The 137,119-nt window shown below is 50.8% G+C and overlaps 2 protein-coding genes, 1 pseudogene and 19 gene segments (V, D, J or C); all 22 read right to left on the bottom strand.

Moving 5' to 3' along the window:
* Positions 1-7,504: 7,504 nt before the first annotated feature.
* On the bottom strand, positions 7,505-17,818 carry LOC128824662 (vacuolar protein sorting-associated protein 29). Its single transcript, XM_054006428.1, has 4 exons — positions 17,734-17,818; positions 10,490-10,681; positions 8,757-8,992; positions 7,505-8,015 (listed from the first exon to the last, which is right to left on the bottom strand). The coding sequence occupies exons 1-4, from the start codon at positions 17,734-17,736 to the stop codon at positions 7,898-7,900; spliced, it is 549 nt and encodes a 182-aa protein (XP_053862403.1). The 5' UTR covers positions 17,737-17,818; the 3' UTR covers positions 7,505-7,897.
* A 721-nt stretch (positions 17,819-18,539) lies between these two features.
* Positions 18,540-19,049, bottom strand: LOC128824663 (immunoglobulin lambda variable 6-57-like). The segment is given in 2 exon segments: positions 18,540-18,856; positions 18,978-19,049. Coding segments are annotated over 2 exon segments (363 nt in total).
* Positions 19,050-21,619: 2,570 nt separating this feature from the next.
* LOC128824839 (immunoglobulin lambda variable 6-57-like) lies at positions 21,620-22,302 on the bottom strand. The segment is given in 2 exon segments: positions 21,620-22,107; positions 22,221-22,302. Coding segments are annotated over 2 exon segments (534 nt in total).
* A 1,308-nt stretch (positions 22,303-23,610) lies between these two features.
* LOC128824838 (immunoglobulin lambda variable 8-61-like) lies at positions 23,611-24,131 on the bottom strand. The segment is given in 2 exon segments: positions 23,611-23,957; positions 24,064-24,131. Coding segments are annotated over 2 exon segments (393 nt in total).
* A 4,224-nt stretch (positions 24,132-28,355) lies between these two features.
* Positions 28,356-28,922, bottom strand: LOC128824837 (immunoglobulin lambda variable 8-61-like). The segment is given in 2 exon segments: positions 28,356-28,735; positions 28,859-28,922. Coding segments are annotated over 2 exon segments (426 nt in total).
* Positions 28,923-32,605: 3,683 nt separating this feature from the next.
* Positions 32,606-33,143, bottom strand: LOC128824835 (immunoglobulin lambda variable 2-18-like). The segment is given in 2 exon segments: positions 32,606-32,931; positions 33,098-33,143. Coding segments are annotated over 2 exon segments (372 nt in total).
* Positions 33,144-37,487: 4,344 nt separating this feature from the next.
* On the bottom strand, positions 37,488-44,570 carry LOC128824834 (uncharacterized). The gene is made up of 5 exons (XM_054006723.1): positions 44,513-44,570; positions 43,595-44,068; positions 38,332-38,457; positions 37,880-38,188; positions 37,488-37,639 (listed from the first exon to the last, which is right to left on the bottom strand). Exons 1-5 carry the CDS (start codon positions 44,556-44,558, stop codon positions 37,488-37,490), a joined length of 1,107 nt encoding a protein of 368 aa, XP_053862698.1. The 5' UTR covers positions 44,559-44,570.
* Positions 44,571-46,799: 2,229 nt separating this feature from the next.
* LOC128824833 (immunoglobulin lambda variable 8-61-like) lies at positions 46,800-47,472 on the bottom strand. The segment is given in 3 exon segments: positions 46,800-46,835; positions 46,973-47,265; positions 47,410-47,472. Coding segments are annotated over 3 exon segments (375 nt in total).
* A 3,247-nt stretch (positions 47,473-50,719) lies between these two features.
* LOC128824832 (immunoglobulin lambda variable 5-39-like) lies at positions 50,720-51,318 on the bottom strand. The segment is given in 2 exon segments: positions 50,720-51,123; positions 51,243-51,318. Coding segments are annotated over 2 exon segments (450 nt in total).
* A 23,755-nt stretch (positions 51,319-75,073) lies between these two features.
* Positions 75,074-75,611, bottom strand: LOC128824831 (immunoglobulin lambda variable 2-18-like). The segment is given in 2 exon segments: positions 75,074-75,399; positions 75,566-75,611. Coding segments are annotated over 2 exon segments (372 nt in total).
* Positions 75,612-79,054: 3,443 nt separating this feature from the next.
* On the bottom strand, positions 79,055-79,942 carry LOC128824830 (immunoglobulin lambda variable 8-61-like). The segment is given in 3 exon segments: positions 79,055-79,200; positions 79,474-79,755; positions 79,897-79,942. Coding segments are annotated over 3 exon segments (474 nt in total).
* A 5,770-nt stretch (positions 79,943-85,712) lies between these two features.
* LOC128824829 (immunoglobulin lambda variable 6-57-like) lies at positions 85,713-86,618 on the bottom strand. The segment is given in 2 exon segments: positions 85,713-86,101; positions 86,546-86,618. Coding segments are annotated over 2 exon segments (435 nt in total).
* A 2,214-nt stretch (positions 86,619-88,832) lies between these two features.
* On the bottom strand, positions 88,833-89,505 carry LOC128824828 (immunoglobulin lambda variable 8-61-like). The segment is given in 3 exon segments: positions 88,833-88,868; positions 89,006-89,298; positions 89,443-89,505. Coding segments are annotated over 3 exon segments (375 nt in total).
* Positions 89,506-92,752: 3,247 nt separating this feature from the next.
* LOC128824827 (immunoglobulin lambda variable 5-39-like) lies at positions 92,753-93,351 on the bottom strand. The segment is given in 2 exon segments: positions 92,753-93,156; positions 93,276-93,351. Coding segments are annotated over 2 exon segments (450 nt in total).
* A 9,030-nt stretch (positions 93,352-102,381) lies between these two features.
* On the bottom strand, positions 102,382-103,047 carry LOC128824826 (immunoglobulin lambda variable 6-57-like). The segment is given in 2 exon segments: positions 102,382-102,869; positions 102,983-103,047. Coding segments are annotated over 2 exon segments (534 nt in total).
* A 1,350-nt stretch (positions 103,048-104,397) lies between these two features.
* LOC128824825 (immunoglobulin lambda variable 8-61-like) lies at positions 104,398-104,920 on the bottom strand. The segment is given in 2 exon segments: positions 104,398-104,744; positions 104,851-104,920. Coding segments are annotated over 2 exon segments (393 nt in total).
* A 4,153-nt stretch (positions 104,921-109,073) lies between these two features.
* Positions 109,074-109,639, bottom strand: LOC128824824 (immunoglobulin lambda variable 8-61-like). The segment is given in 2 exon segments: positions 109,074-109,453; positions 109,577-109,639. Coding segments are annotated over 2 exon segments (426 nt in total).
* A 3,911-nt stretch (positions 109,640-113,550) lies between these two features.
* LOC128824823 (immunoglobulin lambda variable 3-19-like) lies at positions 113,551-115,355 on the bottom strand. The segment is given in 3 exon segments: positions 113,551-113,787; positions 114,860-115,143; positions 115,310-115,355. Coding segments are annotated over 3 exon segments (567 nt in total).
* A 121-nt stretch (positions 115,356-115,476) lies between these two features.
* LOC128824822 (immunoglobulin lambda variable 8-61-like) lies at positions 115,477-119,671 on the bottom strand. The segment is given in 3 exon segments: positions 115,477-115,497; positions 119,156-119,472; positions 119,617-119,671. Coding segments are annotated over 3 exon segments (384 nt in total).
* Positions 119,672-125,386: 5,715 nt separating this feature from the next.
* Positions 125,387-126,293, bottom strand: LOC128824821 (immunoglobulin lambda variable 6-57-like). The segment is given in 2 exon segments: positions 125,387-125,805; positions 126,227-126,293. Coding segments are annotated over 2 exon segments (465 nt in total).
* A 2,949-nt stretch (positions 126,294-129,242) lies between these two features.
* LOC128824820 (immunoglobulin lambda variable 8-61-like) lies at positions 129,243-129,911 on the bottom strand. The segment is given in 3 exon segments: positions 129,243-129,278; positions 129,392-129,708; positions 129,853-129,911. Coding segments are annotated over 3 exon segments (399 nt in total).
* Positions 129,912-134,765: 4,854 nt separating this feature from the next.
* The window catches only part of LOC128824819 (immunoglobulin lambda variable 7-43-like), a 6,820-nt pseudogene continuing 4,466 nt past the window's right edge, over positions 134,766-137,119 (bottom strand).

Raw genomic sequence — 137,119 nt, 5'->3', positions numbered from 1 at the left:
AAAGACATTTCTCCCACGTTGAACCTTTTCTTGGATTCACTTCTGGGAGTTGCAAGGGGTGGTCTCTTATATCAAACTCCCTATCCAGTGGACTCACAGCAGGACATACGATGAAGAAGGACAGTAGAGGTTTTTGTCTCAGTTCCCCATATGACTTCATCACTGTGGGACACTCCACCACTGCCATGCCATATGGCACAATAATAATCAGCCTCATCCTCTGCTTGGATATTGGTGATAGTTAAATAACCATCATTGCCAGAGCTGGAACCAGTGAATCGGTCTGGGATCCCATCACCTCTGCTGCTGGTCCCGGACAGCACAAAGCGAGGGGCTTGGCCAGATCTCTGTTGGTACCAATACAGATTGTAACTGCTAAGGCTGTACCCGCTGCTCATGGCACAGGACAGTTTGGCTGTTTGTCCTGGTGACACAGACTCCGAGGAGGGCTGAGTCAGCACCGGCTGTGAACTGGCACCTAAACAAGAATAAAAACGGGGATATGTAAATGATGAGTATCCCCACATCCCATTATCTGTTACGAAGTCTCATGCTAGGGATGTTCAAAGGATGGCAAGACATTTGGCTGCACAAGCCCAGATTAATCCCCAGGAATGTTTGGAAAACCTCAGACCACTGATTTGCTGCTTTTACATTTCAACAGCAGAGATGTTCCATAAAAACATTTGATTGGCCTGAATTTACAACACAATAATCACAGTCCTTGGTCAAAGTTTTGGGACAAGTCAACCCTTCTAGCTAACCTGAGCAGTAAGTGAGCAGCGTGAGGAGCAGAGGGGCCCAGGCCATGGTGGATCCAGACGAGCTCGGCTTCCTGAGGCAAACGGGTCTGTGGCTGGGACCCTCCGATTCTCTCTTAAACCCCAGCACAGGAGAACGGCCCCTTCATGCAAATCTGCTCCCTGCTCATTGGCTGCAGTAGCATTTCACAGTCCCCCTGAGAAACGCAGCAACTCTTAAATAGGAGCTCTGCTCTCAGAGGCACTCAAACCCAGAGATGCCAAAAAGGGGAATCATTTGTTTTTCCTGACGGAAACCTGCAGAGGTACCCCAGCTACCACATAGAAAAGGGCAGCATGAACTCTGCTGTACTGGGGAGAATAAAGAACTTCCTAGCATCACAAGAACGTCCTGTGCAGGGAACATTTCAGGTCTTCCTCTCCTGCAGTCACTAGACTAAACAGACTCCTTACAATAGAAGGCTCTAATGTACAGCTGCAGCTAGCAGCAGTGGCTAAATTCAGCACTTGATTACCCACATGGAACGTCACTGAAGCATGGCTGTAAGCAAGAGCAGAATTTGGACCATTATTACCAGTTTGAAGTCGACAATGTGCACTAATGCAGGCAAAAAACAAGCCCTTTAAAGGGCCCCTGCTTTTTAGAATGAGAGGCTAAATGGTTGGGGGTTGGAAGCCTGCGGACAGTGGGAAGTGTGGACAAAGAGATGCACCTTCTGTTGTACTCCACGTGGGCCTGATTCTGCAAGGCTCTGCGTGCCCTCCCCTTCCAGGGCCGGCTATGGGAGCTGAGGGCTCTGGCACCTCTCAGGAGCTGCTCAACCCCCTGCAGGATCAGGCGCTAACCAGCCAGGTTCAGATGTATTCCTGGCCGAACCAAACTCCAGAGTCAACATTCCATCCCCACCAATGCCCCGATCCCGGGGAGCTGACGTGCTCCAGTCAAGGGCAGGGGTGGTGGTGAGGGGGACATCACGGAGAAAGCACAACTTTAGACAATACGTAAAGAATGAGAACCTGAAAAATAGGCTGCACATTCAAATTGGACACAAGGAGAAGTTTAATTCTCTCAGGGTCCCTGGGGTGAATTAGGTTTATTTTGGGTTTCACACCCTGCATCCTAAATACCCTTTGTAAGCTGGGAAAGTGCTTTACACCCCTCGCCATCAGCTAACTGCATTGGAGAATTGCTAGAGATCTCACTAACAGTGTCCTATGCACATCACCGTTGGGCAAGGCAAGATCTCGGGGTGTGTATATTCTCTGTGCATAATGCAGAGTGGCCTGGAGCTAATGAACCTGGTCAAAGCTACCACATGTACAGGAGACAAATGCCCTGCTCTGCACGATTCCCTCCTTCAGTGCATCCCAGAAATTCAGAGCCATAACAAGGAGCCCTGGCGTGGTGGCAATATACCGGATGACTTGATGTTCTGTCTCCTGTGCCAGATTCTTGGTCAGGATGGCAAGGTCAATACCTAGCCACATGGCAGAGGTCGGTATTTACTGATCCCAGTGGGTGTTCTTACATGTTCCTTTTAAAATAAAAATCACATGGAAATGTAACATATCACCTGGCAACAGTAATAACCACAGACCAATGCTCTCTGCTGTCTGAGCTTTGCGTCACAGGCCTCTTGTTCTCATAGCAATTGCTTCTGCAGTGGCCTGTTCAGTCACTGATGTGGATTATACTTAGCACTGCCCACCTCATGCTGTGTGAGATCACAACATGCTGTCATACAGATACACCATATACAGCAATGTCATCTCAACAGGCCCAACAGAACTTTGTGTTTTTCTGTTGGCCGTTGAGTAACCCTAGCTCCAATGTTAACATGCCTAGGAATTTCTAGAAGGCTTCCCGGTTTGGGGCTCTTTCCATGTGTACAGTTGCCTCGGGTCCATCATAACTGATCTCATTCAGTGCACTCTGGCATTTGTTTGTGTTTGATCGAAGGTTTATTTCTTTGGCTTGCCCAGCCTCCCATGATGGTGTTGATTACTTTCTGTCATGCTGGCAAACGTGCTCGGAATGCCTGCTACATGCCGTACAGGACACCACCACCTGCCCCGGGAGGTTAACACCAGACCAGGACACACACTATAGGTTACAGTTCATGGTATAGGCTGGCATTTCCAAAGGAGCCTAACTAGGGTAGCTCAAAAACATTCTATTGATGGAAAATTGGGTTTTCACATAAACAAAACTTTTCACAGATGGTGTGTTCTTTCCTCAAAGCAATGATGATTTTTGGTTGGAAAAAAGAAAATTTACTACTGAAAACTGGAAATTTGGAGGGATTTTGACAAAAAGTTGAAATGGTCAGTGGAAAAAATGCCATGTTCTGACCAGCTGTAAGTCTAAAGAAGTTAGAATCCCAAGACATGGTGAATTTCAGTGGGGCTGGGTACCTAACCCCCTTAGACAGCTTTGAATATCCTGGCCTAAACATTTACATTGGGGGGGGGGGCCAAAAATGGGAGAGGAGAAAGGCTGTGAGCTGATATTCATTAATTTGCAAAGTAACCATTTGCAATCATGGAACCTGAAGAGAGATCTGGGAAGTGAGGTCATGGGAACTGACAGATTACTCCTTCTCTTCGTCATTGATGGACCTCTGGCACGCAGGTGGTTTGCGAGATCCAGAGACTTCACATAGAAAGGAACAAACATCCAGGGGCAATATAAAAAAAACAGGACCTCATGTGTAATTCATAACTCGCCTTTCCCGGTTACTGAACACTAAGTGGGGAGAGCTGTCCTCAAAACCCTTCAGAGCAAGTGCAGGGAGGAAACAGGCAAGAGATGTTTGTGCTTCTGCAGAGAGTGGAGGGGGAGCAGGAAGAGAGGAGGAGGTGGAATTCTCAGTGAACTGTTTGAAGCAGAAAGCCAGGTGTAACTGGGATATTGGGACAAATTATGTGTAACCCCTGCGTCCTCCACTTCAGCTCAGTTCTTTGCTGGCGTGCAGGGCAGAGCTTTGTCTTTGCATGACTTTCAGGAAGCCTTATGCAGAGTCAGTCCTCAGGTCAGAGATTTAAACGTTGATTTATTAACTCTCATCTAACTGAGTTTCTATAGCTGAATAACGGAGATAGAATCCCAATTTCAAGTAACTAGCTCAGAGCTAAGCATGGCTTCCACACAATCTGTAGCCTCTAGGATAACAAAAGCTCCCTTCCTAGCACTCCCTCTGGGTTCATGGTGGACCATACCTGATTTCTACGAAGGGCTTCCCTAACACTTAGAGACTGGAATAATGTGTATAGCCAAAACGTTACAGATTCCGAGACCCATCCCTTGAGGCACCTATATGCCATCTCTCATCATCCAGCCAAATATGACAGGAACTCCTACCAGCTCATCCATAAACACACACACAGATACGTGCGATTTAGCTTCTCCACCTTCAATTGGCTCTACCGTGTTGAGACATTTAGAATTGCCACTCAGTGATGGGCCACCCTGGCTTTAAACAGCTATTGACTGTGCTCAGTAACTACAACACCCTCTTTTCCGTATTTTTTTTTTTTTCTGGGCACTTACACTGTGTCACCTGCTCTGCTCTTGTGCACAAACACAGCTGATGCCAGCAAATCCCTTCCCCCGCCCATCACTGTTTTCCTTTGCATTGGGCTTACAGGCTGTAGCATAAAGGCTTAAGTAACCCAAGCTGTGTATGGCGCGCGGTTCCCAGCAGAGCACAGGCTGAGTGAAGGGAGGTTTTGGTCTCAGTTCCCATCTGACTGTATCACTGTGGGTTACCCAAAGCTGCTACCAGTGCCGTGATGTACACCACAGTAATAAGTGGCCTCATCCTCTGGCTGGACTTTGGTGATGGTTAAATAGCGAACGGCTTCGGAGCTGGAAACAGTGAATCGATCTGGGACCCTATCTCCTTTGGTGCTAGCATTGTACCAAAGAAACGGAGGGACCTGCCCATCCCTTTGTTGGTACCAGGAGATGACATAGCCACTGTGCTGACTGCTTGGGGTGCAGGAGAGTTTCACAGTGTTTCCCGGGGACACTGACTCTGAAGGCAGCTGGGTCAGCGTGGGCTGCGAGCTGGCCCCTGGAACAAGGAGGACAGGAATTAATCGATCACAATTAACCCTCTACTTTGGCTGCATACTAAAATAGAATCAAGGACCAAGAAACTGAAAATGAATGAGAAAAACAGAATAAAGTGAGTAATCAAAACAGATTGTGTGTAAACCCTCCCCATCAGCGCACCTGAGCAGTAAGTGAGCAGCGTGAGGAGCAGAGGGGCCCAGGCCATGGTGGGAATCCAGACGAGCTCGGCTTCCTGAGGCAAACGGGTCTTTGGCTGGAACCCTCCGATCCTCTCTTAAACGCCCAGCGCTGGAGAACGGCCCCTCCATGCAAATCTGCTCCCTGTTCAGTGGCTGCAATAGCATTTCACAGCCTCCACACCCCCACACATCCCCAATGCAGCTACAGTTAAATGGAAGCGCTCTTCATTGAGGGATTCAAACCCAGTGGGGACAGAAAGGGGCGGTCATTCACTTTTCCTGATGGAAACCTGTGGAGATACCCTGGCCGTTTCATAGAAAAGGGCAGCATGATTTCTACTCTCTAGTACTGGGGTGACTAAATTTTCTAGCTGCACACAAGAGTCCCGTGCAGGGAAGTTCTTGGTAAACTTTCATTTCTTCCCCTCCTATAGCCACTATAATGTACAGCTAAACTCAGTGGCAGAATCCTGCCCTTAACACCCAGGCAACCCCACTGATGTCAAGTGGGAACAGAATTTGACTCTGTTCATAATTTTTCCTTTGGAGGATATTGACTTATTGAACGACAGATGAACTCAGCTGAAATAGTGTCTCTCTCCCCTTGTATCTATAAATGCTCATAGTGTCCAGGGACAGCCTACTTCTGGAAAGAACCCACAAGAGATGAGCAGGATCCCAGGTTTCCATTATCCTGAAAACACTGCACTGTGTATCTGAGTGACCCTTACACTGCCTGGAATTGTACCAAACACCAGCTTCCCCCAATATTGAACTTCCACTTCATTATCCTCCTCAGCAACTGAGCCAACTCCCTGAGGCCCAGTCGAACTGGGGACTGACTTTCAGGAATAGGAGCCCTGAAGTCGACTTTCATTTTTGCCTGTGCATTTTGTGCACCTTTCTTTACCTGTGTCTATGCGCAGGGCTCCTAGGTGCTATGGGAATACAAACAAACAAATAAATAAATGCAATGGATTTGGGAGAGATGGGAGATAAGGGTGTCCTATACCAGAGAATGAATCAGAACAGGCAGCCTTCTGCAGAGTAAAGAGTGGGGATTTGTGGAGAGAATGTGGCACCTAGTGGTTTCAGATTAATATAATAGCAGATCTATTTTCAGACGCAGGAGAAGAGGGTCAACCATGCAAACTCTGTTCAAATTAATCTTCAAGAAAAAGAAACATGAACAATACCAACCCAGGGGGGAGATAGTTCAGTGGTTTGAGCATTGGCCTGCTAAACCCAGGGTCTGTGAGTTCAATCCTTGAGGGATCTGGTGCAAAATCAGTACTTGGTCCTGCTAGTGAAGGCAGGGGGCTGGACTCGATGACCTTCCAGTTCTAGGAGATTTTTTTTTTTTTTTTTTTTAAATGGAGATATCCTAAGATACTTCAGCAAAGTCTGTGGTTTGCTGCATCTCACTTCACTTATTGGGCATCACAAATGCTATCAGCTGCAAGGCACAGGGGAAAACATTACGCAAAGGACAAGGAGGCAGTGATTAAAGTAACTTCTTCGCTATGGCTCTGGTATTAAAATGACAGCATCACACATTGGGGCTCACGCAGCAGCACATACTCCTGCTGCTTCTGCACTCTTCTACCCAACGGGCAATGCTGATGAGCCATGGGTGAGAATGAAAACAACTTTGTCAAACTAGTCATCAGGATAAAGAGGGATTTCGCTCTGCTTAGACAACGTGAGGATTCACTGGTCAGATCATTTGGAGGCAGATAAAGCAGAGAACCACTGGACTGATCAGGAGTGTGTGAAACAGGGAGATGGCCAAGTACCTCCAAACTTCAGTGGTCATTCAGTGCAAGATTTCACACGCTTCCCCTAGGTGTTCAGAGAAGATGGCTTAGAGCTCGCTGAGGTCAAGTTTAACATGGTTATGGATAATTTCAGGAGATGCCTTTGCAGCTTTTTCTCTGCACAGCGGGGTGGAGGCAGTCTCCATGCTAAAAGCTCTATGGTAGCAGAGACTAGACGTGCTGTGCAGGGAAGGGATGGACTTCAGTGCCTTGCACAGACTGAACTAGTGCTAGCCGGGACATTTAACCCTTACAAGAGGAATTACAGAGGGAGAAAGATGGAAAAAAGTCTTTGGCTTATGGGAGCAGGGGAGAAGCACGAGGAAGCTTCCTCTTTACAGAACTGACTCGCCCGATATTGCTAACGCAAGGACATAAATCAGACTAGTAGTTGCAGTTTAGCTCAGCTAGGAAGCTGTTCAGCAACCATCTTCTAATATAGGAAAAGTCATCACCTTTTACTTTAACTGCATCTTATTCAGCTGTTCTGGCCAAGTCACATGTTACACAGTCACCTCTATCAGAAATGCAGGTTGAATAAATGCGATTTAAAAAAAATTCAGACTTAATGGCTCCGATGGTCTTTAAGCACTTTGAGAAGATATGCTCTAAATTCCAGCCCAACGCATAATACATAAAAATATATTCATGGCAGGCAAACTACACAAATAGATGAGAAGTCTTTATTTAAATATTAAGGGTTAGAATAATTTATGTAACAAGTTTGCTCTCAATCTACTACAATCTAGTCATGCACATGAGATCAGTCTTAACAGATGCGATAACACTTGATATTTACAAGCTTAGCCATTTTATACATAGAAGATAGTTCAGTGCGTGATGTGTGTTTAGAAATTATGTACTGTAAACTAATTACACTCTTAAGGTTTACAATAAGCTTACAAGCAGCAGTTAGTGAAAACTGATTGTGTTAGTGTGTAAACTGTCCAATAAAGTATTGCAATAAAGTCTGTGGCTCATGGCTGTTTAGTTAGTTAATTTGACAGGAAAAAGGAACGAGAAACGGTAAAAAAAAGCACCAGTGGACATGACCGATTTGCGTTAGGGCTTTTTGTATTCAATTCTTTCTACTTTCACATCATCCCCAATGAGTTGATACACATAAGTCACAACTGTGGATGCCTGGATATCCATCAGTACAAACGAAGGAATGATGTTTCTGCAAAGAAAAATCATTTTGGGTCATATATTTGACAATTAGAGAAGCAGCCGCATTACAGTTAGATTTTAACAGACCCTAACTTTGACAAAGTATGAACTGCCCCAATGAATCTGATTTAGATATTGCATTGCGAGCGTGGTCTACTGCAGAGGAGTGGGAAATATAACACTTGGAGAAACGGCAGCTACAATTCATCCCAGGCAGAGAGATTTTGAAGTTACACTAGAATAATTCTTGAAATCAACAGCAAAACTTTTTTGGTAATTTCAGTGCAGTGACGTTACGTTAGCATGAAACCCTCCCCAAAATATCTTTCCCACTGAAGCTGCCCCATCTCTGGCATATATCACTGAAGGGGAATGTCAAAAATCAGAGCGCAGTTGTCTCTATTTCATTTGATATAGATGAATACAGGGCTTTAGTTTTTCAGAACTTTCCAGTCCTAGGATTCAAAGGGAATAAACAATAACAAACATGCGTAAATGCTGAACAGCCATTTTCAGCATTTCCTTCACTAGACCTAGGAGAAATTATTCAAGAATATATGTATTGTATTAAGCTTTCTAAAGAGAAGAGAAAGTATTGTTCCAGTATCTAAAGCTTCTCGTAACCACAATCAGTTAAGACAGACGTCTAAGTATCATCATGGGTGCACCAGAACTATACATATATAAAATAAGTGCTCAAATTTTATGGCGATGAGTGCAGTATAAAGATCCCCAAACTTATTTAACTCACATCTCCAAGGCATTATAAGCTCCCGTGGCCGATCCTGGATTGATGTAGAACTTGTTTTCATGTTCGAATGCCTCAAATTTATGTGTGTGCCCTGAAATCAGAATGTCCACATCCAGCTGCCTCTGCAGCAGTGCCAGGCTGGCCGTGTCACCCCACGGAATAACCTGATGGCCATGGATCAGCCCAATTTTAAACTGCCCAACAGTTACAACTTTCTGTTCTGGGTAATTCAGGTTCTAAAAATAAACACACACAGCGCAGGTTACACATACTCCTTCACCCGTAGAAAGTCTATTTGCATTTATTCATTCCGGGCAAATGACTGAGTAATGCCCTTATGGGCAACTACGTTCTTCTCAGCTTCATCATGCAGAATCCACTCAATATTGGCTCCATACCCAGGTAGAGGTCAACTGCATTCTTTTGCAAGGAACAGACTGGAAGTTGGTGGGAATGGGCTACGTTTACGGAAACATTTAACATGGTATTGCCCTACTGTTCCAAAATAGCGTTAAATACAGATAGGCTTGGCAGAATTCAATATTTTTTTTAAAATCATTTTGGTGGATATCAACGTTTATTTTTACAGTCGCAGGAAGTTGTATTTTTATATAATAAAAATTATATATCTCTATATAAAATAGATACATTAAATATATAATTTTATATAACAATAATTATTTAATGACAGCGTATATTGAAATTCAAGAAGTTAAAGCGTTATACCCGTTAAAACACAAGCTGTCAACATCACATGTCAACATATACAAAATAAATATCTTGAAAATCAAACTCTAAAAAGTTCTCAAGCAGCATTTTTCTTATTTTGCCTAGCTGTAAATTTCAATCTTCACTGATGGAAATATTTTTTGTCTATATGGTGAAATTGATGTTTAACATTTACCGATAAAAATTTAATCTTTCCAAGCTTAATTATACTTAAGGCTACGTTTATGTCACGGAGGTCATGGAATCCGTGACATTTTCTGTCCTGGGGCTGGAGCTCCCAGCCAGTCCTGCCCTTGTAACTCCCAGCCACGGCTGGCAGGACCCGGCCAGTTGCCCAGCACAGCTCAGCCACGACCAGTGTCTGTGGGACCCTGCAGCTACCAGCTGCTCAGGCAGGAGGACCCCAGAGCTCCCGCCCACCGCAGCGGTGGGGGACCCGGGAGTCCCACCAGCAGTGGGTGCTGAACCCGCCTATCCCTTTTGTCAGGGATATTTTTAGTGAAAGTCAGGGACAGGTCAAGGGCTGCTGTGAATTTGTTTATTTCCCCATGATCTGTCCCCCACTTTTACTAAAAATATCCGTGACAAAAACTTAACCTTAATTATAGTGTTACAAAAATCACACAATCGCTGCAAAAGCAGCAAGTGAGATCAAAGCTCTTCAACCTGGCAATAGTGAGGGAAAACAGAGCCAGAAGACTAGCTATTTTTATACAGCTATGACTCAAATACAATTATATGAACTGCATTATACAAACATGCACAAATCCAAGAGGTGGCTTTAGTCTTGTTGTGTATGGGGGAAGAACTAAACTTTTAAAAGTCACTGATCTCATAATCACATAGTACTCTGCTTGTTTCTTGTCCCCAGCGTGTTACCCAATGCCAGAATAACTAACACCATCTTAATGACACTGAAGATAAGCAGTTTAGATAAAGTCATGCAAATGTTACCCCAGCCTGCTAGACACACACAAAGAGACACTGTTTAGAGAGGCCATTACCTCATCGAAGTCCCCTCTGACAACGTGAACATCTCCAGCCAGAGTCTTGAGGTAGTCATAGCTCTCCTTGGTGCAGAGATTTCCTGTGCAGAGAATGTGCTGGATCTTGCCGGGAACCAGCAGTTTTTTGAATTTAGCCGGCAGGCTGTTGCATCGATGTGGGATGTGAAGGTCTCCTAATACTAACACCAACTTATTAGATGTCAGAGATAATGAAAAGATATTAAAAATTACATCAACAAAAAAGTAATAATAGACATTCAACAGCTGTTTGACCTGTTTTTACTGACTATCCATTAGTAAGAAGATTCCAGGAGGGATTAAAAACAAAATTCATTTCTACTCAGGATGATCTGATCATTTGACAAAAAGATTCCACAAACACGTAAGCCACTGACAGCAGTTTGAACAGTACTGAAGCACAAGAGGCTGTTCCAGCATATAAAATATGGCCAGACCCCTAGAAACCCTGCAGCTTCTCAATCTCAAATTCTGCAGCAGGGCTACTAAGATTCGGTTATACTTGTGTTTGTGTAGCTGCCAGTGAGGAATGCAGGCGATCACAGCATGATATTTATTTACACGTTTACAGCGAATGAGAAGTTGGTGACAAGAGCCAGGAGAAGAAAACACTTTAAAAGCAGAGACTGCGTTTTTGAAGACTTCCAAAATATTCTTTTTAATCCTTCCCTTGCTATAATAAATATTGCACACTTCTGCTATAGCGGACTTGTTCCTTGACCCTGCACGCAGACCACCACCACCAACTCAATTCTGCAGCTGTGCAAAGTACAGGATTCCAACTGAAGTCAATCCAAGTGGCTTCAGCTAGATACCACTTATTCAGCACAGAGATTCAAGCTGCAGTTGATTCTTCATTGAAAACCGACGTCTACTTAGAAACAATTTTGCTTCTATATAACGGCTTCCAATTCTTCAATATTGAGACACATGAATAGCACTAAGGTGATAGGAACCATAGATAAAATTCCAGTTGGTTCCAGTTTTTCCATCAGCTCTTGCTGCTTATTCCCTGTCCGATGTTACAACCCTGGTTATGAGTTAGTCAGTTCCACAACTTTGTGGATGTCCCAAATAAAGTTATGGCTTCTAAAGCTTAATTATAGGCTGTTAATAGTATAGTAACGTTAGCGTGCCATGACAATACATTTGACCAGTTCACTCCCTTGCATCCTGGGGAAAGGGCAGAGTCACTCCCATTTGCAAAAAAAATAGTTGGATTTTTGTGTGTGTAATCACACACAAAAAAAATATAAAATAGCACATCTGCAGAAGCAATGAAATTTTGCTATCCCTTTTAAAAATCGAGACTCTGATCCATATAGAGTTCTTAATTGTGTAGGCTTGCCCTAGAAAAAGAATAAAAACACATAAGCCTCTATTTTAGTGCAGTCAGAGGTTTATGGCCATTTGTGAAAAGTGTTCAAAGTGGCCAGCTAGTAGTGCAGGGAACAATGATGGCCTGGAAGACTAACAGGTCTCTTCAGTTACTAACTTCTACGAATACGGCAAGCAGAAATCAACTCTAGCAAATCTACTGGACAGTGAATGTCTCTCACTTCAACAAAACAGATTTTGATAGTAAGATGGAGATCAACCAGATGATTAAGCTACTAGGTTTCCCTTGGCAGTTCCATATGTATTTAATGTATCAAGTATAAGTTAAATTTGTCTTTCAACTATATACATAAAATCAAATGTATCTTAGGCTGCAACACACCATTCCCATCTACACACAGCAGACTGCCAGTTATCTGATCAAGTCCCCCTTATCAGACCTTTAAACTTAACCCTTGATTACAAACTATGTGATGTAACAGACTTTGTAAATTAAGCTTATTTAAGAAACCAAATGAATGCAAGCATAGCATCAGTAAATCAAGCTTAATTTGATTATACAGCAACAAATGTGGGGAAAGGGTTATGAAGCAAAAGAACTGTTATGCCATTAGAACAAAGGAAAATGAGTCACAAAACTATCACCCCTATTAATTTGATAAATAAAATTGATTATTAAGCTGAGGGTTCTTGCTCTCCTTCTGATAGGAGTAGTGCCTAAAATATGTTAGGTGCTGTACCTACATACAGGAGGTGCTGCAGATATAGGCAATATCAATTACCAAGATAGCACTAACATACCATATAGCTACACTGCAAATTAACCTTGGTCCCATTTACACTATCATATTGTGTCTGCACAGGTGCTAGCAATGGTGTAAACACAAGTGCAGACTGCCTGAGGTGTTTCTACCACTGTGCTATGAAAACCTGATTGAGCAAGTGTCCAAACTACCCAGGTAGAGGAGAGGGGTGGGTGGGTAGGATGGCTCTGGAGACTGGTAAAGGGACACAGATTCTTTAACTTTTAAGTCACCTGTTTAAACCCTGCACAGGTTGGAAATTATCAAAAGCAAGCATTTCTGATGACTTTTTAGTGGCCTCAGTCTGAAGGAGGTTTGCTCCCTAGTCACCACTAGACAGATGTTCCTGTTGCTAAGATGACGCTCTGCATTAGCAATCTTATTGACAGTCTCAGCAGGAAGGGAAAGCATCTTCGTGCCAATATAAGGGAAAAGGTGACACTGGCAACAGTACTAATTATAGAGATATAAAGCTGATGAGTCATACAACAAAACTGTTGGAGAGAGTCATTGATAAGATGGTCTACACGGGGGGGGAGGAGAGATCGATCTAAGTTACGCAACTTCAGCTACGTGAATAACGTAGCTAAGTCGACATACTTAGACTACTCACCGCGGTGTATTCACCGCGTTGAGTCGACTGCTGCAACTCCCCCATCGACTCTGCCTGCGCCTCTCATGGCGGTGGAGTATAGGAGTCGATGGGAGAGCACTCAAGGGTCGATTTATCGCGTCTAGAGTAGACGCGATAAATCGACCCCCGCTGGATCGATCGCTGCCCGCTGATCCAGCGGGTAGTGTAGACATACCCTAAGACATTAAGTAGATACAAGCGCAAATCCATATGGTTTCAAGCTAGAAAGATCGACAACAGGTGCAGTTTTTGCAGTAAGGCAGCTAGTGGGAAAATATTGTCATGGCATTTACTGATCTGAAGAAGACCTTTGACAAAGTTCCAAGGAATGTCCTCTGGTGGTGTATAGGAAAGAACATGGTACAAGAACTTTATGTGCCTTTTGTTCATGCCATGTATGTAGATGCAAATGTCAATAGCCAGAACTCAGTGGTGAAACAAACTATTGGTAAAAGATAGAGTGCATCCGGAATCAGCATTGAGCCCTTTCTCCTATATCTTCATCTTGGACACACTCACAAGGAACATCCAGAAGGAGGCACCGTGGTGCACATTGTGCAGATCCTATCATTCTGGGCACTGAGAAGAAAGACCGTCTGGAAGACGATCTTGATAAATGGAGAGATTTGTTGAAGAGACCTAGGCTCAAAATAAGCAGAAGAGAGTATATAGTATGTAATTTCAATAACATGAACACTGAAAAATGATCCTTGAAACTTGATGGGCAGACAATACTGACAATGTAAAGTTTCAAGTATTTGCATTCCAGAATCCAGGAAAATGGAGGATGAAATTAGAGCTAGGATAACAAAAGTCTGGCTGAAATGGAGAGAGATAAGGGGCATAGTTTGTGACAGGAAGATACCAGTAAGATGAAAAGGGAAAGTCTGTAAAACTGTGACCCATCCTGTTTTAATGTATGGCACTGAGTATGGGGCAATAAAGAAGAAACATGAGCAAAGGATCCGTTCCACAGAAATGCAACTGTTGAGCTGGACGAGTGCGGTAAGCAAGAGAGACCATGTGAGGAATGTGTACATTACAGTAACACCCACAACTGGGAAAAGTGTGGGCATGCAGGCCCAGGTGGTTTGATCACGTAAAGCGCAGTCCTGACAATTATGGGGGTAAGAGACATCAACAGAGCAAGACTGAAGGAAAAACACAGAGGCCAACCCAAGAAGAAGTGGTGGAATGTCATAATGGAAGACACATTAGCATGTGGTGTGCTAAAGGATATAGCATTGAACAGAGAGCACTTTGGAGGGAGAGGACTCAGAGAGCAGAACCCATTTGACAGGATTAACTCAAGGAACAAGAAGATGGATAGTCTCAGCCCAGACATAAAGTACTGAATGGCCATGAAGACTGAACTACCCTAGAATGCCAACAGCTGGCCCGTCTGGATCAGAGTCGAAGTATATAGGTAAGGTAGCAGGGGAAGGTGCTCATTCTGTATCTGTTCTTTGGGTACCGTTTATTCCCCAGGATTGCCAGACATACTGACAACTTTCACTGGTTGTAAATTCACTTTAAAATGTTGATGAGAGGAAAGCTTAAAAAAAATATATTTTGGCCTCACCTACACTAAAATCAATTGTGTTGGGAGACTTTAAACCCAAAATTATTTCAGCTAATGCACTGGTAGCCCCAGTGTAAGATGGACAAAAAACTGACAGCATAACCGTGTTAGCTGACACCATTTTTAAACCAATGTCCTAAACAGCTCATTTTATACTGCAAATTATTTTTATACCAGGATGGCAACCTTTAGGGTCTTTACTCAACACTTGAGAGATCTACGCACATTATAACTCTAACTAGTATTTACACATAACCCCTGGCCAAATTATGCTTAATTAGAGATATGAAACTTCACTGGAGACAATGGAGCTGTATGAGTGTCAGAGCAGAATTTGATCCACTACGTACCGATGGATGGACAGACACCCAGGATTATCTGCTCCTAAACCAAATTCAAGTTCCCACCTGCCAAAATAACTGCAACAACAACAAAAAGCCTGGATATTTATTTATCAGAGGGGTAGCCGTGTTAGTCTGAATCTGTAAAAAGCAACAGAGGGTCCTGTGGCACCTTTGAGACTAACAGAAGTATTGGGAGCATAAGCTTTCGTGGGTAAGAACCTCACTTGCATCTGAAGAAGTGAGGTTCTTACCCACGAAAGCTTATGCTCCCAATACTTCTGTTAGTCTCAAAGGTGCCACAGGACCCTCTGTTGCTGGATATTTATGGAAGAGTAAATGATCCCTGGGGAGGGATAGCTCAGTGGTTTGAGCATTGGCCTGCTAAACCCAGGGTTGTCAATTCAATCCTTGAAGGAGCCATTTAGGGAATCTGGGGCAAAAATCTGTCTGGGGATTGGTCCTGCTTTGAGCAGGGGATTGGACTAGATGACCTCCTGAGGTCCCTTCCAACCCTGACATTCTATAATTCTGACTTTGGCTCCTACTGCAGTCTGACACTTTTTGTTACACATTTTAATATTAAATAAACCTGGCATTCTAACTTTAATAGAGAATGAGATATTAGGTTCCTGGGACTTCCTCTTTTAGGGGAAAAAAGCAGGGGGAGAGAGCGCATCAGGACTAAAGTGTATGAAGAGTCCTAGCTGTATTAAAGACTATATTTACATAAAATTACAGTAGGACTAAATTTTGTTTTCCTACAACGGTTATTGACCCAAATGGCATTAGGATCTTTCCAGACATACCATATATTATCCAAAGCATATCCTCTCTGTGACAATACACATTTATTACTACAAAGCAAATAAGCAACAACTCACAAGATAATAATTTAAATATTTAGGATATGTCTGAAGATGACAAGTCAGGTCAAACGAAAAAAATCCAAGAAGGGAATGTTTTTTACAATGTTTAAGTTTTCCATTGTTCTGAATATCTCACACACCTCTCTCTAAAAAGCTATTGTAATGACAAATCGCAGTGTATCAGTACCTATTTAACATCAGCACCGTTGACAATCGCCCATCACCAGTGTTAGCAAGAGCCAAGCGGAGTAAACTTACTCTGTGCCCAGCCTTAGTGGAATGAAGAAGTTGATTGCAGACAAGGGGAAAATGAAAAAACAGGGTGAAACATGAACAATGTTAAACAAAAGAAAGCAACAGAAAGGGAAAATAATCTTTAGCCAAATGAATTTGCAATTAATCATTAATGAATTTTGAATGTTATAGAAGAAAAATGTTTTTTTAAAATAAAATCAGCTTTATTCAACTGTGCTCAAAACAATATTAGAAGACCTTTCCAGACTATTACTCAACAAAAGAGTCAGGCTACGTGTTGTAACTTTCCAGTCAGCTAGCTAATTTTTAGTGCCCTGACCCCTATCCCTTGAATTTCACATAAGGATAAATCACTTTTTGACAAATCATCTGAAAATGCACCCAAACAGTAGCAGTTTAAACTCAAGCTAATAGTTCATGGATTTACATTGTTCCAGGAAACTGGACAACTGTAGTTCCAAAATGAGGTTCTTTAAAATATCATTAAAGCAACCAACACAATTTAAAGAAAAATTAAATGTACAAGGTTAATATGAAAGAGCATTCAAGTGTTTCTTTTAGAACTGTTAATTTGGATAAATGGTTAGGAGCCTTCCCCCCCACCATGCCAAAAACTCCTAAACTTTGAATTAACACCAGTGAACAAACGTTTTAAAAACTAATGCCCCACTCCTGCGAAGCCTTAAAGCCTGTTTGCAACTTTAACCAAGGGAGCAGGTCAACAGACTGCAAGCAGGCTACTGAGGACACAGGCGTATGTCTTTGCAGAATTAGGGCCTCCAGATACATCCTCACACAGATCCTTTATTTTGAAAGCCGGTTTATATTGCTGATGACACACCAAAGAAAATAAGCTTCTAGCTAAACCTGGTAAAACACCTCCCTGCACCTCGGTCCCAAGAGAAACCTTTCAGGGGGGACTGGGGATCTTTTATTTTACAGTGAATTAGAAAATATGAGGATTAGCCGGTTCTCCCGCATGGCTCCTTCTCGGTACATTTAGAGCAGGAAACAGGCAAACTGAAGCCAAGTGCTGAGAGTGGGAGAGGGAGGGTGCAGATCTACCTCCCCTCGATAGCGATCCCCACCCACACCCCCCGGGCAGGGGCTACACACAGGGGCTGCCGCGCCCCCAGCTTGAAGTGGGCTCCACTCTACAGGGTTGACGGTTTGGTTCAATGTCTCTCAGCCCCCCCACTACACCCGTTATCCCAGCGCCCCCCCCCGCTCACACAGCCCAGCCCCTGCAGGGGGCACCGCCCCGGGCCGTGTCTGGCCGCGAGCCCCCGGCACCGCCTCGCCAGCTGCACCCCCCGCCCCGCGCCGCGCCTTGGGCCACCTCCGAGACCCGGGGAGCCCCGGCGGCTCCCGCCACAGCGGCCGGAGCCCCTCCCCGCTCACCATCCTGCCCCCAGCTCCGCTCGACTCGCCACTTCCGGGAAAGCAGGCGCGCAGGGACAGAGCGTGAGTGACTGTCCAGCCAATCACAGCGCAGAGCGTGAAGCACGTTACCACGGCCCAGGAACAGGCGCAAATAAGCCTATCAGCGTGGGGGAGGCTGCACATGCGCGTTGGGGAAAGTGAAGCCCTGGGGTGGTGCTGCCCTTTGCCCTCAGGAGAGCAGGCTGGGCTCGAGGCTGTTTTCCCGGGAGAGGTTGCCATGGCGATGAGGGGTGTGGTGCTGGCGTCACCCTTCTCCAGGTGTTGGTCAGACACAAACCCCTGCACGTTGGCCCTGGCAACGGGCTTCGAGACAGCGCGGGTGTGTGAATGTAACCAGGCCATGGGAACAGCCATTCCCCACCGGGAAATGTCTCCCTGCCCTGCCCGTGGCAAAGTGTCTACCAGCAAGGCCTTCCCCTTGCCACAAGCCAGGGCGGGCTGCGGGTGGGGGAGTCGGAGTCCTCTTCTTTCTGTTTGACTGGGGCTGGGACAAAACCAAACCAGGCCTCCACTGCCATCCGGATCGCAGGCTCCGGCTCAGACTCAGGCACTGAGCATCCAGCGGGATATTTCACACCATCCAACATATCATGGGGTCGATGCCTATGGACCAAACCAACGTTCGTTCTCCTAAAAGAAACAAAACCAGAATTTCCTGTTCTAGTTCCCCTTTCTCACAGCGCACTGATCTCAGGAGCTCAGAGCCACCAGCCTGCACTGAGCACAGCATGGGTCAGAGGAAGGGTGATTTTTGTCTCAGTTCCTCATGTGTCTGAATCACTGTGACTCCCTGCAGAACAGTAATAATCAGCCTCATCGTCGGCTTGGACCCCCGAGATGGTCAGAGTGGCAGCATTGGCAGAGCTGTCAATGGCACCAGAGAATCGACTTGGAATCCCTGAGGGCCGCTTGCTATCCTCATATATAATCAGTACTGGAGCTCGGCCAGGGCTCTGCTGGTACCAGGAATTCCAGCTATCACTGATGCTGCCGCTGCTCCTGGTACAGGAGATCGTAACCGTTTGCCCAGGCAACGCTGATACTGAGGGCGGCTGAGTCAGCACAAACTGGGCCAAGGATCCTGAAACAAAATCAGTGGCAAAGAGTACATTGTTAGAGGAGCCGTTTCCCCCATTTATTGGAATCAGAGAAAGAGATGAGCTAAAGGGGATGACATTGTTATTAGAAAACCCTCCACCTACCAGTGCAGTACGTGAGCAGCGTGAGGAGCAGAGGGGCCCAGGCCATGGTGGGAATCCAGACGAGCTCGACTTCCTGAGGCAAACGGGTCTGTGGCTGGGACCCTCCGATTCTCTCTTAAACCCCCAGAGCTGGAGAACGGCCCCTTCATGCAAATCTGCTCCCTGCTCACTGGCTGCTAATGTCTGCACCTCCCTGCCCCTGAGTCAGATAAAGGAGGGATCATCCTTGTAAGTGATTTGAACTCAGTGAAGGGGAAACAATCGTTTATTGACTTCCCTGCTCTCCGTGCTTAATTCGTAATGAACAAGATGCAAAGGCTCAAGCAATTTTTTTACATTCATAATTGATGCAGCCAGCCCAGAGGGGCCGAGGCCGGGGGCTATGAACTGCCAAGCCTAGAAGTCCTGGGGCTGAGCCCTGGCACAAATTAAGCACTGCCTGCTCTTCCTTTTCAGAGAGCTTTCCAGTTTCCTGTCCCACCACTGTCCACTACAAAATGAAGCCTGATATACACAAGTAGGGTATACAATCTTTACACCATTTAAAGACTTCCTGGAAGTTCACACCCAAAGTTTAGATCAGATCCATCTCTCCATCATGTCCTGAATTCCTCTGTGTCAGTTACATTTTAAATCTTGGTTTTCCACTACTTTCTAGAGAATTAGATGGATGCAAACTGAAGTTTATTCTCTGTTTATTCCCAGAAAACCTCTTCTAGAAGTCATGAAGTAGAGTCTCCATAATATCCTCCCATTCCTTTCTGTAGGTGGAGAAATCCTGAAGTCCTAGACATAACTGAACTCCTACTAGCTTCAGTGGCCATTGTGCATACTGAGAGATGAAGGGACCCTTTTAATCTATTAAGCCTTTGTCGTCAAATGAACCCAGACTGGCCCTTGTTCACGTGTCCTGCTGCTGGACAGAGCAGGATTTAAGCAGTTTCCATCCCACAGTCAAGCTTCCCTGAGGACTTTCCCAACTCCAGGACCAGAAGCATCAATTGTGAGGCTTTAGCCTCAGTGAGCAGATGTACATTTATTAGACCAGCAGAGCCCTGGGAATGGAAGCAGCCGAGAGCGGCAGGGGTCTGCTCTTTCCATGGATGCACCTTCTACGGGATCTCAGTCCCCAGGGAGATCAGCAGCAAGTTGGGCAGCAGCAATCCCAGACCGCCTGCATCTAATGACCCCACAGATACAGCTCTCAGCTTGTGCCCAGCAACGCTGTGTTACCTGCTCTGTCTTTGCGGTTGAAATACATTCCATGAGACCTAGATGGGTGGCGTGGACAGGGAGGGTAGACATCATGTCTACGTTGGATGGCACTGGACACGTGCCATGGTTTGTGTGTAGCCCAGTGGTCAAGCCATGTCAGCCTGGTGCTCACAAGGAGACACAGGGTCCTCCAACATTTCATATACCTTCTTTTTGCATTTGACACTGATATGGCTATAAAAGTATGGTAAAATTGGGCCATTCCATGAAGTACCTGGCTTGGGGTGAATAATCAGTTACAGGGAAATCTCCCTGCAGAGTTCGCAGGTTGTGCTAGACATTGTCTATCCCAAGGAGCCTTAGTGCAGCTGGCAAAACTGTGGGACAGTGAGGACACCTAGCGGTCACTGGTATATTCTCCAATGGCTTCAGCCTGTGGGTCACTTTCTTATCAAAGAGATTTTTCTGTGGCTACCTCCCCTTCTAATGCCCAGGCCCAATCGCATCCCTTCCCGGGGTCACTGCTAGGAGAGTGTTCGCGATACAAACCAGAAAGAAACTCACTTCAGTGCGATGGGTGGAACGGCCTGGTTCTGGCCCTTCCCCAGCTTCTCTCTGTGCTGTTCATTTCCTTCCCTGGGAGAAGGCTTTATGCCTATTAGTACCAAGTCGCCTCTGGTTTCCTGCAGCCTCCAATGATTTAATCTCCCCACATGTCTCTGCAGTGACATTCTGCTCTCCCACATGTTGGCCACCCCTCCAGAGTTAGGGTTATGTCAGTTCCATACACTCTAGCAATTCATTCCAGTTATTCTCCCTACCAGAAAATGTGTCGTTGGTTTCCTAGCACCCGTCTGATCAAGTATTGTTCATACTCAGGCATCCTGTGATGTGGAATTTCTATATTCATGTTCATGGCTTAAACACTATTATTGGCTATAATGCCTCTCTGACAGATACCCCCATCCCATCCCAGGTGGAGCCGACCCAACCCTTCCTCCCCAGGGTGTGTCCGGCTTGGGAATTCACGCAGCAGGGGTTTCAAGAAGCCCACCCATGGAAACACATCCCAACTCTCCCAGGTCCCTTCTCATCTCAATGCACCTGCGCAGGAGCCAGACCCAGTCCAGACACGGTGCTCGTCTGGAGTGCTGGCTTGGGGGTCAGCTACCACCTGTGTCATCCACCATTCTAAGGGCAGCACGGCCAGTCCAGGTGGAGAGTGGACAGGGACACAACCCCGTGGATTGCTAGCAGTGGGCAGCAACGATGGGGAGAGCACAGGCTGCTCCTTTCCCCAGTCCCTCCCTCCCCAGAGTCCTGTGAGGCCTTCTCCTGTGTCTGCCCCATGCCGTACAATGCCTCAGCGCATCCCCACAGGGCAGCTGCCTCCCTGGCTGTTCACCCCCTAACAAGACACACAGAAGCTACCTCACAATTTGCCTTTGATTTGGGATTGTAACACCCGTGACAGGGGAGAGACAGTTAATTTCGCTGCAGGGCCTCAGGCAGCACAAAGACACAGTGAGACCAGTGCAGAGGAGTTTCACGTGAGCTGCTGTGGGAGGTTTTGGTCTCAGTTCCCCATGTGCTTGCAGCACTGTGGAATTGCCACTGCCAGCATATGAAGCACAGTAATAATCAGCCTCATCGTCGGCTTGAACCCCAGAGATGGTTAGAGTGATGGTTTTGGCAGAGCTGTCAATGGCACCAGAGAATCGACTTGGAATCCCTGAGGGCCGCTTGCTATCCTCATATATAATCAGTACTGGAGCTCGGCCAGGGCTCTGCTGGTACCAGGAATTCCAGCTAGCAGTGATGCTGCCGCTGCTCCTGGCACAGGAGATCGTCACCGTTTGCCCAGGAGACGCTGATACTGAGGGCGGCTGAGTCAGCACAAACTGGGCATCAGAACCTGGAACAGAATCAATCACAAAGAGAATAGAGTGAGAGGAGCTTCAGCAACCAGAGTAAAAGGAAATTAAATATGCAGAAAATTATGAGTAATTTTGAAAGACTCCTCCATACCAGAGCAGTAAGTGAGCAGGGCAAGGAGCAGAGGGGCCCAGGCCATGGTGAGAAATCCAGATGCACTCGGCTTCCTGAGGCAAACGGGTCTCAGGCTGAAACACTCCGATTCTCTCTTAAACCCCCAGAGAACCCCCTGGAGAATGGCCCCTTCATGCAAAACAGTTCCCTGCTCATTGGCTACTGCTGCCCTGTCCCCCCCCCCTCCCACTCTGAGATGGGAGAAGGGCCATAAAGGACAAGTGTCTCAGTAACTGACACTCAGCACTGGTGAGTATAGCCCACGGGCTGCTCATTCATCAATCACAGTACAAAGGAGAACCCCGCACAGGTGGGAGAAGTGATTTTCTGCATTGCACAGAGTCCACTTATAGCCCTGGATTACTTGTAGGGTCTAGAGATTCAAGCTGCAGCTGCAGCCATTTCCCACCTCGCTGTGCGGGGAAGGAACGGGACGGTGCTGGGAAGCTCAGTGACTAATGGCAAATGAAGCCCTGACAGGGCCCCAGGCTGTTTGCTGATGTGAGTGCGGAAGGGAAATGTGTTCCTGCAGCTGGAACATTGTCAGAAGGGATCAGGGTGGGGCTGGGAGCAGTTAGTCAAAGTTACATGGAATTTGCATCCGTACAGACACCGGCCAGTGCATTGCCCTTCCCCAAAGCCAATGCGCCAAATTCCGATCTCATGTACACCACCAGTGTAGACGCAGAGTAAACTTCATTGCCCTTAATGGAATTATTTTGCATTTACACCAGTTCAACTGAATTCAGACTCTGGCCTGTTGTCTCACAAGGTTAAAAACATGGAGCTAGCTAGATTAGTGAATTGCCGGATGCGGAAAGGTCAGGTCTGAGGAAGTAACAAAAGTATCTTCCCTCAGAAAATAACAGATGCAGCAAGATTGCTTTGGATTAAAGTAATATGGCTCCAGAGCCCGCATGTTACCTGTTACAATGACACAGTCACCTGCCCTATATTCCAATCATCTGTGTGTGTTGAAGGGAGTCTAGCTCATACCCCCCCATGCATCACTTCTGGATTTGGCCCCCAATGTATCATGGTTCAGTGTCAGGGATTGTGTGTGAAGACCATCACATAGTGTAGTTGAGGAGACACATGCCCAGTGTTTTAAAACACAGGCCCCGTTCGGCTGGACACAGGAGATTTACCTGAGCTGATCTGCAGACTACAGAGAGCGATTAGAGAACAGGGCAGAGCTGTTCCCTGTGCAAAGAGGCAGGAAAGGGCCACACCACCCGGGAGAGAAGGGCTGGAATTATAATTGGAATTATAATCAGCAGTCGGACTTTTTCTCGGCAGAAGCCAGACTGCAGCCTGCACCGTTCCCAGCAGAGCCAGTGCAGAGAGAGGGGGAGAAAAGGGGAAGTTTTTATCTCAGTTCCCCACCTCGCTGTATCACTGTGTGCAGTGCACCACTGCTACCCGTATACACAGCACAGTAATAGTCAGCATCGTCCTCTACCTGGACACCGGTGATGGTCAGGGCAGCGTCGTTACTGGAAATGGACCCAGAGAACCGGGCAGGGATCCCGGAAGGTCTCTTACTAGTTTCATATATAAGCATCCGAGGAGCAGAGCCAGGTTTCTGCTGGTACCAGGAGGGATAGTTGCTGGTGGTGATGGCTCCAGTGCTCAGGCTGCAAGACAGAGTGACAGCCCCTCCTGGGGTAATGAACACTGAGGGCTCCTGATTCACCACAGCCTGTGAACTGACCCCTGAAATCAACATTACAAACACAGTATTATTAATTCAGTTCCTTTATTCTTTGAAAAGTCACCTCCTCCATAACAATCACACTGAACATAAACCTGCCCAGCTGACCTGAGCAGTACGTGAGCAGCGCGAGGAGCAGAGGTGACCAGGCCATGGTGGGAATCCAGACGAGCTCGGCTTCCTGAGGCAAACGGGTCTCTGGCTGGGACCCTCCGATTCTCTCTTAAACCCCCAGAGCTGGAGAACGGCCCCTTCATGCAAATCAGCCCCCTGCTCACTGGGTACAGAGCATGTTCTAGAGAAGAGAATTTTTTTAAAAGGAAGAGGAGGCTCGAGGAAGAAGGCGGCATGAAGTGAGCAAATCTCAGACAGAGCAAGAACCGCAGCTGAATTAGTAACATTTTTCCAGCCAGAACAGACGATGGCACAGCTCCTAGATTCATTCTTGCAAGTCCAGAGGCAACGAGGATTTGAACCCAGACCCCAGGAACACACACAAAAGCAGAGTAAGGCACTGGGCAGTACTATGATGATTGCTGGCTACCACTCTGTGGAGCGCAATTCAGGGGTACTAACCACGGTTGCTTTCCCAAAAATACAAGAAGCCTCTATCCTTGTTTAAATTCTTGTACATGGATATTTAGTGATTCATTAAACAGCCGAGCTTGACTGATGTTTGTTACCCATTTCAGGCAGTGGGGCTTGCTTCAGTAAAGTACTTTCTGCTTTAAAATTATCCACAGATAAGATCAAACCGATTATCACAATTCAATGATGGCTGGAAGGGATCGAATGTTCCCAGTAAAGCAGTGAATTCACGTTTGTTTAATCATACGCATGCCCCAGTTCTGCTGTTGCTGATGATTCCTTCCTGTGAATGGCTTTCAGGGGGTCTGCGTGTGCCCCTCTCCCCGCCTCAGAGGGCAGAACACACACAGCCCTGGGGACCCGTACTTGGCACCGGAATGGGCAGGGGACGGGTTGCAGCACAGGTGTTTGGCTCTCCATGGTCACAGATCCACTGGCTTCACCTGAAACTCCTCTGCACGCTGGACTGGAGGAGCCCTGCAGGGTACATGGGGCTGTGGGGAATTAATCTGGGCACGCTCCCCTACATCCTCCCACCGCCATGCAGCACGACCTTTCCGGCTCTGCTGCCTCGCATGTTTGTGCACCATGGCGGGTGTGGGGAGAAGGATGAATTAGCCCCTCAAAGAGTAAAAGCCAAGTTCCAAGTGGCACTGGGCCAGCCACGGTCACAAAGCCAGCCCCAAGCAGAGAGAGCTCCGAAGGGACCCTGGGGATCAGTCACTGGGGGGCAGACAGGAATGGGGCTGTCTGAACAGTGTAACAGTCCTTGCCTGGCAAACAGGTAGCGCAGCATTGGCCAGGCTCACAGCCCACACCCAGAAACACACACACGTGCTCTGGTCCCACAGGATAAAAGCTTAGACAGACAGACCAGTGACACAGCAATAGCTTTAAAATATATTTACAGAAGGGATCTGAGCCCTAAAGGATTGTTCAGGGCAGCAACAGACCTGCCTGTTCTGTGAGATCCGCACAGAGCCAGAGGAGCTGCTCCGGAGAACAAGACAGCGAAGTGTCTCTCCTTGGCCGGGCTTTGCAGATCTGGACACTCTCCCCATCACGTCCTTTTGTACCTTCCCGGCTCCGTGTCATGTAACTGGTCCTGCTCTTGCTCTGGTCTGCTCTGAGCTCCCAGGTCACAGCTGCAGGGCTCTCCTCACCTGCAGGACACCACCTACACCAGGTACCATGAGTTTCATCCCTTACCCTGCCTGGCCTTGGGACTAAAGGAAGAAATCCAGGGTACGCCCACATCTAGAACAGGGCCTGTAGATCTGGTCGTCCCAGCTCAGAAAAGATATATTGGAATTGGAAAAAATACAGAAAAAGGCAACAAAAATGATGAGGGGTATGGAACAGCTTCCATATGAGGAGAGATTAATAAGACTGGACTATTCAGCTTGGAAAAGAGACGACTAAGGGGGGAGATAATAGAGGTCTATAAACTCAGGAATGGTGTGGAGAAAATAAATAAGGAAGTGTTATTTACCCCTTCTCACAACACAAGAACTAGGGGTCACCCAATGATATTAATAGGCAGCAGGTGTAAAACAAACTAAAGGACCTATTTCTTCACACAACACACAGTCAACCCGGGGAACTCGTTGCCAGAGGATGTTGTGAAGGGCAAAAGTATTACTGAGTTCAAAAAAGAACTAGATATGTTCATGGAGGATAGACCCACCAATGGCTATTAGCAATGATGGGCAGGGATGCAAAACCATGCTCTGAAGTGTCCCTAACCGCTGTTTGCCAGAAGCTGGGAATGGGCGACAGGGGATGGATCACTTGATGATTCCCTGTTCTGGTCCTTCCCTCTAGAGCACCTGGCATTGGCCACTGTCGGAACACAGGATACTGGACGAGATGGGCCATTGGTCTGACCCTGTATGGCCGCTCTTATGCTCTAAAGGACTCCAGGGGGGACCAGGACTCTGCCAGCCAGTGCCCGCCCCTGAGAGCTGTTGTCTAGGGGGACAGGCAAGCGGAGGAGGAGAGAAAGGGGTAGAGAGTGAAGAAGCTGAAGCTCCCCCCAGAAATGGAGTTCCTGATCCTTATTTCTTCTCTTTCCTTTTCCCTTTTCTCTCTGTCCGTCTGCTTGTTCTAATTGTGCCAATCAGCTGGCATGAGGCTGGGTTACTCTAACTCTACTGTAACATTATCACACACTTGTGCTTTCACCCTCCCTCCCCCAGCCAGGGAACTCAGGCTTAGCAGGACCGTCGTCCAGCCATGTCCAGAGTCAACCCAAAGCCACTGCAGGCTCCACCCTGCCCTCCGGAGAGAGGGCAACCGACTGTGGTGAACTAACCACCAGAGCGATCAGACACCAGGGGACTTCTGCAGCTCTAGTGACCTCTTCTGGCCAAGTGACAGATCTGTGACCTGGGCAAATACTTTGCCTTTGCCTGAGATACCTCCCAGGGGGGGCGTTACAGGCTGAGCCCGAAGCACAGGGGCTGCGTTCCCCAGGCTCAGTCAGTGGCTGTGGAGAAGAGCTACTTAGGAAACTGGTGTAAGAGGGAGGACCTTCCCCCCATTAACATTATTGCTTATTACCTGCATGTGCTGCAAAGATTTTGTTTGGGGACACAGGAAGTAGCAGCCACATGGCAAAAGAATAGAAAAGGCAGCTGCATCATCTCCATTTTCTCTTCATTCTTGCTTCTTACCTCTGGAGTAACTTTTCTACAAACTGTAGCTCTGAACAAAGGACTGATTGATCCATCCAAGCTGTGGATGAGTTCCAGAGGGAATTTCAAGCCAGCAAACTCACCTATACTGCTAAGAACCTGATATATGGACTTCGAAGTCTCTGTATGTATGTGATTGCTTTACCATTTAGCAACTCTCTTCTTGTTCTTTTTCCTTTATAATAAACTTTTAGCTTAGACACTAAAGGATTGGCTGGCAGCGTAGTATTTTGGGTAAGATCCAAACCAGGACCAGCTCTAGGCACAAGCAAACCAAGCACGTGCTTAGGGCGGCACAGTTCCAGGGCCAGCAAAAAAACTAGAGCCGTCCCTGATCCAAACTCATGTTGACCTGGTAACGTGGCTGACCCTTTAGGTTCAGAAGAACTTTTTGTGTATGTGAGCAGAACTTTTAAATAACTTCTCACTCTATTGGACCTAGGTACTGATTGGAAGCCAGAGAACTGGAATGTAATAAAGGGGGGCTGTGTGATTTCTTTTTCAGCTTCTTGATAACCAATGCCGGGGGGGGGAGGGGGGGAGATCAGGAACACAGTTTGTGACTGATTGGTGAGTCTAACTTCAATGTTAACCACCAGTTTTGGGAGTATCTGCTCTACCTTTTACAGCCTGCCCTGACCTTGGCATTTCAGTGAGGGCTGCCCCAGACACACCGGGTCACAAGAGGGGCTGGAAGGGGAGCATAAGGCCTTCGTGCTTGTACCTGTTCATGGCTGTATGGGATCTCGGGCAGATCATTGGGATTTTCATTATTTGGTGTTTCATTTTAGGGCTGAGGGTTTTGCAGTCACCTGGACAGGGGGGCGAGAACCAACTGATAACAGCGACAGGCATTGTGAATGTAATTCCCAGCTGTGTAAATCGACCTAGCCCCCCTGCAGTCAGTGGAGCTACACGGATTGACACCACCAGACAATTCAGCCCATGTTTGGAGCCTTTCAAACTAATCTCCCACTCTGTCTATAAGCCCCCAAAAGGCGGCCCCAGTTCTCCCAGGCTGTATTCCTGTGTCATGGGGAAGTTTGTAAAGAGAGAAACTGCCGCCCAGTCTGTGCCCATAACATTGGCTTTGCCCCTGCCACCCCGGTGCAAAGATTAAGTTCTCCCAGGAGGGCACAGGCTGGGGAGGGAGGTTTTTGTATCACTTCCCCATCTGATTGTATCGCTGTGATGAGCACTCCCTGTCCACACAGAACAGTAATAATCAGCATCATCCTCTGCTAGGGCCCCAGCGATGGTCAAGGACATGGTGTTACCCGATCTGGAGCCAGTGAAACGCGCTGGGATCCCGGAGGGCCTGGTACTCGTGCTGTACATGATCAGCCGAGGAACATTCCCCTGTCTCTGTTGAACCCAGCTCGGGTAGTTGTTATCAGTGATGGCCCCACTGCTCAGGCTACAGGAGAGGGTCATGGTCCCGCCAGGAGACACAAACTCAGATGTCTTCAGCGGCTGGAGCTGTTGGAAACTTAAACCTGAAACATCAGAAACAAGCTCATCAGAACTCCCCTTAGCACGGAGCACATCACAGATTCTTAGCATTACAGCTAATAAATTCTTAGTTTGTTTCATTCAGCAGATAAACCCCTACCGCTTACCAACGCAGTAAGTGATCAGTGTGAGGAGCAGAGGGGCCCAGGCCATGGTGGGAATCCAGATGCGTTCGGCTTCCTGAGGCAAACGGGTCTGTGGCTGGGATCCTCCAATTCTCTCTTAAACCCGCAGGGCTGGAGAACGGCCCCTTCATGCAAATCAGCCCCCTGCTCACTCCAAGGCTCCTGCCTCTCCAGCTCTAGCTCTGTCTTAAAGGGGCAGAGCCAACCCAAGGGACGTTGTTTCAATGGAGGTGAAAGACAATATGTCAGATGATGATGATGTGTAACAACAGCACCCAAAGGCCCTAGTCACCCACCCTTAGGCTTTTGGCGCCCTAGTCGTCACCTTTCTTGGGTGGAGACCCACCTATCTCCCTCTCCTGACCAGGGTATTTCCAGGCTGAACGTTCCCTGCCGTCACGGTGCTATTCCCAGCAATAGACAGTCTGCCTCTCCAGGCCTGCTTGTTTTCTCCTCAGAGAAATTGCAATTGCCCATAGTCCTAAGTTACTACATGGGTCTTCCTAAGCAAACCTATTATTTCTTAAAGGAAAAGCATTACAGAGAAAACATGAAAAACAATAAAAGAATCTACACGTCTGCTAATCAGCTCACCGGAGCTCCCTGCCAGCCCAAGCTCCACGAGAGCTCTGGGCCATGCCAGTCCTTCTGACCCTTCCCAAAGGATTGGTGCCCTCCCCAGACTGGAGATCCTGTCCACTTCCTAGATCAGAACAAAAGCACTGAGTCCATTTAAAGTCAGGCTATTCATTTACGAGTCTTTTCTTTGTCAGTTGGTCCCTGAAAAACCCACTTTGGGTCTTTGAAATGTCCTAAGAGAACAGGTGAGCAGCAGACAAAAGGTTCCAGCTTCAGAGGCTAAGTCCGTAAACGGGGGGTTGAAATACCCTCCTCCCCACGACTTCCTAGGAATTCCACTTCACACCTATCGTCCCAAAAGATTTGTCCTGCCTGCTACATTGTCCAGCATGGCCATGTGAAGGTCACAGTACTTCCCAGATAATGCGTTAAGCCGTCTTCCTCCGAACGAAGTTCCCAACCATCCCACAATGCTCCATAGACATTTGCATTTTTAATACAATGGGCTCTTAAAATACTTCAACTTGATTTAATAAGATTCATCCAGAATATTGCTGGAAATTGCCACTGTCACAGCCGTACTGACCCATCAGCGCAGGGCTGGGGGAAGTCACAGGGATTCGCAACACTGAGTGAATGAACAGACGCCAAGTTCCTTGGCTCATTGTATGGCACTGGCTAAGTCACTTACCCCTCTGCCTTATTCCTTCCAGTTGTGGAATGAGGCCAATAAACCCCACCCGTGTCCTAGGGGTGTGGTGAGAATTAATCACTTACTGTTTGCAAAGTGCTCTGAAGCTATACAGAGCTCTAGGAACACGAGCTACTAGGTAATACTGATTCCTGTCTAGCCCATTGTTACGTCACGTTTCCCCGGCTGTACGATCGTGGGATTGTGTGGTTCTAAGTCAGAGTCCTACACTGTGCTCTGTGGAGCACTTGCTCCTGTTCTGCAGAGAGCTGGCTGGTCACATGGTGCTGGCTCCTCCCCTACTGTCCAGCGGCTAAACTGTATTAAAAGAGACTCACAATACATGCCATCCTTTCCCAGTGCTGGCGCCCAGGTCAACACCAGGTAGTGGTGTTGCCAGAGGGATCTCATGTGATTGCCAATGAAAGTCACCCCGGTCTGTGTGATTATGAATGGGCAGCAGGTATCCCTGAGACAGGCTCTAGTTAACACATGGTTCACCCCTGAAAATAACCTTCTTCTGGGGTGTCCCTCAGAGGCTTGTTCCCAAGAGAGAAACTGTGGAATGGATGGAGCTATTCTGAGCTTATTAGCTGGGCAGCCCTAGAGCGCATGGAAGCCTCTGTGAGGATCAGAGAGAGGCTGCTGCTGGAACAACCCATCCTACAGTTGTAAGGAAAAGGAGTTATTAAACTGCCAGTCATTGGCTGGAGGAAAAGCTGAATCCGGCCATTCCTGTAGCCATGACTTCCAACTATTCTCCCAGAGCTTCAGGACTTGGCCTCCTCAGTTCTGAGACTGGAAACACTTCATTCAGCGCATGTAACAAATGAAAATATCTGCAGACGGCCCATGTGGATTCCTCTTCTCTAGCCCTGCGTGCAGCCAATCATGAGACCTTTATCCCATGGGATTCTCCATCCCAGTTGACACCTCTTTCTCTTCACAGGTCTGCTGTGCCCACTCTCTCTGGGACATAACTGGCTCGGCAGGAATACAGCTGACAAGGACCTGGTGGTTATAGTGAATCACAAATTGAATATGTGCCAATATGACCCAATTGCAAAAAAGGCAAATATCGTTCTGGGATGAATTAACAGGAGCGTTCTATTGAAGACACGGGAGAGAATTGTTCAGCTCCACTGGGCACCTCATTTTAAGAAGCATGTAAACAAACTGGAGAGAATCCAGAGAAGAGCAACGCAAATGATAAAAGCTGTAGAAACATACCTATGAGGCAAGGTAAAAAAAAATGGGCATGAGAAAAGATGATTGAGGTGGGAAACCTGATAACAGTCTTCAAATATGTTAAGAGGTGTTATAAAGCAGATGGTGATGAATTGTTCTCAATGTCCATTCACGGTAGGACATATCCTGATTTGAGCATGGACGGTGAGGGAAGGAGGGAGGCCTTGGGACCCAAGAACCTTATAACTCTGATGGCTGGTGTCTTTTCCTGCTGAGACCATCCCCAGTGCACTCTCATGGCCATGGCCTGCGTCACACACACTTGAGCGTACCCCTGTTCCCTGGTGATGATCCAGGGTGTTCTCGATGCTGGGCTCTATTCAGGATCTGCTCTGGGACGGCATCCTGCTGCAGTCACACCTTATTTCATTCCACAGGCCAAGAGCTCCATACGCTTAGCTCTGAGGGCTGGTACGAATCTGCAGTGCTGATGGCATTTGCAGTTCAATGCCTGGGTTAAATCCTTGAAGGGGTGGGTGGGGTGGGGTAGGGTTGCCCAGTACAGTTTTGAATGTTCATAGGACAATGCAGGGTCTCTCTCTCCAATGACTATTTGCAGGTCTCTCAGGCATGAGGCAGAACTAAGAAGCCCTCTCCTGTTAGCTGGGGTAGTGCTAGGGCGGATGGGCCAGGCTCCGATCTCACTGCAGTGTAAATCAGGAATAGCTCCACGGAAGCCCTTTGTGAATTTGCTCACCAACGGGAAAGACAGGGCTGCCAAGTGTCCCACACCTCACTTGTCTGCCAGCCTTTGGCAGTCCTGCCACACCCGCCCGTCGATCGGAATCTCACACATCTGGCTGGGCTGTGGCCAGGAGTTCTCTTGTGACCACCAGAGACCATTATTGTGCCTGGCACTTGAGAGAGGCAGCGGAAGCAGCTAAGGGCAGGTGACTCACAAGGGGGGTCTCTACGGGTGTCTGAGAAGGAGTTGAAGGGGGACTCGAGAAGGGGGCAGGAACTGAAAAGGGACGGAATAGGGGACTGGGACTGAAAAGGAATGGGGGGAAATCAGGGAAGCCAGTGCAGGGATGGGATAAGGGGGAGGCTGTCTCATATCCCTCATACCCCCGGCTGTCTCTGCCTCGTTAGCTCTACAGGAAGTCATCCCCCCAGATCAGAGTGAGACATGCACCGTAAACCCGGGCCTGCAGCTGCTATGCAGTGAAAAGGAAGGCTTCGTTCAACAGGCGAGTTTTCGTCTCAGTTCCTCATCTGACTGTGTCACTGTGATGAGCACTCCCAGTCCACACAGCACAGTAATAATCAGCATTATCCTCGGCCTGGGCTCCAGTGATGGTTAACGACGCCCTGTTACCATTTGTCTCGCCAGAGAAGCGCTCGGGGATCCCGGAGGCTCTGCTCCTTGATTTATAGATCAGTAACCGAGGGGCCGTCCCCGATCTCTGCTGATACCAGGATGGGTTGTTGTTACTAATGTACTCCACCCCTTGCAGTGTGCAGTGCAGCTCGGCCGTCTCCCCCGGTTTCACTGCCACGGAGCTGGTCTGAGTCAGCGCACTCTGGGAACTCCAACCTGGAGAGAGCGATAGAAACCAACCAATCACAACCTGCCTCCCTTGTCTGAGAAATGTTCTTCTCAAATCAGAGAGCGAGTCCCAGGGATTTCAACCCAAAGCCAAGTTAGTGATCAGCCCCTGGTCTTGGGATCCATTCAGGTAAACCCAACCCTCCACCCTTACCAACACAGTAAGTGAGCAGCGTGAGGAGCAGAGGGGCCCAGGCCATGGTGGGAATCCAGACGAGCTCGGCTTCCTGAGGCAAACGGGTCTCTGACTGGGACCCTCCGATTCTCTCTTAAACCCCCAGAGTTGGAGAACGGCCCCTTCATGCAAATCTGCTCCCTGCTCACTGGCTGGAGAGCATGTTCTAGAGAAGGAAGAGAAGGAAAAAGACCCCTGAATTACTAATATTTTTCCAGTCATGTACTAGAAGTAACTGACGATGGTAGTGCTCCTTGTTGTACTATTGAAAGTCCTAATGCAACCAGGATTTGAATCCAGGCCTCCAGAACACCCAGTAGCACAGTAAGGCATTGTGCGCTACAGCCCAGTGATTTCACAAGAAGTCTGACAGCTACAGCTCTATGCAGTGCTACCCAGGGCTACCAGCCCCATTTGTCTTCTCAGCAATACAAAAAGTTTGCATTGCTTTTTAAAACCTGTTAGTAGACTGATATTTAGTGATTCATTAAGGAAGCGCAGGTGTTTGGTGTCCATTTCAGGCAGTGTAGGTTCCTTCGGTGTAAAGTACTTTCTGCTTTAAATTTGTACAGCATCTAACCTGTGGCCACAAAGACACTGCAAAGATGGCTGGACGGGATCGAAGTTCCCCAGTGAATCAGTGCGTTCATGTTTGTTTAATCAGACGCGGGTGCGAGTTCTGCTGTTGCTGAGGATTCCTTCCTGTAAATTGGCCTTCACAGGGTCTGTGTGAGCCTCTCGCACTCCCCTTCTCAGCAGGGCAGAGGAGAAAGAGCTCTGGGGCTCCCTGGACACATGTACGTGACAGCGCAATGGGCAGGGGATGGGTTGGAGGGCAATGGAAAATAGAGAGGTGGGAGAATCGGTTGGGGGTGTAGAACGCACATCGCTCAGCACCCAGGACAAGCGGCTCCTGCCTGACCCCGTCCGGAAGTGCATAACAAGGAGTGTCTCTGGCATGAACAGGCCCCTGCAGCCCAATCGCTCCCTCGCTCCTGTTATGGGAAACCCCTAGTTCCTGGGCACAACCCAAGCAAACAGCCCATGTGCAGGGAGGGCATGGACCCTCACCCACCCCCACCTGCCATGGGAGGGCAGAACTGCTCCGTAATCCCCTGTCTAGCTATTGCACCTCCCCTGCCTGGGGCAATTGTATGTGGATCTCCATAACCACGGAACCAACGGCTTCAGCCCGTACCTCAAACTGCCCCTCCATGTTGGCATGGAGGATCCCAGGCAGGGCCCAAGGGGCAATGGGGGGAGCATGTGGGCAGAGCCCCTGTCTCCTTCCACCTCCACGTGACAGGACCTCTCTGGCTCTGCTGCCTGACCAGTTTCTGCACCTGTCTGAGGACCGGGGAAGAATTTGCCCCTAAATGAGTAAAAGCCAAGTTCAAACTGGGACCAGGCCACCGAGGGTCACAAAGCCAGCCCCAAGCAGAGAGCTCAGAGGGAAGTCGCGGGACCAGTCACTGTCTGGCCTTCTTCGTGATGGAAGAATGGACCCCAGAGTGACCAGGACTCTGCCAACCGGTGCCCACCCCTTCTGGCTGCTGTCCAGGGCGATGGCCAAGCGGAGGCGAAGGAAGAACGGTTCGGAGCGCCCAGAAGCTGAAGCTGCCCCAGATGGAGTTTCTAGCTCCTGTTCCTTATTTCTTCTCTTTCCTTTTCTGTTTCTCTTTTCCCTCTGTCCGTCTGTCTGTCTGCTTGTGGCAAGCAGCTGGAATGGTGCTGGGTACCTGTAACTCCACTGTCATATCATCACAAGCCTCTGGTTTCAGTCTCCCGCCCCCAGGATGGGAACTGCGGGCTTGGCATAACCATCAGCTGTGTTCAGAGTCACCTGAAAGACACTGAACTCTGTGCTGGTCTGTGCACTGAGAGGCTGAGGTGCTGGAGCTAGGGGACTGGGGGGGCTGCCGCAACCCCTGGCTTGAAGTGGTTCCATTCTGTGCAGGGTTTACAGTTTGGTTCAATGGCTCACAGCACCACTACTATAAAAATTGTTCCAACGCCGCCGCTGAGAGGGAGCCGGGCACGGCAAACTAACCACTGGAACCACCAGCCACCAGGGGATTTCTGCAGCTCTAGTGACCTCTTCTGGCCAAATGACAGATCTGTGACCTGGGCAAAAACGTTTCCTTTGCCTGAGATTTCCCCCCAGAAACGTATGTCCTGTACTGCCCAGCCCTCTCCTGCACAGTACAAGCTGTACTACGTCCGTTATTTCTTTAAAAGGAATAATATGGACACAACTTGCCGCCCCAAATGGAGTTTCCCAGACACTTCACTAGATATAACAATAAAACAAGTTTATTAACGACAAAGAGAGAGATTTGAAGTGAGTACAAGTAATGAGGCCTAAAAGTCAGAAATGGTTACAAGGAAAATAAAGATAAAATGCTACTGGTGCCTCACTCAGCAAACTGTTACATTCAAAGCAAAGTTCTCTCATCGCCGGCTTTTCGCTGCCTTACTGGCCAAACTTCTTAGCTCAGGAGCCCTCCCCCAGTCCAACGGCTGCTTCCTTTGTCCCTGCAGGTGCAGTAAATCGATGGGCACAGAGAGGGGGACGGGTGCCTAGGGCTGTTTGCTCCTTTTTCTAGTTTCGCCTCTTTGAGAAGCATTTCCAGCTGGGTACCAGGAGACAAACAGTCTAGGGCAGTGATTCCTAAACTTTAACAACCCGCGAACCCCTTTCACTAAAATGTCAAGTCTCATGAACCCCCTCCTAAAAATGAATATTTCCATAGATTTTCTCCCTTACCTCAACATAAATTATAAAAGCAGTGATCTTGGAAATATAAAATTTGTTTTTATGACATGCTTATTACACGCTATTTATTAATTATTAGGTATCATTACAGTATTTTTATTACATTATGAAAACGGCAACTCTTCCAAAATCTCCCTTTTGTAGCTTATATCACTTTTGATTAAGCCTGTTATATGACAAGGCTCCTATCAGAGGCGCCAGTAGAAAAAAAGAGTGCGGGGGCAAAGCCTCCGTGCAACCTAGGGCCTGGGGGGGCACCACCAGAAAAGTGGGGAGGCCTGCGGTGGCTGTGGAAAAAAAGGGGAGGGACCCACAGAGGGGTGTGCCGACATGGGGGAGGCACATGACCCTCGTCGCCCCCCCGTACTGGTGCCTCTGACTCCTATGTTTCATCAAGAAGTATCAGATGGGAAACAGCATGAAGGTATTTAAGAACCCTACACAAGCATTCAGGTCTTGAGCAGTCCAGGCAAACAACGCACGTTACAACAAAGCTTAAACTTGTTCTTCATAATAATAATTTAAAAACAACACTAGCTGCCTATTTAATTTTAAAAACAGCAAAAAATATCCACCTCCCTTTCCATTTCTTATAAGGAGCCTTGAAGTTTAAATCTCCTCAGTGTGATAGATATGCTTGCTTTGATCTGCTTAGCTCTTGGAAGTCCAGGGGCTCCAGGCTGCCGGTCCCGTGCTGCCCGGGATACCTAGGGACAGCTCTGTCCGCCATTAGGGAATTTTTTCCCGAGAACCCCCTTAACATTTCACGAACCCCCAGGGGTTCAGGAACCCCAGTGTGGGAACCACTGGTCTAAGGGGAAGGATGTTCCCTGCTGCTTTTTTCTCTCCTGTTTGAGTTTCCTTTGTTTCCTGTCCTTCTCTGTTTACCGTTTAAATGTAAATTAAGCAGGGCACACATTCCGTGGTTTGAGGACAGAACTGTTTGCCAATTTCTGTTTGGGACACCTGTTAATACCACCATACAGTGGAATCTTATAACTTCACATATAATGTTGCCACACATATTTTACCAAGACAATAATGAGCAGCAAATTATGACATTTTTAGTGACACCTCCCAAGACATACTTTGTACAAAGATTCTCACGGTAGTGCACAGGGTGTGAATACGGGGGTACATTCTGCTGGTTTCCCCTGTATGCTGGGATGGAGGTACACAGGGGGTGTGTGTACCTCCATTCTTGGGTCACCCAGGGTCACAAAGCCAGCCCCAACCAGAGAGAGCTGAGAGGGGAGTCAGGGCATCACTCACTGCCTGGCTTCTTCATGAAGAAAGAACAGACGTCAAGAGGGAGCGGGATGCTGCCAGCTAGCCAGTGCCCAGACAGCTGCTGTGTAGGGGGACGGCCAAGTGTAGGGGGACAGGGAGGAGAACACTGGGGCCGTGCTCCCCACGCTTGGTCAGTGGCTATGTGGAAGAGTGTCATCCACACTGTATTTCTGTGTCATGGGGATGTTTGTAAGGAGAGAAACTGCCGCCCACTCAGTGCCCAGAAGACTTGTGTTTGCCACTGCGCCCCCCAGTGCAAAGCTGCAGGGCCCAATCCAGTGTCCGTGCAGTCAATGGAAGGGCTCACAGGGACTGCTCTGGGGGTTGGCTGGAGCTGGCCTTACAGGGGTGAGTCAATATCTTTCTCCTGTTCATGTAGCCAAGTGTCTGATGCTCTCCCAGGTTCTGAGCCAGAAGCAGCGACACCGACGTGCCCAGCAAGCTTTGCCCTGTTCCTGCAGGCGCAGACCCCGCAGTCACTGTAAGAGGCTCAGTCGTCCCTCTGCGCAGTGTGTCCGGAGGGCGGGGAGAGCGCTGTCCCTGCGCACACGGGGAGGAGCTGGATTTCACAGGGAGCGAAGCTCAGCTCTCTGATTTGCTCTGTTCATACCCTGGGCTCTGCAGCCACCACAGCTCCCAGCAGGGCACGGGGGGGAGGGAGGTTTTTGCATCACTTCCCCATCTGACTGTATCACTGTGATGAGCACTGCCAGTCCACACACCGCAGTAATAATCAGCATCATCCTCCGCCAGGGCCCCCTTGATGGTCAAGGACATGGTGTTACCCGATCTGGAGCCAGTGAAACGCTCTGGGATCCCCGAGGGCCTGGTACTCGTAGTGTGCATGATCAGCCGAGGAACATTCCCCAGTCTCTGTTGAACCCAGCTCGGGTAGTTGTTATCAGCGATGGCCCCACTGCTCAGGCTGCAGGAGAGGGTCACGGTCCCTCCAGGAGACACGAACTCGGACGCTTTCAGCGACTGGAGTTGCTGGGAACTGAAACCTGAAACATGAGAAACGAGCTCATCAGAACTCCCCCTAGCACGGAGCAGAACCGACGTTCTCAGCGCTGCCTGCAGAGAGAGCAGCGCTACAGCTTCTTATAAATTCTTATTTTACTTCATTCACCGGATCAACCCCCCTTACCAATGCAGTAAGTGAGCAGCGTGAGGAGCAGAGGGGCCCAAGCCATGGTGGGAATCCAGAGGATCACGTCTCTCTTCCAGGAACCCTCCAATTCGCTCTTAAATCCCCAGAGCTGAAGAACGGCCCCTTCATGCAAATCTCTTGCTCACTCAGTGGCTCCCCCTGCTTATAGCTCTGTCCTAAAGGGGCCGAGACCAACCCAAGAGAGGTTGTTTCACTGGGCTGAGAGCACAGAGCAGGCCAAGTTCCCCTCTGTGCGCTCTTGGGGTCACTGGGGGCCCTGCTTTAGAGAGTGACAAGCTTCCCACCTGTCTGAGGAGCTGGTGGATTCCCCTGGTTCCAACTGTGACTCACAGCAGCTGCTAGGACACATTCCCCGTCCAGCAGTAGCAAATGTTTTACCACAGAGACACCCTCACTGTCATCCGTTCAGCTCCCGTGGCACAGGGCCGCTGGGAATGAGCTCTGCGCTCTGTTCCCTCACCGGCTGCAGCAAGACAGGGCATAGGGCTGTTCTGTACAAAATCTCCCATTCCAATCCTGACCTCTGAAGCATCAGTTATCCCAGCCGCAGGCCTCTGCCCTGTTTTACCGTCCCCAATCTGGAACAGTTCTGCTTCAACAGTCCTCAGCCTTTCTTAGGCAACATTCCCCCTCATTTCTAACCCTGTAGTCACTTTGTATTGGTCGTAACTGGGGACACTGGTGGAACCACCAAACAGATTTTCAATTGTGACCTAAGTCAGGATTTGAACTCGTGTCTCCGGGGGTGAAAGATAAATTATCAGATTATCAGTGTGTGTATTACAGTGACACCCAGAGGTGCTGATCAGGATGGTGGTTGCATTGTGCCCGGTGCTGTACAAAAACATGTCTCCAGCTCTCTTTGCAACTAAGTTTTCCCAGCAGTAGCACGAAGAGACCCACAAGTTTATTAATGGAAGCAGCCTGGCCTGGAGGATTTAGAACAGGTGTTGGAGCCAGGAACTTCTGGGGCTGGATTATCCCGTCAGTGGTGAGTTGGCAGGTCCCGGAGGAAGGAAAGAGAATTGCAAAACTGACTGGATGGGCAGGTCCTGAGTGGAAACGTCTTCGTCCAGTGATGCAACGAATACAAATATCTGCAAATATTGCCCTATGTGGACCCCTCCCCTTTCGCCCAGCATGTAGCCAGTTGTGAGCATTTCTCCGGTGGGATTCTCCATCCCATCAGACTCCTTCTTCTCTGCCTAGCTCTGCTGAGCCCACTCCGCCCCCCTTCTCCACTCAGTTCATTCCCCTGGGAGATGACAGTCAGCCCTGGGCAATGATTTCATGCTGCCCATTTTCTATCTGCTTTGAGCGACGTGGTTTTTGCAGATGCCCAGGTTCCCTGGAAAGGGAACATTTCCTTGCTGAAATTGAATGTGTAACTCCCTTCGGGGTTTGCCAGCCCCTGGAACACTGGACTGACCCGCTAGGGGTGTGTCCACACAACATTTTGAAGCGATTCAGAGCCTCCCAGCCCAGGTCGATCGACTTGGGAGCCAGGCTTGCCCTAGCGCTCTAAAAATAGCTGTTTAGACAGCGCTTTGAAGTCGTGGCTCAGGCTGGAGCTTGGGCTCTGAAGCCCACCCCCCTCCCTCAGTTTCAGAGAACTACATTAGTGCCAAATCAGGGCCTGTAAATTCCCGCCACAGCGTCAGTTCAAGGGAGTCACAGCGCAGCACGTTGGTGGGCCCTGCTGTTTACAACCCCGGAGTCCAAGCGCAGGGCACTGTAGACATCAACTGAGTTTCACTTTTGCTGTTTGGGTTTGGAGCTCAGAAAAGCAGAACAGCTGAGGGAGCCTCTGGTTACTCCCACTCCCCACACGGGGGTCTTTGTACGGCTGTGGGAGCCAGTGCGTGGCCAGGCAGTTCCAGCCCTGCAGAGACCAGCATCCAGGCAGGCAGAGAAACCACCTGATGCCCTAGAACCAGCCAAGAACCTTCCAGGACTCTGCCAGGGACCCAGGAGAGGACCCTGCCTGACCCAGGGGTGAAAACACTATAAGAGGGTGTTTGTTAACCGGACAATGTTTGCAGCACTGCCACACCCATCTCCAGAATCAGCCTAGACCTTCCGTCTGCCTGGGAAGGTGCCGGGGGCAGCTGGGGGACAATCCCAAAAAAAGAGACAAATCCCCAGAGGAGAGGGGGTGGGCAGGGGTCTGCCTGCAGGGGAGCGAGGAGGGAGGAGGGAAAAGCTCTTCCCTGAACAGCGCAAGCAGCTCTCTGCTTCCCTCCAGCTGGGCACCATGCTCTGCAGCCAGCACGTTGGCCAGCCTGTCACAGCCTCTGGGGGTTTTGTCTCAGTTCCTCATCCGATTGCACCATTGTGTTGAGCTCCCCCACTCCACGCAGCACAGTAATAACCAGCATCATCCTCTGCTAGGGCCCCAGCGATGGTCAAGGACATGGTGTTACCAGACATGGAAGCAGTGAAACGCTCTGGGACACCAGCAGCTCTGGCACTAGTGCCTTGTATCAGCCATCGGGGAACATTCCCCGGTCTCTGTTGAACCCAGTGTGGGAAGCTGTTCTCAGTGATGGCTCCACTGCTCAAGCTGCAGGAGAGGGTCACGGTCCCTCCAGGAGACACCGACTCTGAGGGCTTCAGGGCAAGGAGTTGTTGGGAACTGGGACCTGAAACAATATTAGAAATCAGCTCAGGACAGCTATTCCTGAGCGTCCCCAGAAACATCCCGCAGGTAGGCCGGGGATGAGGGGGAGGGGATAATCTGTGTGGAAAATTCTTATTTAATTCCCCCAGCAAATAAACCTTTCTTACACATGCAGTAAGTGAGCAGCGTGAGGAGCAGAGGGGCCCAGGCCATTGTGGGAATCCAGACGAGCTCGGCTCCCTGAGGCAAAAGTGTCTTTGCTGGAAACCTTCTGATTCTCTCTTAAACCCCCAGCGCTGGAGAACGGCCCCTCATGCTAATCTGCTCCCTGCTCACTGGCTGAGCTGTCTCCAGCTCCTCCCTGCTGGTCTTGTAAGTGATTTAAACCCGATGAAGGGGAACCAGCAGTTGATTCATTTCCCAGCTCTTACTTTGCAGAGCGCCCTCCTGGCCACGTCCCGCAAACGAACCCTGCGAAACAAATCCTGAAAACTGACCAAAGGGATAAAGTAGCTGCAACTTTTACAGACCATGTGATGCTCTGATCCCGGGTCTGGTTCAGGCCAATCTGTTTGCAAGTCGCAGGCGTCCGGTTCCCCCGGAATACTCCTGTTCCTTTCTGTACAGGGCGGGAAAGGCTGTAGTCGCAGACATGCTCAGAACTGCTATTAACGTTTAAGGCCGTGTCCACCCAGAGATGGAGGGACCCTTTTCATCTATTCAGCCTTTGCCATCACATGATCCCAGACCGGCCCTTGTTCACATGGTTCCTGCTGGTGGATAAAGCAGGTTTTAAGCATCTTCCTTCCCTACCGCCCAGCTCCCCCGAGGGCTGAAGAGAAAACCAGCAACCTGGGACTTTCCCATCTCCAGAGCCAGAAGCCTGGACTGTGGGGCTCTAGCCCCAGGGAGCTGACGTACATTCATTAGACCAGCAGAGCCCTGGGAACGGAAGCAGCAGAGAGTGGTAGGGGTCTGCACTTTCCATGGATGCACCTTCTGCAGGATCTCAGTCCCCCGGGAGATCAGCAGCACAGCTGGGCAGCAGCAATCCCAGCCCGCCTGCATCTACTGACCCCACAGATACAGCTCTCAGCTTGTGCCCAGCAACGCTGTGTTACCTGCTCTGTCTTTGTGGTTGAAATACACTCCATGAGGCCTTTTCCTCTGCCTCATCACGTTGCAGTGGAGATGTACCACGGCTTGTGTGCAGCCCAGTGGTCAAATCACCCCAGCCTGGGGCTCACAAGGGAACGCATTGACCCAGGGTCCTCCCACATTTCCCACGGCTCCTTCTTTGCGTTTGACACAGAGATGGTTCTAAAACTACAGTACAGATGGGCCATTCCACTGAGAGACTAATCGGTTACAGTCAGCAGTGAGGGAAATCCCCCCGCAGGGTTTGCAGAGTGCACCAGACATTGTCTGTCCCAAGCAGCCTCACAACAGCTGGCAAAACTGTGGGCAAGGATGACCCCTAGCGGTCACTGGTATATTCTCATTGTTCATCGCTTAGCTCTGTGGTTCTCCAATGGCTTCATCATCTGAGCCGCTTTCTTACCAAAGGGATCTCTCTGGGGCCACCTCCCCTCCTAATTCCCAGGCCCAATCCCACACCGTCCAGGGGGTCACTGCTGGGACAGCATTGGGGATAAAGAAATGAACCCATTTCATTATGATGGCTGGAACTTCCTGCTTACAGCCCTGCCCCATTCGGTATCTGTGCCGTTCACGTCCTCCCCCGGGATAAAGGTTTTACATTTATTAGTACCAAGTCTCCCCTGATGTCCTCTGCCCTCCAATGTTATTGTAGGGTTGCTTGGGAAGAATGGCTTTCTAATGTTGGATCTGCCCTCCTACACGCTGGCATCCACCCAAGGCTGGGGTCAGGTCAATGGTATTCTCTGTAGGATTCATCCTTGTTACTCCCCCAAATAGAAAACGTGGCATTGGTGTCCTGGCACCAGGCTACATTGGCACCTGGTACAATCCGCTATGACAGAGACACTCCACCCTGTCATGGGGGACACCATCCAGACCCTTCCTCCCCAGGGTCTGCCGACGTGGGAAGTCACACAGAAGGGACTTTCTAGAAACAAACCTCAGTCACTCCCACAGTGATCTCAAGCCCCTTCCCATCTCCATGTCTCTCCCCACCCCCACTCCAATCTCTCCCCCTGTGTATACATCCTCCCCCATGTCTCATGTACCCAGAGTCATTCCCTGGCTGGTTCAGTGCAGAGGCACGAGATGGGGACGGGGCCCAGGAATCGTCCTTCCTCACTGCACCTGGGCAGGGGCTAGACACAGTCTAGATCTAGCTCCCCCGGAGTGCTCAGCTTTGGGGTCGCCTAGCGGCACTGCACAGCCCCATGGGAGACACGGCCAGCGAGGAGTTGGGAGTGGAAAGGTCACGCCCCCTACATGCCCACGGACAGCAGGGACTGAGGGGAGCACATGTGGCTCGTTGCCCCAGCAGAGATAAGGAGCCCTACAGAGCACAGACCTTCCCCAGACGTCTGTCCCATGCCAGCACAACACCCTACAGCCTGTCTCCACAAGGCGGCAGCATCCCCAGGCCTCCATCCCCCAAAACAAGACACAGAGAAGCTACCTCACAGTTTGCCCTTTTTGGGGGATTGTACCACCTGTGAGGGGGGAGAGACAGTTCATTTCGCTGCAGGGCCTCAGGCAGGGGGAAGACACAGTGAGACCAGAGCAGTGGAACGTGAGCTGCTGTGGGAGGTTTTGGTCTCAGTTCCCCATGGGCCTGTAGCACTGTGGGATTGCTGTTGCTGTCATATGAATGACAGTAATAATCAGCCTCATCGTCGGCTTGGACCCCAGAGATGGTTAAGGAGGCAGCATTGGCGGAGGTGTCTGTAGAGCCGGAGAATCGATCTGAGATTCCAGAGGGTCTCTTGTTCCACTCGTATATAATAAGCTTTGGGGCATTGCCAGGCTTCTGTTGGTACCAGGATACATAGTAGCTACCGATGCTGCCGCTGCTCCTGGCACAGGAGATCGTCACCGTTTGCCCAGGAGACGCGGATGCTGAGGGCGGCTGAGTCAGCACAAACTGGGCCAAGGATCCTAATACAAAACCAGTAACAGAGAGAAGTTGTTAGCTGAGCCGTTTGCATCTCTGATTGGCACACGGGGCTGGAAGGGACCTCCTGGGTCATCAACTCCAGCCCCTGCTATCGCAGGCAACCCAGTCACACAATCCTGGTCGTTACCTTAGCGAGCTCCAGCTTAAAACGGGTTAGGTGCTTTGTCCCTATTGGGAGGCTATTTCAGACCCTCCCTCATTTGATGGTTCGAAACCATCTCATTTGCCGTTTCAATTTTCTCATGGCCAGTTTATACCCAATTGTTCCTGTGCCAGCACTGTGCTTTAGCTTAAATGGCTTTTCACACCCCCGGTGTTCACCCAATTGCTGCATTTATACAGAGCAATCCTACCCCCCCTCGCCCTGCTGGAATCTGAGAGGTGATGGAAGGTGAGGATTGTTATTAGCAAAACCGTCCACTCACCTGAGCAGTAAGTGAGCAGCGCGAGGAGCAGAGGGGCCCAGGCCATGGTGGGAATCCAGACGAGCTCGGCTTCCTGAGACAAACTGGTCTGTGTCTGGGACCCTCCGATTCTCTCTTAAACCCCCAGAGCTGGAGAACGGCCCCTTCATGCAAATCAGCTCCCTGCTTATTGGCTGCTGCTGGCCTGACCTCCCCACTCCCACTCTGAGATGGGAGAAGGGCCATAAAGGACAAGTGTCTTTATCTCAGTAGACACCCAGCACTGGTGAGTGTAGACCACGGGCTGCTCGTTCACAGTACAAAGGAGAACCCCACACAGGTGCGAGAAGTGATTTTCTGCATTGCACAGAGTCCACTTGTAGGCCTGGATCAATTGTAAAGAACAAGGAGCACTTGTGGCACCTTAGAGACGAACAAATTTATTTGAGCATAAGCTTTCGTGGGCTACAGCCCACTTCTTCGGATGATGCAGTGGAAAATACAATAGGAAGATATATGTGCACAGAGAACATGAAAAAATGGGTGTTGCCATACCAACTCTAACGAGAGTAATCAATTAAGGTGAGCTATTATCAGCAGAAGAAAAAAACTTCTTTATTGATAATCAGGAGGGCCCATTTCCAACAGTTGACAAGAAAGTGTGTGTAACAGTGGGGGGTGGGAAGTATGGGGAAATAGTTTTTACTTTGTGTAATGACCCATCCACTCCCAGAAAGGGTGTTTCCATTGGTGTAGGAACATCACCTCTCCGAGCGACGGGAGCTATGCCAGTGGATGCATTCTTCCCTGGACATAGCTGCGTCTACACTGGGGGTTAGGTCAGCATATCTACGGTGCTTGGGGGGTGTTTTGTTCACACCCCTGAACCAACGTTGCTATGTCAAGTTAACTTTTGAGTGTAGACCAGGCCTCAGTTTCCCCACTCACTGTTGTATTGCTATCTACTAGGTCTCAAGGCATTAACTTCTTTCCAGACACCCTCCTTGTGCTCAGGAGACAAGAGGGGTGCAGGAATGTCCGCCTTTGAATTAGGAAGACAAGGTGTGTGAGGTAAGAGCTTTTCTTGGATCTCTGCTGCTGAGACAGATAACCTGTGGAGCTTACACAGAGCAGACCTGAAGAAGAGCTCTGGGTAAACTCACACGCTTGTCTCACCAACAGAAGCTGGTCCAGTAAAAGATATTCCCTCCCCCACCTTGTCTCGCTAATATCCTGGGATCGACATGGCTACAAGAACACTGCCCTGATTTTTGTTTGCAACCATGCAGAATCTTTTCTTGTTGCTGTCAATGAAAGCTGGGTTTCGATAGCAGTCTCTGTCTCTACTTATTGCTCCTCTTTGGTTTTAATTCGGTCTTGCAAACTCCGTATGAAAGGAGGAGCCTTAAAAAACAAAGGATTGAGAAAGTTTATTAAAACATTTTAATGTCACTATCAAAAAAAAACAAAAAAACAGGTAGTTGTTAAGGACTTTCAGCAAGTGAATAGGCCAGGCCCTGGCAGAACAAAGGGGGAGCTGCAGTCCAGGTGAAACCAACTCTCTGCAGAGCTCTAGAGGAGGAGGAGTGGAAAATCCCCAGCGGGGAACCAAAGAGACCAAGTTCTATTCTACTGTATGTAGGTTCTTATTCTGCATTGTGCAGAGATTTCACACACCCAGGAGAAGCTCTTCAGTCACCCTGGAACCTGCTCTATGCTCCCAGTGGAAGTCAGTGGGAGCTGGGAGCCCTCAGCACCTGAGACATAGGCTCAATCTCTCTGTTTGCAGGAGGACAACTCCATGCAAATAGTTACATCAGCACTAGCATGTGTGAGTGTGCTGGAGGAGAAGGAAGGTGAGATTACCCTTGTCTGTGTAACTCAAGAGACCACGACTGGAACAGGAGTACTTGTGGCACCTTAGAGACAAACAAATTTATTAGAGCATAAGCTTTCGTGGACTACAGCCCACTTCTTCGGATGCATATAGAATGGAACATATATTGACTGGAACAGTGTGTCCAGGTCTGGGGTTCAGAGAAGAGCTACATGAATATTTCAAGGTCTGGCAAACACTAATGGTAGGCTGAGTTACTTTCTCTCTCACTATTTAGCTTGTCTAAGTGAAGGTTAAGAGGTGACTTGATCACAGCGGAAGATCAGGTACTCGGGGGCTATTTAATCTAGCAGACCAAGGCAGACCAAGATCCAGTGCTTGTGAGCTGCAGTTAAAAACTTCAAACTGGAAATGACATGCACAGTAATTAAGCACTGGCGCAGATTACAAAGAGCTGTAGAACATTCCCCATCAGTTGGGGTCTATAAATCGAGCCTGGGGGTCATTCTAAAAGAGATGGGCGAGTTTAACCACGTTTTGGGCTTTAGACAGGAGTTACTAGGTGAAGTTCTATGGCCTGGCTTGCAGAGGGAGGCTTTTGTATCACTTCCCCATCTGTCTGTATCGCTGTGGTGAATGCTCACAGCCCACACAGAACAGTAATAATCAGCATCATCCTCCGCTAGGGCCCCAGTGATGGTCAAGGACATGGTGTTACCCGATCTGGAGCCAGTGAAACGCTCTGGGATCCCCGAGGGCCTGGTACTCGTGCTGTGCATGATCAGCCGAGGAACATTCCCCAGTCTCTGTTGAACCCAGAACGGGTGGTTGTGATCAGTGAGGGCCCCACTGCTCAGGCTGCAGGAGAGGGTCACGGTCCCTCCAGGAGACACGAACTCGGACACCTTCAGTGACTGGAGCTGCTGGGAACTGAAACCTGAAACATGAGAAACGAGCTCATCAGAACTCCCCCTAGCATGGAGCAGAACCGACGTTCTCAGCGCTGCCTGCAGAGAGAGCAGCGCTACAGCTTGTTATAAATTCTTATTTTGCTTCATTCACCGGATCAACCCCCCCTTACCAATGCAGTAAGTGAGCAGCGCGAGGAGCAGAGGGGCCCAGGCCATGGTGGGAATCCAGACGAGCTCGGCTTCCTGAGGCAAACGGGTCTCTGGCTGGAACCCTCCGATTCTCTCTTAAACCCCCAGCGCTGGAGAACGGCCCCTTCATGCAAATCTGTGGCTTACTCCAAGTCGCCTGCCTCTCTAGTCCTAGCTCTGTTCTAAGGGGGCAGAGCCGAGGGAGGTTGTTTCAATGGGCTGAGTGCACAGAGCAGGTAGAGTCCCGCCTTGTTCTCTCCTGATAACCCTGTGCTCTCTGATCACTCTGACTGCAGTAAGACACATTGTGGGGATGTCCTGACCCTGCTTCTCCCATTCCAATCCTGTCCTCTCGGGCCTCTGTTGTTCTAGCCACAAACCTCTGCCCAGTGTTACCAGTTCCCCGGACATCTGCAACATCTTTGCTCTTCCAGTCCTGAGCCACTGTTGTGTCAAGATTTCCAGTCATTTGTACCGGGCATAGCAGGGGACACTGGTGGAACCACCAAACCGATTTTCACTTTGACATCAGTCACACTTTGAACTCCGTTCTCCAGAGGTTAATGAAAATATGTCCGATTATTCTAACGCTTGTTACAGTGAAACCCAGAGACCTAGACAGGACCATGGTTCCATTGTGCCAGGTGCTTTACAGACCCCTGTCTTCAGCTCTCTTTGTCATCACGTTTTACACTGGTGGCACGAACAAATCCCCAAGCTGATTATTGCACGGTCTGGAGGAGTTAGCACAGGTTTGGGAGCCAGGAACTCTTGGGGCCAGATTATCCCATCAGTGACGGGTACGCAGGACCCAGACACACCAAAGAGAGTTGCAAACCGGCATGGTCCCTAATCCTAATTTCCAGTTTTCCCACCGGCTCACTGTGGGTCTGTGTGAACAGCAAAGAAAACCCCACAGCTCGCCCGTGCCAGCCAGCTCAAGCTCACCAAACTCAGGCTGTGAGGCTGTTTCACTGCTGTGTAGATTTCCACGTTCGGGCTGGAGACAAGCTCTGGGACCCTCCCACCATGCAGGGTTCCCAGGGTCCCAGTCTGAGATCTATGGGGCTCTAGCTTCTGATCTGCAGAGAGTGGTTTGGTCACATGGTCCTGGCTCCTCCCCTGCTGTCCTGCTGCCAAACTGTATCAGAGGAGGCTAACAATGCCTGAGCTCTTTTCCCAGTGTTGGTGTCCATGTAAGCAGGTGGTGGTGTTACCAGGGGGATGTGATGTGATTGCCAATGGAAGTCACCATCGACCATGTGATTGTGAATGGGAGGCAGGTCTCATCACACAATTCTAAGGAAAAGGGGTGTGACACATGGCCAGAAAGGATTAAGCAGCTCGCTGGCTAAATGACCCAGAGTCGACCTTTAGAGACATTTTAGAAAAGTATGAAGTAGAAGGTTACTTCAAAAGCCTATTGTTCACCCAGGACGTATGGTCAAGAGTCTGCTAGAAAACTGCATAAAAAGAGCTGATCCTTTCATCTCAGAGCTGCTTGATGCATTATACAGAAGAAGCTTGAGTTGTAAGACTGAGATCTCCAGTCCCACCTGGATCACCCTGAATATGAACATTGGACTATAACCTATGGACTAATTTTGAAAGAACTCTTTGCAACTACAAAGCTCACCATCTCTGCTATAAAACTGATCTCAGAACTGCACTCATGTCTGTATGCGTACTGATCTTTTAACAACTCTCTCTCTCTCCTTTCTTTTTAAATACATTTTAGTTTAGTTAATAAGAATTGGCTGTAAGTGTGTACTGGGGTAAGATCTGAAATATTCATTAACCTGGGAGGTCATGTGTCTGATCCTTTGGGATTGGTAGAATTTTCTTATATGATGAATAAGATTTTCAGTAATCCTCCTCATATTTGACTGGGGTGTCTGGGTGCAGGCCGAAGGCAGGGTTGCTTTTAGGTAACTCTGTTTTGGCTTCTGGGTAACGAGTAGGGTATTATAGAAGCTATTTGAGGCTAGCTTGGTGGATCTAAGTAATGGAATGATCACCAACTTTGGGATTGTCTACCCCAGTCTTTGCAGTTTGCCCTAATTGAGTAATTTCAGTGTGGCTCCCCTGGGACCCTGGTCACAAGGGGTTTATTAAACTTCTGATCATTGGGTAGAGGAGAGGTTGAATCTGTCCATTCCAGTAGTCTTCAGTTCCACATATTGTCCCAGAGCTCCAGAGCTTGCTTAGGGCCCCTCAGTTTTGACAGTGGAGACACTTTCATCCAGCAGATGCTACACGAAAAAATATCTGCAAAGACGGCCCCATGTGGATTCCTCTCCTCTAGCCCAGCAGGCAGCCAGTCATGGGGTCTTTCTTGCATAGGATTCTCCATCACCGCTGATTCCGCTTTCCCTTCACACGTCTGCGGGGCCCACTCTCTCTAGGGAGTAATGGGCGAGGCAGTAGTACTGCTGGGAAGGATCTGAGGGTTATAGTGGATCACAAACTGAATATGAGCAATTGTGAAAGCGGCAAATATTCTGGGGTGAATTAACAATTGTGTCATATGTAAGAGACATTTGCCAGCCCGTCACAGCCTATGGGGTGTTTTCCTCTGTTCGCATCCGATCGCATCATTGCATGAGCACCCCCACTCCACGCAGCACAGTAATAACCATCTTCATCCTCTGCTGGGGCCCCAGCGATGGTTAAGGACATGGTGTTACCAGACATGGAAGCAGTGAAGCACTGTGGGACACCAGCGGCTCTGGCAGTGAGCAGCGTGAGGAGCAGAGGGGCCCAAGCCATGGTGGATCCAGACGAGCTCGGCTTCCTGAGGCAAACGGGTCTGTGACTGGAAACCTCCAATTCTCTCTCAAAGCCCTGGAGCTCCCCTGATCACTGCCAGACACTGCTTCCCACTCATCCTCTTCCCTCTTGTCAAGGGCAGCCTCTGTCCCATACACCACATGCTGGGAGCTCTGGAAGCCCCCCTGGTGCCTTGTCAAAGTGATAGGAAGGCAGAACATTTCCTGCTTTTCAATGTTAGCATGGAGCATGGGAAAGCCCTGCAGGAAGACGGGTGTTTCCTTGACAGTCTCTTTCCTCCTCCTCTTTCCAGGAGCAGCCTTTTTCCTGGCAGTGGCCAAGTGAACTCAATCGCAAAAGCAGTGACCTTCCCCTGCCCTGCTTTGCCAAGGGTTTGGGACAGAACCAGAGAATCGTCTGAGCCATACAAGGGTACAAGCCCCGTTCCCCGGCAGAATCCTTCCTCCTGCTCTGCCTCTGTTACTTCTTTGGTGTTTATTTCTTCCACTGTTACTTCAAACCCTACTGCTGGAGCAGGTCACAGTGCAAGAGGCTGGAGGTTTTCATCTCAGTTCCCCTTGTGGATGTCTCACTGTGATACACACTCTGCTTACCATCCCATGTACAGCAGTAATAGCCAGCCTCATCCTCTGCTTGCACCCCTGAGATGACTAAATTCCAGAGGTTGTTGGAGGTGTCAGGGGAGACGGTGAATCGCGCTGGGATCCCTGTGCCCCTGCCCTGGTCACTGCTGGTGTGATAGTGGTACACAAACCGCGGGGCACTGCCCGGCTTCTGCTGGTACCATCGCACCCTGTCATTGCCGATGCTGTACCCACTGCTCAGAGCACAGGAGAGCTTTACCGTCGTTCCTGGAGGTTCTGCCACTGAGAGCGGCTGAGTCACCACAAGCTGGGAGCTGGCGCCTACAACAACAAGACCGTGCATACAATTGCCACAAATGTTAGCCTCAGCTCTCACGGGCCTTTACGTCCCAGAGAAGAGCCTTGGGCCAGCAAAGTGTGGTCTAGCGGGGTGTCCTTACCTGTGCACCATGCCCCCAGGAGAACAATCACAGGAGCCCAGAGCATTGTGCAGAGATTTCACGCACCCGGGAGAAGCTCTTCAGTCACCCTGGAACCTGCTCCATGCTCCCGGCTTAAATTGCCCTCAGCAGAACCATCCTGAGCCTTTATGCAAATCTGCACAGCTGTTATTGGCTCCTTGACTCAGTGGCAGGGCATCATGGGAAAATCAAAGCCTGGCAAACCCCGTCCTCCCTACCAGCCATCTGACCCCGATGTAGGAAGCACCTTTGTCGTCAGTGGGGGAGTGGCAACAAGCCCCACTGAGCCATGCCAGTGGGGACGGCAGTCCCTGGCAGACTCAGCTGCAGGGCCAAGGTTGGGGATTTCCAAGGCTGTCACTAAGGAAAGAGCCTCTAGACAGCGCCAGATTTAGGGGCAGGCAACTGCTTGGAGGGCTGAGTTTGGGGAGCGTCGGACTCGGGGGGCGCCAGCCTCGGGGTGCTGTGTTTGTTGTTAGCAACAAAAGAGAAAATAGAATGTTTGAAGTAAAACGTTTCAGGTATTTCGTATGTGGATTCATTTTTCACTGACCTCCTAGAATGATCTACATAGTCTCAAGTTCTATGGCCCTAAGGCGTTCAACTTCCCCAAGCCCTTCCCTTGGGACTCAAGTTACAGAGGGGGTGTTGCTAATGCTATTGGGCGGTCTTATACTGCCACCTGCTGGTCTGTACAGAGTCTCTGAGGGCTTAGATCCTGTGAGGTCCTGACTGCCCCTGAGCTGACCTCAGTCAAGCCCCAACTCTTGGGTCTCTAAACAGCCCCAGTGCTCTCAGCCTCACTGACTCCCCGACACGCTTCCTGTTATTGCTTTGGTCACAGCTCAGAGGCCCGGCACTCTGCAGAGACCTGGTTTGTACTGAGAAGGACGTGGGCAGCGTCGTTTCACAGTTTGGAAAGTCTGATCCCTTGTATGGGGGGGCCCCGTTAGATGGTCCCACACTTTAGGGCCCAGGCACATCGGGGCAAATCCACAGCAATGATCCCCTTGGTCATGCTCCGCAGCATCCCACCCACCCAAGTTCCATGAGCCCAGATACCACGTGTCCTGCGGGCAATCCCTTACTGCTCACACTGGTTTGTTATTGTGGGGTTGCTCGGGAAGGACAGCTTTCTCAAAGGAATGTTTTAAAGAATATTGAGGATTATTCTGAAAATCGAAAGCGAAGCATTAAATGATCTTTACAAACAGGCATAAGAAAAGAGCGGCAGAGCCCACTGGCCTCCCAGCCTTGGCATTGTTTCAAAGGAACAAAAACCAAGTTAGAACTTTGCTGCTCAGCTGGAGAGAAGTTGCACCTGGGCAAAGGACTCCAATGGCAGCAGCTCTAGGTGCCCTTGTCTGTACTGGCTTTGCTTTACAAACGTGGAGTACATGGAGCTTGGGCACCCACTGGGCCCGATCCTGGGAAGTGCTGAGCACATGGCGCTCTGGTAGAAGTCAGTGGGAGCTGGGAGCCCTCAGCACCTGAGACGTAGGCTCAATCTCTCTGTTTGCAGGAGGACAACTCCATGCAAATAGTTACATCAGCACCAGCATCTGTGAGTGTGCTGGAGGAGAAGGAAGGTGAGATTACCCTTGTCTGTGTAACTCAAGAGACCACAACTGGAACAGTGTGTCCAGGTCTGTGGTCTGCAATGTTAAAAGGCCGTTGACAAGTTAGGAAGGGTCCAGAGAACAGCTAAGTGAATATTTCAAGGTCTGGGAAACACTAATCGTCGGCTGAGTTACTTTCTCTCTCACTATTTAGCTTGTCAAAGAGAAGGTTAAGAGGTGACTTGATCACGGTGGAAGAGCAGGTACTCAGGGGCTGTTTAATCTAGCAGACCAAGGCAGACCAAGATCCAACGCCTGGGAGCTGCAGTTAGAAAAATTCAAACTGGAAATGACATGCAAAGTAATTAAGCACTGGAGCAGAATACAAAGGGCTGTGGAACATAAAGCCTGGGGTCTTTCTAAAGGAGATGGGCGAATTCCACCACATTTTTGGGCGTGAGGCAGGAATTACGGGGTGAAGTTCTCTGGCCTGTCTCACACAGGAGGTCAGACTGGATGGTCACAATGGTCCCTTCTAGGCTGCAACTCAGCAGAACTATGAGCCGGAGCTAGAAGTGTAATAACGGTACCAGCCATTAGCCAGGAAGGGCTCTTCAAATACCAACTTCGGGGTGGTCCAATCTCACAGCATAATGCCTACTGTAGAATGGTTCCTGTTGGTATCCTTGGGGCTGGGATCCCTAGTGCCCTAGATTGAGTCCCTTACTGCCTTTAACTCAGTCTGTGCATCTGGCCAGTGATGTTGTGTCAGAATACAGGTGAGTTCTTCAGCCAGAAAAGCCCGTAGCTTTGAAAGGCAACGAGGACTGACAGGAATTGCAGATCACACTTAGCCAGGAGCCAATCCACCGGGACATCTCATAGGAACAAGAGACACGTAGGTGGGCTCCAGGCGCTGTGTCACTGTGGGTGAAAGGCGATTTTGTTCCTCTTCTCCATGCAGCTCTATCACTGTGTACTGGTTAGCTGTGCTGTCCCAGTCTGCGCAATAGTAATCAGCATCATCCTCCGCTTCAGCCCTGCTGATCGTTAAAAAGCAGGTGTTCCGGGAAGTGTCTTTAGAGGCAGTGAACCTGTCAGGGACACCAGAGCCTTTACCCTGGGTAGAGTCATCCTTGTAATACAGCAGGTATCTTGGTTTCTCCCCTTGCTTCTGCTGGTACCAGTGTATGTATCTACTGCTGATGCTGACTCCACTGCTCAGAACACATGCGAGTTGGACAGTTTCTCCTGGAGTCACTGACATACTGAGTGGTTGAGTCAAAGTGAACTGGTAGCTGGAACCTGAAACAACACAGAACCACAGGTCACCAAAGTGTCTGTAAATGTGGGTGTTCCATGCACCGGGCACACTCCTGACCTAGCTTCTGAGATCAAGCATGCAGTTCTATTTACCTGCCCAACAGGCTACCAGAACCAGCAGTGTGGTGACCCAAGCCATCCTAGGAACAGCACACCCAGCCACAGGGCTCTCTGAATTCAGTGGTGCCTTCTCCACTTGCTTCTTAAACCCTGTGATGCGAGCGGACATGCTGAATGCAAATCTGGATGCCTCTGATAGGCTCCAAGTTATCCTCAGCTCACTGGCACCCATCCCACAAGCATCCGGGGACAGTCGGTGCGTTGCTGGGCTAGGAGTAAGGGATGACGGCCTCAGGTATTTTTATCCCATGAGGACACCCTTGAAACATTTTTCCATCAGATTCCCCACAGCTCCTCAATTGGTTTGTTGCACTGCACAGTGGGAAGGTCGGACAATGGATTCCCCTGACTCTGGAACACTGGAGTCACTGCTGAAGGCAGGACACCAACCTAGTGGGACAGATAATGTGTTCCAGTGTGGTCAGGGTCATCCCCTGAGAGCGTTTATTCATGGCTCTGGTCTCCAGTGCATTGTCTGCATTATCCCCCACAAGTGCAGAAGCTCAGCACCTTGTGCTGCATGGGATGGAGAAGGGGCGGTTGTTAAGGAGCTTGGGAAAGCCATTATCTGCCTCTGTCGAATGATCTGTATAGAGCAGAGAATGATAAACTGGCCATAGAGAAGCTGCATCAGGTGCTGTTCAGCTTAACCAGCAAGGAGCAGCAAAGTAACTAGGCCCCCCCAGCCGTACAGGGAGAAGTAGCCACCCTCCTGCAATTTGATTTGAAACCAGGAGTACGCCAAGTGCCAGGGCGTGGCGTGTACGGTGCATGCAAGGAGAACAGCACCTACTCCCAGGGGCTTCCCATGCAGTAAGGAAGTTACCACTGGGGGTGACGTGCTCTGGTAGATTTGCCGTTAGAGTGGGGGGGGGGGGTGGCAGTAAGTTGGGTGACTGACCATTGAGGCCGTTCTGCTTCCCCTCTGCTCTGAGGCTGTTGCAGCAAAGCCCCTTTCGCTCGGCAGGTCGTTTTCCCTTCTCTCCCCTCCATTCACCGCCAGGAGAAGAGAGTGCTGGGCTTGGACAGAGATTTGTTTTTCACACCCCCCTATGGACTGGATGGTATGACCCCATTTCTCTTAAACAGAATGTGCTGAACCCCAGGAAAACGCTGGGACTAGCTGAATGGAACAGGCCACTGTTGTGAATTCTCTTCCTCCTCCAGCATTACTTCATGAGCAGGCTGCTGCCTCTCCTGGCTGCCAGGGAGAGGTGGAGATGGAAATCTAGACACGTCCTTTGCTACTGAGACTAAGATCAGGTCTGTGCAGTTTGGGGGCAAATCCTCCGATTTCTGAGCTGGCTACTCTGGATTTATAGTTTGTGGTCGAATTCCTGTCCAGGGAGCTGCCCCCCTCCCGATAGTTGCACAGACAGGAACGCTGCTGTCTCGAAACAATCGACTAGATGTGGATTGTTTCTAAGGAGATAGGTAACAAAATCAACTCTGTGGGTGTGTAAAGGTGTAGGATGATCAATTGCTTTACACTGCACAGACTCACTCCCAGGAACACACTAATCCCTTTAATGTTTTGCTGCCTGTTCACCACTGATTCTGCTTTTTCCTTTTACAAGGAATTTTTCTTGTTGCTGTTTCCCTGGTGCTGGTTTCCTTCAAGCGAAGGAAGAGCAGAGAAGATGAAATGCCGTGTAATAGGGAGGCACAGTCCTCCTGTGGGGAAGTTCTCATTGGTGGAGAAGCCAAAATACCAACTTACAAACAAGACACAGAGTTGGAGAGCAGCAGCCCCTACTCTGGGCTCAGCTACTAGCAGCTGGGACTAGACCAGAACTAGAATAAACTCCTCATCTTGAAATATTTCTCACTTATTGTGGTGTCTGATTGTTCCTGTCTGTGAACTCACAAACCCGCTCGCTCAGTTACCTATCTGGGATTGCTCTGGTAGGGATTTAGCCCTCTAATGGATTGTCTCAAACATACCTGAGAGGTCAGGTAAGCCAAGCTCTGGCACAGGGACAGCCTCACCTCTGAGATCAGAGAGCTGGCCCCACTAAACCAAGCCAAAGGGCTCCCTACTGTTCTAGCTCTCCCACATCCCAGAATGCACAGGGCCCCTAACTCAGCCTAACCCTCATAACAGAGTGACCCGCCCCTGCTCCCCCTTCTTATAGTGCCTGGTTTCCCCAGTAACAAGCAATTAGCTCCAGCTGAATCCAGCCCCTGACTGGGCTCCCCAGGAATCGCTGCAGAGAAGCCAGACACCTGCTGAAGATTCCCTGCTCAGAGAGAGGGTTTTAATTCTCTCCAGGTATGGCCAGAGTTTTCCCCCACGAGCCTCTCCACTGCCCCTAAAAAGGCCGATTGGATTCAGGTCAATAGCTATCAAGACTGTCAGTGCACAGATGGGGTGGTTTGAGCGGATGCTGTCCAAAAGCCCCCTTAGAAGTGACTGGTCCCCACTGCTCACAACAATGGATCCAGCGCTTTGTTGCTGACTTTCCCCAGTTAAGGACACCTCCAAACCTCACTGAGTGTCCACACATACACAAAGTGACTTATTTCAAGGAAAACAGCAAAGAAAGAACAAATGACAAGTCTCTGGGAGAAATCGCACATACTCAAGAGGTAAACCCCAGTTTGGCCCTGGCCCCTACCTCCAGCGCCAGGGGAGAAGGAACGTGGCTGCTGTTCCCTGTCGGCGTCAGGAGGATAAAGCATACACGAGCGCCAGTCAGTGGAGTCAGACCGAAATCACCCCTGGTCCCTGGGCACAGCCTGAGCAAACAGCCGTGTGCTGGAGAGGCAGGGAACCCGGCCCACCCCCACCTGCCAATGAAGAGCAGCAGAATTGCTCCACAGCCCCCTGTGTCTCTCTGTCCATATTACTGAGTTCAAAAAAGAACTAGATACGTTCATGGAGGATAGACCCACCAATGGCTATTAGCAATGATGGGCAGGGATGCAAAACCATGCTCTGAAGTGTCCCTAACCGCTGTTTGCCAGAAGCTGGGAATGGGCGACAGGGGATGGATCACTTGATGATTCCCTGTTCTGGTCATTCCCTCTAGAGCACCTGGCATTGGCCACTGTCGGAACACAGGATACTGGGCGAGATGGGCCATTGATCTGAATCTGTATGGCCGCTCTTATACTCTAAAGGACTCCAGGGGGGACCAGGACTCTGCCAGCCAGTGCCCACCCCTGAGAGCCGTTGTCTAGGGGGACAGGCAAGCGGAGGATGAGAGAAAGGGGTAGAGAGTGAAGAAGCTGAAGCTGCCCCCAAAAATGGAGTTCCTGATCCTTATTTCTTCTCTTTCCTTTTCCCTTTTCTCTCTGTCCGTCTGCTTGTTCTAATTGTGCCAATCAGCTGGGGTGAGGCTGGGTTACTCTAACTCCACTGTAACATTATCACACACTTGTGCTTTCACCCTCCCTCCCCCAGCCAGGGAACTGAGGCTTAGCAGGACCGTCAGCCAGCCAAGTCCACCCTGCTATCCGGGGAGAGGGGAACCGACTGGTGAACTAACCACCAGAACGACCAGACACCAGGGGATTTCTGCAGATCTAATGACCTCTTCCAGCCAAGCATGGACAGTGCAGGTAGACATCATGGATGGCACTAGACACGTACCCTGCCTTGTGTGTAGCTCAGTGATTAAGCCATGTCAGCCTGGTGCTCGCAAGGAGACACAGGGTCCACCAACATTTCATATACCTTCTTTTGGCATTTGACACTGATGTGGATATAAAAGTATGGTACAAATGGGCCATTCCAAAAAGTTCCTTGCTTGGGGTGAATAATCAGTTACAAGGAAATCTCCCTGCAGGGTTTTCAGGTTGTGCTAGACCAGGGATGGGCAAACTACAGCCCATGGGCCGCATCCGGCCTGCCAGCTGGTTTAACCCAGCCCTCTAGTTTCTGCTGGGGAGCAGGGTCTAGGGCTTACCCCACTCCGGTGCTCCAGTCAGGGAGCAGGGTCAGGGGCCGGTCCGCCCGGCTCCCAGAAGCAGCAGCATGTCCCCCCTCCGGGTCCTGTGCATACTGGCAGCCAGGGGGCTCCACTCTGCACGCTGTCCCCGCCTCAAGAGCCGCCCCCGCAGCTCCTATTGGCCAGGACCCGCAGTCAATGGGAGCTGCAGGCACGGCGCCTGCGGATGGGGCATCGCACAACAGAGCTGCCTGGCTGCGCCTCCATGTAAAAGCCGGAGGGGGGACATGCTGCTGCTTCTGAGAGTTGCTTAAGATAAGCGTTGCCTGGAACCTGCACCCTGAGCCACTCCCCTCCCTTGACCCAACCCCTACCCCAGCCCTGATCCCCCTCCTGCCCTCCGAACCCCTTGGTCCCAGCCCGGAGCACCCTCCTACAGCCCAAACCCCTCATCCTCAGCCCCACCCCAGAGCCTGCACCCCCAGCCAAAGACCTCACCCCCCACACACTGTGCCCCAACCCTCTGCATCAGCCCTGATCCCCCTCCCACCCCTCAAACCCCTAGGTCCCAGCTTGGAGCACGCTCCTACACCCCAAGCCCCTCATCCCCAGCCCACTCCAGAGACCGCACCCCCAACCAAAGCCCTCTCCCACACCCCAACCCTGCTGCCCCAGCCCTGAGCCCCCTCCCGCACCCTGAACTCCTAATTTCTGGCCCCACCCCGGAGCTCGCATCCCCAGCCAGAGCCCTCACCCCCTCCTGTGCCCCAACCCCAATTTCGTGAGCATTCCTGGCTCGCTGTACAATTTCTATACCCAGATGTGGCCCTCAGGCCAAAAAGTGCCCCCTTCCCTCCCCCTGCAAGACATTGTCTGTCCCAAGGAGCCTTAGTGCAGCTGGCAAAACTGTGGGACAATGAGGACACCTAGCGGTCACTGGTATGTTCCCCAATGGCTTCAGCCTGTGGGTCACTTTCTTATCAAAGAGATTTACTGGGACTACCTCCCCTTCTAATGCCCAGGCCCAATCACACCCCTTCCCGGGGTCACTGCTAGGAGAGTGTTAGCGATACAAACCAGAGAGAAACTCACTTCAGTGCGATGGGTGGAACGGCCTGGTTCTGGCCCTTCCCCAGCTTCTCTCTGTGCTGTTCATTTCCTTCCCTGGGAGAAGGCTTTATGCCTATTAGTACCAAGTCGCCTCTGGTTTCCTGCAGCCTCCAATGGTTTAATCTTCCCACATCTCTTTGCAGTATAATTCTGCCCTCCTACATGTTGGCCACCCCTCCAGAGTTGGGGTCATATCGGTTGCATACACTCTAGCAATTCATTCCAGTTATTCTCCTTACCAGAAAATGTGTCGTTGGTTTCCTAGCACCCGTCTGATCAAGTATTGTTCATACTCAGGCATCCTGTGATGTGGAATTTCTATATTCATGTTCATGGCTTAAACACTATTATTGGTTATAATGCCCCTATGACAGATACCCCCATCCCATCCCAGGTGGAGCCGACCCAACCCTTCCTCCCCAGGGTGTGTCCGGCTTGGGAATTCACGCAGCAGGGGTTTCAAGAAGCCCACCCCTGGAAACACATCCCAACTCTCCCAAGTCCCTTCCCATCTCAATGCACCTGCACAGGAGCCAGACCCAGTCTAGACACGGTGCTCGTCTGGAGTGCTGGCTTGGGGGTCAGCTACCACCTGTGTCATCCACCATTCTAAGGGCAGCACGGCCAGTCCAGGTGGAGAGTGGACAGGGACACAACCCCGTGGATCGCTAGCATTGGATAGCAGCGATGGGAAGAACACAGGCTGCTCCTTTCACCAGCCCCTCCCTCCCCAGTGTCCTGTGAGGCCTTTGTCTATGTCCACCCCATGCCGTACAATGCCTCAGCGCATCCCCACAGGGCAGCTGCCTCCCTGGCTGTCCACCCCCTAACAAGACACACAGAAGCTACCTCACAATTTGCCCTTGATTTGGGGTTGTAACACCCGTGGCTGGGGAGAGACAGTTCATTTCGCTGCAGGGCCTCAGGCAGCACAGACACGGTGAGACTAGCGCAGAGGAGTTTCATGTGAGCTGCTGTGGGAGGTTTTGGTCTCAGTTCCCCATGGGCCTGTAGCACTGTGGGATTGTTGTTGCTGTCATATGAAGCACAGTAATAATCAGCCTCATCGTCGGCTTGGACCCCAGAGATGGTCAGAGTGGCAGCATTGGCAGAGCTGTCAATGGCACCAGAGAATCGACTTGGAATCCCTGAGGGCCGGTTGCTATCCTGATATATAATCAGTACTGGAGCTCGGCCAGGGCTCTGCTGGTACCAGGAGTTCCAGCTATCACTGATGCTGCCGCTGCTCCTGGTACAGGAGATCGTAACCGTTTGCCCAGGAGACGCTGATACTGAGGGCGGCTGAGTCAGCACAAACTGGGCATCAGAACCTGGAACAGAATCAATCACAAAGAGAATAGAGTGAGAGGAGCTTCAGTGCTGCTACAGGAGTAAGAGGAAATAAATATGCAGAAAATTATGAGTAATTTTGAAAGACTCCTCCATACCAGACCAGTAAGTGAGCAGCGTGAGGAGCAGAGGGGCCCAGGCCATGGTGGATCCAGACGAGCTCGGCTTCCTGAGACAAACGGGTCTGTGGCTGGGACCCTCCGATTCCCTCTTAAACCCCCAGCGCTGGAGAACGGCCCCTTCATGCAAATCCACTCCCTGCTCACTGGGTATAGAGCATGTTCTAGAGAAGAGAATTTTTTTAAAAGGAAGATGAGGCTCAAGAAAGCTCAGAGGAAGAAGGCGGCATGAAGTGAGCAAATCTCAGACAGAGCAAGAACCACAGCTGAATTAGTAACATTTTTCCAGCCAGAACAGACGATGGCACAGCTCCTAGATTCATTCTTGCAAGTCCAGAAGCAACGAGGATTTGAACCCAGACCCCAGGAACACACACAAAAGCAAAGTAACGCACTGGGCAGTACTATGATGATTGCTGGCTACCGCTCTGTGGAGCGCAATTCAGGGGTACTAACCACGGTTGCTTTCCCAGAAATACAAGAAGCCTCTATCCTTGTTTAAATTCTTGTACATGGATAATTAGTGATTCATTAAATAGCCCAACTTGACTGATGTTTGTTACCCATTTAAGCCGGGGGGGGGTTGCTTCAGTAAAGTACTTTCTGCTTTAAAATTATCCAGAGATAAGATCAAACCAATTATCACAATTCAATGATGGCTGGAAGGGATCGAACGTTCCCAGTAAAGCAGTGAATTCATGTTTGTTTAATCATACGCATGCCCCAGTTCTGCTGTTGCTGATGATTCCTTCCTGTGAATGGCTTTCAGGGGGTCTGCGTGTGCCCCTCTCCCCGCCTCAGAGGGCAGAACACACAGAGCCCTGGGCACCCGTACTTGGCACCGGAATGGGCAGGGGACGGGTTGCAGCGCAGGTGTTTGGCTCTCCATGGTCACAGATCCACTGGCTTCACCTGAAACTCCCCTGCACGCTGGACTGGAGGAGCCCTGCAGGGTACACGGGGCTGTGGGGAATTAATCTGGGCAGGCTCCCCTACATCCTCCCACCGCCATGCAGCACAACCTTTCCGGCTCTGCTGCCTCGCACGTTTGTGCACCATGGCGAGTGTGGGGAGGAGGATGAATTAGCCCCTCAGAGAGTAAAAGCCAAGTTCCAAGTGGCACTGGGCCAGCCAGGGTCACAAAGCCAACCCCAAGCAGAGAGAGCTCCGAAGGGACCCTGGGGATCAGTCACTGGAGGGCAGACAGGAATGGGGCTGTCTGAACAGTGTAACAGTCCTTGACTGGCAAACAGGGAGTACAGCATTGGCCAGGCTCACAGCCCACCCCCAGCAACACACACACGTGCTCTGGTCCCACAGGATAAAAGCTTAGACAGTCAGACCAGTGATGCAACAATAGCCTTAAAATATATTTACAGAAGGGATCTGAACCCTAAAGGATTGTTCAGGGCAGTGACAGACCTGCCTGTTCTGTGAGATCCGCACAGAGCCAGAGGAGCTGCTCCGGAGAACAAGACAGCAGAGTGTCTCTCCCTGGCCGGGCTTTGCAGATCTGGACGCTCTCCGCATCACGTCCTTTTGTACCTTCCCGGCTCCGTGTCATTTAACTGGCCCTGCTCTTGCTCTGGGCTGCTCAGAGCTCCCAGGTCCCAGCTGCAGGGCTCTCCTCACCTGCAGGGCACCACCTACACCAGGTACCATGAGTTTCATCCCTTACCCTGTCTGGCCTTGGGACTAAAGGAAGAAATCCAGGGTACGCCCACATCTAGAACAGGGCCTGTAGATCTGGTCGTCCCAGCTCAGAAAAGATATATTGGAATTGGAAAAAGTACAGAAAAAGGCAACAAAAATGATGAGGGGTATGGAACAGCTTCCATATGAGGAGAGATTAATAAGACTGGAACTTTTCAGCTTGGAAAAGAGACGACTAAGGGGGGATATGATAGAGGTCTATAAAATCAGGAATGGTGTGGAGAAAATAAATAAGGAAGTGTTATTTACCCCTTCTCACAACACAAGAACTAGGGGTCACCTAATGATATTAATAGGCAGCAGGTGTAAAACAAACAAAAGGAAGTATTTCTTCACACAACACACAGTCAACCCGGGGAACTCGTTGCCAGAGGATGTTGTGAAGGGCAAAAGTATTACTGAGTTCAAAAAAGAACTAGATACGTTCATGGAGGATAGACCCACCAATGGCTATTAGCAATGATGGGCAGGGATGCAAAACCATGCTCTGAAGTGTCCCTAACCGCTGTTTGCCAGAAGCTGGGAATGGGCGACAGGGGTTGGATCACTTGATGATTCCCTGTTCTGGTCCTTCCCTCTAGAGCACCTGCCATTGGCCACTGTTGGAACACAGGATACTGGGCGAGATGGACCATTGGTCTGACCCCGTATGGCCAGTCTTATGCTCTAAAGGACTCCAGGGGGGACCAGGACTCTGCCAGCCAGTGCCCGCCCCTGAGAGCCGTTGTCTAGGGGGACAGGCAAGCGGAGGAGGAGAGAAAGGGGTAGAGAGTGAAGAAGCTGAAGCTCCCCCCAGAAATGGAGTTCCTGATCCTTATTTCTTCTCTTTCCTTTTCCCTTTTCTCTCTGTCCGTCTGCTTGTTCTAATTGTGCCAATCAGCTGGGATGAGGCTGGGTTACTCTAACTCCACTGTAACAGTATCACACATGTGTGCTTTCACCCTCCCTCCCCCAGCCAGGGAACTGAGGCTTAGCAGGACCGTCGTCCAGCCGTGTCCAGAGTCAACCCAAAGCCACTGCAGGCTCCACCCTGCTATCCGGAGAGAGGGCAACCGACTGTGGTGAACTAACCACCAGAGCGACCAGACACCAGGGGACTTCTGCAGCTCTAGTGACCTCTTCTGGCCAAGTGACAGATCTGTGACCTGGGCAAATACTTGGCCTTTGCCTGAGATACCTCCCAGGAGGGGCGTTACAGGCTGAGCCCGGAGCACAGGGGCTGCGTTCCCCAGGCTCGGTCAGTGGCTGTGGAGAAGAGATACTTAGGAAACTGGTGTAAGAGGGAGGACCTTCCCCCCATTAACATTATTGGTTATTACCTGCATGTGCTGCAAAGCTTTTGTTTGGGGACACAGGAAGTAGCAGCCACATGGCAAAAGAATAGAAAAGGCAGCTGCATCATCTCCATTTTCTCTTCATTCTTGCTTCTTACCTCTGGAGTAACTTTTCATAGAATCATAGAATCATAGAATATCAGAGTTGGAAGGGACCTTAAGAGGTCATCTAGTCCAACCCCCTGCTCAAAGCAAGCCCAATTCCCAGCTAAATCATCCCAGCCAGGGCTTTGTCAAGCCGCTCCTTAAAAACCTCCAAGGAAGGAGACTCCACCACCTCCCTAGGTAACGCATTCCAGTGTTTCACCACCCTCCTAGTGAAACAGTTTTTCCTGATATCCAACCTGGACCTCCCCCACTGCAACTTGAGACCATTGCTCCTTGTTCTGTCATCTGCCACCACTGAGAACAGCCGAGCTCCATCCTGTTTGGAACCTCCCTTCAGGTAGTTGAAGGCTGCTATCAAATCCCCCCTCATTCTTCTCTTCTGGAGACTAAACAATCCCAGTTCCCTCAGCCTCTCCTCATAAGTCATATGCTCCAGACCCCTAATCATTTTTGTTGCCCTCCGCTGGACTCTTTCCAATTTTTCCACATCCTTCTTGTAGTGTGGGGCCCAAAACTGGACACAGTATTCCAGATGAGGCCTCACCAATGTCGAATAAAGGGGAACGATCATGTTCCTCGATCTGCTGGCAATGCCCCTACTTATACAGCCCAAAATGCCGTTAGCCTTCTTGGCAACAAGAGTACACTGTTGACTCATATCCAGCTTCTCGTCCACTGTGACCCCTAGGTCCTTTTCTGCAGAACTGCAACCTAGCCATTTGGTCCCTAGTCTGTAGCAGTGCATGGGATTCTTCCGTCCTAAGTGCAGACTCTGCACTTGTCCTTGTTGAACCCCATCAGGTTTTTTTCGGCCCAATCCTCTAATTTGTCTAGGTCCCTCTGTATCTGATCTCTACCCTCTAGTGTATCTACCACGCCTCCTAGTTTAGTGTCATCTGCAAACTTGCTGAGAGTGCAGTCTACACCATCCTCCAGATCATTAATAAAGATATTAAACAAAACTGGCCCCAGGACCGACCCTTGGGGCACTCCGCTTGAAACTGGCTGCCAACTAGACATGGAGCCATTGATCACTACCCGTTGAGCCCGACGATCTAGCCAGCTTTCTATCCACCTTACAGTCCATTCATCCAGCCCATACTTCTTTAACTTGGCGGCAAGAATACTGTGGGAGACCGTATCAAAAGCTTTGCTAAAGTCAAGGAATAAGGAATTTCTACAAACTGTAGCTCTGAACAAAGGACTGACTGATCCATCCAAGCTGTGGATGAGTTCCAGAGGGAATTTGAAGCCAGCAAACTCACCTATACTGCTAAGAACCTGATATATGGACTTTGAAGTCTCTGTATGTATGTGATTGCTTTACCATTTAGCAACTCTCTTCTTGTTCTTTTTCCTTTATAATAAACTTTTAGCTTAGACACTAAAGGATTGGCTGACAGCGTAGTATTTTGGGTAAGATCCAAACCAGGACCAGCTCTAGGCACAAGCAAACCAAGCACGTGCTTAGGGCGGCACAGTTCCAGGGCCAGCAAAAAAACTAGAGCCGTCCCTGATCCAAACTCATGTTGACCTGGTAACGTGGCTGACCCTTTAGGTTCAGAAGAACTTTTTGTATATGTGAGCAGAACTTTTAAATAACTTCTCACTCTATTGGACCTAGGTACTGATTGGGAGCCAGAGAACTGGAATGTAATAAAGGGGGGCTGTGTGATTTCTTTTTCAGCTTCTTGATAACCAATGCGGGGCTGGGGGTGGGGGAGATCAGGAACACAGTTTGTGACTGATTGGTGAGTCTAACTTCAATGTTAACCACCAGTTTGGGGAGTATCTGCTCTATCTTTTACAGCCTGCCCTGACCTTGGCATTTTCGGTCAGGGCTGCCCCAGACACACCGGGTCACAGGAGGGGCTGGAAGGGGAGCATAAGGCCTTCGTGCTTGTACCTGTTCATGGCTGGATGGGATCTCGGGCAGATCACTGGGATTTTCATTATTTGGTGTTTCATTTTAGGGCTGAGGGTTTTGCAGGTACCTGGACAGGGGGGGCGAGAACCAACTGATAACAGCGACAGGCATTGTGAATGTGATTCCCAGCTGTGTAAATCGACCTAGCCCCCTGCAGTCAGTGGAGCTACATGGATTGACACCACCAGACAATTCAGCCCATGTTTGGAGCCTTTCAAACTAATCTCCCACTCTGTCTATAAGCCCCCAAAAGGCAGTCCCAGTTCTCCCAGGCTGTATTGCTGTGTCATGGGGAAGTTTGTAAAGAGAGAAACTGCCGCCCAGTCTGTGCCCATAACATTGGCTTTGCCTCTGTCACCCCCGGTGCAAAGATTAAGTGCTCCCAACAGGGCACAGGCGGGGAAGGGAGGTTTTTGTATCACTTCCCCATCTGATTGTATCGCTGTGATGAGCGCTCCCTGTCCACACAGAACAGTAATAATCAGCATCATCCTCTGCTAGGGCCCCTGATTAGGGGGCGGGGCTTAGCTGAGTAGGGGGCCCATAAAAGCGGCCGCCCAACCAGGCAGCGGCACAGCTGCGAGCAGCGGCTCCGGAGGCAGCAAACAGGGCGGCTAACAGGGGAGTTTGAGAGGGAGTTCTCATTGGAGGAGAAGGTATCTGTGTTTGTGTCTGTCTTTGTTGTTCTTGTGGTGTCCTTGTGTGCTTGTAGAGGCCTGCAGGGGCAGGGTGCTGGGAGGGACGCCGAGCCCTGATTAGGGGGCGGGGCTTAGCTGAGTAGGGGGCCCATAAAAGCGGCCTCCCAACCAGGCAGCGGCACAGCTGCGGGCAGCGGCACCGGAGGCAGCAAACAGGGCGGCTAACGGGAGTTTGAGAGGGAGTTCTCATTGGAGGAGAAGGGGGAGGCAGGAGGGTGGGGTGTGGTGTGTGCGCTGTTTCCCCAGGTGCTGTGGGCAGAGACTGCAGCAGCCATGAGCCAAGCAGCAGCAGCAGACGGAATGCAGATGGCTGCATGTGGGAGCTGTGGTATGTATATAGTCCTAGCAGGAGACCAGGAACACAGGTATGTGTGTATGAAGTGTCGCCTTATAGTGTTACTGGAGGAAAAGATTAAGGGGCTGGAGATGCAGGTAGAGACCCTGGTGGAGTTTAGGCGGGGGTTTGAGCAGCTGATGGAGGATGGGCAAGGCGGGGCTGAAGGGGAAGGCTCTAGGGTGCAGAAGGAGACAGTAGTAGATGACAGCGAGAGGGGAATGGAAGGGGGAGAACAAGGGATGTGGAAGCATGTGACTGTGAGAAGCAGGCCAAGGAAAAGGAGGGCCAGTGAGGGGGGAATAGAACTCAGGAATAGGTTTGAGTGTTTGGATAACGAGGTAGAGGGGCAGCAGGTGGTGACTGAAGCTGGGAGGGTGAGGAAGAAGAGAAGAGCGGCTAGTCCGAGAGAGAGGGGGGAGGAGTTGATGGAGACAGCACCAATTATGGGTCACCAGAGGATAGAGGAAGGCATAAGGGGGAGCATAAGAGAAGATAGGAATAGACACAGGTCAGGACTAGAGGGATCAGAGACTAGATTACTAGATCGCACTGTTGCCAGGTGACGGCAGGTGTATGTAATTGGAGACTCTTTACTGAGGAGATTGGACAGGCCTGTGACCAGGGCGGACCCGGAGAACAGAAGGGTGTGCTGTCTACCGGGCGCAAAGATACGCGATGTGGACCTGCGGTTGAAAAGGATCCTAAAAGGAGCAGGTAAGAACCCCTTGATAATCCTTCATGTAGGAACGAATGACACGGCTAGGTTCTCGTTAGAGAGAATCAAGGGAGATTATGCCAGGATGGGGAAGACTCTCAAGGAGGTAGAGGCTCAGGTTATCTTTAGTGGGATTCTGCCTGTTCCGAGGGAAGGGCAGCAAAGGGCTGATAGGATTGTGAGGATAAATAGTTGGCTAAGGGAGTGGTGCTATAAGGAGGGCTTTGGGATGTATGGCCACTGGGAGGCTTTCGGGGACAGACACCTGTTCTCGCGGGATAGGCTTCACCTGAGTAGGGAAGGAAATAGACTTCTGGGAGGGAGGCTGGCTCATCTTATCAAAAGAGCTTTAAACTAGGAAGTTTGGGGAGATGGTTGGGAGATGCACAGTTAATCTCCACGCCAGTTTCCAGTATTGAAAAGCTGAGTGTAATAAGAGGAGACATAGCAGGGGAGATGAGATTGGACATAGGAAGGACAGGGGGGATGGACACAAAGAGGCCCGCAACATACAGTGCTACTAATGGGAGACAGGCTAAACGACATACATTAGGCTGTTTGTACACCAATGCGAGAAGCCTAGGTAATAAAATGGAGGAATTGGAGCTCTTGGTCCGACAATTGAAACCGGATATCGTAGGAATAACTGAAACGTGGTGGAATGGCAGTCACGACTGGAACGCAGGTATGGAGGGGTATGCGCTGTTTAGGAAAGACCGGGATAAAGGTAAAGGTGGGGGGGTGGCATTGTATGTCAATAGTGAAATAAGCTGTAAAGAAATAATAGTGGATGGAATAGATAACACGGAGTCCGTCTGGGCGATACTCAAGCTGGGTAAAAGGACTACTAGAGCCTCTCCGGGGATAGTGCTTGGGGTGTGCTATAGACCGCCAGGATCGACCCAGGATATGGATAAGGAACTATTTAATGTATTAAGGGAAGTAAATACTAATAGAAACTGTGTAATTATGGGGGACTTTAACTTCCCGGATATAGATTGGGGAACAAACGCTAGTAGCAATAATAGGGCTCAGATGTTCCTAGATGTGCTTGCTGATCAATTCCTCCATCAAGTGGTAGTTGAACCGACGAGGGGGGAGGCCATTTTAGATTTGATTCTGGTAAGTAGTGAGGACCTTGTTGAGGAAGTGGTAGTGGGGGACAACTTGGGCTCCAGTGATCATGAGCTAATTCGGTTTAAACTAAATGGAAGGAGTACCAGAATTAAGTCAAAGACTAGGGTTTATAATTTTAAAAAGGCCAATTTTAACAAATTAAGGGGACTGGTAAGGGAAGTGGATTGGGCAAACGTATTAAGGGATCTAAAGGCAGAAGAAGCCTGGGATTACTTTAAGTTAAAGATGCATGAGCTATCAGAGGCCTGTATCCCCAAAAAGGGGAAAAGATTACTAAGCAAGAGATTTAGACCGAGCTGGATGAGCGACCGACTGAAAGGGGCGATTAGGAAAAAACAGAAAGCGTACAAAGAGTGGAAGAGGGGAGGGATCAGTAAGGAAACTTATCTTAGTGAAGTCAGAGAATGTAGAGATAGAGTGAGAAAGGCCAAAGGCCATGTAGAGTTGGACTTAGCGAGGGGAATTAAAAGCAATAGCAAGAGGTTTTACAGCCATATAAATAGGAAGAAAGCAAAGAAAGAAGAAGTGGGACCGCTGAAGACTATAGCCGGAGAGGAGATTAAAGATAATCTAGGCATGGCGCAATATCTCAATGAATATTTTGCATCGGTGTTTAATGAGGCCAATGAAGGTATTAGGGATACTAGCACCGTTACAGAGGGGCATACAGGATGGGGGATTACCGCATCCGAGGTAGAAACAAAACTAGAACGCCTTAATGGGACTAAGTCGGGTGGACCGGACGATCTTCATCCGAGAATATTGAAGGAATTGGCGCGGGAAATAGCAGGCCCATTAGCGATTATATTTAATGAATCTGTAAACTCGGGGGTGGTCCCGTTAGACTGGAGAATAGCCAATGTGGTTCCTATTTTCAAGAAAGGGAAAAAAAGTGACCCGGGTAACTATAGGCCTGTTAGTTTAACATCAGTACTGTGCAAGGTGCTGGAGAAAATTCTGAAAGAGAAACTAGTTGAGGACCTTGAGGTTAATGGCAAATGCGATAAATTACAGCATGGTTTTACGAAGGGCAGATCGTGCCAAACGAATCTGATCTCCTTCTTTGAGAAAGTAACGGACTTATTAGATAAGGGAAATGCGGTGGACCTAATATACCTGGATTTCAGTAAAGCGTTTGATACAGTACCCCATGAGGAATTATTGGTTAAAATGAAAAACATGGGGATCAATATGAAAATCCAGAGGTGGATAAGGAATTGGTTAATGGGGAGAATGCAGCGGGTCGTATTAAAGGGTGAATTGTCAGGTTGGAGGGAGGTTACTAGTGGAGTGCCTCAAGGTTCGGTTTTGGGACCCATTTTATTTAATCTATTTATAACTGACCTCGGGACTGATTGCAAGAGTGGGCTGATAAAGTTTGTGGATGATACGAAGGTGGGAGGAGTTGCAAACTCTGAGGAGGATAGGGATATTCTGCAGGGAGACTTGAATGAGCTTGTGAATTGGAGTATCAGAAATAGGATGAAATTTAATAGTGAAAAGTGTAAGGTGATGCACTTGGGGATGAATAATAACAATTTTAGTTACAAGATGGGGACGCATCGGTTAGAAGTAACGGAAGAGGAGAAGGACCTAGGGGTCCTTGTGGACCGCAGGATGACTATGAGTCGACAATGTGACGTGGCGGTGAAAAAAGCCAATGCGGTCTTGGGATGTATTAGGCGAGGTATCTCTAGTAGGGATAGGGAGGTCCTGCTTCCGTTGTATAAGGCGCTGGTGAGACCTCATTTGGAGTACTGTGTGCAGTTCTGGTCTCCCATGTTTAAAAAAGATGAACTCAAACTGGAACGGGTGCAAAGAAGGGCGACTAAGATGATCAGAGGAATGGAAAACCTGTCGTATGAAAAGAGATTAGAGGAGCTTGGGTTGTTTAGTCTGACAAAGCGAAGGCTGAGGGGGGACGTGATTGCTATCTTCAAATATATCAGAGGGGTTAATACAAGGGAAGGAGAGGAATTATTCCAGCTTAGTACTAATGTGGACACGAGAACGAATGGATATAAACTGGCCGGGGGGAAGTTCAGGCTTGAAATTAGACTAAGGTTTCTGACCATCAGAGGGGTGAAATATTGGAACGGCCTTCCGAGGGAAACGGTGGGGGCGACGGACCTGTCTGGTTTTAAGATTAAGTTGGATAAGTTTATGGAGGGAATGGTTTAATGGTAAAACATAGTAGCCAAGGAAAACCAAGCAATGGTACATGAATAGCATAATGGCCAACAAGGGTCAGGCTAGAGACTCTTGCCTATATGCTCGGGGTATTACTGATCGCCATATTTGGGGTCGGGAAGGAATTTTCCTCCAGGGAAGATTGGCTGAGCCTCTGGAGGTTTTACGCCTTCCTCCGCAGCATGGGGCAGGGATCACTAGCAGGAGGGTCTCAGCCGATTGAAGTCACTAAAACACAGGATTGGGGACTTAAACGGCAGAGTCCAGGGAAGGGTCTTGCAGCCTGCAGCATGCAGGGGGTCAGACCAGATGATCATAATGGTCCCTTCTGACCTTAAAGTCTATGAGTCTATGAGTCTATGAGACATGGTGTTACCCGATCTGGAGCCAGTGAAATGCGCTGGGATCCCGGAGGGCCTGGTACTCGTGCTGTACATGATCAGCCGAGGAACATTCCCCAGTCTCTGTTGAACCCAGCGTGGGTAGTTATTATCAGTGATGGCCCCACTGCTCAGGCTACAGGAGAGGGTCACGGTCCCGCCAGGAGACACGAACTCAGATGTCTTCAGCAGCTGGAGCTGTTGGGAACTTAAACCTGAAACATGAGAAACAAGCTCATCAGAACTCCCCCTAGCACGGAGCACATCACAGATTCTTAGCATTACAGCTTATAAATTCTTAGCTTGTTTCATTCAGGAGATAAACCCCCACCGCTTACCAACGCAGTAAGTGAGCAGTGTGAGGAGCAGAGGGGCCCAGGCCATGGTGGGAATCCAGACGAGCTCGGCTTCCTGAGGCAAACGGGTCTGTGGCTGGGAACCTAAAATTCTCTCTTAAACCCGCAGCACTGGAGAACGGCCCCTTCATGCATATCTACTGCTCACTCCAAGGCTCCTGCCTCTCCAGTTCTAGCTCTATCTTAAAGGGGCAGAGCCAACCCAAGGGACGTTGTTTCAATGGAGGTGAAAGACACTATGTCAGATTATGATGATGTGTAACAACAGCACCCAGAGGCCCTTGTCACCCACCCTCAGGCTTTTGGCTCCCTAGTCATCACCTTTCTTGGGTGGAGACCCACCTCTCTCCCCCTCCTGACCAGGGTATTTCCAGGCTGAACAGTTCCCTGCCATCACTGTGCTATTCCCAGCAAAAGACAGTCTGCCTCTCCAGGCCTGCTTGCTTTCTCCTCAGAGCTAATTACATTGCAATTGCCCATAGTCCTAAGTTACTACATGGGTCTTCCTAAGCAAACCTATTTAATTCTTAAAGAAAATGCATTACAGAGAAAACATGAAAAACAATAAAAGAACCTACACGCCTGCTAATCAGCTCACCGGAGCTCCCTGCCAGCCCAACCTCCACGAGAGCTCTGGGCCGTGCCAGTCCTTCCGACCCTTCCCGAAGGACTGGGGCCCTCCCCGGACTGGAGATCCTGTCCACTTCCTAGATCAGAACAAAGGCCCCGAGTCCACTTAATGTCAGGCTATTCATTTATGAGTCCTTCCTTTGTCAGTTGGTCCCTGAAGAACCCACTTTGGGTCTTTGAAATGTCCTAAGAGAACAGGTGATCAGCAGACAAAAGGTTCAAGCTTCAGAAGCTAAATCCCTAAACAGGGGATTGAAATCCCCTCCTCCCCACGACTTCCTAGGAATTCCACTGCACACCTATCGTCCCAAAAGATTTGTCCTGCCTGCTACATTGTCCAGCATGGCCATGTGAAGGTCACAGTACTTCCCAGATAATGCGTTAAACCGTCTTCCTCCGAACGAAGTTCCCAACCATCCCACAATGCTCCATAGACATTTGCATTTTTAATACAATGGGCTCTTAAAATACTTCAACTTGATTTAATAAGATTCATCCAGAATATTGCTGGAAATTGCCACTGTCACAGCCGTACTGACCCATCAGCGCAGGGCTGGGGGAAGTCACAGGGATTCGCAACACTGAGTGAATGAACAGACGCCAAGTTCCTTGGCTCATTGTATGGCACTGGCTAAGTCACTTACCCCTCTGCCTTATTCCTTCCAGTTGTGGAATGAGGCCAATAAACCCCACCCGTGTCCTAGGGGTGTGGTGAGAATTAATCAGTTACTGTTTGCAAACTGCTCTGAAGCTGTACAGAGCTCTAGGAACAAGAGCTACTAGGTAATACTGATTCCTGTCTAGCCCATTGTTACGTCACGTTTCCCCGGCTGTACGATCGTGGGATTGTGTGGTTCTAAGTCAGAGTCCTACACTGTGCTCTGTGGAGCACTTGCTCCTGTTCTGCAGAGAGCTGGCTGGTCACATGGTGCTGGCTCCTCCCCTACTGTCCAGCAGCTAAACTGTATTAAAAGAGACTCACAGTACATGCCATCCTTTCCCAGTGCTGGCGCCCATGTCAACACCAGGTAGTGGTGTTGCCAGAGGGATCTCATGTGATTGCCAATGAAAGTCACCCTGGTCCATGTGCTTGTGAATGGGCAGCAGGTATCCCTGAGACAGGCTCTAGTTAGCACATGGTTCACCCCTGAAAATAACCTTCTTCTGGGGTGTCCCTCAGAGGCTCGTTCCCAAGAGAGAAGCAGCGTGGAATGGATGGAGCTGTTCTGAGCTTATTAGCTGGGCAGCCCTAGAGCGCATGGAAGCCTCTGTGAGGATCAGAGAGAGGCTGCTGCTGGAATAACCCATCCTACAGTTGTAAGGAAAAGGAGTTTATTAAACTGCCAGTCATTGGCTGGAGGAAAAGCTGAATCCGGCCATTCCTGTAGCCATGACTTCCAACTATTCTCCCAGAGCTTCAGGACTTGGCCTCCTCAGTTCTGAGACTGGAAACACTTCATTCAGCGCATGTAACAAATGAAAATATCCGTAGACGGCCAATGTGGATTCCTCTCCTCTAGCCCTGCGTGCAGCCAATCACGAGACCTTTATCCCATGGGATTCTCCATCATAGTTGACACCTCTTTCTCTTCACAGGTCTGCTGTGCCCATTCTCTCTGGGACATAACTGGCTCGGCAGGAATACAGCTGACAAGGACCTGGTGGTTATAGTGAATCACAAATTGAATATGTGCCAATATGACCCAATTGCAAAAAAGGCAAATATCTTTCTGGGATGAATTAACAGGAGCGTCGTATTGAAGACACGGGAGAGAATTGTTCAGCTCCATTGGGCACCTCACTTTAAGAAAGATGTAAACAAACTGGAGAGAATCCAGAGAAGAGCAACACAAATGAGAAAAGCTGTAGAAACATTCCTATGAGGAAGGTAAAAAAAAATGGGCACGAGAAAAGATGATTGAGGTGGGAAACCTGATAACAGTCTTCAAATATGTTAAGGGCTGTTATAAAGCAGATGGTGATGAATTGTTCTCCATGTCCGTTCACGGTAGGACATATCATGATTTGAGCATGGACGGTGAGGGAAGGGGAGGGGCCTTGGGACCCAAGAACCTTATAACTCTGATGACTGGTGTCTTCTCCTGCTGAGACCGTCCCCAGTGCACTCTCATGGCCATGGCCTGCGTCACACACACTTGAGCGTACCCCTGTTCCCTGGTGCTGATCCAGGGTGTTCTCGATGCTGGGCTCTATTCAGAATCTGCTCTGGGACGGCATCCTGCTGCAGTCAGACCTTATTTCATTCCACAGGCCAAGAGCTCCATACGCTTAGCTCTGAGGGCTGGTACGAATCTGCAGTGCTGATGGCATTTGCAGTTCAATGCCTGGGGTAAATCCTTGAAGGGCTGGGTGGGGTGGGGTTGGGTTGCCCAGTACAGTTTTGAATGTTCATAGGACAATGCAGGGTCTCTCTCTCCAATGACCATTTGCAGGTCTCTCAGGCATGAGGCAGAGCTAAGAAGCCCTCTCCCGTTAGCTGGGGTAGTGCTAGGGCGGATGGGCCAGGCTCCGATCTCACTGCAGTATAAATCAGGAACAGTTCCACGGAAACCATTTGTGAATTTGCTCACCAGTGGGAAATGGGGGGAAATGAGGGAAGCCAGTGCAGGGATGGGATAAGGGGGAGGCTGTCTCATATCCCTCATACCCCCGGCTGTTTCTGCCTCGTTAGCTCTACAGGAAGTCATCCCCCCAGATCAGAGTGAGACATGCACCGTAAACCCAGGCCTGCAGCTGCTATGCAGCGAAAAGGAAGGCTTCCTTCAACAGGGGAGTTTTCGTCTCAGTTCCTCATCTGACTGTGTCACTGTGATGAGCACTCCCAGTCCACACAGCACAGTAATAATCAGCATTATCCTCGGCCTGGGCTCCAGTGATGGTTAACGACGCCCTGTTACCATTCGTCTCCCCAGAGAAGCGCTCGGGGATCCCGGAGGCTCTGCTCCTTGATTTATAGATCAGTAACCGAGGGGCCGTCCCCGATCTCTGCTGATACCAGGATGGGCTGTTGTTACTAATGTACTCCACCCCTTGCAGTGTGCAGTGCAGCTCGGCCGTCTCCCCCGGTTTCACTGCCACGGAGCTGGTCTGAGTCAGCGCACTCTGGGAACTCCAACCTGGAGAGAGCAATAGAAACCAACCAATCACAACCTGCCTCCCTTGTCTGAGAAATGTTCTTCCCAAATCAGAGAGCGAGTCCCAGGGATTACAACCCAAAGCCCAGTTAGTGATCAGCCCCTGGTCTTGGGATCCATTCAGAGAAACCCAACCCTCCGCCCTTACCAACACAGTAAGTGAGCAGCGTGAGGAGCAGAGGGGCCCAGGCCATGGTGGGGAATGCAGACGAGCTCGGCTTCCTGAGGCAAATGGGTCTGTGGCTGGGACCCTCCGATTCTCTCTTATACCCCGAGCGCTGGAGAACGGCCCCTTCATGCAAATCTGCTCCCTGTTCACTGGCTGGAGAGCATGTTCTAGAGAAGGAAGAGAAGGAAAAAGACCCCTGAATTACTAATATTTTTCCAGCCATGTACCAGAAGTAACTGATGATGGTAGTGCTCCTTGTTGTACTATTGAAAGTCCTAATGGAACCAGGATTTGAATCCAGGCCTCCAGAACAGCCATTAGCACAGTAAGCCATTGTGCGCTACAGCCCAGTGATTTCACAAGAAGTCTGACAGCTACAGCTCTATGCAGCGCTACCCAGGGCTACCAGCCGCGTTTGTCTTCTCCGCAATACAAGAAGTTTGCATTGCTTTTTAAAACCTGTTAGACTGATATTTAGTGATTCATTAAGGAAGCGCGGGTGTTTGGTGTCCATTTCAGGCAGTGTAGGTTCCTTCGGTGTAAAGTACTTTCTGCTTTAAATTTGTACAGCATCTAACCTGTGGCCACAAACACACTGCAAAGATGGCTGGACGGGATCGAAGTTTCCCAGTGAATCAGTGCGTTCATGTTTGTTTAATCAGACGCGGATGCGAGTTCTGCTGTTGCTGAGGATTCCTTCCTGTAATTTGGCCTTCACGGGGACTGTGTGAGCCTCTCGCACTCCCCTTCTCAGCGGGGCAGAGGAGAAAGAGCTCTGGGGCTCCCTGGACACATGTACGTGGCACCACAATGGGCAGGGGATGGGTTGGAGGGCAATGGAAAATAGAGAGGTGGGAGAATCGGTTGGGGGTGTAGAACGCACATTGCTCAGCACCCGGGACAGGCGGCTCCTGCCTGACCCCGTCTGGAAGTGCATAACAAGGAGTGTCTCTGGCATGAACAGGCCCCTGCAGCCCAATCGCTCCCTCGCTCCTGTTATGGGAAACCCTAGTTCCTGGGCACAACCCGAGCAAACCTCCCCCACCCCCACCTGCCATGGGAGGGCAGAACTGCTCCGTAATCCCCTGTCTAGCTATTGCACCTCCCCTGCCTGGGGCAATTGTATGTGGCTCTCCATAACCATGGAACCAACGGCTTCAGCCCGTACCTCAAACTGCCCCTGCATGTTGGCATGGAGGATCCAAGGCATGGCCCATGGGGCAATGGGGGTGCATGTGGGCAGAGTCCCTGTCTCCTTCCACCTTCACATGGCAGGACCTCTCTGGCTCTGCTGCCTGACCAGTTTCTGCACCTGTCTGGGGACGGGGGGAAGAATCAGCCCTTTTAAATGAGTAAAAGCCAAGTTCAAACTGGGACCAGGCCACCGAGGGTCACAAAGCCAGCCCCAAGCAGAGAGAGCTCAGAGGGGAGTAGAGGGATCAGTCACTATCTGGCCTTCTTCACGATGGAAGAATGGACCCCAGAGTGACCAGGACTCTGCCAACCGGTGCCCGCCCCTTCTGGCTGCTGTCCAGGGCGATGACCAAGCGGGGGTGAAGGAAGAACGGTTCGGAGCGCCCGGAAGCTGAAGCTGCCCCAGATGGAGTTTCTAGCTCCTGTTCCTTATTTCTTCTCTTTCCTTTTCTGTTTCTCTTTCCCCTCTGTCCGTCTGTCTGTCTGCTTGTGGCCAGCAGCTGGAATGATGCTGGGTACCTGTAACTCCACTGTCATATCATCACAAGCCTCTGGTTTCAGTCTCCCTCCCCCAGGATGGGAACTGCGGGCTTGGCAGAACCGTCAGCTGTGTTCAGAATCACCCGAAAACCACTGAACTCTGTGCTGGTCTGTGCACTAAGAGGCAGAGGTGCTGGAGCTAGAGGGACTGGGTGGGCTGCCGCACCCCCTGGCTTGAAGTGGTTCCATTCTGTGCAGGGTTTACAGTTTGCTTCAATGGCTCTCAGCACCACCACTATAAAAATTGTTCCAGCAACGCCGCTGACAGGGAGCCGGGCACGGCAAACTAACCACTGGAACCACCAGCCACCAGGGGATTTCTGCAGCTCTAGTGACCTCTTCTGGCCAAATGACAGATCTGTGACCTGGGCAAAAACGTTTCCTTTGCCTGAGATTTCCCCCCAGAAACGTATGTCCTGTACTGCCCAGCCCTCTCCTGCACAGTACAAGCTGTACTACGTCCGTTATTTCTTTAAAAGGAATAATATGGACACAACTTGCCACCCCAAATGGAGTTTCCCAGACACTTCAGTTAAACACACTGGACTAGATATAACAATAAAACAAGTTTATTAACAACAAAGAGAGAGATTTGAAGTGAGTACAAGTAATGAGGCCTAAAAGTCAGAAATGGTTACAAGGAAAATAAAGATAAAATGCTACTGGTGCCTCACTCAGCAAACTGTTACATTCAAAGCAAAGTTCTCTCATCACAGGCTTTCAGCTGCCTTACTGGCCAAACTTCTTAGGTCAGGCGCCCTCCCCCAGTCCAACAGCTACTTCCTTAGTCCCTGCAAGTGCAGGAAATCGATGGGCAGAGAGAGGGGGACGGGTGCCTAGGGCTGTTTGCTCCTTTTTATAGTTTCACCTCTTTGAGAAGCATTTCCAGCTAGGTACCAGGAGACAAACAGTCTAGGGGGAAGGATGTTCCCTGCTGCTTTTTTCTCACCGGTTTGAGCGTCCTTTGTTTCCTGTCCTTCTCTGTTTACTGCTTAAATGCAAATTAAACAGGGCACACATTCCTTGGTTTGAGAACAGACCCGTTTGCCAGCTTCTATTTGGGACACCTGTTAATACCACCATATAGTGGAATCTTATAACTTCACATACAATGCTGTCTTGGTAAAATATGTGTGGCAATAATGAGCAGCAAATTAGGAGATTTTTAGTGACACCTCCCAAGACATACTTTGTACAAAGATTCTCACGGTAGTGTGCAGGGTGTGAATATAGGGGTAAATTCTGCTGGCTTCCCCCTGTACCTGAAACTCCCCTGTATGCTGGGATGGAGGTACATAGGGGGTGATGAAGAATCAGCCCTTCAATGAGTAAAAGCCAACTTCAAAGTGGGACTTGGCCACCCAGGGTCACAAACCCAGCCCCAACCAGAGAAAGCTGAGAGGGGAGTCAGGGCATCACTCACTGCCTGGCTTCTTCACGAAGAAAGAACGGGCATCAAGAGGGAGCGGGATGCTGCCAGCTAGCCAGTGCCCAGACAGCTGCTGTGTAGGGGGACGGCCAAGTGGAGGGGGAGAGGGAGGAGAACACTGGGGCCGTGCTCCCCAGGCTCGGTCAGTGGCCGTGTGGAAGAGTGTCATCCACACTGTATTTCTGTGTCATGTAAGGAGAGAAACTGCCACCTACTCAGTGCACAGAACACTTGTGTTTGCCACTGCGACCCCCAGTGCAAAGCTGAAGGGCCCAATCCAGTGTCCGTGCAGTCAATGGAACGGCTCACAGGGACTGCTCTGGGGGTTGGCTGGAGCTGGCCTTACACGGGTGAGGAAATATGTTTCTCCTGTTCATGTAGCCAAGTGTCTGATGCCCTCCCAGCTTCTGAGCCAGGAGCAGCGACACCGACGTGCCCAGCAAGCTTTGCCCTGTTCCAGCAGGCGCAGGCCCCGCAGTCACTGTAAGAGGCTCAGTCGTCCCTCTGCGCAGTGTGTCCGGAGGGCGGGGAGAGCGCTGTCCCTGCACACAGGGGGAGGAGCTGGATTTCACAGGAAGCGAAACTCAGCTCTCTGATTTGTTCTGTTCATACCCTGGGCTCTGCAGCCACCACAGCTCCCAGCAGGGCATAGGGGGGAGGGAGGTTTTTGTATCACTTCCCCATCTGACTGTATCACTGTGATGAGCACTGCCAGTCCACACACAACAGTAATAATCAGCATCATCCTCCGCCAGGGCCCCCTTGATGGTCAAGGACATGGTGTTACCCGATCTGGAGCCAGTGAAACGCTCTGGGATCCCCGAGGGCCTGGTACTCGTAGTGTGCATGATCAGCCGAGGAACATTCCCCAGTCTCTGTTGAATCCAGAACGGGTAGTTGCCATCAGCGATGGCCCCACTGCTCAGGCTGCAGGAGAGGGTCACGGTCCCTCCAGGAGACACGAACTCGGATGCCTTCAGTGACTGGAGTTGCTGGGAACTGAAACCTGAAACGAGAAACAAGCTCATCAGAACTCCCCCTAGCACGGAGCAGAACCGACGTTCTCTGCGCCGCCTGCAGAGAGAGCAGCGCTACAGCTTGTTATAAATTCTTATTTTGTTTATTCACCGGATCAACCCTCCCTTACCAATGCAGTAAGTGAGCAGCGTGAGGAGCAGAGGGGCCCAGGCCATGGTGGGAATCCAGAGGATCACGTCTCTCTTCCAGGAACCCTCCAATTCGCTCTTAAATCCCCAGAGCTGAAGAATGGCCCCTTCATGCAAATCTGTTGCTCATTCAGTGGCTCCCCCGGCTTATAGCTCTGTCCTAAAGGGGCCGAGCCAACCCAAGAGAGGTTGTTTCACTGGGCTGAGAGCACAGAGCAGGCCAAGTTCCCCTCTGTGCGCTCTTGGGGTTACTGGGGGCCCTGCTTTAGAGAGTGACAAGCTTCCCACCTGTCCGAGGAGCTGGAGGATTCCCCTGGTTCCAGATGTGACTCACAGCAGCTGCTAGGACACATTCCCCTGTCCAGCAGCAGCAACTGTTTTAACACAGAGACACCCTCGCAGCAGCAACTGTTTTAACACAGAGACACCCTCGCTGTCATCTGTTCAGCTCCCGTGGCACAGGGCCTGCTGGGAATGAGCTCTGTGCTCTGTTCCATCACCGGTCACTCCGGCTGCAGCAAGACAGGGCATAGGGCTGTTCTGTCCAAGATCTCCCATTCCAATCCTGACCTGGGAGGCATCAGTTATCCCAGCCGCAGGCCTCTGCCCTGTTTTACCATCCCTGATCTGGAACAGCTCTGCTCCAACAGTCCTCAGCCTTGCTTAGGGCAACATTTCCATTCATTTCTAACCCAGTGGCCAGTTTGTATTGGGTGTAACTGGGGACACCGGTGAAACCACCAAACAGGTTTTCAATTGTGACCTAAATCCGGATTTGAATTCGTGTCTCCAGGGGTGAAAGAAAAATTCTCAGATTATCGATGTGTCTATTACAGTGACTCCCAGAGGCCCTGATCAGGATGGTGGTTGCATTGTGCCGGGTGCTGTACAAAAACATATCTGCAGCTCTCTGTGCAAGTAAGTTTTCCCAGCAGTAGCATGAAGAGACCCACAAGTTTATTAATGGAAGCAGCCTGGCCTGGAGGATTTAAAACAGGTGTTGGAGCCTGAACTTCTGGGGCTGAATTATCCCATCAGTGGTGGGTTGGCAGGTCCTGGAGAAAGAGAATTGCAAAACTGACTGGATGGGCAGGACCTGAGTGGAAACGTCTTCGTCCAGTGATGCAACGAATACAAATACTGCCCTGTGTGGACCCCTCCCCTTTGGCCCAGCATGTAGCCAGTTGTGAGCATTTCCCCGGTGGGATTCTCCATCACATCAGACTCCTCCTTCTCTGCCTAGCTCTGCTGAGCCCACTCCACCCCCTTCTCCACTCAGTTCATTCCTCTGGGAGATGACAGTCAGGCCTGGGCAATAATTTCATGCTGCCCGTTTTCTATCTGCTTTGAGCGACGTGGTTTTTGCAGATGCCCAGGTTCCCTGGAAAGGGAACATTTCCTTGCTGAAATTGGACGTGTAACTCCCTTCAGGGTTTGCCAGCTCCTGGAACACTGGACTGACCCGCTAGGGGTGTGAACACACAGGATTTTGAAGCGATTCAGAGCCTCCCAGCCCAGGTCGATCGACTTGGGAGCCAGGCTTGCCCTAGCGCTCTAAAAATAGCTGCTTAGACAGCGCTTTGAAGTCGTGGCTCAGGCTGGAGCTTGGGCTCTGAAGCCCACCCCCCTCCCTCAGCTTCAGAGAACTACATTAGTGCCAACTCCGGGCCTGTAAATTCCCGCCACAGCGTCAGTGCAAGGGAGTCACAGTGCAGCACGTTGGTGGGCCCTGCTGTTTACAACCCCGGAGTCCAAGCGCAGGGCACTGTAGACATCCCCTGAGCTTCACTCTGGCTCTTTGGGTTTGGAGCTGAGAGAAGCAGAACAGCCGAGGGATCCTCTGGTTACTCCCACTCCCCACACGGGGGTCTTTGTACGGCTGTGGGAGCCAGCACATGGCCAGGCAGTTCCAACCCTGCAGAGACCAGCATCCAGGCAGGCAGAGAAACCACCTGATGCCAACTACCTAAAACCCGCCAAGAACCTTCCAGGACCCCGCCAGGGACCCAGGAGAGGACCCTGCCAGACCCAGGGGTGAAAACACTATAAGAGGGTGTTTGTTAACTGGCCAATGTTTGCAGCACTGCCACACCCATCTCCAGAATCAGCCTAGACCTTCCGTCTGCCTGGGAAGGTGCCGAGGGCAGCTGGGGGTTGTGGTACAGTTGTGAACAGGGAGAGGTGGAGATCTGGTTGTATCATTACTGCTTTAGCATTTATCAGTTAACTTCAACCCTTTCCTTCCCTTGAGCCTCTGTTTCCTGTCCCAGTGAAGTCCCCTTAGTCACATTGTTACTTTTGGGTGGGACCTTTCATGTGTTGGGGTTTGTATTATTGTGTTTTGTTCCTTGCGTGCTGGGTCCCACTCCTGGTTAAGAGGAGTGGGGTTAGTCTCTTTCCCAAGGGACAGCCCCCTCGTGTCCCAGGCAGAGAGGAGTCACCTTGGGGGGAGGCACCAGGCATTGCAACAAAGGACCCAGGACCAGCCCTACGAGGAGGGCGGAGAAGCTGCTCCGATTAGCAATAGCAAGACCAGGGGGAAGGCTGGAGCCATGCCTTGGGGGAGGGGCTACAGAACTTAAATAAAATAAGCAAAAGGAGACAAATCCCCAGAGGAAGGGGGGCAGGGGTCTGCCTGCAGGAGAGCGAGGAGGGAGTAGGGAAAAGCTCTTCCCTGAACAGCGCAAGCAGCTCTCTGCTTCCCTCCAGCTGGGCACCATGCTCTGCAGCCGGCACGTTGGCCAGCCTGTCAGAGCCTCTGGGGGTTTTGTCTCAGTTCCTCATCCGATCGCACCATTGTGTTGAGCTCCCCCACTCCACGCAGCACAGTAATAACCAGCATCATCCTCTGCTAGGGCCCCAGCGATGGTCAAGGACATGGTGTTACCAGACATGGAAGCAGTGAAACGCTCTGGGACACCAGCAGCTCTGGCACTAGTGCCTTGTATCAGCCGTCGGGGAACATTCCCCGGTCTCTGTTGAACCCAGTGTGGGAAGCTGTTCTCAGTGATGGCTCCACTGCTCAAGCTGCAGGAGAGGGTCACGGTCCCTCCAGGAGACACCGACTCTGAGGGCTTCAGGGCAAGGAGTTGTTGGCAACTGGGACCTGAAACAATATTAGAAATCAGCTCAGGACAGCTATTCCTGAGCGTCCCCAGAGACATCCCGCAGGTAGGCCGGGGATGAGGGGGAGGGGATAATCTTTGTGGAAAATTCTTATTTAATTCCCCCAGCAAATAAACCTTTCTTACACATGCAGTAAGTGAGCAGCGTGAGGAGCAGAGGGGCCCAGGCCATTGTGGGAATCCAGACGAGCTCGGCTCCCTGAGGCAAACAGGTCTTTGCTGGAAACCTTCCGATTCTCTCTTAAACCCCCAGAGCTGGAGAACAGCCCCTCATGCTAATCTGCTCCCTGCTCACTGGCTGAGCTGTCTCCAGCTCCTCCCTGCTGGTCTTGTAAGTGATTTAAACCTGATTAGGGGGAACCAGCAGTTGATTCATATCCCAGCTCTTACTTTGCGGAGCGCCCTCCTGCCCACGTCCCACAAACGAACCCTCTGAAATGAACCCTGAAAACTGACCAAAGGGATAAAGTAGCTGCAGCTTTAAAGACCATGTGATGCTCTGATCCCGGGTCTGGTTCAGGCCAATCTCTGTTTGCAAGTCTCAGGCGTCCGGTTCCCCCGGAATACTCCTGTTCCTTTCTGTACAGGGCGGGAAAGGCCTGTAGTCACAGACATGCTCAGAACTGCTATTAACGTTTAAGGCCGCGTCCACCCAGAGATGGAGGGACCCTTTTCATCTATTCAGCCTTTGCCGTCACATGATCCCAGACCGGCCCTTGTTCACATGGTTCCTGCTGGCGGATAAAGCAGGTTTTAAGCATCTTCCTTCCCCACTGCCCAGCTCCCCCGAGGGCTGAAGAGAAAACCAGCAACCTGGGACTTTCCCATCTCCAGGGCCAGAAGCCTGGACTGTGGGGCTCTAGCCCCAGGGAGCTGACGTACATTCATTAGACCAGCAGAGCCCTGGGAATGGAAGCAGCAGAGAGCGACAGGGATCTGCTCTTTCCATGGATGCACCTTCTCCGGGACCTCAGTCCCCAGGGAGATCAGCAGCACAGCTGGGCAGCAGCAATCCCAGCCCGCCTGCATCTACTGACCCCACAGATACAGCTCTCAGCTTGTGCCCAGCAACGCTGTGTTACCTGCTCTGTCTTTGTGGTTGAAATACACTCCATGAGGCCTTTTCCTCTGCCTCATCACGTTGCAGTGGAGATGTACCACGGCATGTGTGCAGCCCAGTGGTCAAACCACTCCAGCCTGGGGCTCACAAAGGAACGCATTGACCCAGGGTCTTCCCACATTTCCCACGGCTCTTTCTTTGCGTTTGACACAGAGATGGTTCTAAAACTACGGTACAGATGGGCCATTCCACTGAGAGACTAATCGGTTACAGTCAGCAGTGAGGGAAATCCCCCCGCAGGGTTTGCAGAGTGCACCAGACATTGTCTGTCCCAAGCAGCCTCACAACAGCTGGCAAAACTGTGGGCAAGGATGACCCCTAGCGGTCACTGGTATATTCTCATTGTTCATCGCTTAGCTCTGTGGTTCTCCAATGGCTTCATCATCTGAGCCGCTTTCTTTCCAAAGGGATCTCTCTGGGGCCACCTCCCCTCCTAATTCCCAGGCCCAATCCCACACCTTCCAGGGGGTCACTGCTGGGACAGCATTGGGGATAAAGAAATGAACCCACTTCATCATGATGGCTGGAACTTCCTGCTTACAGCCCTGCCCCATTCGGTATCTGTGCCGTTCACGTCCTCCCCCGGGATAAAGGTTTTACATTTATTAGTACCAAGTCTCCCTGATGTCCTCTGCCCTCCAATGTTATTGTAGGATTGCTTGGGAAGAATGGCTTTCTAAGAGGAATGTTGGATCTGCCCTCCTACACGCTGGCATCCACCCAAGGCTGGGGTCAGGTCAATGGTATTCTCTGTAGGATTCATCCTTGTTACTCCCCGAAATGGAAAACGTGGCATTGGTGTCCTGGCACCAGGCTACATTGGCACCTGGTACAATCCGCTATGACAGAGACTCTCCACCCTGTCATGGGGGACGCCATCCGGACCCTTCCTCCCCAGGGTCTGCCGACGTGGGAAGTCACACAGAAGGGACTTTCTAGAAACAAACCTCAGTCACTCCCACAGTGATCTCAAGCCCCTTCCCATCTCCATGTCTCTCCCCACCCCCACTCCAGTCTCTCCCCCTGTGTATACATCCTCCCCCGTCTGTCTCATGTACCCGGAGTCATTCCCTGGCTGGTTCAGTGCAGAGGCACGAGATGGGGACGGGGCCCAGGAATCGTCCTTCCTCACTGCACCTGGGCAGGGGCTAGACACAGTCTAGATCTAGCGCCCCCGGAGTGCTCAGCTTTGGGGTCGCCTAGTGGCACTGCACAGCCCAATGGCACACACGGCCAGCGAGGAGTTCGGAGTGGAAAGGCCACGCCCCCTACATGCCCACGGACAGCACGGACTGAGGGGAGCACATGTGGCTCGTTGCCCCAGCAGAGATAAGGAGCCCTACAGAGCACAGACCTTCCCCAGACGTCTGTCCCATGCCAGTACAACACCCTACAGCCTGTCTCCACAAGGCAGCAGCATCCCCAGGCCTCCATCCCCCAAAACAAGACACAGAGAAGCTACCTCACAGTTTGCCCTTTTTTGGGGATTGTACCACCCATGACGGGGGAGAGACAGTTCATTTCACTGCAGGGCCTCAGGCCGGGGGAAGACTCAGTGAGACCAGAGCAGTGGAACGTGAGCTGCTGTGGGAGGTTTTGGTCTCAGTTCCCCATGGGCCTGTAGCACTGTGGGATTGTAACCTCCATCATTTGAATCACAGTAATAATCAGCCTCATCGTCGGCTTGGACCCCAGAGATGGTTAAGGAGGCAGCATTGGCGGAGGTGTCTGTAGAGCCGGAGAATCGATCTGAGATTCCAGAGGGTCTCTTGTTCCACTCGTATATAATAAGCTTTGGGGCATTGCCAGGCTTCTGTTGGTACCAGGATACATAGTAGCTACCGATGCTGCCGCTGCTCCTGGCACAGGAGATCGTCACCGTTTGCCCAGGAGACGCGGATGCTGAGGGCGGCTGAGTCAGCACAAACTGGGCCAAGGATCCTAATACAAAACCAGTAACAGAGAGAAGTTGTTAGCTGAGCCGTTTGCATCTCTGATTGGCACACGGGGCTGGAAGGGACCTCCTGGGTCATCAACTCCAGCCCCTGCTATCGCAGGCAACCCAGTCACACAATCCTGGTCGTTACCTTAGCGAGCTCCAGCTTAAAACGGGTTAGGTGCTTTGTCCCTATTGGGAGGCTATTTCAGACCCTCCCTCATTTGATGGTTCGAAACCATCTCATTTGCCGTTTCAATTTTCTCATGGCCAGTTTATACCCAATTGTTCCTGTGCCAGCACTGTGCTTTAGCTTAAATGGCTTTTCACACCCCCGGTGTTCACCCAATTGCTGCATTTATACAGAGCAATCCTACCCCCCCTCGCCCTGCTGGAATCTGAGAGGTGATGGAAGGTGAGGATTGTTATTAGCAAAACCGTCCACTCACCTGAGCAGTAAGTGAGCAGCGCGAGGAGCAGAGGGGCCCAGGCCATGGTGGGAATCCAGACGAGCTCGGCTTCCTGAGACAAACTGGTCTGTGTCTGGGACCCTCCGATTCTCTCTTAAACCCCCAGAGCTGGAGAACGGCCCCTTCATGCAAATCAGCTCCCTGCTTATTGGCTGCTGCTGGCCTGACCTCCCCACTCCCACTCTGAGATGGGAGAAGGGCCATAAAGGACAAGTGTCTTTATCTCAGTAGACACCCAGCACTGGTGAGTGTAGACCACGGGCTGCTCGTTCACAGTACAAAGGAGAACCCCACACAGGTGCGAGAAGTGATTTTCTGCATTGCACAGAGTCCACTTGTAGGCCTGGATCAATTGTAAAGAACAAGGAGCACTTGTGGCACCTTAGAGACGAACAAATTTATTTGAGCATAAGCTTTCGTGCGCTACAGCCCACTTCTTCGGATGATGCAGTGGAAAATACAATAGGAAGATATATGTGCACAGAGAACATGAAAAAATGGGTGTTGCCATACCAACTCTAACGAGAGTAATCAATTAAGGTGAGCTATTATCAGCAGAAGAAAAAAACTTCTTTATTGATAATCAGGAGGGCCCATTTCCAACAGTTGACAAGAAAGTGTGTGTAACAGTGGGGGGTGGGAAGTATGGGGAAATAGTTTTTACTTTGTGTAATGACCCATCCACTCCCAGAAAGGGTGTTTCCATTGGTGTAGGAACATCACCTCTCCGAGCGACGGGAGCTATGCCAGTGGATGCATTCTTCCCTGGACATAGCTGCGTCTACACTGGGGGTTAGGTCAGCATATCTACGGTGCTTGGGGGGTGTTTTGTTCACACCCCTGAACCAACGTTGCTATGTCAAGTTAACTTTTGAGTGTAGACCAGGCCTCAGTTTCCCCACTCACTGTTGTATTGCTATCTACTAGGTCTCAAGGCATTAACTTCTTTCCAGACACCCTCCTTGTGCTCAGGAGACAAGAGGGGTGCAGGAATGTCCGCCTTTGAATTAGGAAGACAAGGTGTGTGAGGTAAGAGCTTTTCTTGGATCTCTGCTGCTGAGACAGATAACCTGTGGAGCTTACACAGAGCAGACCTGAAGAAGAGCTCTGGGTAAACTCACACGCTTGTCTCACCAACAGAAGCTGGTCCAGTAAAAGATATTCCCTCCCCCACCTTGTCTCGCTAATATCCTGGGATCGACATGGCTACAAGAACACTGCCCTGATTTTTGTTTGCAACCATGCAGAATCTTTTCTTGTTGCTGTCAATGAAAGCTGGGTTTCGATAGCAGTCTCTGTCTCTACTTATTGCTCCTCTTTGGTTTTAATTCGGTCTTGCAAACTCCGTATGAAAGAAGGAGCCTTAAAAAACAAAGGATTGAGAAAGTTTATTAAAACATTTTAATGTCACTATCAAAAAAAAACAAAAAAACAGGTAGTTGTTAAGGACTTTCAGCAAGTGAATAGGCCAGGCCCTGGCAGAACAAAGGGGGAGCTGCAGTCCAGGTGAAACCAACTCTCTGCAGAGCTCTAGAGGAGGAGGAGTGGAAAATCCCCAGCGGGGAACCAAAGAGACCAAGTTCTATTCTACTGTATGTAGGTTCTTATTCTGCATTGTGCAGAGATTTCACACACCCAGGAGAAGCTCTTCAGTCACCCTGGAACCTGCTCTATGCTCCCAGTGGAAGTCAGTGGGAGCTGGGAGCCCTCAGCACCTGAGACATAGGCTCAATCTCTCTGTTTGCAGGAGGACAACTCCATGCAAATAGTTACATCAGCACTAGCATGTGTGAGTGTGCTGGAGGAGAAGGAAGGTGAGATTACCCTTGTCTGTGTAACTCAAGAGACCACGACTGGAACAGGAGTACTTGTGGCACCTTAGAGACAAACAAATTTATTAGAGCATAAGCTTTCGTGGACTACAGCCCACTTCTTCGGATGCATATAGAATGGAACATATATTGACTGGAACAGTGTGTCCAGGTCTGGGGTTCAGAGAAGAGCTACATGAATATTTCAAGGTCTGGCAAACACTAATGGTAGGCTGAGTTACTTTCTCTCTCACTATTTAGCTTGTCTAAGTGAAGGTTAAGAGGTGACTTGATCACAGCGGAAGATCAGGTACTCGGGGGCTATTTAATCTAGCAGACCAAGGCAGACCAAGATCCAGTGCTTGTGAGCTGCAGTTAAAAACTTCAAACTGGAAATGACATGCACAGTAATTAAGCACTGGCGCAGATTACAAAGAGCTGTAGAACATTCCCCATCAGTTGGGGTCTATAAATCGAGCCTGGGGGTCATTCTAAAAGAGATGGGCGAGTTTAACCACGTTTTGGGCTTTAGACAGGAGTTACTAGGTGAAGTTCTATGGCCTGGCTTGCAGAGGGAGGCTTTTGTATCACTTCCCCATCTGTCTGTATCGCTGTGGTGAATGCTCACAGCCCACACAGAACAGTAATAATCAGCATCATCCTCCGCTAGGGCCCCAGTGATGGTCAAGGACATGGTGTTACCCGATCTGGAGCCAGTGAAACGCTCTGGGATCCCCGAGGGCCTGGTACTCGTGCTGTGCATGATCAGCCGAGGAACATTCCCCAGTCTCTGTTGAACCCAGAACGGGTGGTTGTGATCAGTGAGGGCCCCACTGCTCAGGCTGCAGGAGAGGGTCACGGTCCCTCCAGGAGACACGAACTCGGACACCTTCAGTGACTGGAGCTGCTGGGAACTGAAACCTGAAACATGAGAAACGAGCTCATCAGAACTCCCCCTAGCATGGAGCAGAACCGACGTTCTCAGCGCTGCCTGCAGAGAGAGCAGCGCTACAGCTTGTTATAAATTCTTATTTTGCTTCATTCACCGGATCAACCCCCCCTTACCAATGCAGTAAGTGAGCAGCGCGAGGAGCAGAGGGGCCCAGGCCATGGTGGGAATCCAGACGAGCTCGGCTTCCTGAGGCAAACGGGTCTCTGGCTGGAACCCTCCGATTCTCTCTTAAACCCCCAGCGCTGGAGAACGGCCCCTTCATGCAAATCTGTGGCTTACTCCAAGTCGCCTGCCTCTCTAGTCCTAGCTCTGTTCTAAGGGGGCAGAGCCGAGGGAGGTTGTTTCAATGGGCTGAGTGCACAGAGCAGGTAGAGTCCCGCCTTGTTCTCTCCTGATAACCCTGTGCTCTCTGATCACTCTGACTGCAGTAAGACACATTGTGGGGATGTCCTGACCCTGCTTCTCCCATTCCAATCCTGTCCTCTCGGGCCTCTGTTGTTCTAGCCACAAACCTCTGCCCAGTGTTACCAGTTCCCCGGACATCTGCAACATCTTTGCTCTTCCAGTCCTGAGCCACTGTTGTGTCAAGATTTCCAGTCATTTGTACCGGGCATAGCAGGGGACACTGGTGGAACCACCAAACCGATTTTCACTTTGACATCAGTCACACTTTGAACTCCGTTCTCCAGAGGTTAATGAAAATATGTCCGATTATTCTAACGCTTGTTACAGTGAAACCCAGAGACCTAGACAGGACCATGGTTCCATTGTGCCAGGTGCTTTACAGACCCCTGTCTTCAGCTCTCTTTGTCATCACGTTTTACACTGGTGGCACGAACAAATCCCCAAGCTGATTATTGCACGGTCTGGAGGAGTTAGCACAGGTTTGGGAGCCAGGAACTCTTGGGGCCAGATTATCCCATCAGTGACGGGTACGCAGGACCCAGACACACCAAAGGGAGTTGCAAACCGGCATGGTCCCTAATCCTAATTTCCAGTTTTCCCACCGGCTCACTGTGGGTCTGTGTGAACAGCAAAGAAAACCCCACAGCTCGCCCGTGCCAGCCAGCTCAAGCTCACCAAACTCAGGCTGTGAGGCTGTTTCACTGCTGTGTAGATTTCCACGTTCGGGCTGGAGACAAGCTCTGGGACCCTCCCACCATGCAGGGTTCCCAGGGTCCCAGTCTGAGATCTATGGGGCTCTAGCTTCTGATCTGCAGAGAGTGGTTTGGTCACATGGTCCTGGCTCCTCCCCTGCTGTCCTGCTGCCAAACTGTATCAGAGGAGGCTAACAATGCCTGAGCTCTTTTCCCAGTGTTGGTGTCCATGTAAGCAGGTGGTGGTGTTACCAGGGGGATGTGATGTGATTGCCAATGGAAGTCACCATCGACCATGTGATTGTGAATGGGAGGCAGGTCTCATCACACAATTCTAAGGAAAAGGGGTGTGACACATGGCCAGAAAGGATTAAGCAGCTCGCTGGCTAAATGACCCAGAGTCGACCTTTAGAGACATTTTAGAAAAGTATGAAGTAGAAGGTTACTTCAAAAGCCTATTGTTCACCCAGGACGTATGGTCAAGAGTCTGCTAGAAAACTGCATAAAAAGAGCTGATCCTTTCATCTCAGAGCTGCTTGATGCATTATACAGAAGAAGCTTGAGTTGTAAGACTGAGATCTCCAGTCCCACCTGGATCACCCTGAATATGAACATTGGACTATAACCTATGGACTAATTTTGAAAGAACTCTTTGCAACTACAAAGCTCACCATCTCTGCTATAAAACTGATCTCAGAACTGCACTCATGTCTGTATGCGTACTGATCTTTTAACAACTCTCTCTCTCTCCTTTCTTTTTAAATACATTTTAGTTTAGTTAATAAGAATTGGCTGTAAGTGTGTACTGGGGTAAGATCTGAAATATTCATTAACCTGGGAGGTCATGTGTCTGATCCTTTGGGATTGGTAGAATTTTCTTATATGATGAATAAGATTTTCAGTAATCCTCCTCATATTTGACTGGGGTGTCTGGGTGCAGGCCGAAGGCAGGGTTGCTTTTAGGTAACTCTGTTTTGGCTTCTGGGTAACGAGTAGGGTATTATAGAAGCTATTTGAGGCTAGCTTGGTGGATCTAAGTAATGGAATGATCACCAACTTTGGGATTGTCTACCCCAGTCTTTGCAGTTTGCCCTAATTGAGTAATTTCAGTGTGGCTCCCCTGGGACCCTGGTCACAAGGGGTTTATTAAACTTCTGATCATTGGGTAGAGGAGAGGTTGAATCTGTCCATTCCAGTAGTCTTCAGTTCCACATATTGTCCCAGAGCTCCAGAGCTTGCTTAGGGCCCCTCAGTTTTGACAGTGGAGACACTTTCATCCAGCAGATGCTACACGAAAAAATATCTGCAAAGACGGCCCCATGTGGATTCCTCTCCTCTAGCCCAGCAGGCAGCCAGTCATGGGGTCTTTCTTGCATAGGATTCTCCATCACCGTTGATTCCGCTTTCCCTTCACACGTCTGCGGGGCCCACTCTCTCTAGGGAGTAATGGGCGAGGCAGTAGTACTGCTGGGAAGGATCTGAGGGTTATAGTGGATCACAAACTGAATATGAGCAATTGTGAAAGCGGCAAATATTCTGGGGTGAATTAACAATTGTGTCATATGTAAGAGACATTTGCCAGCCCGTCACAGCCTATGGGGTGTTTTCCTCTGTTCGCATCCGATCGCATCATTGCATGAGCACCCCCACTCCACGCAGCACAGTAATAACCATCTTCATCCTCTGCTGGGGCCCCAGCGATGGTTAAGGACATGGTGTTACCAGACATGGAAGCAGTGAAGCACTGTGGGACACCAGCGGCTCTGGCAGTGAGCAGCGTGAGGAGCAGAGGGGCCCAAGCCATGGTGGATCCAGACGAGCTCGGCTTCCTGAGGCAAACGGGTCTGTGACTGGAAACCTCCAATTCTCTCTCAAAGCCCTGGAGCTCCCCTGATCACTGCCAGACACTGCTTCCCACTCATCCTCTTCCCTCTTGTCAAGGGCAGCCTCTGTCCCATACACCACATGCTGGGAGCTCTGGAAGCCCCCCTGGTGCCTTGTCAAAGTGATAGGAAGGCAGAACATTTCCTGCTTTTCAATGTTAGCATGGAGCATGGGAAAGCCCTGCAGGAAGACGGGTGTTTCCTTGACAGTCTCTTTCCTCCTCCTCTTTCCAGGAGCAGCCTTTTTCCTGGCAGTGGCCAAGTGAACTCAATCGCAAAAGCAGTGACCTTCCCCTGCCCTGCTTTGCCAAGGGTTTGGGACAGAACCAGAGAATCGTCTGAGCCATACAAGGGTACAAGCCCCGTTCCCCGGCAGAATCCTTCCTCCTGCTCTGCCTCTGTTACTTCTTTGGTGTTTATTTCTTCCACTGTTACTTCAAACCCTACTGCTGGAGCAGGTCACAGTGCAAGAGGCTGGAGGTTTTCATCTCAGTTCCCCTTGTGGATGTCTCACTGTGATACACACTCTGCTTACCATCCCATGTACAGCAGTAATAGCCAGCCTCATCCTCTGCTTGCACCCCTGAGATGACTAAATTCCAGAGGTTGTTGGAGGTGTCAGGGGAGACGGTGAATCGCGCTGGGATCCCTGTGCCCCTGCCCTGGTCACTGCTGGTGTGATAGTGGTACACAAACCGCGGGGCACTGCCCGGCTTCTGCTGGTACCATCGCACCCTGTCATTGCCGATGCTGTACCCACTGCTCAGAGCACAGGAGAGCTTTACCGTCGTTCCTGGAGGTTCTGCCACTGAGAGCGGCTGAGTCACCACAAGCTGGGAGCTGGCGCCTACAACAACAAGACCGTGCATACAATTGCCACAAATGTTAGCCTCAGCTCTCACGGGCCTTTACGTCCCAGAGAAGAGCCTTGGGCCAGCAAAGTGTGGTCTAGCGGGGTGTCCTTACCTGTGCACCATGCCCCCAGGAGAACAATCACAGGAGCCCAGAGCATTGTGCAGAGATTTCACGCACCCGGGAGAAGCTCTTCAGTCACCCTGGAACCTGCTCCATGCTCCCGGCTTAAATTGCCCTCAGCAGAACCATCCTGAGCCTTTATGCAAATCTGCACAGCTGTTATTGGCTCCTTGACTCAGTGGCAGGGCATCATGGGAAAATCAAAGCCTGGCAAACCCCGTCCTCCCTACCAGCCATCTGACCCCGATGTAGGAAGCACCTTTGTCGTCAGTGGGGGAGTGGCAACAAGCCCCACTGAGCCATGCCAGCGGGGACGGCAGTCCCTGGCAGACTCAGTTGCAGGGCCAAGGTTGGGGATTTCCAAGGCTGTCACTAAGGAAAGAGCCTCTAGACAGCGCCAGATTTAGGGGCAGGCAACTGCTTGGAGGGCTGAGTTTGGGGAGCGTCGGACTCGGGGGGCGCCAGCCTCGGGGTGCTGTGTTTGTTGTTAGCAACAAAAGAGAAAATAGAATGTTTGAAGTAAAACGTTTCAGGTATTTCGTATGTGGATTCATTTTTCACTGACCTCCTAGAATGATCTACATAGTCTCAAGTTCTATGGCCCTAAGGCGTTCAACTTCCCCAAGCCCTTCCCTTGGGACTCGAGTTACAGAGGGGGTGTTGCTAATGCTATTGGGCGGTCTTATACTGCCACCTGCTAGTCTGTACAGAGTCTCTGAGGGCTTAGATCCTGTGAGGTCCTGACTGCCCCTGAGCTGACCTCAGTCAAGCCCCAACTCTTGGGTCTCTAAACAGCCCCAGTGCTCTCAGCCTCACTGACTCCCCGACACGCTTCCTGTTATTGCTTTGGTCACAGCTCAGAGGCCCGGCACTCTGCAGAGACCTGGTTTGTACTGAGAAGGACGTGGGCAGCGTCGTTTCACAGTTTGGAAAGTCTGATCCCTTGTATGGGGGGGCCCCGTTAGATGGTCCCACACTTTAGGGCCCAGGCACATCGGGGCAAATCCACAGCAATGATCCCCTTGGTCATTGTCCGCAGCATCCCACCCACCCAAGTTCCATGAGCCCAGATACCACGTGTCCTGCGGGCAATCCCTTACTGCTCACACTGGTTTGTTATTGTGGGGTTGCTCGGGAAGGACGGCTTTCTCAAAGGAATGTTTTAAAGAATATTGAGGATTATTCTGAAAATCGAAAGCGAAGCATTAAATGATCTTTACAAACAGGCATAAGAAAAGAGCGGCAGAGCCCACTGGCCTCCCAGCCTTGGCATTGTTTCAAAGGAACAAAAACCAAGTTAGAACTTTGCTGCTCAGCTGGAGAGAAGTTGCACCTGGGCAAAGGACCCCAATGGCAGCAGCTCTAGGTGCCCTTGTCTGTACTGGCTTTGCTTTACAAACGTGGAGTACATGGAGCTTGGGCACCCACTGGGCCCGATCCTGGGAAGTGCTGAGCACATGGCGCTCTGGTAGAAGTCAGTGGGAGCTGGGAGCCCTCAGCACCTGAGACGTAGGCTCAATCTCTCTGTTTGCAGGAGGACAACTCCATGCAAATAGTTACATCAGCACCAGCATCTGTGAGTGTGCTGGAGGAGAAGGAAGCTGAGATTACCCTTGTCTGTGTAACTCAAGAGACCACAACTGGAACAGTGTGTCCAGGTCTGTGGTTTGCAATGTTAAAAGGCCGTTGACAAGTTAGGAAGGGTCCAGAGAACAGCTAAGTGAATATTTCAAGGTCTGGGAAACACTAATCGTCGGCTGAGTTACTTTCTCTCTCACTATTTAGCTTGTCAAAGAGAAGGTTAAGAGGTGACTTGATCACGGTGGAAGAGCAGGTACTCAGGGGCTGTTTAATCTAGCAGACCAAGGCAGACCAAGATCCAACGCCTGGGAGCTGCAGTTAGAAAAATTCAAACTGGAAATGACATGCAAAATAATTAAGCACTGGAGCAGAATACAAAGGGCTGTGGAACATAAAGCCTGGGGTCTTTCTAAAGGAGATGGGCAAATTCCACCACATTTTTGGGCGTGAGGCAGGAATTACGGGGTGAAGTTCTCTGGCCTGTCTCACACAGGAGGTCAGACTGGATGGTCACAATGGTCCCTTCTAGGCTGCAACTCAGCAGAACTATGAGCCGGAGCTAGAAGTGTAATAACGGTACCAGCCATTAGCCAGGAAGGGCTCTTCAAATACCAGCTTCGGGGTGGTCCAATCTCACAGCATAATGCCTACTGTAGAATGGTTCCTGTTGGTATCCTTGGGGCTGGGATCCCTAGTGCCCTGGATTGAGTCCCTTACTGCCTTTAACTCAGTCTGTGCATCTGGCCAGTGATGTTGTGTCAGAATACAGGTGAGTTCTTCAGCCAGAAAAGCCCGTAGCTTTGAAAGGCAACGAGGACTGACAGGAATTGGAGATCACACTTAGCCAGGAGCCAATCCACCGGGACATCTCATAGGAACAAGAGACACGTAGGTGGGCTCCAGGCGCTGTGTCACTGTGGGTGAAAGGGGATTTTGTTCCTCTTCTCCATGCAGCTCTATCACTGTGTACTGGTTAGCTGTGCTGTCCCAGTCTGCGCAATAGTAATCAGCATCATCCTCCGCTTCAGCCCTGCTGATCGTTAAAAAGCAGGTGTTCCGGGAAGTGTCTTTAGAGGCAGTGAACCTGTCAGGGACACCAGAGCCTTTACCCTGGGTAGAGTCATCCTTGTAATACAGCAGGTATCTTGGTTTCTCCCCTTGCTTCTGCTGGTACCAGCGTATGTATCTACTGCTGATGCTTTCTCCGCTGCTAGGAACACATGCGAGTTGGACAGTTTCTCCTGGAGTCACTGACATACTCAGTGGCTGAGTCAAAGTGAACTGGAACCTGAAACAACACAGAACCACAGGTCACCAAAGTGTCTGTAAATGTGGGTGTGCCATGCACCGGGCACACTCCTGACCTAGCTTCTGAGATCAAGCATGCAGTTCTATTTACCTGCCCAACAGGCTACCAGAACCAGCAGTGTGGTGACCCAAGCCATCCTAGGAACAGCACACCCAGCCACAGGGCTCTCTGAATTCAGTGGTGCCTTCTCCACTTGCTTCTTAAACCCTGTGATGCGAGCGGACATGCTGAATGCAAATCTGGATGCCTCTGATAGGCTCCAAGTTATCCTCAGCTCACTGGCACCCATCCCACAAGCATCCGGGGACAGTGCTGGGATGGAGAAGGGGCGGTTGTTAAGGAGCTTGGGAAAGCCATTATCTGCCTCTGTCGAATGATCTGTATAGAGCAGAGAATGATAAACTGGCCATAGAGAAGCTGCATCAGGTGCTGTTCAGCTTAACCAGCAAGGAGCAGCAAAGTAACTAGGCCCCCCCAGCCGTACAGGGAGAAGTAGCCACCCTCCTGCAATTTGATTTGAAACCAGGAGTACGCCAAGTGCCAGGGCGTGGCGTGTACGGTGCATGCAAGGAGAACAGCACCTACTCCCAGGGGCTTCCCATGCAGTAAGGAAGTTACCACTGGGGGTGACGTGCTCTGGCAGATTTGCCGTTAGAGTGGGGGGGGAGGGTGGCAGTAAGTTGGGTGACTGACCATTGAGGCCGTTCTGCTTCCCCTCTGCTCTGAGGCTGTTGCAGCAAAGCCCCTTTCGCTCGGCAGGTCGTTTTCCCTTCTCTCCCCTCCATTCACCGCCAGGAGAAGAGAGTGCTGGGCTTGGACAGAGATTTGTTTTTCACACCCCCCTATGGACTGGATGGTATGACCCCATTTCTCTTAAACAGAATGTGCTGAACCCCAGGAAAACGCTGGGACTAGCTGAATGGAACAGGCCACTGTTGTGAATTCTCTTCCTCCTCCAGCATTACTTCATGAGCAGGCTGCTGCCTCTCCTGGCTGCCAGGGAGAGGTGGAGATGGAAATCTAGACACGTCCTTTGCTACTGAGACTAAGATCAGGTCTGTGCAGTTTGGGGGCAAATCCTCCGATTTCTGAGCTGGCTACTCTGGATTTATAGTTTGTGGTCGAATTCCTGTCCAGGGAGCTGCCCCCCTCCTGATAGTTGCACACACAGGAACGCTGCTGTCTCGAAACAATCGACTAGATGTGGATTGTTTCTAAGGAGATAGGTAACAAAATCAACTCTGTGGGTGTGTAAAGGTGTAGGATGATCAATTGCTTTACACGGCACAGACTCACTCCCAGGAACACACTAATCCCTTTAATGTTTTGCTGCCTGTTCACCACTGATTCTGCTTTTTCCTTTTACAAGGAATTTTTCTTGTTGCTGTTTCCCTGGTGCTGGTTTCCTTCAAGCGAAGGAAGAGCAGAGAAGATGAAATGCCGTGTAATAGGGAGGCACAGTCCTCCTGTGGGAAAGTTCTCATTGGTGGAGAAGCCAAAATACCAACTTACAAACAAGACACAGAGTTGGAGAGCAGCAGCCCCTACTCTGGGCTCAGCTACTAGCAGCTGGGACTAGACCAGAACTAGAATAAACTCCTCATCTGGAAATATTTCCCACTCATTGTGGTGTCTGATTGTTCCTGTCTGTGAACTCACAAACCCACTCGCTCAGTTACCTATCTGGGATTGCTCTGGTGGGGGTTTAGCCCTGTAATGGATTGTCTCAAACATACCTGAGAGGTCAGGTAAGCCAAGCTCTGGCACAGGGACAGCCTCACCTCTGAGATCAGAGAGCTGGCCCCACTAAACCAAGCCAAAGGGCTCCCTACTGTTCTAGCTCTCCCACATCCCAGAATGCACAGGGCCCCTAACTCAGCCTAACCCCCATAACAGAGTGACCTGCCCCTGCTCCCCCTTCTTATAGTGCCTGCTTTCCCCAGTAACGAGCAATTAGCTCCAGCTGAATCCAGCCCCTGACTGGGCTCCCCAGCAATCGCTGCAGTGAAGCCAGACACCTGCTGAAGATTCCCTGCTCAGAGAGAGGGTTTTAATTCTCTCCAGGTATGGCCAGAGTTTTCCCCCACGAGCCTCTCCACTGCCCCTAAAAAGGCCGATTGGATTCAGGTCAATAGCTATCAAGACTGTCAGTGCACAGATGGGGTGGTTTGAGCGGATGCTGTCCAAGAGCTCCCTTAGAAGTGACTGGTCCCCATCGCTCACAACAATGGATCCAGCGCTTTGTTGCTGACTTTCCCCAGTTAAGGACACCTCCAAACCTCACTGAGTGTCCACACATACACAAAGCGACTTATTTCAAGGAAAACAGCAAAGAAAGAACAAATGACAAGTCTCTGGGAGAAATCGCACATACTCAAGAGGTAAACCCCAGTTTGGCCCTGGCCCCTACCTCCAGCGCCAGGGGAGAAGGAACGTGGCTGCTGTTCCCTGTCGGCGTCAGGAGGATAAAGCATACACGAGCGCCAGTCAGTGGAGTCAGACCGAAATCACCCCTGGTCCCTGGGCACAGCCTGAGCAAACAGCCGTGTGCTGGAGAGGCAGGGAACCCGGCCCACCCCCACCTGCCAATGAAGAGCAGCAGAATTGCTCCACAGCCCCCTGTGTCTCTCTGTCCATATTACTGAGTTCAAAAAAGAACTAGATACGTTCATGGAGGATAGACCCACCAATGGCTATTAGCAATGATGGGCAGGGATGCAAAACCATGCTCTGAAGTGTCCCTAACCGCTGTTTGCCAGAAGCTGGGAATGGGCGACAGGGGATGGATCACTTGATGATTCCCTGTTCTGGTCATTCCCTCTAGAGCACCTGCCATTGGCCACTGTCGGAACACAGGATACTGGGCGAGATGGGCCATTGATCTGAATCGGTATGGCCGCTCTTATACTCTAAAGGACTCCAGGGGGGACCAGGACTCTGCCAGCCAGTGCCCACCCCTGAGAGCCGTTGTCTAGGGGGACAGGCAAGCGGAGGATGAGAGAAAGGGGTAGAGAGTGAAGAAGCTGAAGCTGCCCCCAAAAATGGAGTTCCTGATCCTTATTTCTTCTCTTTCCTTTTCCCTTTTCTCTCTGTCCGTCTGCTTGTTCTAATTGTGCCAATCAGCTGGGATGAGGCTGGGTTACTCTAACTCCACTGTAACATTATCACACACTTGTGCTTTCACCCTCCCTCCCCCAGCCAGGGAACTGAGGCTTAGCAGGACCGTCAGCCAGCCAAGTCCACCCTGCTATCCGGGGAGAGGGGAACCGACTGGTGAACTAACCACCAGAACGACCAGACACCAGGGGATTTCTGCAGATCTAATGACCTCTTCCAGCCAAGCATGGACAGTGCAGGTAGACATCATGGATGGCACTAGACACGTACCCTGCCTTGTGTGTAGCTCAGTGATTAAGCCATGTCAGCCTGGTGCTCACAAGGAGACACAGGGTCCACCAACATTTCATATACCTTCTTTTGGCATTTGACACTGATGTGGCTATAAAAGTATGGTACAAATGGGCCATTCCAAAAAGTTCCTTGCTTGGGGTGAATAATCAGTTACAAGGAAATCTCCCTGCAGGGTTTTCAGGTTGTGCTAGACCAGGGATGGGCAAACTACAGCCCATGGGCCGCATCCGGCCTGCCAGCTGGTTTAACCCAGCCCCCTAGTTTCTGCTGGGGAGCAGGGTCTAGGGCTTGCCCCACTCCGGTGCTCCAGCCGGGGAGCAGGGTCAGGGGCCGGTCCGCCCGGCTCCCAGAAGCAGCAGCATATCCCCCCTCCGGGTCCTGTGCATACTGGCAGCCAGGGGGCTCCACTCTGCACGCTGTCCCCACCCCAAGAGCCGCCCCCGCAGCTCCCATTGGCCAGGACCCGCAGTCAATGGGAGCTGCAGGCACGGCGCCTGCGGATGGGGCAGCGCACAACAGAGCTGCCTGGCTGCGCCTCCATGTAAAAGCCGGAGGGGGGACATGCTGCTGCTTCTGAGAGTTGCTTAAGATAAGCGTTGCCTGGAACCTGCACCCTGAGCCACTCCCCTCCCTTGACCCAACCCCTACCCCAGCCCTGATCCCCCTCCTGCCCTCCGAACCCCTTGGTCCCAGCCCGGAGCACCCTCCTACAGCCCAAACCCCTCATCCTCAGCCCCACCCCAGAGCCTGCACCCCCAGCCAAAGACCTCACCTCCCATACACTGTGCCCCAACCCTCTGCATCAGCCCTGATCCCCCTCCCACCCCTCAAACCCCTAGGTCCCAGCTTGGAGCACGCTCCTACACCCCAAGCCCCTCATCCCCAGCCCACTCCAGAGACCGCACCCCCAACCAAAGCCCTCTCCCACGCCCCACCCCTGTTGCCCCAGCCCTGAGCCCCCTCCCGCACCCTGAACTCCTCATTTCTGGCCCCACCCCGGAGCTCGCATCCCCAGCCAGAGCCCTCACCCCCTTCTGCGCCCCAACCCCAATTTCATGAGCATTCTTGGCCTGCCGTACAATTTCTATACCCAGATGTGGCCCTCAGGCCAAAAAGTGCCCCCTTCCCTCCCCGTGCTAGACATTGTCTTTCCTAGGGTTATCATATTTAGTGCCTCCGAAAGGAGGACACTCCACGGGGCCCCGGCCCCGCCCCAACTCCGCCCCCTCCCCAAAGTCTCCGCCCCCTCCCCTGCTTCCCACGAACATTTGAGTCGCGGGAAGCCTGAAGCAGGTAAGGGGGGCTGTGGGGGAGGAGGCGCAGCCCAGGCTGGCCCTCCCCGGCATTTCCAGCCTGGGTCGGCTCGGGCCCTGGGGTGCCGGCCCCGGGCCAGGCCGAGCGGCCCCAGCCCGCCCAGCACTGCCGGCCCCTGGGCCGGCCCCCGGGCCGAGCACCCCCGGTACCGCACCGCCGGTCCCCAGCCCGGCTCCCGGCACCGCCGGCCGAGCCCCCGGCCCGGCCGGCCCGGCCCCCGAGTCCAGCCCTCGAGCCCCCGGCACCGCACCACCGGCCCGGCCCGGCACCGCTCCGCCGGCCCGGCCCCCGGCCCGGCACCGCATGTCCCGATTTTCCCGGACATGTCCGTCTTTTTGGGATTTCCCCCCGGACGGGGATTTGGAGCCCAAAAAGCCGGACATGTCCGGGAAAATCCGGACGTATGGTAACCCTAGTCTTTCCCAAGGAGCCTTAGTGGGACAATGAGGACCCCTAGCGGTCACTGGTATGTTCCCCAATGGCTTCAGCCTGTGGGTCACTTTCTTATCAAAGAGATTTACTGGGACTACCTCCCCTTCTAATTCCCAGGCCCAATCACACCCCTTCCCGGGGTCACTGCTAGGACAGTGTTAACGATACAAACCAGAAAGAAACTCACTTCAGTGTGATGGGTGGAACAGCCTGGTTCTTGCCCTTCCCCAGCTTCTCTCTGTGCTGTTCATTTCCTTCCCTGGGATAAGGCTTTATGTCTATTAGTACCAAGTCGCCTCTGGTTTCCTGCAGCCTCCAATGGTTTAATCTTCCCACATCTCTTTGCAGTATAATTCTGCCCTCCTACATGTTGGCCACCCCTCCAGAGATGGGGTCATATCGCTTGCATATATGATAGCAATTCATTCCAGTTATTCTCCTTACCAGAAAATGTCTCATTGGCTTCATAGCACTCGTCTGATCAAGTATCGTTCATACTCAGCCATCCTGTGATGTGGAATTTCTATATTCGTGTTCATGGCTTAAACACTATTATTGGTTATAATGCCCCTATGACAGATACCCCTATCCCATCCCAGGTGGAGCCGACCCAACCCTTCCTCCCCAGGGTGTGTCCGGCTTGGGAATTCACGCAGCAGGGGTTTCAAGAAGCCCACCCCTGGAATCACATCCCAACTCTCCCAAGTCCCTTCCCATCTCAATGCACCTGCGCAGGAGCCAGACCCAGTGTAGACACGGTGCTCGTCTGGAGTGCTGGCTTGGGGGTCAGCTACCACCTGTGTCATCCACCAGTCTAAGGGCAGCACGGCCAGTCCAGGTGGAGAGTGGACAGGGCCACAACCCCGTGGATCGCTAGCAGTGGGCAGCAGCGATGGGGAGAGCACAGGCTGCTCCTTTCCCCAGCCCCTCCCTGCCCAGAGTCCTGTGAGGCATTTGTCTATGTCCGCCCCATGCCGTACAATGCCTCAGCGCATCCCCACAGGGCAGCTGCCTCCCTGGCTGTTCACCCCCTAACAAGACACACAGAAGCTACCTCACAATTTGCCCTTGATTTGGGATTGTACCACCCGTGACTGGGGAGAGACAGTTCATTTCGCTGCAGGGCCTCAGGCAGCACAAAGACACAGTGAGACCAGCGCAGAGGAGTTTCACGTGAGCTGCTGTGGGAGGTTTTGGTCTCAGTTCCCCATGTGCTTGCAGCACTGTGGAATTGTTGCTGCCAGCATATGAAGCACAGTAATAATCAGCCTCATCGTCGGCTTGAACCCCAGAGATGGTTAGAGTGATGGTTTTGGCAGAGCTGTCAATGGCACCAGAGAATCGACTTGGAATCCCTGAGGGCCGCTTGCTATCCTCATATATAATCAGTACTGGAGCTCGGCCAGGGCTCTGCTGGTACCAGGAATTCCAGCTAGCAGTGATGCTGCCGCTGCTCCTGGCACAGGAGATCGTAACCGTTTGCCCAGGGGACGCTGATACTGAGGGCGGCTGAGTCAGCACAAACTGGGCATCAGAACCTGGAACAGAATCAATCACAGAGAGAATAGAGTGAGAGGAGCTTCAGCAACCAGAGTAAAAGGAAATTAAATATGCAGAAAATTATGAGTAATTTTGAAAGACTCCTCCATACCAGACCAGTAAGTGAGCAGGGCAAGGAGCAGAGGGGCCCAGGCCATGGTGAGAAATCCAGATGCACTCGGCTTCCTGAGGCAAACAGGTCTCAGGCTGAAACACTCCGATTCTCTCTTAAACCCCCAGAGAACCCCCTGGAGAATGGCCCCTTCATGCAAAACAGTTCCCTGCTCATTGGCTGCTGCTGCTGCTGCCCTGACCCCCCCCCCCCCCACTCTGAGATGGGAGAAGGGCCATAAAGGACAAGTGTCTCAGTAACTGACACTCAGCACTGGTGAGTATTGCCCACGGGCTGCTCATTCATCAATCACAGTACAAAGGAGAACCCCGCACAGGTGGGAGAAGTGATTTTCTGCATTGCACAGAGTCCACTTATAGCCCTGGATTACTTGTAGGATCTAGAGATTCAAGCTGCAGCTGCAGCCATTTCCCACCTCGCTGTGCGGGGAAGGAATGGGACGGTGCTGGGAAGCTCTGTGACTAATGGGAAATGAAGCCCAGACATGGCCACCGGCTGTTTGCTGATGTGAGTGTGGAAGGGAAATGTGTTTTCCACTTCACAGCCTGCAGCTGGAATATTGTCATAAGGGATCAGGGTGGGGCTGGGAGCAGTTAGTCAAAGTTACATGGAATTTGCATCCGTACAGACACCGGCCAGTGCATTGCCCTTCTCCAAAGCCAATGCGCCAAATTCCGATCTCATGTACACCACCAGTGTAGACGCAGAGTAAACTTCATTGCCCTTAATGGAATTATTTTGCATTTACACCAGTTCAACTGAATTCAGACTCTGGCCTGTTGTCTCACAAGGTTAAAAACATGGAGCTAGCTAGATTAGTACATTGCCAGATGCAGAAAGGTCAGGTCTGAGGAAGGAACAAAAGTATCTTCCCTCAGAAAATAACAGATGCAGCAGGATTGCTTTGGATTAAAGTAATATGGCTCCAGAGCCCGCATGTTACCTGTTACAATGACACAGTCACCTGCCCTATATTCCAATCATCTGTGTGTGTTGAAGGGAATCTAGCTCATACCCCCACCCCCATGCATCACTTCTGGATTTGGCCCCCAATGTATCATGGTTCAGTGTCAGGGATTGTGTGTGAAGACCATCACATAGCGCAGTTGAGGAGACACATGCCCAGTGTTTTAAAACACAGGCCCCGTTCGGCTGGACACAGGAGATTTGCCTGAGCTGATCTGCAGACTACAGAGAGCGATTAGAGAACAGGGCAGAGCTGTTCCCTGTGCAAAGAGAGGCAGGAAAGGGCCACACCACCCGGGAGAGAAGGGCTGGAATTATAATTGGAATTATAATCAGCAGTCGGACTTTTTCTCGGCAGAAGCCAGACTGCAGCCTGCACCGTTCCCAGCAGAGCCAGTGCAGAGAGAGGGGGAGAAAAGGGGAAGTTTTTATCTCAGTTCCCCACCTCGCTGTATCACTGTGTGCAGTGCACCACTGCTACCCGTATACACAGCACAGTAATAGTCAGCATCGTCCTCTACCTGGACACCAGTGATGGTCAGGGCAGCGTCGTTACTGGAAATGGACCCAGAAAACCGGGCAGGGATCCCGGAGGGTCTCTTACTAGTTTCATATATAAGCATCCGAGGAGCAGAGCCTGGTTTCTGCTGGTACCAGGAGGGATAGTTGCTGGTGGTGATGGCTCCAGTGCTCAGGCTGCAGGACAGAGTGATAGCCCCTCCTGGGGTAATGAACACTGAGGGCTCCTGATTCACCACGGGCTGTGAACTGACCCCTGAAATCAACATTACAAACACAGTATTATTAATTCAGTTCCTTTATTCCTTGAAAAGTCACCTCCTCCATAACAATCACACTGAACATAAACCCGCCCAGCTGACCTGAGCAGTAAGTGAGCAGCGCGAGGAGCAGAGGGGCCCAGGCCATGGTGGATCCAGACGAGCTTGGCTTCCTGAGGCAAACAGGTCTGTGCCTGGGACCCTCCGATTCTCTCTTAAACCCCCAGAGCTGGAGAACTGCCCCTTCATGCAAATCAGCCCCCTGCTCACTGGGTACAGAGCATGTTCTAGAGAAGAGAATTTTTTTAAAAGGAAGATGAGGCTTGAGGAAGAAGGCGGCATGAAGTGAGCAAATCTCAGACAGAGCAAGAACCACAGCTGAATTAGTAACATTTTTCCAGCCAGAACAGACGATGGCACAGCTCCTAGATTCATTCTTGCAAGTCCAGAGGCAACGAGGATTTGAATCCAGACCCCAGGAACACACACAAAAGCAGAGTAAGGCACTGGGCAGTGCTATGATGATTGCTGGCTACCACTCTGTGGAGTGCAATTCAGGGGTAGTAACCACGGTTGCTTTCCCAGAAATACAAGAAGCCTCTATCCTTGTTTAAATTCTTGTACATGGATATTTAGTGATTCATTAAATAGCCGAGCTTGACTGATGTTTGTTACCCATTTCAGGCAGTGGGGCTTGCTTCAGTAAAGTACTTTCTGCTTTAAAATTATCCACAGATAAGATCAAACCGATTATCACAATTCAATGATGGCTGGAAGGGATCGAACGTTCCCAGTAAAGCAGTGAATTCACGTTTGTTTAATCATACGCATGCCCCAGTTCTGCTGTTGCTGATGATTCCTTCCTGTGAATGGCTTTCAGGGGGTCTGCGTGTGCCCCTCTCCCCGCCTCAGAGGGCAGAACACACAGAGCCCTGGGCACCCGTACTTGGCACCGGAATGGGCAGGGGACGGGTTGCAGCGCAGGTGTTTGGCTCTCCATGGTCACAGATCCACTGGCTTCACCTGAAACTCCCCTGCACGCTGGGCTGGAGGAGCCCTGCAGGGTACACGGGGCTGTGGGGAATTAATCTGGGCAGGCTCCCCTACATCCTCCCACCGCCATGCAGCACGACCTTTCCGGCTCTGCTGCCTCGCACGTTTGTGCACCATGTTCCAAGTGGCACTGGGGCAACCAGGGTCACAAAGCCAGCCCCAAGCAGAGAGAGCTCCGAAGGGACCCTGGGGATCAGTCACTGGGGGGCAGACAGGAATGGGGCTGTCTGAACAGTGTAACAGTCCTTGACTGGCAAACAGGGAGCGCAGCATTGGCCAGGCTCACAGCTCACCCCCAGCAACACACACACGTGCTCCAGTCCCACAAGATAAAAGCTTAGACAGACAGACCAGTGACACAGCAATAGCCTTAAAATATATTTACAGAAGGGATCTGAGCCCTAAATGATTGTTCAGGGCAGCAACAGACCTGCCTGTTCTGTGAGATCCGCACAGAGCCAGAGGAGCTGCTCCGGAGAACAAGACAGCGGAGTGTCTCTCCTTGGCTGGGCTTTGCAGATCTGGACACTCTCCCCATCACGTCCTTTTGTACCTTCCCGGCTCCATGTCATTTAACTGGCCCTGCTCTCCCTCTGGGCTGCTCAGAGCTCCCAGGTCACAGCTGCAGGCTCTCCTCACCTGTAGGGCACCACCTCCACCAGCTACCATGAGTTACATCCCTTACCCTGCCTGGCCTTGGGACTAAAGGAAGAAATCCAGGGTACGCCCACATCTAGAACAGGGCCTGTAGATCTGGTCGTCCCAGCTCAGAAAAGATATACTGGAATTGGAAAAAGTACAGAAAAAGGCAACAAAAATGATGAGGGGTATGGAACAGCTTCCATATGAGGAGAGATTAATAAGACTGGAACTTTTCAGCTTGGAAAAGAGACGACTAAGGGGGGAGATAATAGAGGTCTATAAAATCAGGAATGGTGTGGAGAAAATAAATAAGGAAGTGTTATTTACCCCTTCTCACAACACAAGAACTAGGGGTCACCCAATGATATTAATAGGCAGCAGGTGTAAAACAAACTAAAGGACCTATTTCTTCACACAACACACAGTCAACCCGGGGAACTCGTTGCCAGAGGATGTTGTGAAGGGCAAAAGTATTACTGAGTTCAAAAAAGAACTAGATACATTCATGGAGGATAGGTCCACCAATGGGTATTAGCAATGATGAGCAGGGATGCAAAACCATGCTCTGAAGTGTCCCTAACCGCTGTTTGCCAGAAGCTGGGAATGGGCGACGGGATGGATCACTTGATGATTCCCTGTTCTGGTCCTTCCCTCTAGAGCACCTGGCATTGGCCACTGTCGGAACACAGGATACTGGGTGAGATGGGCCATTGGTCTGACCCCGTATGGCCGCTCTTATACTCTAAAGGACTCCACGGGGGACCAGGACTCTGCCAGCCAGTGCCCGCCCCTGAGAGCTGTTGTCTAGGGGGACAGGCAAGTGGAGGAGGAGAGAAAGGGTTAGAGAGTGAAGAAGCTGAAGCTCCCCCCATCCTTATTTCCTGATCCTTATTTCTTCTCTTTCCTTTTCCCTTTTTTCTTTGTCCGTCTGCTTGTTCTAATTGTGCCAATCAGCTGGGATGAGGCTGGGTTACTCTAACTCCACTGTAACATTATCACACACTTGTGCTTTCACCCTCCCTCCCCCAGCCAGGGAACTGAGGCTTAGCAGGACCGTCGTCCAGCCGTGTCCAGAGTCAACCCAAAGCCACTGCAGGCTCCACCCTGCTATCCGGAGAGAGGGCAACCGATTGTGGTGAACTAACCACCAGAGCGATCAGACACCAGGGGACTTCTGCAGCTCTAGTGACCTCTTCTGGCCAAGTGACAGATCTGTGACCTGGGCAAACACTGCCTTTGCCTGAGATACCTCCCAGGGGGGGGCGTTACAGGCTCATCCCAGAGCACAGGGGCTGCGTTCCCCAGGCTCAGTCAGTGGCTGTGGAGAAGAGATACTTAGGAAACTGGAGTAAGAGGGAGGACCTTCCCCCCATTAACATTATTGCTTTTTTCCTGCATGTGCTGCAAAGCTTTTGTTTGGGGACACAGGAAGTAGCAGCCACATGGCAAAAGAATAGAAAAGGCAGCTGCATCATCTCCATTTTCTCTTCATTCTTGCTTCTTACCTCTGGAGTAACTTTTCTACAAACTGTAGCTCTAAACAAAGGACGGAATGATCCATCCAAGCTGTGGATGAGTTCCAGAGGGAATTTCAAGCCAGCAAACTCACCTATACTGATAAGAACCTGATATATGGACTTTGAAGTCTCTGTATGTATGTGATTGCTTTACCATTTAGCAACTCTCTTCTTGTTCTTTTTCCTTTATAATAAACTTTTACTTTAGACACTAAAGGATTGGCTGGCAGCGTAGTATTTTGGGTAAGATCCAAACCAGGACCGGCTCTAGGCACAAGCAAACCAAGCACGTGCTTAGGGCGGCACAGTTCCAGGGCCAGCAAAAAAACTAGAGCCGTCCCTGATCCAAACTCACGTTGACCTGGTAACGTGGCTGACCCTTTAGGTTCAGAAGAACTTTTTGTATATGTGAGCAGAACTTTTAAATAATTTCTCACTCTATTGGACCTAGGTGCTGATTGGGAGCCAGAGAACTGGAATGTAATAAAGGGGGGCTGTGTGATTTCTTTTTCAGCTTCTTGATAACCAAGGGGGGTGGGAGATCAGGAACACAGTTTGTGACTGATTGGTGAGTCTAACTTCAATGTTAACCACCAGTTTGGGGAGTATCTGCTCTATCTTTTACAGCCTGCCCAGACCTTGGCATTTTCAGTGAGGGCTGCCCCAGACACACCGGGTCACAGGAGGGGCTGGAAGGGGAGCATAAGGCATTCGTGCTTGTACCTGTTCATGGCTGGATGGGATCTCGGGCAGATCATTGGGATTTTCATTATTTGGAGTTTCATTTTAGGGCTGAGGGTTTTGCAGGCACCTGAGGGGGGCGAGAACCAACTGATAACAGCGACAGGCATTGTGAATGTGATTCCCAGCTGTGTAAATCGACCTAGCCCCCCTGCAGTCAGTGGAGCTACACGGATTGACACCACCAGACAATTCAGCCCATGTTTGGAGCCTTTCAAACTAATCTCCCACTCTGTCTATAAGCCCCCAAAAGGCAGCCCCAGTTCTCCCAGGCTGTATTGCTGTGTCATGGGGAAGTTTGTAAAGAGAGAAACTGCCGCCCAGTCTGTGCCCATAACATTGGCTTTGCCCCTGTGACCCCCCGTGCAAAGATTAAGTTCTCCCAGGAGGGCACAGGCTGGGGAGGGAGGTTTTTATATCACTTCCCCATCTGATTGTATCGCTGTGATGAGCGCTCCCTGTCCACACAGAACAGTAATAATCAGCATCATCCTCTGCTAGGGCCCCAGCGATGGTCAAGGACATGGTGTTACCCGATCTGGAGCCAGTGAAACGCGCTGGGATCCCCGAGGGCCTGGTACTCGTGCTGTACATGATCAGCCGAGGAACATTCCCCAGTCTCTGTTGAACCCAGCTCGGGTAGTTGTTATCAGCGATGGCCCCACTGCTCAGGCTACAGGAGAGGGTCACAGTCCCGCCAGGAGACACGAACTCAGATGTCTTCAGTGGCTGGAGCTGCTGGGAACTTAAACCTGAAACATGAGAAACAAGCTCATCAGAACTCCCCCTAGCACGGAGCACATCACAGATTCTTAGCATTACAGCTAATAAATTCTTAGTTTGTTTCATTCAGCAGATAAACCCCCACCGCCTACCAATGCAGTAAGTGAGCAGTGTGAGGAGCAGAGGGGCCCAGGCCATGGTGGGAATCCAGACGAGCTCAGCTTCCTGAGGCAAACGGGTCTGTGGCTGGGAACCTCCAATTCTCTCTTAAACCTGCAGGGCTGGAGAACGGCCCCTTCATGCAAATCTACTGCTCACTCCAAGGCTCCTGCCTCTCCAGTTCTAGCTCTGTCTTAAAGGGGCAGAGCCAACCCAAGGGACGTTGTTTCAATGGAGGTGAAAGATAATATGTCCGATGATGAGGATGTGTAACAACAGCACCCAAAGGCCCTAGTCACCCACCCTCAGGCTTTTGGCACCCTAGTCGTCACCTTTCTTGGGTGGAGACCCACCTATCTCCCTCTCCTGACCAGGGTATTTCCAGGCTGAACGTTCCCTGCCGTCACTGTGCTATTCCCAGCAATAGACAGTCTGCCTCTCCAGGCCTGCTTGCTTTCTCCTCAGAGAAATTGCAATTACCCATAGTCCTAAGTTACCACATGGGTCTTCCTAAGCAAACCTATTATTTCTTAAGGAAAAAGCATTACAGAGAAAACATGAAAAACAATAAAAGAATCTACACGTCTGCTAATCAGCTCACCGGAGCTCCCTGCCAGCCCAACCTCCACGAGAGCTCTGGGCCATGCCAGTCCTTCTGACCCTTCCCGAAGGATTGGTGCCCTCCCCAGACTGGAGATCCTGTCCACTTCCTAGATCAGAACAAAGGCCCCGAGTCCACTTAATGTCAGGCTATTCATTTACGAGTCCTTCCTTTGTCAGTTGGTCCCTGAAGAACCCACTTTGGGTCTTTGAAATGTCCTAAGAGAACAGGTGATGAGCAGACAAAAGGTTCAAGCTTCAGAGGCTAAGTCCCTAAACGGGGGGTTGAAATCCCCTCCTCCCCACGACTTCCTAGGAATTCCACTGCACACCTATCGTCCCAAAAGATTTGTCCTGCCTGCTACATTGTCCAGCATGGCCATGTGAAGGTCACAGTACTTCCCAGATAATGCGTTAAGCCGTCTTCCTCCGAACGAAGTTCCCAACCTTCCCACAATGGTCCATAGACATTTGCATTTTTAATACAATGGGCTCTGAAAATACTTCAACTTGATTTAATAAGATTCATCCAGAATATTGCTGGAAATTGCCACTGTCACAGCCGTACTGACCCATCAGCGCAGGGCTGTGGGAAGTCACAGGGATTCGCAACACTGAGTGAATGAACAGACGCCAAGTTCCTTGGCTCATTGTATGGCACTGGCTAAGTCACTTAGCCCCTCTGCCTTATTCCTTCCAGTTGTGGAATGAGGCCAATAAACCCCACCCGTGTCCTAGGGGTGTGATGGGAATTAATCAGTTTCTGTTTGCAAAGTGCTCTGAAGCTGTACAGTGCTCTAGGAACACGAGCTACTAGGTAATACTGATTCCTGTCTAGCCCATTGTTACGTCACGTTTCCCCGGCTGTACGATCGTGGGATTGTGTGGTTCTAAGTCAGAGTCCTACACTGTGCTCTGTGGAGCACTTGCTCCTGTTCTGCAGAGAGCTGGCTGGTCACATGGTGCTGGCTCCTCCCCTACTGTCCAGCGGCTAAACTGTATTAAAAGAGACTCACAGTACATGCCATCCTTTCCCAGTGCTGGCGCCCATGTCAACACCAGGTAGTGGTGTTGCCAGAGGGATCTCATGTGATTGCCAATGAAAGTCACCCCGGTCTGTGTGATTATGAATAGGCAGCAGGTATCCCTGAGACAGGCTCTAGTTAACACATGGTTCACCCCTGAAAATAACCTTCTTCTGGGATGTCCCTCAGAGGCTTGTTCCCAAGAGAGAAGCAGTGTGGAATGGATGGAGCTGTTCTGAGCTTATTAGCTGGCCAGCCCTAGAGAGCATGGAAATCTCTGTGAGGATCAGAGAGAGGCTGCTGCTGGAACAACCCATCCTACAGTTGTAAGGAAAAGGAGTTTATTAAACTGCCAGTCATTGGCTGGAGGAAAAGCTGAATCCGGCCATTCCTGTAGCCATGACTTCCAACTATTCTCCCAGAGCTTCAGGACTTGGCCTCCTCAGTTCTGAGACTGGAAACACTTTCATTCAGCGCATGTAACTGTAACCCTTCTGCCCATCTAAGTTGGCAGCAACAAGGGCCGGGTTCTGTATCTAGGGGTTCTGTTTCAATAACACAATGCAAAACCGGCTCGAGCCCCCACCCAGTGACCTGGGACAATTACATACCACCCCCTGGGCACCTCTAAGAGGCAATACTTCCCCTCTCGCAAGCACGGAGTCTGAGTGTAACAGAAAATGTTTAATAACATGAGGTAAACAACATCAGCATTAAATTGGAAAAACACCACAACTAGAGTTCTTAGACCAAATCATGAGCGAAGACCCATCCCAGCAAATTGGGCCGTGTCCTCTCCCGTTGGTTCTTGAAACCAGCGACCCAAGACTCACCAAAGTCCCAAAAGTCCACCAATCCCAAAGTCTCTTGGGTCCAGCAACCCAAGAATCACAAAAGTCCCAAAAGTCCAACAACCCCCCAAAGTCTCTGTCCATGATCAGTGCAGCCCCAGAGTTCAAAGGGGGGGGGTGAGCAGGGTGTTAAGGGGCACCTTACGTGATCCTAGGCCAACCGGCTGTGAATCAAAGCCAGTGGAACTGTTGTATGACAGAAGGACGGAGTGAGTCATTCACCATTACCTAAGTAGCATTTGCTTCGAACTGCTCCACTCCACCCGCAGTCCCACTCCTGCCGTCCCACGAAACTGCTCTGGCAGCTGCTCCGCTCCGCTCACCGACCTGTGAGCCGCTCCGCTCACCGACCTGTGAGCCGCGCTGCTCCGCTCCGCTCACCGACCTGTGAGCCGCTCCGCTCCAGCTGTCCCTTGGGCCGCTCCCACAAGGCTCTGCTCTGCTAGCTGCTCCTCCAGCCGCTCCGCTCACCGACCTGTGAGCCGCTCCGCTCACCGACCTGTGAGCCGCGCTGCTCCGCTCCGCTCACCGACCTGTGAGCCGCTCCGCTCCGCTCACCGACCTGTGAGCCGCGCCGCTCACCGACCTGTGAGCCGCGCTGCTCCGCTCCGCTCCGCTCACCGACCTGTGAGCCGCTCCGCTCCGCTCCAGCCGTCCCTTGGGCCGCTCCCACAAGGCTCTGCTCTGCTCTGCTCTGCTAGCTGCTCCTCCAGCCGCTCCGCTCACCGACCTGTGAGCCGCTCCGCTCCGCTCCGCTCACCCCCACTAAGCTAAGTTAGCTTAGCAATATAGCTTCAGGCTCCCCCACTAGTTAACACAACCTCAGTGATCTCAGCTCTTAAATAGCTTCAGCTCTTAATGATTTCAGCTCTTAGTGATTTCAGCTAGTAGTAGGGGAGCCCCAGTGCTGGTGCACTATTGGCCCAAAGTGAACTCAGCTCAGCAGTCTGTAACTAGACTCCTAAGGGAATCAAAATTAGCTCTGACATTCAACAGTGGAGAGAGGAGGTAGTGTAATTGGTGTTTCAACCCCCTCAGGAAGGGGGCCATACCATCAGGTACAAATACCTGTCCCCATCCTCTCTCCATGCACTGGGTTTTGTAACCCATGCCCCTTGACAAGCAAATGCTACTTAGGTAATGGTGAATGACTCACTCCGTCCTTCTGTCATACAACAGTTCCACTGGCTTTGATTCACAGAATCAGGGTAACAAAACTTTATTCTTCCTGCCCCAATAACAGAGAAACTGGGGATCCCACACCAGCCAAAGTAACCACTTTGAGTTGCTGTGGTTTCATGCCAGGCGAGTGGGTGTGCCTATGCAAACAAGATCAGCCCCTGGAGTTCTTTTCCACACTCGCCATAATTCACCACCAGATGTCAGGGTAGAGCTCATCCTGACTCTGCTTACATAACAAATGAAAATATCTGCAGACGGCCCATGTGGATTCCTCTCCTCTAGCCCTGCGTGCAGCCAATCACGAGACCTTTATCCCATGGGGTTCTCCATCACAGTTGACACCTCTTTCTCTTCACAGGTCTGCTGTGCCCACTCTCTCTGGGACATAACTGGCTCGGCAGGAATACAGCTGACAAGGACCTGGTGGTTATAGTGAATCACAAATTGAATATGTGCCAATATGACCCAATTGCAAAAAAGGCAAATATCTTTCTGGGGTGAATTAACAGGAGCGTCGTATTGAAGACACAGGAGAGAATTGTTCAGCTCCATTGGGCACCTCACTTTAAGAAAGATGTAAACAAACTGGAGACAATCCAGAGAAGAGCAACACAAATGAGAAAAGCTGTAGAAACATACCTATGAGGCAAGGTAAAAAAAATGGGCACGAGAAAAGATGATTGAGGTGGGAAACCTGATAACAGTCTTCAAATATGTTAAGGGCTGTTATAAAGCAGATGGTGATTAATTGTTCTCCATGTCCATTCACGGTAGGACATATCCTGATTTGAGCATGGACGGTGAGGGAAGGAGGGGGGCCTTGGGACCCAAGAACCTTATAACTCTGATGGCTGGTGTCTTTTCCTGCTGAGACCGTCCCCAGTGCACTCTCATGGCCATGGCCTGCGTCACACACACTTGAGTGTACCCCTGTTCCCTGGTGCTGATCCAGGGCGTTCTCGATGCTGGGCTCTATTCAGGATCTGCTCTGGGACGGCATCCTGCTGCAGTCACACCTTATTTCATTCCACAGGCCAAGAGCTCCATACGCTTAGCTCTGAGGGCTGATACGAATCTGCAGTGCTGATGACATTTGCAGTTCAATGCCTGGGTTAAATCCTTGAAGGGGTGGGTGGGGTGGGGTTGGGTTGCCCAGTACAGTTTTGAATGTTCATAGGACAATGGAGGGTCTCTCTCTCCAATGACCATTTGCAGGTCCCTCAGGCATGAGGCAGAGCTAAGAAGCCCTCTCCCATTAGCTGGGGTAGTGCTAGGGCAGATGGGCAAGGCTCCGATCTCACTGCAGTGTAAATCAGGAATAGTTCCACGGAAACCCTTTGTGAATTTGCTCACCAGTGGAAAGACAGGGCTGCCAAGTGTCCCACACCTCACTTGTCTGCCAGCCTTTGGCAGCCCGGCCACTCCCACCCATTGACCGAAATCTCACACATCTGGCTAGGCTCTGGCCAGGAGTTCTTTTGTGGCCACCAGAGACTGTTATTGTGCCTGGCACCCGAGAGAGGCAGCGGCAGCTGCTAAGGGCTTTGTTCAATAGGGGAGTTTTTGTCTTAGTTCCCCATCTGACTGTGTCACTATGATGAGAGCTAGAGTACCACACAGCACAGTAATAATCCCCCTCGTCCTCGGCCAGGGCTCCAGTGATGGTTAACGACGCCCTGTTACCGTTCATCTCGCCAGAGAAGCGCTCGGGGATCCCGGAGGCTCTGCTCCTAGAGTTATAGATCAGTAACCGAGGGGCCGTCCCCGATCTCTGCTGATACCAGGATGGGCTGTTGTTACTAATGTACTCCACCCCTTGCAGTGTGCAGTGCAGCTCGGCCGTCTCCCCCAGTTTCACTGCCATGGAGCTGGTCTGAGTCAGTGCACTCTGGGAACTCCAACCTGGAGAGAGCAATAGAAACCAACCAATCACAACCTGCCTCCCTTGTCTGAGAAATGTTCTTCCCAAATCAGGGAGCGAGTCCCAGGGATTTCAACCCAAAGCCCAGTTAGTGATCAGCCCCTGGTCTTGGGATCCATTCAGAGAAACCCAACCCTCCGCCCTTACCAACGCAGTAAGTGAGCAGCGTGAGGAGCAGAGGGGCCCAGGCCATGGTGGGGAATGCAGACGAGCTCGGCTTCCTGGGGCAAACGGGTCTGTGGCTGGGACCCTCAGATTCTCTCTTAAACCCCCAGCGCTGGAGAACGGCCCCTTCATGCAAATCAGCTCCCTGCTCACTGGCTGGAGAGCATGTTCTAGAGAAGGAAGAGAAGGAAAAAGAACCCGAATTACTAACATTTTTCCAGCCATGTACCAGAAGTAACTGATGATGGTAGTGCTCCTTGTTGTACTATTGAAAGTCCTAATGTAACCAGGATTTGAATCCAGGCCTCCAGAACACCCAGTAGCACAGTAAGCCATTGTGCGCTACAGCCCAGTGATTTCACAAGAAGTCTGACAGCTATAGCTCTATGCAGCGCTACCCAGGGCTACCATTTGTCTTCTCAGCAATACAAGAAGTTTGCATTGCTCTTTAAAACCTGTTAGACTGATATTTAGTGATTCATTAAGGAAGCGCAGGTGTTTGGTGTCCATTTCAGGCAGTGTAGGTTCCTTCGGTGTAAAGTACTTTCTGCTTTAAATTTGTACAGCATCTAACCTGTGGCCACAAAGACACTGCAAAGACGGCTGGACGGGATCGAAGTTTCCCAGTGAATCAGTGCGTTCATGTTTGTTTAATCAGACGCGGGTGCAAGTTCTGCTGTTGCTGAGGATTCCTTCCTGTAATTTGGCCTCCATGGGGTCTGTGTGAGCCTCTCGCACTCCCCTTCTCAGCAGGGCAGAGAAGAAAGAGCTCGGAGGCTCTCTGGACACATGTACATGGCATCACAATGGGCAGGGGATGGGTTGGAACGCAATGGAAAATAGAGAGGTGAGAGAATTAGTTGGGGGTATAGAACGCACATCGCTCAGCACCCAGGACAGGCGGCTCCTGCCTGACCCCGTCCGGAAGTGCATTACAAGGAGTGTCTCTGGCATGAACAGGCCCCTGCAGCCCAATTGCTCCCTCGCTCCTGTTATGGGAAACCCCTAGTTCCTGGGCACAACCCGAGCAAACAGCCCATGTGCAGGGAGGGCATGGACCCTCCCCCATCCCCACCTGCCATGGGAGGGCAGAACTGCTCCGTAATCCCCTGTCTAGCTATTGCACCTCCCCTGCCTGGGGCAATTGTATGTGGATCTCCATAGCCACGGAACCAATGGCTTCAGCCTGTACCCCAAACTGCCCCTGCATGTTGGCATGGAGGATCCCAGGCAGGGCCCATGGGGCAATGGGGGGTGCATGTGGGCAGAGCCCCTGTCTCCTGCCACCTCCACATGGCACGACCTCTCTGGCTCTGCTGCCTGACCAGTTTCTGCACCTGTCTGGGGATCGGGGGAAGAATTTGCCCCTAAATGAGTAAAAGACACCTTCAAACTGGGACCAGGCCACCGAGGGTCACAAAGCCAGCCCCAAGCAGAGAAAGCTCAGTGGGGAGTCGAGGGATCAGTCACTGTCTGGCCTTCTTCGTGATGGAAGAATGGACCCCAGAGTGACCAGGACTCTGCCAACCGGTGCCCACCCCTTCTGGCTGCTGTCCAGGGCGATGACCAAGCGGAGGCGAAGGAAGAACGGTTCGGAGCGCCCGGAAGTTGAAGCTGCCCCAGATGGAGTTTCTGGAGCTCCTGTTCCTTATTTCTTCTCTTTCCTTTTCTGTTTCTCTTTCCCCTCTGTCCGTCTGTCTGTCTGTCTGTGGCCAGCAGCTGGAATGATGCTGGGTACCTGTAACTCCACTGTCATATCATCACAAGCCTCTGGTTTCAGTCTCCCGCCCCCAGGATGGGAACTGCGGGCTTGGCATAACCATCAGCTGTGTTCAGAGTCACCTGAAAGACACTGAACTCTGTGCTGGTCTGTGCACTGAGAGGCAGAGGTGCTGGAGCTAGAGGGGTTGGGGGGGCTGCCGCACCCCCTGGCTTGAAGTGGTTCCATTCTATGCAGGGTTTACAGTTTGGTTCAATGGCTCACAGCACCACCACTATAAAAATTGTTCCAACGCCGCTGCTGAGAGGGAGCCGGGCATGGCAAACTAACCACCGGAACCACCAGCCACCAGGGGATTTCTGCAGCTGTAGTGACCTCTTCTGGCCAAACGGCAGATCTGTGACCTGGGCAAAAACTTTTCCTTTGCCTGAGATTTCCCCCCAGAAACCTATGTCCTGTACTGCCCAGCCCTCTCCTGCACAGTTCAAGCTGTACTTCGTCCGTTATTTCTTTAAAAGGAATAATATGGACAGAACTTGCCGCCCCAAATGGAGTTTCCCAGACACTTCAGTTAAACACACTGGACTAGATATAACAATAAAACAAGTTTATGAATGACAAAGAGAGAGATTTGAAGTGAGTACAAGTAATGAGGCCTAAAAGTCAGAAATTCAAAGCAAAGTTCTCTCATCACAGGCTTTCAGCTGGCTTACTGGCCAAACTTCTTAGGTCAGGCGCCCTCCCCCAGTCCAACGGCTGCTTCCTTTGTCCCTGCAGGTGCAGGAAATCGATGGGCAGAGAGAGGGGTACAGGTGCCTAGGGCTGTTTGCTCCTTTTTATAGTTTCACCTCTTTGAGAAGCATTTCCAGCTAGATACCAGGAGACAAATAGTCTAGGGGGAAGGATGTTCCCTGCTGCTTTTTTCTCACCGGTTTGAGCGTCCTTTGTTTTCTGTCCTCCTCTGTTTACTGCTTAAATGCAAATTAAGCAGGGCACACATTCCTTGGTTTGAGGACAGAACTCTTTGCCAATTTCTGTTTGGGACACCTGTTAATACCACCATATAGTGGAATCTTATAACTTCACATACAATGTTGTCTTGGTAAAATATGTGTGGCAATAATGAGCAGCAAATTATGAGATTTTTAGTGACACCTCCCAAGACATACTTTGTACAAAGATTCTCATGGTAGTGTGCAGGGTGTGAATACAGGGGTACATTCTGCTGGCTTCCCCCGGTACCTGAAACTCCCCTGTATGCTGGGATGGAGGTACATAGGGGGTAATGAAGAATCAGCCCTTCAATGAGTAAAAGCCAACTTCAAAGTGGGACTTGGCCACCCAGGGTCACAAAGCCAGCCCCAACCAGAGAGAGCTGAGAGGGGAGTCAGGGCATCACTCACTGCCTGGCTTCTTCACGAAGAAAGAACGGGCGTCAAGAGGGAGCGGGATGCTGCCAGCTAGCCAGTGCCCAGACAGCTGCTGTGTAGGGGGACGGCCAAGTGGAGGAGGAGAGGGAGGAGAACACTGGGGCCGTGCTCCCCACGCTCGGTCAGTGGCCATGTGGAAGAGTGTCATCCACACTGTATTTCTGTGTCATGGGGATGTTTGTAAGGAGAGAAACTGCCGCCCACTCAGTGCCCAGAAGACTTGTGTTTGCCACTGCGACCCCCAGTGCAAAGCTGAAGGGCCCAATCCAGTGTCCGTGCAGTCAATGGAATGGCTCACAGGGACTGCTCTGGGGGTTGGCTGGAGCTGGCCTTACACAGGTGAGGAAATATGTTTCTCCTGTTCATGTAGCCATGTGTCTGATGCCCTCCCAGCTTCTGAGCCAGGAGCAGCCACACCGACGTGCCCAGCAAGCTTTGCCCTGTTCCAGCAGGCGCAGGCCCCGCAGTCACTGTAAGAGGCTCAGTCGTCCCTCTGCGCAGTGTGTCCGGAGGGTGGGGAGAGCGCTGTCCCTGCGCACAGGGGGAGGAGCTGGATTTCACAGGGAGTGAAGCTCAGCTCTCTGATTTGCTCTGTTCATACCCTGGGCTCTGCAGCCACCACAGCTCCCAGCAGGGCACAGGGGGGAGGGAGGTTTTTGTATCACTTCCCCATCTGACTGTATCACTGTGATGAGCACTGCCAGTCCACACACAACAGTAATAATCAGCATCATCCTCCGCCAGGGCCCCCTTGATGGTCAAGGACATGGTGTTACCCGATCTGGAGCCAGTGAAACGCTCTGGGATCCCCGAGGGCCTGGTACTCGTAGTGTGCATGATCAGCCGAGGAACATTCCCCAGTCTCTGTTGAATCCAGAACGGGTAGTTGCCATCAGCGATGGCCCCACTGCTCAGGCTGCAGGAGAGGGTCACGGTCCCTCCAGGAGACACTAACTCAGACGCCTTCAGCGACTGGAGCTGCTGGGAACTGAAACCTGAAACATGAGAAACAAGCTCATCAGAACTCCCCCTAGCACGGAGCAGAACCGACGTTCTCAGCGCTGCCTGCAGAGAGAGCAGCGCTACAGCTTGTTATAAATTCTTATTTTGCTTCATTCACCGGATTAACCCCCCCTTACCAATGCAGTAAGTGAGCAGCGTGAGGAGCAGAGGGGCCCAGGCCATGGTGGGAATCCAGAGGATCACGTCTCTCTTCCAGGAACCCTCCGATTCTCTCTTAAATCCCCAGAGCTGAAGAACGGCCCCTTCATGCAAATCTCTTGCTCACTCAGGGGCTCCCCCTGCTTATAGCTCTGTCCTAAAGGGGCCGAGCCAACCACAGGAAGTTTGTTTCACTGGGCTGAGAGCACAGAGCAGGCCAAGTTCCCCTCTGTGCGCTCTTGGGGTCACTGGGGGCCCTGCTTGAGAGAGTGACAAGCTTCCCACCTGTCTGAGGAGCTGGTGGATTCCCCTGGTTCCAGATGTGACTCACAGCAGATCACTAGGACACATTCCCCTGTCCAGCAGCAGCAAATGTTTTAACACAGAGACACCCTCGCTGTCATCCGTTCAGCCCCCGTGGCACAGAGCCCGCTGGGAATGAGCTCTGAGCTCCGTTCCGTCACCGGTCACTCCGGCTGCAGCGAGACAGGGCGTAGGGCTGTTCTGTACAAGAGTTTCCCATTCCAATCCTGACCTGGGAGGCATCAGTTATCCCAGCTGCAGGTCTCTGCCCTGTTTTACCATCCCCGATCTGGAACAGCTCTGCTCCAACAGTCCTCAGCCTTTCTTAGGGCAACATTTCCATTCATTTCTAACCCAGTGGCCATTTTTTATTGGGTGTAACTGTGGACACCGGTGGAACCACCAAACAGGATTTCAATTGTGAGCTAAATCAGGATTTGAACTCGTGTCTCCAGGGGTGAAAGAAAAATTCTCAGATTATCGATGTGTCTATTACAGTGACACCCAGAGGCCCTGATCAGGATGGTGGTTGCATTGTGCCAGGTGCTGTACAAAAACATATCTCCGGCTCTCTGTGCAACTAAATTTTCCCAGCAGTAGCATGAAGAGACCCACAAGTTTATTAATGGAAACAGCCTGGCCTGGAGGATTTAGAACAGGTGTTGGAGCCTGAACTTCTGGGGCTGAATTATCCCATCAGTGGTGGGTTGGCAGGTCCCGGAGAAAGGAAAGAAAATTGCAAAACTGACTGGATGAGCAGGTCCTGAGTGGAAACATCTTCGTCCAGTGATGCAATGAATACAAATATCTGCAAATACTGCCCTGTGTGGACCCCTCCCCTTTCGCCCAGCATGCAGCCAGTTGTGAGCATTTCTCCAGTGGGATTCTCCATCACATCAGACTCCTCCTTCTCTGCCTAGCTCTGCTGAGCCCACTCCGCCCCCTTCTCCACTCAGTTCGTTCTCCTGGGAGATGACAGTCAGCCCTGGGCAATGATTTCATGCTGCCCGTTTTCTTTCTGCTTTGAACGACGTGGTTTTTGCAGATGCCCAGGTTCCTCGGAGAGGGAACATTTCCTTGCTGAAATTGAACGTGTAATTCCCTTCAGGGTTTGCCAGCTCCTGGAACACTGGACTGATCCGCTAGGGATGTGTCCACATGGTATTTTGAAGCGATTCAGAGCCTCCGAGCCCAGGTCGATAGACTTGGGAGCCAGGCTTGCCCTAGCCCTCTAAAATTAGCTGCTTAGACAGCGCTTTGAAGTCGTGGCTCAGGCTGGAGTTCGGGCTCTGAAGCCCATCCCCCTCCCTCAGGTTCAGACAACTACATTACTGCCAACTCGGGGCCTGTAAATTCCCGCCACAGCGTCAGCGCAAGGGAGTCACAGCGCAGCACGTTGGTGGGCCCTGCTGTTCACAACCCCGGAGTCCAAGCGCAGGGCACTATAGACATCCCCTGAGTTTCACTTTAGCTGTTTGGGTTTGGAGCTGAGAGAAGCAGAACAGCCGAGGGAGCCTCTGGTTACTCCCACTCCCCACACGGGGGTCTTTGTACGGCTGTGGGAGCCAGCGCATGGCCAGGCAATTCCAGCCCTGCAGAGACCAGCATCCAGGCAGGCAGAGAAACCACCTGATGCCAACTACCTAGAACTAGCCAAGAACTTTCCAGGACCCTGCCAGGGACCTAGGAGAGGACCCTGCCTGACCCAGGGGTGAAAACACTATAAGAGGGTGTTTGTTAACCGGACAATGTTTGCAGCACTGCCACACCCATCTCCAGAATCAGCCTAGACCTTCCGTCTGCCTGGGAAGGTGCCGGGGGCAGCTGGGGGTTGTGGTACAGTTGTGAACAGGGGGAGGTGGAGATCTGGTTGTATCATTACTGCTTTAGCATTTATCAGTTAACTTCAACCCTTTCCTTCCCTTGAGCCTCTGTTTCCTGTCCCAGTGAAGTCCCCTTAGTTCCACTGTTACTTTTGGGTGGGACCTTTCATGTGTTGGGATTTGTATTATTGTGTTTTGTTCCTTGCGTGCTGGGTCCCACTCCTGGTTAAGAGGAGTGGGGTTAGTCTCTTTCCCAAGGGACAGCCCCCTCGTGTCCCAGGCAGAGAGGAGTCACCTTGGGGGGAGGCACCAGGCATTGCAACAAAGAACCCAGGACCAGCCCTACGAGGAGGGCGGAGAAGCTGCTCCGATTAGCAATAGCAAGACCAGGGGGAAGGCTGGAGCCATGCCTTGGGGGAGGAGCTACAGAACTTAAATAAAATAAGCAAAAAGAGACAAATCCCCAGAGGAAGGGGGGCAGGGGTCTGCCTGCAGGGGAGAGAGGAGGGAGTAGGGAAAAGCTCTTCCCTGAACAGCGCAAGCGGTTCTCTGCTTCCCTCCAGCTGGGCACCATGCTCTGCAGCAGGCACGTTGGCCAGCCTGTCACAGCCTCTGGGGGTTTTGTCTCAGTTCCTCATCCGATCGCACCATTGTGTTGAGCTCCCCCACTCCACGCAGCTCAGTAATAACCAGCATCATCCTCTGCTAGGGCCCCAGCGATGGTCAAGGACATGGTGTTACCAGACATGGAAGCAGTGAAACGCTCTGGGACACCAGCAGCTCTGGCACTAGTGCCTTGTATCAGCCGTCGGGGAACATTCCCCGGTCTCTGTTGAACCCAGTGTGGGAAGCTGTTCTCAGTGATGGCTCCACTGCTCAAGCTGCAGGAGAGGGTCACGGTCCCTCCAGGAGACACCGACTCTGAGGGCTTCAGGGCAAGGAGTTGTTGGGAACTGGGACCTGAAACAATATTAGAAATCAGCTCAGGACAGCTATTCCTGAGCGTCCCCAGAAACATCCCGCAGGTAGGCCGGGGATGAGGGGGAGGGGATAATCTGTGTGGAAAATTCTTATTTAATTCCCCCAGCAAATAAACCTTTCTTACACATGCAGTAAGTGAGCAGCGTGAGGAGCAGAGGGGCCCAGGCCATGGTGGGAATCCAGACGAGCTCGGCTCCCTGAGGCAAAAGTGTCTTTGCTGGAAACCTTCTGATTCTCTCTTAAACCCCCAGCGCTGGAGAACGGCCCCTCATGCTAATCTGCTCCCTGCTCACTGGCTGAGCTGTCTCCAGCTCCTCCCTGCTGGTCTTGTAAGTGATTTAAACCCGATGAAGGGGAACCAGCAGTTGATTCATTTCCCAGCTCTTACTTTGCAGAGCGCCCTCCCGCCCACGTCCTGCAAACGAACCCTGCGAAACAAATCCTGAAAACTGACCAAAGGGATAAAGTAGCTGCAACTTTTACAGACCATGTGATGCTCTGATCCCGGGTCTGGTTCAGGCCAATCTCTGTTTGCAAGTCTCAGGCGTCCGGTTCCCCCGGAATACTCCTGTTCCTTTCTGTACAGGGGGCAAAGGCCTGTAGTCGCAGACATGCTCAGAACTGCTATTAACGTTTAAGGCCGTGTCCACCCAGAGATGGAGGGACCCTTTTCATCTATTTAGCCTTTGCCATCACATGATCCCAGACCGGCCCTTGTTCACATGGTTCCTGCTGGTGGATAAAGCAGGTTTTAAGCATCTTCCTTCCCTACCGCCCAGCTCCCCTGAGGGCTGAAGAGAAAACCAGCAACCTGGGACTTTCCCATCTCCAGGGCCAGAAGCCTGGACTGTGGGGCTCTAGCCCCAGGGAGCTGACGTACATTCATTAGACCAGCAGAGCCCTGGGAACGGAAGCAGCAGAGAGCGGCAGGTGTCTGCTCTTTCCATGGATGCATCTTGTGCAGGACCTCAGTCCCCAGGGAGATCATTAGCACAGCTGGGCAGCAGCAATCCCAGCACGTCTGCATCTACTGACCCCACCGATACAGCTCTCAGCTTGTGCCCAGCAACGCTGTGTTACCTGCTCTGTCTTTGTGGTTGAAATACACTCCATGAGGCCTTTTCCTCTCCCTCATCATGTTGCAGTGGAGATGTACCACGGCTTGTGTGCAGCCCAGTGGTCAAATCACCCCAGCCTGGGGCTCACAAGGGAACGCATTGACCCAGGGTCCTCCCACATTTCCCACAACTCCTTCTTTGCGTTTGACAGAGAGACGATTCTAAAACTACAGTACAGATGGGCCATTCCACTGAGAGACTAATCGGTTACAGTCAGCAGTGAGGGAAATCCCCCCGCAGGATTTGCAGAGTGCACCAGACATTGTCTGTCCCAAGCAGCCTCACAACAGCTGGCAAAACTGTGGGCAAGGATGACCCCTAGGGGTCACTGGTATATTCTCATTGTTCATCGCTTAGCTCTGTGGTTCTCCAATGGCTTCATCATCTGAGCCGCTTTCTTACCAAAGGGATCTCGCTGGGGCCACCTCCCCTCCTAATTCCCAGGCCCAATCCCACACCATCCAGGGGGTCACTGCTGGGACAGCATTGGGGATAAAAAAATGAACCCACTTCATCATGATGGCTGGAACTTCCTGCTTACAGCCCTGCCCCATTCGGTATCTGTGCCGTTCATGTCTTCCCCCGGGATAAAGGCTTTACATTTATTAGTACCAAGTCTCCCCTGATGTCCTCTGCCCTCCAATGTTATTGTAGGATTGCTTGGGAAGAATGGCTTTCTAAGAGGAATGTTGGATCTGCCCTCCTACACGCTGGCATCCACCCAAGGCTGGGGTCAGGTCAAAGGTATTCTCTGTAGGATTCATCCTCGTTACTCCCCCAAATAGAAAACGTGGCATTGGTGTCCTGGCACCAGGCTACATTGGCACCTGGTACAATCCGCTATGACAGAGACACTCCACCCTGTCATGGGGGACGCCATCCGGACCCTTCCTCCCCAGGGTCTGCCGACGTGGAAAGTCACACAGAAGGGACTTTCTAGAAACAAACCTCAGTCACTCCCACAGTGATCTCAAGCCCCTTCCCATCTCCATGTCTCTCCCCACCCCCACTCCAATCTCTCCCCCTGTGTATACATCCTCCCCCGTCTGTCTGATGTATCTGGAGTCATTCCCTGGCTGGTTCAGTGCACAGGCACGAGATGGGGACGGGGCCCAGGAATCGTCCTTCCTCACTGCACTTGGGCAGGGGCTAGACACAGCCTAGATCTAGCGCCCCCAGAGTGCTCAGCTTTGGGGTCGCCTAGCGGCACTGCACAGCCCAATGGCACACACGGCCAGCGAGGAGTTGGGAGTGGAAAGGCCACGCCCCCTACGTGCCCGCGGACAGCATGGACTGAGGGGAGCACATGTGGCTCGTTGCCCCAGCTGAGATAAGGAGCCCTGCAGAGCACAGACCTTCCCCAGCCGTCTGTCCCATGCCAGTACAACACCCTACAGCCTGTCTCCACAAGGCAGCAGCATCCCCCGGCCTCCATCTCCCAAAACAAAACACAGAGAAGCTACCTCACAGTTTGCCCTTTTTTGGGGATTGTACCACCTGTGAGGCGGGAGAGACAGTTCATTTCACTGCAGGGCCTCAGGCAGGGGGAAGATGCAGTGAGACCAGAGCAGTGGAACGTGAGCTGCTGTGGGAGGTTTTGGTCTCAGTTCCCCATGGGCCTGTAGCACTGTGGGATTGCTGTTGCTGTCATATGAATGACAGTAATAATCAGCCTCATCGTCGGCTTGGACCCCAGAGATGGTTAAGGAGGCAGCATTGGCGGAGGTGTCTGTAGAGCCGGAGAATCGGTCGGAGATTCCAGAGGGTCTCTTGTTCCACTCGTATATAATAAGCTTTGGGGCACTGCCAGGCTTCTGTTGGTACCAGGATACATAGTAGCTACCGATGCTGCCGCTGCTCCTGGCACAGGAGATTGTCACCGTTTGCCCAGGAGACGCGGATGCTGAGGGCGGCTGAGTCAGCACAAACTGGGCCAAGGATCCTAATACAAAACCAGTAACAGAGAGAAGTTGTTAGCTGAGCCGTTTGCATCTCTGATTGGCACACGGGGCTGGAAGGGACCTCCTGGGTCATCAACTCCAGCCCCTGCTATCGCAGGCAACCCAGTCACACAATCCTGGTCGTTACCTTAGCGAGCTCCAGTTTAAAATGGGTTAGGTGCTTTGTCCCTATTGGGAGGCTGTTTCAGACCCTCCCTCATTTGCCGTTTCAATTTTCTCATGGCCAGTTTATACCCAATTGTTCCTGTGCCAGCACTGTGCTTTAGCTTAAATGGCTTTTCACACCCCCGGTGTTCACCCACTTGCTGCATTTATACAGAGCAATCCTACCCCCCCTCGCCCTGCTGGAATCAGAGAGGCAATGGAAGGTGAGGATTGTTATTAGCAAAACCGTCCACGCACCTGAGCAGTAAGTGAGCAGCGCGAGGAGCAGAGGGGCCCAGGCCATGGTGGGAATCCAGACGCGTTCGGCTTCCTGAGACAAATGGGTCTGTGGCTGGGACCCTCCGATTCTCTCTTAAACCCCCAGCGCTGGAGAACGGCCCCTTCATGCAAATCTGCTCCCTGCTTATTGGCTGCTGCTGCTGCCCTGACCTCCCCACTCCCACTCTGAGATGGGAGAAGGGCCATAAAGGACAAGTGTCTTTATCTCAGTAACTGACACCCAGCACTGGAGAGTGTAGACCATGGGCTGCTCGTTCACAGTACAAAGGAGAACCCTGCACAGGTGCGAGAAGTTATTTTCTGCATTGCACAGAGTCCACTTGTAGCCCTTGATCAATTGTAAAGAACGAGGAGCACTTGTGGCACCTTAGAGACTAACAAATTTATTTGAGCATAAGCTTTCGTGGGCTACAGCCCACTTCATCGGATGATGCAGTGGAAAATACAGTAGGAAGATATATGTGCACAGAGAACATGAAAAAATGGGTGTTGCCATACCAACTCTAACGAGAGTAATCAATTAAGGTGAGCTATTATCAGCAGAAGAAAAAAAACTTTTGTATTGATAATCAGGATGGCCCATTTCCAACAGTTGACAAGAAGGTGTGAGTAACAGTGGGGGGGAGGGGGAAGTATGGGGAAATAGTTTTTACTTTGTGTAATGACCCATCCACTCCCAGTCTTTATTCAAGCCTAATTTAATGGTGTCCAGTTTTCAAATTAATTCCAATTCTCCAGTTAGTTAATTAATTAATTCCAAAGCTGCAGCTGCAGCTGTTTCCACCTCGCTGTGCGGGGAAGGAACGGGACGGTGCTGGGAAGCTCTGTGATTAATGGGAAATGAAGCCCAGACAGGGCCCCAGGCTGTTTGCTGATGTCAGTGCAGAAGGGAAATGTGTTCCTGCAGCTGGAACATTGTCAGAAGGGATCAGGGTGGGGCTTGGAGCAGTTAGTCCAAATTACATGGAATTTGCATCTGTACAGACACCGGCCAGTGCATTGCCTTTCCCCAAAGCCAGTGGGCCAAATTCTGATCTCATGTACACCACCAGTGTAAACAATGAGGGAACGTCACTGACTTTAATGTAACTTCTGTGCATTTCTATGTGGAAGTGTAAGATCTGATGAAGGAACAAAAGATCTGATGAAGGAAAATAACAGATGCAGCAATATTTGGGTACCACTGTAGATGAAGGTAATAGGGGTACAGAAGCCACATCTCACCCGTTTCAGGGACAAAGTCACCTGCCCTGTATTTCCAAGATCCGTGTGTGTGTGGATGAGAGAGTCTGGCTCACACCCTCATATGCATCACTTCTGGATTTGGCCCCCACGTGTGATACTGCTGTGCCAGGCTCTGTATGTGAAGACCATAGATAGAGAACCTGGGAAATGTCTGTATTATTTTTATGGAAATTATGTGTGACTCAGGGTACGTCTACACTACAGAGACTATCACAACAGGTAGGTCGCCATAGCTATGTCAGCATGACCCCGTAGCGCAGTCACACCTACACAGGCAGAAAGGGTGTTTCCATTGGTGTAGGAACACCACCTTTCCGATCGACGGGAGCTATGTCAGCGGACGCATTCTTCCCTCAATGTAGCTGCATCTAACTGGGGGTTAGGTCAGCATTCTTATGGTGCTCGGGGGGCGGGGTGTGTGTGTGTTTTGTTCACATCCCTCACCGACGTTGCTATGTCACCTTAACTTCGGAGTGTAGACCAGGCCTCAGTTTCCCCACTCACTGTTGTATTGCTATCTACTAGGTCTCAAAGCATTAACTTCTTTCCAGACACCCTCCTTGTGCTCAGGAGACAAGAGGGGTGCAGGAATGTCCGCCTTTGAATTAGGAAGACAAGGTGCGTGAGGTAAGAGCTTTTCTTGGACCAACCTCTGCTGCTGAGACAGACAAGCTGTGGAGCTTACACAGAGCAGACCCGAAGAAGAGCTCTGGGTAAACTCACACGCTTGTCTCACCAACAGAAGCTGGTCCAGTAAAAGATATTCCCTCCCCCACCTTGTCTCTCTAATATCCTGGGATGGACATGGCTACAAGAACACTGCCCTGATTTTTGTTTGCAACCATGCAGAATCTTTTCTTGTTGCTGTCAATGAAAGCTGGGTTTCGATAGCAGTCTCTGTCTCTACTTATTGCTCCTCTTTGGTTTTAATTCAGTCTTGCAAACTCCGTATGAAAGGAGGAGCCTTAAAAAACAAAGGATTGAGATAGTTTTTTAAAACATTTTAATGTCACTATCAAAAAAAACAAAAAAACAGGTAGTTGTTAAGGACTTTCAGCAAGTGAATAGGCCAGGCCCTGGCAGAACAAAGGGGGAGCTACAGTCCAGGTGAAACCAGCTCTCTGCAGAGCTCTAGAGGAGGAGGAGTGGAAAATCCCCAGCGGGGAACCAAAGAGACCAAGTTCTATTCTACTGTATGTAGGTTCTTATTCTGCATTGTGCAGAGATTTCACACACCCAGGAGAAGCTCTTCAGTCACCCTGGAACCTGCTCTATGCCCCCAGTGGAAGTCAGTGGGAGTTGGGAGCCCTCAGCACCCGAGACATAGGCTCAATCTCTCTATTTGCAGGAGGACAACTCCAACACTAGCATCTGTGAGTGTGCTGTAGGAGAAAGAAGGTGAGATTACCCTTGTCTGGGTCACTCAAGAGACCACGACTGGAACAGTGTGTCCAGGTCTGGGGTTCAGAGAAGAGCTACATGAATATTTCAAGGTCTGGCAAACACTAATCGTCGGCTGAGTTACTTTCTCTCTCACTATTTAGCTTGTCTAAGTGAAGGTTAAGAGGTGACTTGATCACGGCGGAAGAGCAGGTACTCAGGGGCTGTTTAATCTAGCAGACCAAGATCCAGTGCTTGTAAGCTGCAGTTAGAAAACTTCAAACTGGAAATGACATGCACAGTAATTAAGCACTGGCGCAGATTACAAAGGGCTGTGGAACATTCCCCATCAGTTGGGGTCTATAAATCGAGCCTGGGGGTCATTCTAAAAGAGATGGGCGAGTTTAACCATGTTTTGGGCTTTAGACAGGAGTTACTAGGTGAAGTTCTATGGCCTGGCTTGCAGAGGGAGGCTTTTGTATCACTTCCCCATCTGACTGTATCGCTGTGGTGAATGCTCACAGCCCATACAGAACAGTAATAATCACCATCATCCTCCGCTAGGGCCCCCGTGATGGTCAAGGACATGGTGTTACCCGATCTGGAGCCAGTGAAACGCGCTGGGATCCCCGAGGGCCTGGTACTCGTGCTGTACATGATCAGCCGAGGAACATTCCCCAGTCTCTGTTGAACCCAGAGTGGGTAGTTGCCATCAGCGATGGCCCCACTGCTCAGGCTGCAGGAGAGGGTCACGGTCCCTCCAGGAGACACGAACTCGGACGCCTTCAGCGACTGGAGCTGCTGGGAACTGAAACCTGAAACATGAGAAACGAGCTCATCAGAACTCCCCCTAGCACGGAGCAGAACCGACGTTCTCAGCGCTGCCTGCAGAGAGAGCAGCGCTACAGCTTGTTATAAATTCTTATTTTGCTTCATTCACCGGATCAAGCCCCCCTTACCAACGCAGTAAGTGAGCAGCGCGAGGAGCAGAGCGGCCCAGGCCATGGTGGGGAATCCAGACGAGCTCGGCTTCCTGAGGCAAACGGGTCTCTGGCTGGAACACTCCGATTCTCTCTTAAACCCCCAGAGCTGGAGAACAGCCCCTTCATGCAAATCTGTGGCTTACTCCAAGGCGCCTGCCTCTCTAGTCCTAGCTCTGTTGTAAGGGGGCAGAGCCAAGGGAGGTTGTTTCAATGGGCTGAGTGCACAGAGCAGGTAGAGTCCCGCCTTGTGCTTTCCTGATAACCCTGTGCTCTCTGATCATTCTGGCTGCAGTAAGACACATTGTGGGGATGTCCTGACCCTGCTTCTCCCATTCCAATCCTGTCCTCTCGGGCCTCTGTTGTTCTAGCCACAAACCTCTGCCCAGTGTTACCAGTTCCCCGGACATCTGCAACATCTTTGCTCTTCCAGTCCTGAGCCACTGTTGTGTCAAGATTTCCAGTCATTTGTACCGGGCATAGCAGGGGACACTGGTGGAACCACCAAACCGATTTTCACTTTGACATCAGTCACACTTTGAACTCCGTTCTCCAGAGGTTAATGAAAATATGTCCGATTATTCTAACACGTGTTACAGTGAAACCCAGAGACCTAGACAGGACCATGGTTCCATTGTGCCAGGTGCTTTACAGACCCCGTCTTCAGCTCTCTTTGTCATCACGTTTTACACTGGTGGCACGAACAAATCCCCAAGCTGATTATTGCATGGTCTGGAGGAGTTAGCACAGGTTTGGGAGCCAGGAACTCTTGGGGCCAGATTATCCCATCAGTGACGGGTACGCAGGACCCAGAGACACCAAAGGGAGTTGCAAACCGGCATGGTCCCTAATCCTAATTTCCAGTTCTCCCACCGGCTCATTGTGGGTCTGTGTGAACAGCAAAGAAAACCCCACGGCTCGCCCGTGCCAGCCAGCTCAAGCTCACCAAACTCAGGCTGTGAGGCTGTTTCACTGCTGTGTAGATTTCCGCGTTCGGGCTGGAGACAAGCTCTGGGACCCTCCCACCATGCAGGGTTCCCAGGGTCCCAGTCTGAAGGGCTCTAGCTTGTGATCTGCAAAGAGCGGTTTGGTCACATGGTCCTGGCTCCTCCCCTGTTGTCCTGCTGCCAAACTGTATCAGAGGAGGCTAACAATGCCTGAGCTCTTTTCCCAGTGTTGGTGTCCATGTAAGCAGGTGGTGGTGTTACCAGAGGGATGTGATGTGATTGCTAATGGAAGTCACCATCGACCATGTGATTGTGAATGGGAGGCAGGTCTCATCACACAATTCTAAGGAAAAGGGGTGTGACACATGGCCAGAAAGGATTAAGCAGCTCGCTGGCTAAATGACCCAGAGTCGACCTTTAGAGACATTTTAGAAAAGTATGAAGTAGAAGGTTACTTCAAAAGCCTATTGTTCACCCAGGACGTATGGTCAAGAGTCTGCTAGAAAACTGCATAAAAAGTTTTGATCCTTTCATCTCAGAGCTGCTTGATGCATTATACAGGAGAAGCTTGAGTTGTAAGACTGAGATCTCCAGTCCCACCTGGATCACCCTGAATATGAACATTGGACTATAACCTATGGACTAATTTTGAAAGAACTCTTTGCAACTACAAAGCTCACCATCTCTACTATAAAACTGATCTCAGAACTGCACTCATGTCTCTATGCATACTGATCTTTTAACAACTCTCTCTCTCTCCTTTCTTTTTAAATACATTTTAGTTTAGTTAATAAGAATTGGCTGTAAGCATGTACTGGGGTAAGATCTGAAATATTCATTAACCCGGGAGGTCATGTGTCTGATCCTTTGGGATTGGTAGAATTTTCTTATATGATGAATAAGATTTTCAATAATCCTCCTCATATTTGACTGGGGTGTCTGGGTGGAGGCCGAAGGCTGGGTTGCTTTTAGGTAACTCTGTTTTGGCTTCTGGGTAACGAGTAGGGTATTATAGAAGCTATTTGAGGCTAGCTTGGTGGATCTAAGTAATGGAATGATCACCAACTTTGGAATTGTCTGCCCCAGTCTTTGCAGTTTGCCCTGATTGAGTAACCTCAGTGTGGCTCCCCTGGGACCCCGGTCACAAGGGGTTTATTAAACTTCTGATCATTGGGTAGAGACGCTGAATCTGTCCATTCCAGTAGTCTTCAGTTCCACATATTGTCCCAGAGCTCCACAGCTTGCTTAGGGCCCCTCAGTTTTGAGAGTGGAGACACTTTCATCCAGCAGATGCAACACGTGAAAATATCTGCAAAGACGGCCCCATGTGGATTCTATCCTCTAGCCCAGCAGGCAGCCAGTCATGGGGTCTTTCTTGCATAGGATTCTCCATCACCGCTGATTCCGCTTTCCCTTCACACGTCTGCGGGGCCCACTCTCTCTAGGGAATAATGGGCGAGGCAGTAGTACTGCTGGGAAGGATCTGAGGGTTATAGTGGGTCACAAACTGAATATGAGCAATTGTGAAAGCGGCAAATATTCTGGGGTGAATTAACAATTGTGTCATATGTAAGAGACATTTGCCAGCCCGTCACAGCCTATGGGGTGTTTTCCTCTGTTCGCATCCGATCGCATCATTGCATGAGCACCCCCACTCCATGCAGCACAGTAATAACCATCTTCATCCTCTGCTAGGGCCCCAGCGATGGTTAAGGACATGGTGTTACCAGACATGGAAGCAGTGAAATGCTGTGGGACACCAGCGGCTCTGGCAGTGAGCAGCATGAGGAGCAGAAGGGCCCAGGCCATGGTGGACCTAGATGAGCTCGGCTTCCTGAGGCAAACGGGTCTGTGACTGGAAACCTCCAATTCTCTCTCAAAGCCCTGGAGCTCCCCTGATCACTGCCAGACACTGCTTCCCACTCATCCTCTTCCCTCTTGTCAAGGGCAGCCTCTGTCCCATACACCACATGCTGGGAGCTCTGGAAGCCCCCCTGGTGCCTTGTCAAAGTGATAGGAAGGCAGAACATTTCCTGCTTTTCAATGTTAGCATGGAGCATGGGAAAGCCCTGCAGGAAGACGGGTGTTTCCTTGACAGTCTCTTTCCTCCTCCTCTTTCCAGGAGCAGCCTTTTTCCTGGCAGTGGCCAAGTGAACTCAATCGCAAAAGCAGTGACCTTCCCCTGCCCTGCTTTGCCAAGGGTTTGGGACAGAACCAGAGAATCGTCTGAGCCATACAAGGGTACAAGCCCCGTTCCCCGGCAGAATCCTTCCTCCTGCTCTGCCTCTGTTACTTCTTTGGTGTTTATTTCTTCCACTGTTACTTCAAACCCTACTGCTGGACAGGCCCCACGCAAAAAAGAAGAGTGCCGCCCCCCTCCCCCCCCACGAGCGCCGCGCCGCCATACCCCGCCCAGTGCTGCCTGAATCCCCGCCCCCCCAGAACGCCACACCGCCACACAGATCTTATTGGCTCTTTGACTCAGTGGCAGGGCATCATGGGAAAATCAAAGCAGACCAACCCCGTCCTCCCTACCAGCCATCTGACCCCGATGTAGGAAGCACCTTTGTCGTCAGTGGGGGAGTGGCAAAAAGCCCCACTGAGCCATGCCAGTGGGGACGGCAGTCCCTGGCAGACTCAGCTGCAGGGCCAAGGTTGGGGATTTCCAAGGCTGTCACTAAGGAAAGAGCCTCTAGACAGCGCCAGATTTAGGGGCAGGCAACTGCTTGGAGGGCTGAGTTTGGGGAGCGTCGGACTCGGGGGGGCGCCAGCCTCGGGGTTCTGTGTTTGTTGTTAGCAACAAAAGAGAAAATAGAATGTTTGAAGTAAAACGTTTCAGGTATTTCGTATGTGGATTCATTTTTCACTAACCTCCTAGAATGATCTACATAGTCTCAAATTCTATGGCCCTAAGGCGTTCAACTTCCCCAAGCCCTTCCCTTGGGACTCGAGTTACAGAGGGGGGGTGTTGCTAATGCTATTGGGCGGTCTTATACTGCCACCTGCTGGTCTGTACAGAGTCTCTGAGGGCTTAGATCCTGTGAGGTCCTGACTGTCCCATAGCTGACTTCAGTCAAGCCCCAACTCTTGGGTCTCTAAACAGCCCCAGTGCTCTCAGCCTCACTGACTCCCCGACATGCTTCCTGTTATTGTTTTGGTCACAGCTCAGAGGCCCGGCACTCTGCAGAGACCTGGTTTGTACTGAGAAGGACGTGGGCAGCATCGTTTCACAGGTTTGGAAAGTCTGATCCCTTGTAGGGGGGGGGTCCCCATTAGACGGTCCCACACTTTAGGGCCCAGGCATATCGGGGCAAATCCACAGCAATGATCCCCTTGGTCATGCTCCACAGCATCCCACCCACCCAAGCTCCATGAGCCCAGATACCACGTGCCCTGCGGGCAATCCCTTACTGCTCACACTGGTTTGTTATTGTAGGGTTGGTCGGGAAGGACGGCTTTCTCAAAGGAATGTTTTAAAGAATATTGAGGATTATTCTGAAAATCGAAAGCGAAGCATTAAATGATCTTTACAAACAGGCATAAGAAAAGAGCGGCAGAGCCCACTGGCCTCCCAGCCTTGGCATTGTTTCAAAGGAACAAAGATCAAGTTAGAACTGTGCTGCTCAGCTGGAGAGAAGTTGCACCTGGGCAAAGGACTCCAATGGCAGCAGCTCTAGGTGCCCTTGTCTGTACTGGCTTTGCTTTACAAACGTGGAGTACATGGAGCTTGGGCACCCACTGGGCCCGATCCTGGGAAGTGCTGAGCACAGGCAGGTCTGGTGGAAGTCAGTGGGAGCTGGGAGCCCTCAGCACCTGAGACGTAGGCTCAATCTCTCTGTTTGCAGGAGGACAACTCCATGCAAATAGTTACATCAGCACGAGCATCTGTGAGTGTGCTGGAGGAGAAGGAAGGTGAGATTACCCTTGTCTCTGTAACTCAAGAGATCACGACTGGAACAGTGTGTCCAGGTCTGGGGTCTGCAATTTTAAAAGGCCGTTGACAAGTTAGAGAGGGTCCAGAGAAGAGCTAAATGAATATTTCAAGGTCTGGGAAACACTAATCGTCGGCTGAGTTACTTTCTCACTAGTTAGCTTGTCAAAGAAAAGATTAAGAGGTGACTTGATCACGGCGAAAGAGCAGGTACTCAGGGGCTGTTTAATCTAGCAGACCAAGGCAGACCAAGCTCCAATGCCTGGGAGCTGCAGTTAGAAAAATTCAAACTGGAAATGACATGCACAGTAATTAAGCACTGGAGCAGAATACAAAGGGCTGTGGAACATGAAGCCTGGGGGTCTTTCTAAAGGAGATGGGCGAGTTCCACCACATTTTTGGGCGTGAGGCAGGAATTACGGGGTGAAGTTCTCTGGCCTGTCTCACACAGGAGGTCAGACTGGATGATCACAATGGTCCCTTCTAGGCTGCAACTCAGCAGAACTACGAGCCGGAGCTAGAAGTGTAATAACTGTACCAGCCATTAGCCAGGAAGGGCTCTTCAAATACCAGCTTCGGGGTGGTCCAATCTCACAGCATAATGCCTACTGTAGAATGGTTCCTGTTAGTATCCTTGGGGCTGTGATCCCAAGTGCCCTGGATTGAGTCCCTTACTGCCTTTAACTCAGTCTGTGCATCAGAGCAGTGATGTTGTGTCAGAATACAGGTGAGTTCTTCAGCCAGAAAAGCCCGTAGCTTTGAAAGGCAATGAGGACTGACAGGAATTGGAGATCACACTTAGCCAGGAGCCAATCCACCGGGACATCTCATAGGAACGAGAGACACGCAGGTGGGCTCCAGGCGCTGTGTCACTGGGGGTGAAAGGGGATGTTGTTCCTCTTCTCTATGCAGCTGTATCACCGTGTACTGGTTAGCTGTGCTGTCCCAGCCTGTGCAATAGTAATCAGCTTCATCCTCCGCTTCAGCCCTGCTGATCGTTAAAAAGCAGGTGTTCCGGGAAGTGTCTTTAGAGGCAGTGAACCTGTCAGGGACACCAGAGCCTTTACCCTGGGTAGAGTCATCCTTGTAATACAGCAGGTATCTTGGTTTCTCCCCTTGCTTCTGCTGGTACCAGTATATGTATCTACTGCTGATGCTGTCTCCACTGCTCAGAACACATGCGAGTTTGGCAGTTTCTCCTGGAGTCACTGACATACTGAGTGGTTGAGTCAAAGTGAACTGGTAGCTGGAACCTGAAACAACACAGAACCACAGGTCACCAAAGTGTCTGTAAATGTGGGTGTGCCATGCACCGGGCACACTCCTGACCTAGCTTCTGAGATCAATCATGCAGTTATATTTACCTGTCCAACAGGCTACCAGAACCAGCAGTGTGGTGACCCAAGCCATCCTAGGAACAGCACACCCAGCCACAGGGCTCTCTGAATTCAGTGGTGCCTTCTCCACTTGCTTCTTAAACCCTGTGATGTGAGCAGACATCCTGAATGCAAATCTGCACGTCTCTGATAGGCTCCAAGTTATCCTCAGCTCACTGGCACCCACCCCACAAGCATGCGGGGACAGTCGGTGTGTTGCTGGGCTAGGAGTAAGGGATGACGGCCTCAGGTATTTTTATCCCATGAGGACACCCTTGAAACATTTTTCCATCAGATTCCGCACAGCTCCTCAATTGGTTTGTTGCACTGTACAGTGGGAAGGTCGGACAATGGATTCCCCTGACTCTGGAACACTGGAGTCACTGCTGAAGGCAGGACACCAACCTAGTGGGATGGAAAATCTGTTCCAGTGTGTTCAGGGTCGTTCCCTGACAGAGTTTATTCATGGCTCTGGTCTCCAGTGCATTCTCTGCATTATCCCCCACAAGTGCAGAAGCTCAGCACCTCGCGCTGCATGGGATGGAGAAGGGGCGGTTGTTAAGGAGATTGGGAAAGCCATTATCTGCCTCTGTCGAATGATCTGTATAGAGCAGAGAATGATAAACTGGCCATAGAGAAGCTGCATCAGGTGCTGTTCAGCTTAACCAGCAAGGAGCAGCAAAGTAACTAGGCCCTCCCAGCCGTACAGGGAGAAGTAGCCACCCTCCTGCAGAAGTCGAATGAAAAGCCTGTGTTGTGGAGGCCTCACTGCATTTCATACACATTTCCAGGGCACCATTAATAACCACTTTGCTAATGAGCTCCTGGGAGGTTTTCAGGAGGAAGAGCCCTGTACAGCTGCAAAGCAGTCCTGGCTCTGCTGCCAAAGTAAAGGGACGTTTTAGGATTTCAAGGCCTGGAGCAATAGACAAGCCAACGTTCCACTTCTGGCAGTATCAACAGCTCAGCATTCTGGGATGGCGCTGAAAACA

This window comes from Malaclemys terrapin, chromosome 16, assembly GCF_027887155.1.
Source record: "Malaclemys terrapin pileata isolate rMalTer1 chromosome 16, rMalTer1.hap1, whole genome shotgun sequence".
Lineage (NCBI taxonomy): Eukaryota > Metazoa > Chordata > Testudines > Emydidae > Malaclemys > Malaclemys terrapin.
Note: the sequence above shows the minus strand (reverse complement) of the source record. Positions and strands in the feature narration are given on the sequence as shown.

What these genes read in the sequence shown, in the direction of transcription:
- LOC128824834 (XM_054006723.1), bottom strand. Translation starts at nt 44,558, where the DNA reads ATGGCCTGGGCCCCTCTGCTCCTCGCGCTGCTCACTTACTGCTCAG. An exon ending in GCTGCTCACTTACTGCATTG is followed by an intron (nt 38,189 to 38,331) that starts GTAAGGGGGGTT and finishes CTCATGTTTCAG; the next exon opens with GTTTCAGTTCCCAGCAACTC. An exon ending in GACTGGCAGTGCTCATCACA is followed by an intron (nt 37,640 to 37,879) that starts GTGATACAGTCA and finishes CTGCGCCTGCAG; the next exon opens with GAACAGGGCAAAGCTTGCTG.
- LOC128824662 (XM_054006428.1), bottom strand. An exon ending in TCAGAGGGGACTTCGATGAG is followed by an intron (nt 8,993 to 10,489) that starts GTAATGGCCTCT and finishes GTTTATTTTTAG; the next exon opens with AACCTGAATTACCCAGAACA. An exon ending in GCTTATAATGCCTTGGAGAT is followed by an intron (nt 8,016 to 8,756) that starts GTGAGTTAAATA and finishes TTTTCTTTGCAG; the next exon opens with AAACATCATTCCTTCGTTTG.